Source organism: Coregonus lavaretus, assembly GCF_964263955.1.
Source record: "Coregonus lavaretus genome assembly, chromosome: 38".
Lineage (NCBI taxonomy): Eukaryota > Metazoa > Chordata > Actinopteri > Salmoniformes > Salmonidae > Coregonus > Coregonus lavaretus.
In genome coordinates this window covers 18,660,710-18,804,888 of record NC_140025.1, presented here as the reverse complement: position 1 = coordinate 18,804,888, position 144,179 = coordinate 18,660,710, and the positions used below count along the sequence as shown (strand labels likewise).

The window sequence follows — 144,179 nt, the reverse complement described above, 5'->3', positions numbered from 1 at the left end:
CAGTGTATAATTGAGTTAATATAGCCGCATACAAACATGGTCTCTTTTTTGTTTTCTTGAGTAAGGCAGCTCCAAAATGCAGGTGTTTCAGCCTAGCTCAGTGCTTTCTGTGGTGGTGGTGGGGCAAGCCAGCAGAAAATAGGAGCGTTGCGCCATGATTGGCTCAGTGTTCTATCAGTCATGGGGACACTACGTCACCGCCAAATCTAAGTCCTTAGTAAGGGTAGACATCGAAAATTCAAGCCCTTTGTGTCCTGCCATAGTTACATTAGAAGTGCCCTTCCAAGAAGGCTCAAGGCCATTGGCCACAGATAAAATAATGTCAAATCACTTTATATGTACAGTAGCTTTGATTGGACTGATCATGTCAACATCATACTTTCAAAATCTTAGCTAGCAGTCATCATCATGAATCAAGTCGACAATCTACTGGCAAATCCTTTGTAATACTTGTCATATAAAGATAAATAATGAAGAGAAATTATAGATACAACTTATTGGTGCTCATCAGCCATTGGACATAAACATTACACAACAAGATTGAAATCACAAATTCAACAATGAGTGGTTTGGAAGGAATCGGTGACAGTGGCTAACTGCAAGCATTGCAACTAGGAAGTCGGGAATAAACAAGCTCAGACTGGGAAAATACGTTTTGAACGGTCATCCAACTCGGAATTGTAAATCCATCCTCTTTCTCTTTCTTTGATGACAAAATTTGCCCAGAAAGGACCGCCGCGCCACCTTCCTGTTCAAGTGAGCACATCACAACAACGTGAGTCCAAAAATGTCCTATATGCTGCATAAATGATGTAATATGCCAGGGAGATATGTATACTGTAGCTTAGAAAGTAATACTAAGTGTAAATTGTGTAGTAAGCTGTTAGTAGCCCATGTTCCTCACCCTAATAATGTTAATTAGTGTACAGGGAGAACACTGTAAGAACGGCCAATGTTCTGAATTCTGTCTCTGTACATTTCAGTGCAGAACAAATAGTTATATTGACTATGTCCGTCCTGGCTTGCTCATTAATGTCTTAATCGAAATTATGAATTGCCTCTTATCCGCTTATGCCAGTTTGTACGTCTCAAATATCAGTAGAAACCACATTTGTTTAAGCAAGTCAGCCATATCAGCAGTAAATGAGGCTGAATGAACTGTTTTGCTGTCAGACAAGGCTCCGCTGATAACCAGGTGTAGCAGTGGTATGGTTTTGGGACTGCTGATGGGACAGCTTTATGTAGGCCCTAATAGTTTGTGGGCACCGTTTGTCACCGTTATAGGCAATGAATGTATTGTTTAGTGTTGTGTTGTGGCTTTTCTGGCATGCATCCCACAGGTTATTTTTGCCCCACCAAGATTTACATGCTAAAATGTATGAGAAGTGAAACTTCTTCAACTTCACATGAGGATCATCTGTCAGAACCGTGCCCACAGCTGTTTCCCCTCACTCATTCACAACAAACAAACCTCCTGTAGGTTGAGTTCAATAACTACAGACAGATGTATGGTGAGATGCCGGAGGAAGCTTTGAATAGGTCAGTAGCCTGTATACAGAGTAATATGAGAAGAATGCAATTGCTGAATTTATTTTTGTATTTATTTATTTGTATTTATTTTTGATAACTTTCAAAAGTAGTTACAGGTCCATGTAGAATAAACAACCCTTTAAATAATACTATAGAAGCAGTGTTCTGCTAATATAACAATCTGCACCTTTCACATTTCATTGTCATTCCCAGCCAATAAAGATACCGTGCCTATTGGCATTTTGTCTGGTGGTAATGGGGTTACCTTGGCAAACATCTCAGAGTGGTCAAGTTTTAATGTCATGTGCAAAAGTACAGGGAAATGCCTTTCTTGCAAGCTCTAAACCCAACAATGCAGTAATGAATAACAATGCAATACTACAAATAACATAAGGTAGAACAAAAACACATGAGAAATATAAATAAAAAGAACATGAGCAAGTAAGTAAGTATACTACAGTTGAAGTCGGAAGTTTACAAACACTTAGGTTGGAGTCATTAAAACTCGTTTTTCAACCACTCCACAAATTTCTTGTTAACAAACTATAGTTTTGGCAAGTCGGTTAGGACATGTACTTTGTGCATGACATAAGTAATTTTTCCAACAATTGTTTACAGACAGATTATTTCACTTATAATTCACTGTATCACACTTCCAGTGGGTCAGAAGTTTACATTCACTAAGTTGACTGTGCCTTGAAACAGCTTGGAAAATTCCATAAAATGATGTCATGGCTTTAGAAGCTTCTGATAGGCTAATTGACATCATTTAAGTCAATTGGAGGTGTACCTGTGGATGTATTTCAAGGCCTACCTTCAAACTCAGTGCCTCTTTGCTTGACATCATGGGAAAATCAAAAGAAATCAGCCAAGACCTCAGAAAAAAACTAGTAAGTCTTGTTCATCCTTGTGTGCAATTTCCAAACGCCTGAAGGTACCACGGTCATCTGTACAAACAATAGTACACAAGTATAAACACCATGGGACCACGCAGCCATTATATTGCTCAGGAAGGAGACGCGTTCTTTCTCCTAGAGATGAACGTACTTTGGTGCGAAAAGTGCAAATCAATTCCAGAACAACAGCAAAGGACCTTGTGATGATGCTGGAGGAAACAGGTACAAAAGTATCTATATCCACAGTAAAATGAGTCCTATATTGAAATAACGTGAAAGGCCGCTCAGCAAGGAAGAAGCCACTGCTCCAAATCCGCCATAAAAAAACAGACTACGGTTTGCAACTGCACATGGGGACAAAAATAGTCATTTTTTGAGAAATGTCCTCTGGTCTGATTAAACAAAAATAGAACTGTTTAGCCATAAGGACCATCGTTATGTTTGGAGGAAAAAGGGGACCGCTTGCAAGCCAAAGAACACCATCTCAACCATGAAGAATGGGGGTGGCAGCATCATGCTGTGGGGGTGCTTTGCTGCAGGAGGGACTGGTGCACTTCACAAAATAGATGGCATCATGAGGAAGGAAAATTATGTGGATACAGTATCTCACAAAAGTGAGTACACCCCTCACATTTTTGTAAATATTTGAGTATATCTTTTCATGTTACAACACTGAAGAAATGACACTTTGCTACAATGTAAAGTAGTGAGTGTACAGCTTGTATAACAGTGTAAATTTGCTGTCCCCTCAAAATAACACAGCACACAGCCATTAATGTCTAAACCGCTGGCAACAAAAGTGAGTACACCCCTATGTGAAAATGTCCAAATTTGGCCCAAAGTGTCAATATTTTGTGTGGCCACCATCATTTTCCAGCACTGCCTTAACCCTCTTGGGCATGGAGTTCACCAGAGCTTCACAGGTTGCCACTGGAGTCCTCTTCCACTCCTCCATGACGACATCACAGAGCTTGCACTCCTCCACCTTCCGTTTGAGGATGCCCCACAGATGCTCAATAGGGTTTAGGTCTGGAGACATGCTTGGCCAGTCCATCACCTTTACCCTCAGCTTCTTTAGCAAGGCAGTGGTCGTCTTCATAGGTGTGTTTGGGGTCGTTATCATGTTGGAATAGTGCCCTGCGGCCCAGTCTCCGAAGTGAGGGGATCATGGTCTGCTTCAGTATGTCACAGTACATGTTGGCATTCATGGTTCCCTCAATGAACTGTAGCTCCCCAGTGCCAGCACCACTCATGCAGCCCCAGACCATGACACTCCCACCACCATGCTTGACTGTAGGCAAGACACACTTGTCTTTGTACTCCTCACCTGGTTGCCGCCACACACGCTTCACACCATCTGAACCAAATAAGTTTATCTTGGTCTCATCAGACCACATGACATGGTTCCAGTAGTCTGCTTGTCTTCAGCAAACTCTTTGCAGGCTTTCTTGTGCATCGTCTTTAGAAGAGGCTTCCTTCTGGGACGACAGCCATGCGGACCAATTTGATGCAGTGTGCGGTGTATGGTCTGAGCACTGACAGGCTGACCCCCCACCCCTTCAACCTATGTAGCAATGCTGGCAGCACTCATACGTCTATTTCCCAAAGACAACCTCTGGATGGACCTGAGCTCAATTTTGAGGATCATAGCAAAGGGTCTAAATACTTATGTAAATAAGGTATCTGTTTTTTATTTTTAATACATTTGTAAAAATGTCTAAAAACATGTTTTTGCTTGATCATTATGTTGTATTATGTGTAGATTGATGAGGACTTTGTTTTATTTGATTAATTTTAGAATAATGCTGTAAGGTAACAAAATGTGGAAATAGTCAAGGGGTCTGAATACTTTCAGAATGCACTGTAAATATACATATTATACCCCAAATTAAACCCTGTGTATTCAGGGAACTCCTGTTCTCACAGATCTCTCTGCTTCCGCAGGGCAAGCGTTAACAGTTTATCTCACTGGAGGTTGGTGGCACCTTAATTGGGGAGAACGGGCTCGTGGTAATGACTGGAGCGAAAATAGTGGAATGGTATCAAACACATGGTTTCCAGGCATTTGATGCCATTCCATTTCCGCCTTTCCGGCCATTATTATGAGCCTTTCTCCCCCCAGCAGCCTCCTGTGATATATAGAGTACCAGTCAAAAGCTTGGACAGACCTACTCAATCCAGGGTTTTTAAAAAATATATATATATTTTCTACATTGTAGAATAATAGTGAAGACATCATAACTATGAAATAACATATATGGAATCATGTAGTAACCCAAAAAGTGTTAAATAAATCAAATTATATTTTATATTCTTCAAAGTAGCCACCCTTTGCCTTGATGACAGCTTTGCACACGTTTGGCATTCTCTCAACCAGCTTCATGAGGTAGTCACCTGGAATGCATTTCAATTAACAGGTGTGCCTTGTTAAAAATTAATTTGTCGAATTTCTTTCCTTCTTAATGCGTTTGAGACAATCAGTTGTGTTGTGACAAGGTAGGGGTGGTAAAGACCAAGTCCATATTATGGCAAGAACAGCTCAAATAAGCAAGGAGAAACGACAGTCCATCATTACTTTAAGACATGACGGTCAGTCAATCCGTTTCTTCAAGTGCAGTCGCAAAAGCCATGAAGCGCTATGATGAAATTGGCTCTCATGAGGACCGCCACAGTAAAGGAAGACCCAGAGTTACCTCTGCTGCAGAGGATAAGTTCATTAGAGTTAACTGCACCTCAGATTGCAGCCCAATTAAATGCTTCACAGAGTTCAAGTAACAGACCCATCTCAACATCAACTATTCAGAGGAGACTGTGTGAATCAGGTCTTCATGGTCGAATTGCTGCAAAGAAACCACTACTAAAGTGGCAGGGATGTAGCTCAGTTGGTAGAGCATGGCATTTGCAACGCCAGGGTTGTGGGTTCGATTCCAGTATGAAAAAATAAAATAAAATACAATGTATGTATGCACTAACTGTAAGTTGCTCTGGATAAGAGAGTCTGCTAAATGACTAAAATTTAAATGTAACTAAAGGACACCAATAATAAGAAGAGACCTGCTTGGGCCAAGACACATGATCAATGGACATTAGACCGTTGGAAATCTGTCCTTTGGTCTGATGAGTCCAAATTTGAGATTTTTAGTTCCAACTGCCATGTCTTTGTGAGACGCAGAGTAGGTGAACGGATGATCTTCGCATGTGTGGTTCCCACCGTGAAGCATGGAGGAGGAGGTGTGATGGTGTGGGGGTGCTTTGCTGGTGACACTGTTGGTGATTTATATAGAATTGAAGGCACACTTAACCAGCATGGTTACCACAGCATTCTGCAACGATACGCCATCCCATCTGGTTTGCGCTTAGTGGGACTATCATTTGTTTTTCAACAGGACAGTGACCCAAAACACACCTCCAGGCTGTGTAAGGGCTTTTTGACCAAGAAGGAGAGTGATGGAGTGCTTCATCAGATGACCTGGCCTCCACAGAGAGTCGGACGTCAGAGTGAAGGAAAAGCAGCCAACAAGTGCTCAGGATATGTGGGAACTCCTTCAAGACTGTTGTAAAAGCATTCCAGGTGAAGCTGGTTGAGAGAATGCCAAGAGTGTGCAAAGCTGTCATCAAGGCATGTTATTTCATAGTTTTGATGTCTTCACTATTATTCTACAATGTTGAAAATTTTAAAAATAAAGAAAAACCTTGAATGAGTAGGTGTGTCCAAACTTTTGACTGGTACTGTATATATAAATATATATACACTCAAAAAATAAAGGGAACACTTAAACAACACAATGTAACTCCAAGTCAATCACACTTCTGTGCAATCAAACTGTCCACTTAGGAAGCAAAACTGATTGACAATACATTTCACATGCTGTTGTGCAAATGGAAAAGACAACAGGTGGAAATTATAGGCAATTAGCAAGACACCCCCAATAAAGGACTGGTTTTGCAGGTGGTGACCACAGCCCACTTCTCAGTTTCTATGCTTCCTGGCTGATGTTTTGGTCACTTTTGAATGCTGGCGGTGCTTTCACTCTAGTGGTAGCATGAGACGGAGTCTACAACCCACACAAGTGGCTCAGGTAGTGCAGCTCATCCAGGATGGCACATCAATGCGAGCTGTGGCAAGAAGGTTTGCTGTGTCTGTCAGCGTAGTGTCCAGAGCATGGAGGCGCTACCAGGAGACAGGCCAGTACATCAGGAGACGTGGAGGAGGCCGTAGGAGGGCAACAACCCAGCAGCAGGACTGCTACCTCCGCCTTTGTGCAAGGAGGAGCAGGAGGAGCACTGCCAGAGCCCTGCAAAATGACCTCCAGCAGGCCACAAATGTGCATGTGTCTGCTCAAACGGTCAGAAACAGACTCCATGAGGGTGGTATGAGGGCCCGATGTCCACAGGTGGGGGTTGTGCTTACAGCCCAACACCGTGCAGGACGTTTGGCATTTGCCAGAGAACACCAAGATTGGCAAATTCGCCACTGGCGCCCTGTGCTCTTCACAGATGAAAGCAGGTTCACACTGAGCACATGTGACAGACGTGACAGAGTCTGGAGACGCCGTGGAGAACGTTCTGCTGCCTGCAACATCCTCCAGCATGACCGGTTTGGCGGTGGGTCAGTCATGGTGTGGGGTGGCATTTCTTTGGGGGGCCGCACAGCCCTCCATGTGCTCGCCGGAGGTAGCCTGACTGCCATTAGGTACCGAGATGAGATCCTCAGACCCCTTGTGAGACCATATGGTGGTGCGGTTGGCCCTGGGTTCCTCTTAATGCAAGACAATGCTAGACCTCATGTGGCTGGAGTGTGTCAGCAATTCCTGCAAGAGGAAGGCATTGATGCTATGGACTGGCCCGCCTGTTCCCCAGACCTGAATCCAATTGAGCACATCTGGGACATCATGTCTCGCTCCATCCACCAACGCCACGTTGCACCACAGACTGTCCAGGAGTTGGCGGATGCTTTAGTCCAGGTCTGGGAGGAGATCCCTCAGGAGACCATCCGCCACCTCATCAGGAGCATGCCCAGGTGTTGTAGGGAGGTCATACAGGCACGTGGAGGCCACACACACTACTGAGCCTCATTTTGACTTGTTTTAAGGACATTACATCAAAGTTGGATCAGCCTGTAGTGTGGTTTTCCACTTAAATTTTGAGGGTGACTCCAAATCCAGACCTCCAATTTTTGTGTGATTTTGTTGTCAGCACATTCAACTATGTAAAGAAAAAAGTATTTAATAAGACTATTTCATTCATTCAGATCTAGGATGTGTTATTTTAGTGTTCCCTTTATTTTTTTGAGCAGTGTATATATAAAAAAAAAAATATATATATATATATATATATATATATATATATATATATATATATATATATATATATATATATGTATATATATATTAAAAAACAAGAACACAGTCATGGAAAGCACAAATAAAATATGTGTCATGACTTCCTCCGAGGTTGCCTACTCTCCTTGTTCGGGCAGGCTTTGGCTTTCGTCGTCACCGGCCTTCTAGCCACTGCCGCTCCTCATCTCATCATTACATTTGTTTTGTCTTGTATACTACACACACCTGGTTCATATCCCCTCATCAGTACCTGTATAAGTGTTCCCTCTGCCCCCTTGTCTTTGTGTGTGATTGTTTATCGTGAGGGTAGTGAAGCTCGGTGGAGACCCTAGGAACCTCAAGATTTAACCAATACTGTGAAAGGGTTAGGCAACTCAGGTGTCTATACTTCAATGGCAAAGTTAGATAAGATGGACGTTTATGAAACAAAAAGATCTACGGGTCTTTAGCGAAGTCCAGTCAATTTTTTGATACAGGATGCGGAGATGAGCATCAAAACTGTCACCTGTAGCAAAACGAAGGGCACTATGGTAGATGGCATCCAAAGGTTTAAGAGTAGTAGCAGCTGCACTTTGATAAATAATATCACCATAATCAAGAACAGATTAAAAGGTTGACTGAATAATCTGCTTAGAGAAAGGCACGATCTGTTTCTGTAGAAAAAGCCACCTTTAAACCTTAGCGTCTTAACCAGCTCAACTATATGTTTTTTTTAATTTTTTTTATTTAACATTTAACTAGGCAAGTAAGTTAAGAACAAATTCTTATCTACCAAAAGGCAAAAGGCCTCCTGCGGGGACGGGGGCTGTGATTTAAAAAATAAATATATATAAATATACGACCAAACACACATCACAACAAGAGAGACAACACAACACTACATAAAGAGAGACCTAAGACCACAACATAGCATGGCAGCAACACACGACAACACAGCAAGTAGGAACCCAACATGAAAACAACATAGTAGCAACACAACATGACAGCAGCAAAACAGGGTAGCAGCACAAGACATGGTACAAACATTATTGGGCACAGACAACAGCACAAAGGGCAAGAAGATAGAGACAATAATACATCACGCGAAGCAGCCAAAACTGTCAGTTAGAGTGTCCATGATTGAGTCTTTGAATGAAGAGATGGAGATTAAACTGTCCAGTTTGAGTGTTTTTTGCAGCTCGTTCCAGTCACTAGCTGCAGCGAACTGGAAAGAGGAGCAACCCAGGGATGTGTGTGCTTTGGGGACCTTTAACATAATGTGACTGGCAGAACGAGTGGTGTATATGGAGGATGAGGGCTGCAGTAGGTATCTCAGATATGGGGGAGTGAGGCCTAAGAGTAAATAAGCATCAACCAGTGGGTCTTGCGACGACTATACAGAGATGACCAGTTTACAGAGTAGTATAGAGTGCAGTGATGTGTCCTATAAGGAGCATTGGTGGCACATTTGATGGCCGAATGGTATAGACAACACCCTTACCTGCCAATCTGTAAATTACGTCTCCGTAATCTAGCATGGGTAGGATGGTCATCTGAATAAGGGTTAGTTTGGAAGCTGGGGTGAAAGTGGAGCGATTACGATAGAGGAAACCAAGTCTAGATTTAACCTTAGCCTGCAGCTTTGATATGTGCTGAGAGAAGGACAGTGTACTGTCTAGCCATACTCCCAAGTACTTGTATGAGGTGACTACCTCAAGCTCTAAACCATCAGAGGTAGTAATCACACCAGTGGGGAGAGGGGCATTCTTCTAACCAAGTCACATGACCTTTGTTTTGGAGGTGTTCAGAACAAGGTTAAGGGCAGAGAAAGCTTGTTGGACACTAAGAAAGCTTTGTTGTAGAGCGTTAAACATAAAAGCCAGCTGAGTATAAGACTGTATCATCTGCATATAAATGGATGAGAGAGCTAAACCATCTGACCAAGATGGTTTTTTGGTGTCAAGTTTAAGGAGCTCCTTTAACACCTCTGACTCCGTGTACGGCTGCAGGGAGAAACTTTGTAGCGGGGCAGGGGAAAAAGAGGGAGGAGCATCGGGGCTATTCGCATTAGAAGGACCGGGAGATGAGGAAATGTTGGACGGGCAAGGAGGCATGGCTGAGTCAAATAGGAATCCTGACTTAATGAAGTGGTGATTAAAGAGCTCAGCCATGTGCTCTTTGTCAGTAACAACCACATCATCAACATTAAGGGACATGGGCAGCTGTGAGGAGGAGGGTTTATTCTCCAGGTCTTTAACCATTTTCCAGAACTTCTTGGGGTTAGACCCACAGAGAGAGAACTGCTCCTTAGAGTAACTAACTTTAGCCTTCCGGATAGGCTGAGTGCACTTATTTCTAATTTGCCTGAACGAGAGCCATTCAGCCTGAGTAAGCGTGTGCAGAGCCTTTCGCCAAATGGAATTCTTGAGGTGGAATAACTCTACCAGTTCACGGTCAAACCAGGGGCTGAACCTGTTTTTAATTCTCATTTTCTTTATGGGGGCCTGTTTGTTAACAATACCACTGAAAATATTAAAAAAGAAGGTCCAAGCATCTTCAACAGATGGGATCAAGCTGATTCTATACCAATTTACAGAGGCCAGGTAATGAAGGAAGGCTTGCTCATTAAAGTTTTTTAGCAAGTGTCTATGACAAATCAGGACAGGTCGTTTCACTGAGTAGCCATTATGAATACAGGCTGTAAAACAGTGATCATGAAGGTCATTACAGAAAACACCAGACTGATACCTATCACGATTATTTGTGAGGATAACATCAAGGAGAGTGGCCTTTTCTGGGTGTTTGGAGTCATATCTTGTGGGATTGGTAATAATCTGAGAAAGATTTAGGGAGTGACATGTCCCAGTTTAGGTCACCTAGCAGGACAAATTCAGACTTAGTGTAAGGGGCCAGGAGAGGGCTTAGGGCAGGTAGGGTACAGGCCGGTGCTGATGGTGGACAATAACACCCAGCAACAGTCAACAAAGAGCTATTTGAAAGTGTAATGCTTAAAACCAGCAAATCAAATTGTTTGGGGACAGATGTGGTGCAGACAACCGAGCACTGAAGGTGTTCCTTGGTAAAGATTGCTACTCCACCACCTTTGCAACATCTGTCTTGCCGAAAAAGGTTATAACCAGAAAGGTTAACATCAGTGTTTAAAACACTCTTTCTTAACTATGTCTCAGTAATGACCAACACATCTGGATTGGAGCTGTGAACCCACACTTTCAATTGATCAATTTGAGGTAATAAGCTTCTTGTATTAACGTGCAGAAAGCCCAGGCTTTTACGTGAGCAGAAATCAGTGAAGCAGATATCAGAGCACAAATCAGAATTGGGCCTAGCAACAGTAGATTGACCAGGGTGTACATGCACATTTCCAGATATCATCAGCAGTAATACAATCAGGGCACGGCCGAGGACAGGGAAAGCTCTGTAGTGTTGATTTTTTTATGACATTTGAATGTGCATCAGATGGCAACAAGATCATATTGTACAGCAATTTCATCAGGTAACATGAATACAATGCCAGCGAGAGGTGGTTAGAATAGGATGGGAGTCCAAGAGACCGTGTAACCAATAGAGAGTCAGAGTCCCGAGTGTGGGAACAAACATATTCTGTCCCACGGGCGGGTAAACAAGCAAGGTCATAGTCAACAATGCACACAGGACTCATGAGACAAATAGCATAAAGCACAATAAAAAATTATAACGACTCGGGGCTATCCATCGTAAGTTCAGAGTCACTCGCCTCAAGAGAGCGTATGTGCTAGAGGCGAGCGAAAGCTCGGGAGAGAGTGTGGAGTGTTGCGGGGGTACCTGTACCAGACATGGGGAGACAGGGCAGACGGTGAACAGATCGCCAGGTGGAATCCAAGCAGCAGTGCAGCAGTCAACGGGAGTAGGTGTCACACCCACTTGGGAGAAACTTTTTCGGGAGACAGATTTGTTGTAGAAGATCACAGCTAGCTACGTCCAAACAAAGTTGTCCTGTGGCTGTTGTATTTTGGAGATTGCGAGGAGGATATCCTCTGATGTTACCAAAGGAAAAATATTGTTTCTAATTGAGGTAATTTACAATTGAAGTGACCTGGCTGCATATCAGTTCAAAATAGAGTTGAATCCAGGGGCCTTCAAAGGCCTCTGCAATTGGGTGGGGTAGGCTTTAAAACTCTCCTGCCATTGTTGGGCTCAAGGGCTTTGACACCTCATACTTCACACCTCAGTGCTTATTGAAGTAGCAGTCATATCTGTTTGGTAGCCTAAGTTAAGCTTGTTAGCCTTAACTTAGCATTCAGTCCTTATAAAGTGAAATATATCATTGTAATGTATTTTTTTTCTTAGCTTTAAAAGTAACTTCAGACTAAACATTACTCACTCAGTTCCAGGTTGGATGGTGTTTTCAGGTTTCTGTTTGTTTGCCTGAGCATTTTCTTTATAGCTTGGAAATAAGAATCTTTGGCATTAGAAATCCTTCCATGTAATTTTGCCAAAATCAGGTTGTAGGTTTGGAGTTTTGATTTGGAGTGAATGTTATGTTGTGGATGGTAGTATCCTGTATATGTCCCTGCGGAAAAATCCAAGTTTATCTAACTCTAAATCTATATTTTTGTAAGAACATGATGAAACATTTTATGGTCGTCTGAAATATGAAGACAGAAATACTGGACATTTTGAACTATTTTTATGGTGGCGATTTGACACAATTACAATCATGTTCTTGAATTGGACTCGCATTTTTCTGGTCTTGGACCCCTTGCCCCCCTCCCGGTCTCGGTCTCGACTCGGTCTCCCCCCTCAGCAGCTAACGGGGATCCATAATAAATACCTATTACAGACTACAAAGGGAAGCACAGCCGCGAGCTGCCCAGTAACACAAGCCTACCAGACGAGCTAAACCACTTCTATGCTCGCTTCGAGGCAAGCAACACTGAAGCATGCATGAGAGCACCAGCTGTTCCGGATGACTATGTGATCACGCTCTCCGTAGCCGATGTGAGTAAGACTTTTAAGCAGGTCAACATTCACAAGGCCGCAGGGCCAGACGGATTACCAGGACGTGTACTCCGAGCATGTGCTGACCAACTGGCAAGTGTCTTCACTGACATTTTCAACATGTCCCTGACTGAGTCTGTAATACCAACATGTTTCAAGCAGACCACCATAGTCCCCGTGCCCAAGGACTCTAAGATAACCTGCCTAAATGACTACCGACCCGTAGCACTGACGTCTGTAGCCATGAAGTGCTTTGAAAGGCTGGTCATGGCTCACATCAACAGCATTATCCCAGAAACCCTAGACCAACTCCAATTTGCATACCGCCCCAACAGTTCCACAGATGATGCAATCTCTATTGCACTCCACACTGCCCTTTCCCACCTGGACAAGAGGAACACCTACGTGAGAATGCTATTCATTGACTACAGCTCAGCATTCAACACCATAGTGCCCTCTAAGCTCATCACTAAGCTAAGGATCCTGGGACTAAACACCTCCCTCTGCAACTGGATCCTGGACTTCCTGACGGGCCGCCCCCAGGTGGTAAGGGTAGGTAACAACACATCTGCCACACTGATCCTCAACACAGGGGCCCCTCAGGGGTGCGTGCTCAGTCCCCTCCTGTACTCTCTGTTCACCCATGACTGCATGGCCAGGCACGACTCCAACACCATCATTAAGTTTGCCGACGACACAACAGTGGTAGGCCTGATCACCGACAACGATGAGACAGCCTATAGGGAGGAGGTCAGAGACCTGGCCGTGTGGTGCCAGGACAACAACCTCTCCCTCAACGTGACCAAGACAAAGGAGATGATTGTGGACTACAGGAAAAAAAAGAGGACTGAGCACGTCTCCATTCTCATCGACGGGGCTGTAGTGGAACAGGTTGAGAGCTTCAAGTTCCTTGGTGTCCACATCACCAACAAACTATCATGGTCCAAACACACCAAGACAGTCGTGAAGACTGCACGACAAAGCCTATTCCCCCTCAGGAGACTGAAAAGATTTGGCATGGGTCCTCAGATCCTCAAAAAATTATACAGCTGCACCATCGAGAGCATCCTGACTGGTTGCATCACCGCCTGGTATGGCAACTGCTTGGCCTCCGACCGCAAGGCACTACAGAGGGTAGTGCGTACGGCCCAGTACATCACTGGGGCCAAGCTTCCTGCCATCCAGGACCTCTATACCAGGCGGTGTCAGAGGAAGGCCCTCAAAATTGTCAAAGACTCCAGCCACCCTAGTCATAGACTGTTCTCTCTGCTACCGCACGGCAAGCGGTACCGGAGTGCCAAGTCTAGGTCCAAAATACTTCTACCCCCAAGCCATAAGACTCCTGAACAGCTAATCATGGCTACCCGGACTATTTGCACTGCCCCCCCACCCCATCCTTTTTACGCTGCTGCTACTCTGTTAATTATTTATGCATAGTCACTTTAACTCTACCCACATGTACATATTACTTCAACTACCTCAACTAGCCGGTGCCCCCGCACATTGACTCTGCACCGGTACCCCCCTGTACATATAGCCTCCCTACTGTTATTTTATTTTACTTCTGCTCTTTTTTTTCTCAACACTTTTTTTTGTTGTTGTTTTATTTATTTTTAAATAAATGCACTGTTGGTTAAGGGCTGTAAGTAAGCATTTCACTGTAATGCCTGCACCTGTTGTATTCGGCGCATGTGACCATTAACATTTGATTTGATTTGATTTGAAATACCCACTACAAGCCAAGCAGTCACCCATGCACAGCCCCAGACAATCACATTATTGATGTGATCCAACACACAAACACTCACTCTACAGACCCCAGAGCGTTGTCTGTCATGTTAGACACACATCTGCAACAAATTCAGTTGAACATTTTAGTCATTTAGCAGACATTTTCATTCTTGTCCTCCGTGGGAATCAAATTCACAACCTTGGCATAGCAAGCACCATGCTCTACCAACAGAGCCACACTGGATCACCTGCACCATTATGGGCATACTGCATAAAGGGGTCATGCACAGTATATCACGGTCATTAGCAATGCATGGGAATATGAACAAATAAATGTATAGACAGCATTGACTTAAAGATGTCCTCTAGCAATTTATTTTGACTTTTCCTGTTGAAAAGTGATATCCCAAGTTTAAATACAGTAAAGTACACACACTAAAGGATAAAACATTATTATATTGTCTGGGCAAAATAGTGTTTTTTAGACAACTTCAAGGAGTAGGGCATTCAAGGAGTTGGTCTGATGATGCCCTCTCATGTAATTGGCCTCCCCCCTTGCTTGAGGCACAATAGAGGAGCAATAGAGAACCAGCTGTCCTCCCCTCAGCAGCCTCCGCTGAAAAATACTGTTTATTCGACCAGTTTGTGTTTACTGTACAGTAACTCAGAAGTATTTAAAAAATTGTGTGTGTGTGTGTGTGTGTGTGTATACATGAGGCATGGTCCAACACACCCTGTCTATATTTGTGTTGGGCGGTGTGAAGCATTTAGCTCATTAACACTTGGGCTGTGTATGTTCCTCCCTAAAGCAGAACAATGGGGGTTGTGGTCTGTGGGTGGGGACACCAGTGGCAGCATTGTTCCCCAGTCACTCTGTTATGTGTGTATGTTCTGAGGTGCTCTGTCACAGTGTGGGTGAAGGTGTTGCTGAAGCTATTTCTGCTCGCACTGGTGACAGTGTGTGGGACCGGATGACAAGCAGTTCTACCTCAGCTCATTTCGTATACCCAGCACTTGGCTTCAAGCGCTGCCTCAGATGACCCTGTCATCCTGTCTGGTTATAGTAATCTCAACAAGGGCAAAAAGTATTTTGTCATCAATTTCACATATTTTCCAAAGTTATTTTGTAGCTGCCAGTAAGATAAGACTGTAAATGAGGTCAGTAAAATTCCTCCATCTGCTGGTTAGATGATACACAGGTCAGAGGAAGCAAAATATTTTACGCTAACTGCTGGGAGAATGCAGAGGATTACAATTACTGAAATTAATTGTATACCATTTCATGTTCCACTAATATTACCTAATATCACGTGGTTATTATTTACATTTTAGTCATTTAGCAGACGCTCTTATCCACAGCGACTTACAGTTAGTGAGTGCATACATTTTTTCATACTGGTCCCCCGTGGGAAACAAACCCACAACCCTGACGTTGCAAGCGCCATGCTCTACCAACTGAGCTACACGGGACTATGATTAAATCATAATTTGTATAACTTTGGTAAACCCATGAGTACTTGTAAACAACATATCTGCAGTGGTGTGTGTTCATGGATGCCAAGGGAAGCCAGGCTTCCCCAAATATTTGACCAATAACATTTTTTAAATTATAAAATCATTTCTCTTTTGTCTCTCTGTGTTTTCATAATTTTCCTTCAATTCGCAAATGGCTGAATCTCACCAATCATCAGAGCGAGGGAAACAGCACCCCTCTGTCTCAGTATGTGTAGCCCATTTATCTAATGCTGTCTGGACCAAAAGAGTATGACAGTAGCATTTGATTGATTGATGCCAGCAAGCATTTGGCCTCCCTTGATAAAAAAATTTATAAAATAATTAGCCAATCAGCGTTGAGCTGACCTCAACTGTGGGTTGTCCTGGTGCAGCAAAAGGCCCCCAAAGGGAGGCCAGTTTGGATTTGGCTTCACACCAATCAAATCACATTGTCAGAAAAACATGTCTGTTTCTGGTCTGCTTTTGTTGTTGTCCTGCAGTATCTAGCTTGCTAAATCGTCCCTTTCCTAAGCCATGGATGGAGATGGGGATTTGGATTGTGTTTTTGACTTAATTATCTGTATAGGCCAATGATTATGATGGCAATTCTGATCTAAGCATAAATTAATATATTGTGCCACTGGCCTGAGACGATTGAAGTTCAATATGTAGCCTAGTAAGCTCACATTAACTAGCTAGCTAACTTAGCTGGTTCCTTGTTGCCCGTACGAGGAAGTTAGGCTAGCAAGCATTTTAGCTATGACAACAAAAACTAAAATCGTACTGTATTTCAGAGCCATAGACCGTTTTGCCAACATGAAAGAGAGGAGGATGGCATTGATGTTCAACTAGTCTACAACTAGTGTGAGTCTAAACATTTTTTTACTTGCGCACGCACACACACACACACACACACACACACACACACAACACACACACAGAAATCAGTACCATGGACAGCCACATGATATTTAGGAACATTGATTGGACTAAATTGTTTTTGGTCTCTTTAAGATTGTTTTAACTGCATGAAACTAAGCATATATAGCGTAGTTGATTTGATGATGTTTAAATGTTTAAGTTTAAATGGTGTTGGAATAGCACAGGCAGTGCTCCTGTTGTAGTTGTTTAGTAAACTGTCAAAAACATGCTGTAGTTCATGTACAGTGGGGAAAAAAAGTATTTAGTCAGCCACCAATTGTGCAAGTTCTCCCACTTAAAAAGACGAGAGAGGCCTGTAATTTTCATCATAGGTACACGTCAACTATGACAGACAAAATGAGAAAAACATTTCCAGAAAATCACATTGTAGGATTTTTTATGAATTTATTTGCAAATTATGGTGGAAAATAAGTATTTGGTCAATAACAAAAATTTCTCAATACTTTGTTATATTACCCTTTGTTGGCAATGACACAGGTCAAACGTTTTCTGTAAGTCTTCACAAGGTTTTCACACACTGTTGCTGGTATTTTGGCCCATTCCTCCATGCAGATCTCCTCTAGAGCAGTGATGTTTTGGGGCTGTTGCTGGGCAACACGGACTTTCAACTCCCTCCAAAGATTTTCTATGGGGTTGAGATCTGGAGACTGGCTAGGCCACTCCAGGACCTTGAAATGCTTCTTACGAAGCCACTCCTTCGTTGCCCGGGCGGTGTGTTTGGGATCATTGTCATGCTGAAAGACCCAGCCACGTTTCATCTTCAATGCCCTTGCTGATGGAAGGAGGTTTTCACTCAAAATCTCACGATACATGGCCCCATTCATTCTTTCCTTTACACGGATCAGTCGTCCTGGTCCCTTTGCAGAAAAACAGCCCCAAAGCATGATGTTTCCACCCCCATGCTTCACAATAGGTATGGTGTTCTTTGGATGCAACTCAGCATTCTTTGTCCTCCAAACACAACGAGTTTTTACCAAAGTGTTATATTTTGGTTTCATCTGACCATATGACATTCTCCCAATCCTCTTCTGGATCATCCAAATGCACTCTAGCAAACTTCAGACGGGCCTGGACATGTACTGGCTTAAGCAGGGGGACACGTCTGGCACTGCAGAATTTGAGTCCCTGGCGGCGTAGTGTGTTACTAATGGTAGGCTTTGTTACTTTGGTCCCAGCTCTCTGCAGGTCATTCACTAGGTCCCCCTGTGTGGTTCTGGGATTTTTGCTCACCGTTCTTGTGATCATTTTGACCCCACGGGGTGAGATCTTGCGTGGAGCCCCAGATTGAGGGAGATTATCAGTGGTATTGTATGTCTTCCATTTCCTAATAATTGCTCCCACAGTTGGTTTCTTCAAACCAAGCTGCTTACCTATTGCAGATTCAGTCTTCCCAGCCTGGTGCAGGTCTACAATTCTGTTTCTGGTGTCCTTTGACAGCTCTTTGGTCTTGGCCATAGTGGAGTTTGGAGTGTGACTGTTTGAGGTTGTGGACAGGTGTCTTTTATACTGATAACAAGTTCAAACAGGTGCCATTAATACAGGTAATGAGTGGAGGACAGAGGAGCCTCTTAAAGAAGAAGTTACAGGTCTGTGAGAGCCAGAAATCTTGCTTGTTTGTAGGTGACCAAATACTTATTTTCCACCATCATTTGCAAATAAATTCATAAAAAATCCTACAATGTGATTTTCTGGATTAGTTTTTTCTCAATTTGTCTGTCATAGTTGACGTGTACCTATGATGAAAATTACAGGCCTCTCTCATCTTTTTAAGTGGGAGAACTTGCACAATTGTTGGCTGACTAAATACTTTTTTCCCCCACTGTAACTGTTTGTTACATGCAATATTTTCTTTGTGGAATTCGGATGTTGCTCTCCGGTTTTGTGATGAAACAAACGTATGTGTAATTGAATTTATTCCGCCACTGTGTGACTGTTGTCTTTTTGTTGTCTCGGCCTTATTGTATATCATGGTGGTGAACGAACGAATGGGTTATAGAACAAACAACACAATTATCACAACATACAGTGCATTCGGAAAGTATTCGGACCACTTTACTTTTTCCACATTTTGTTACGTTACAGCCTTATTCTAAAATTGATTAAATTGTTGTTTTTTTCTCGTCAATCGACACACAATACCCCATTATGACAAAGCAAAACTATTTTTTTTAAATGGTGCGAAAAAAAATCGCTGCAGAATGCAAAGCTGTCATCAAGGCAAAGGGTGGCTACTTTGAAGAATCTCAAATATAAAATATATTTTGATTTGTTTAACACTTTTTTGGTTACTACATGATTCCATATGTGTTATTTCATAGTTTTGATGTCTTCACTATTATTCTACAATGTAGAAAATAGTAAAAATAAAGAAAAACCCTGGAATGAGTAGGTGTTTCCAAACTTTTGACTGGTACTGTACGTTAATAAGGTATTTCTGTTTTACATTTTTCATAAATTAGCAAAAATGTCTAAAAGCCTGTTTTTGCTTTGTCATTGTGGGATATTGTGTGTACATTGCTGAGGATTTTTATTTATTTAATCAATTTTAGAATAAAGCTGTAACGTAACAAAAGTTGGAAAAAGTCAAGGGGTCTGAATACTTTCTGTATGAGCTGGGAAATGTAGGTTGTAATATGGCTTTTATACTGGCTTGGCTTGGCTTCCCCAGTGATTTCACCCACGCACCGCTACTGCATATCTGGTATGTGTCTTACTGACAGACATGACATAAACAAACGAAGGCTGCAGGCAGACGATCTACACAATCTAGCACACGCTCACACCCACACACGTACACTCACACACAGGACGGCTGTGTCATTGGGGGGCAAGCTGGAAGGGAGAACACTGGGTCCTCCACACTGCTCAGGGGTCATCTCCACAGTCCACACCCCCAACTAGAGTTCACAGACTGGGAGGCTGATTGGGTCACATCCCCAAGTCTAGACTTTCTGTTAGCCGGTAATTGCTGGATTTTAGTCGATCAAAAGCCGACAAATGAAAAACAGAAAATATCCTGTTGAAAATAAATGAAATCTATAAATGAATTTGGTCATGCATGGAGGTTCAGGTTGTCTTTCCATCTCTCTACTCTGCCTGTCTATTCTGCCTCTCGTTAGCAAACTTTCAACATTTGTATCAACAAAGTCCAGCCCACAAAGACCGGTGCCAGTGGGTTTGGGACAGACACAACAGATTTATTTTTTTGCGCAGGGGAGAAATGTGCATGTGTTTTATGATGTTTTGATAGATAATTCTCCCTAAAAGAGATCTCCCCCATTTTTGTATAATGAATGCCTGTCGAGTAGCTAGCTTAAAAACTCATAACAGTGCAAATAAAGCTAGCTAGTGCCCAGCTTCTGTAGGCCTCTAGGCTGCCAAGGATGCAGAGACAAGGATGCACCAAAGTTACAGAGACAAGGGGGGAAATTAAGCAACACAAACAGAGGATGTTGAAAAGCCAAAGGGACAGAGGGACATGTGCAAGGAGTACATTTCACTGCACGATGTCATCAGCGTTCTTTTGGGTCTGGAGGCGGCAGGCCGGGCACTCTCGCGTCACCCCAGGTATCGAACACCCACACTCGTTCAGACTCACTGGACCGCAATGGTGGCTTGATAATTTCTCGCTCGTCGGCTTCTTCTCTGTCGTCCGCCATGCTATGTTTTGTTGTCTTTGCGCCTTTGCGCTGCTGCTGGCGCGGGGCGATGACGTCACGGATAGGCAGACTGAATCGAGTAATGTTTAAAGCCTTTATCATTAAAAGTGCTAAGAAAAAACATCCATATAAAGTCTGACGTGCTTAAATCCAATGGGTTATTTCCTAGTATCGATACAATCGATTTATTACATTTTAAAACGATGTTAGATTGATATATGTTGTCCAAAAGGCCAACTCGCCGAGCACAGATCGATGTAGTTGGATCATAGGAATATAAATCAATACATCGATGTAGTAGATGGATCGTTACACCCCTAGTACATACAGTGGGGAGAACAAGTATTTGATACACTTCCGATTTTGCAGGTTTTCCTACTTACAAAGCATGTAGAGGTCTGTAATTTTTATCATACGTACACTTCAACTGTGAGAGACGGAATGTAAAACAAAAATCCAGAAAATCACATTGTATGATTTTTAAGTAATTAATTTGCATTTTATTGCATGACATAAGTATTTGATACATCAGAAAAGCAGAACTTATTATTTGGTACAGAAACCTTTGTTTGCAATTACAGAGATCATACGTTTCCTGTAGGTCTTGATCAGGTTTGCACACACTGCAGCAGGGATTTTGGCCCGCTCCTCCATACAGACCTTCTCCAGATCCTTCAGGTTTCGGGGCTGAGATCCCCAAAGCCTACAAGAATTCTGATAGTGAAACTCCACTCAGCTGGGATGGTGCTGTGCCTGATGTTGTTAACTTGGTTGAATATGCTTTGTCAGTCTGGTCTGTGACAATCTTTGCCTACCTTTTCTTTGTTGTGTGTATGTGGTAATCTAAGTGGGTCTTAGAGTGATTTTTGGGTTTGTCTAATATTTTTGACAATTCATGTAACTTTGTGTGTAGTTCATCAACATAAAATGTATTTGGCATTTTTTGTATAGGGTTGAATAAGGGATTAGCTACCTCTTATTTTTCCTAATCCTTCACGGGATAGCTTTCCAGCTGATCGACCATTTGTGGGTCTAGAATTAAGGGACTACACTGGGTTACTCTGTCGCCCTGTGGGTGTGAAATGTTTTTTTTCTTTCTTTGCTTTGTTACCTTCGAGGTAATGTGTTTTGTTTTGTGTTTATAATCTAGTGTAAAACAGTAGGGGTGAATGTAGTAGTGTGATGTTGTTCCCCTAGATTATGCACCAAATTGCACACAAGGACAGTTCAAGTAGGCCAGGTCAAGAGGGGATGTTAATAAGTTAATAATAATAATTATAATAATAATAATAATTCAATGTGGTTTTTATTTAATTACAGCTGCATAGCAAATGTAATTTTTTGGTGTACAAACATTTTTATATATCTATATTGTAAATACACCTAATTGTAAAAGTTTTGTATATTTTGGTTTGGTCCATCGCGGGTTATCTGTATTTATGTACCCTCTTATTGTTCTCTTTTGCCTGATCTAGCAAGGTATGTTGTCCTTGGCGCTGTAATTTGTCAATATAAAACTGTTTTAAAGTTACACAAAGTGCTGTTACGCAACTATAGGTTTTGTTACAATGTGGACAATATAAAGACTTATGTTAACAACTTTCACCAAGCTCGCTAATTTGGGTACCTATTGTAACTCGGGAGTATTTGGGTCAGTGTTTGAGTGAGTTTCTATGTGCTCACGCAGGTGCCCGAGAGCTGTGGCTGCACCAAGGGCTAACCTATTGTGTGTTGTCTCTTCGTGTACAGGTATGTCTTTTATTTTGTCAGAATTATGTTGTATATCATTTTACTTGTATTGTATAGTGTGTTGTTAGGCACTGAATGTGTGCATGCAGCACCTGTTCTCTTTTGCCTGACCTTCAACTAGCAACGTGCCCGAGAGCTGTGGCTGCACCAAGGGCTAACATCATTTTTTTGTCTCTTCGTGTGCAGGTCGAATAAAAATTATCCAACCATCAGAATTCCAGTCCTAATTAAAAGTACACAACGCAGAACAAACCACGCTACATATGCATAATGATGTAGTAAACAACATCGCTCTGCGTGGGAACTTTTGGTGGGGGGGAAGTAGCCTTTATAAGTCTCCATGGTGGGTAAAGACCATCACTTCGTTGTCTTGTTGGGAATAGTAATAATTTGTGACAGTACGCATTGTATTAGTCTAAGGGTTGTTTTTAATTTAGTTTCTCACATTAAACAGACATTTGAGAAGGATTTGAGAAGCGAATTGCTTGCAGTTGTACCTATGACACACAGACACACTAAAGCTGTACAGTGTAGTTAGAAAAGTCAATTTACATTATTTGCAGATGTGTTCCCTTTTATTTACAAATCGAAAAATGTAACATTTGAAATGAATGTGGCAGAACAGTTAAGCATAGAGTTCCTGTGGGAGTCTTCTCCTTCAGTCTTTTTGCCTCATATGCCTCGTTTCCTATTTGATGGGATTTTCCCACCAATGCCAAGTTCACCTGAGACAGCCGCTATCCAGTGTCATGTGTTGCTGAATTACAGATCTTGCTATCCCAATGTCGCTGCTGTCCATGGTGCTGAAATATCCAATCTCGGCTATTTGCATACATAGGACCATCCACACTTGACACCACACACACAAGTTAATGCTAATATCACACACACTTTTGAACATTGCACAACCTGCAACAAGACACTGAAACAGCACTTAATTTCAAGTTTGTTTGTTTCTGAATAAAGATGCGAAGAATGAAATCAATGTGTGGAAGGAGATTGGACAATGTATAGGCATTCCCTATAGCTGTATTTGACTGGAGCATGATCAGATTGCTTTGTTTCAGCCAGAATGGAAATTTGGTCTGAGAAACTATGCCCATTATAGCATGACTATTTCAGACAGAATTCACTTAATATTGTGGGTGATGGCCAGTGACCTCTCCACACGCTACAGAGGCACCCAAGATGCTCTCAACATATGTAATTAATTTGGAGTCTTAATTAAAATCAACTTGGTTAATATTTTAGGTTATTAGACTGTATTAATTTGTAAAATGCCACACCTTTGCGTTTTCAAGTTTGAATTTGAGTTGTTTTTTCATATGGAAAAGTAAACAAGATATCTGCAATACAATTCTTAGTTCATGGTGGCTTTACATCATCACTGTGCCACATTTCTTTTAAACATACTAAAGTGTAATCTTCTGATTATTTTGTGTATGAGGAGGTGGTCATCACTTGCAATTTCAGGTCAACTTAATTGAATAATGCAATGAATGCAATATTCTTGTTCTTTAAACAGCATCAGCGTTGGACCCGCGATTTAAAGAACTGCCCTACCTGGAAAAAGAGGACAGAGAACAGGTCTACACAAAACTGGTTTTTGAGGCAGAAGTGTCCCACCAGGTAACTCTTCTCTCCTCTTTCCTCTGCTCTTTTCTCTTCTCCCCTTTCATTTGTCCTCTCTCAAATCTCATCTGTTCTTTATCTTCCTCTAAATTTATGTGTGCAGTATTACAGAGCAGAAATTTGAACAGTTCACACATTCTTACATCAATAGATGCAAGCAATGGGAAATCAGGAGGAAGACGAGGGAAGCTCAAGCACAAAGCTGTCAGGATTCAATGAAGAGACCACAGGTGTGTTTCATGTGATACCAATAAAAGATTGTTGTTGTTTTGTATTAATGAGAAACATGACTATATTTTGAAATATATTTATTATATTGTAGCTCCAAATGAGTCACTTCCTTGTAAGAAGAAAGCCTTAGATGCGCTGTTTGGCGATTCCTTCACCCAAAGAGAAAGAAAATCCACAAGCGAGACAGCCAGAGCAGAGGTGTTAAGGTACCGAGCAAAAGATGCGTTGCCTTTGACTGAAAATGCCATGAAGTGGTGGAGATCTCAGGAGAAAGAGCTACCTGTACTTTCCACCCTTGCTAAACGGTACCTGTGCATTCCAGGCACCAGTGTGCCAGCAGAACGAGTTTTTAGTACTGCTGGCGACATAGTGAACGCACAGAGAAGTGTTCTGCGGCCAGATCATGTTGATCAGTTGATATTTTTGAAAAAAAATCTGTAGTCATTGAAGAGTAGCCTAGTAGGTTACACTTGATCTTTTGTTGAATATTGTTTGTTTATTAAAATGAGAGTAGTAGCAGGTTCATCCACTGCTCATTCAACCTGAAGAAATGTTGGTTGCACTTTATTTTTGATATTAATACTGTATTTGTATTGTAATGTTGAAAAACAAAAGCAGAAGTAGCAGGTAAACCTACTGTTAATTCAACCTGAAGAGATGTTGGTTGCACTTTATTTTTGATATTAATATTGAATATTTTCATGTTGAAAAACAAAAGCAGAAGTAGCAGGTAAACCTACTCTTTATTCAACCTGAAGAGATGTTGGTTGCACTTTATTTTTGATATTAATATTGTAATATTTTTATGTTGAAAAAGAAAAGCAGAAGTAGCAGGTAAACCTACTGTTGAAATGTTGGTTGCACTTACTGTACTTTTATTGAAAATGTATTGAATATTGAAAATGAGATCAGACAATTTTAACTTCCTGTTAATTCAACCTAAAGTGTTGTTTGCACTTTATTCAAATAAAATGTGAATGCATTTGCCATTCATTGTTGTTTACTTGTTTATTTATATTCATAATTAATTGATACCTGATTCCATTACAAGAAACAGGAATCTAGGAAACTTCACCTGCACTGTCCAGTATCCAGGTATTTATTTCAGTCACACTGGTTGAATTTTTGGCTAAAAGGTTACGGAATCGATTTCAAGTCACTGAATCGTTTCGGATCGTATCGTTCTAAATGAACCAATATCGTCCTTGAATCGTATTGGCAACCACAAATCGTGATACAAATCGAATCGTTGTTAAAACGAATCATTACACCCCTAGTATGTACTGGATATCATTTTTATTTGACATTTTTAGTCATTTAGCAGACGCTCTTATCCAGAGCGACTTACAGTTAGTGAGTGCATACATCATTTTTATTTTTCATACTGGCCCCCCGTGGGAATCGAACCCACAACCCTGGCGTTGCAAACGCCATGCTCTACCAACTGAGCAACATCCCTGCCGGCCATTCCCTCCCCTACCATGGACAACGCTGGGCCAATTGTGCGGCGCCCCATGGGTCTCCCGGTCGCGGCCGGCTACGACAGAGCCTGGATTCGAACCAGAATCTCTAGTGGCACATCTAGCACTGCGATGCAGTGCCTTAGACCACTGCGCCACTCAAAGGGTGCCAGCTTTGCAACCCATCTCTGCTCGCATGCATCGTCTCGGCTTTGTAAGAATATATTTGAGTGGATTGTTGTCGGTCCACACAGTAAACGTATGCCCTCGCAGCCAATGGCTGAATTTATCATGAATGGCCCATTTCATGGCTAGAAATTCCAGCCGGTGAGCAGGATACTTGGATTGTGCATGATTAAGAGATTTACTAGCAAAAGCTATCGGCCTGGCTATGTCCTTCCCATCTTGCACTTGTGATAGTACAGCTCCCAAACCACTAGTAAATGCATCCACGGAAAGTAGAAATGGCTGAGAAAAATCTGGATGAACCAGCAGTGCCTGGTCAACTAGTTCTGATTTCAAAGCTTCAAAAGCGAGACGACATTCGGCAGTCCAGTCTGCAGCAGTGAGCCTGTGAGGGGGACCAGGCCTCTTCCTACCCTTGCCTCTCCTAGGCTTCTTCTGACCTGTAGTTAGCTGAAACAATGGCCTAGCAACCATGGAACAATTCTCAATGTAGTGCTGATAGTATACTACCATACCAAGGAAATAACCTATTTTGATAGGAGACGGTGTGACACCATCAGCTTCCATTATCTCACTCTCAGTCACATTCAAAATGGTTTGAACTTTAGCAGGGTCAGTGGCTACACCCTCCTGAGAAATGATGTGGCCCAAAAACTTTACAGACCTCCTCAGAAACTTGCACTTAGACGGAGACAGTTTAAGGTTGTGCTCCTGCAACCGCTGAAAAACCATCTCAAGTCTCTGCAGACTCTGTTCCTCTGTCTTAGCAAAAACCATCAGATCATCCAAGTAACAAAGGAGACTTAGAACGTTTTGGTCACCAAAGATGGTCAGCATCATTCTCATAAAAGTAGCCGGGCTGTTGCAGAGGCCCTGAGGTAACCGATTGTACTCGTGCAGACCTAAAGTGGAGGAAAAGGCAGTGTATTTCTTGTCCTCTTCATGCAGTGGCACGTTGTAATACCCTGACGTCAAATCCATTGTGCTGAAGAAGGCATTACCTCCCAGCGCGGCCAGTACATCAGCCTGATGAGGCAGGGGATGAGCATCCTTTACTGTGCGGGCATTTAACCACCTGAAGTCAGTACATAGGCGCAAGTCCCCATTATTTTTCCATACCAGCACCAATGGTGAGGCATACTCGCTGCTGGATTTTCTGACGATTTCCTTTTCCTCCATATCATCCAGTGTTTCCCTGAGTTTTTGGTAATGAGCTGGAGACAGCCTACCATAAGGTCATCGAAATGGGCGGTCATCAGTCAGCCGTATGCGAAGGCAGAACTCCTTTGCCTCGCCACAATCTAGGCTATGTCTAGAGAACACTGTGTCATACTTCCCAATTAAGTTGACAAGTTTATCTTTCCAGAACTGTGAAACTGGACACTCCTCAACAGACAGGCCTTGAAGTCAAAGATTCCTCAGTGTACTGTTGCCATTATCTACACTGCCACCAACTGAACTCTTAGCTGTCAGACTGCCATGTGATCTGTCACATTGAGCCTTTGCCACATTCTGATGAGCTGCTTGCTGCTTGATATCATTAAAATACTCCAATGCAATGCAAGGGTACACATCCGCCACTTTAGCATTTAGTCTCAGGGTAACTGGCAATGTTGTTGGATTCACAATCTTCACAGGGAGCCATCCATCCCCCCACAGAGGCGTAACTACTCTCCCCACTAGTATGTGTCGATTCACACAACGAGATGTGCTGGGCTCGACAACAACAGTACTGCCCACAGAGAGTTTTGTCTTTGGGGGTAGGTGGCCCCACACCAGATGCTCACTCATGGGTTGGAGCGTTACTGCTCTCTTCAACTTAATGGTGCCCACTTTATCTGGGATGGAGTCTCCTCTACATCTCTCCAGATTTGACATCACACTGGCTAGAGGAACCTGGTGTACCCGCCACCCGCCAGTAGCTGTCATTTGATTTGAACTGTCTAATCAGAGACTTCAACACATTAGTGCCCACAATGAGTTCATCAACCTGCCCATCAACAATAAGCACTGGGACTACATAACAGAAGCCATAAAGTTGAATGTTTAAGTCACACATGGCCACTGAGCTAGTTTGTTCCCACCACAACCCAACAGGATGATGTCTGAAGGAGCTAGAAAGTTCCCCTCTACCACTCCTGCCTCCCTCAACCGAGGTACAATATCTGCAAACAGAGTAGTAGCCATGGACCCACTATCTAACATCCCCTTCAGCTCAACTTTATCCTGTACTAGCACAGTGGTGTAAAACAAACTGTTATTCTGATTGTGTTCTGAAAAATGACTGTGTTGTTCTTGGGTACTGACTCACAAAAGTAAGAATAAACAGATTGGATATCATCATCAGTGGAGGAAAAATAAGAATGGCCCACATTGCCCTCCTCAGAACGGAGGCTTTCTAGTTTTCCTGAGACCTGCCAGTCTGTCCACATCCAGGGTTCTGTCGCTGCCCAGCCTCACTACAGTCAAAGCTCATGTGGCCCGGAGAAAAGCACTTGACGCACAGCTGGTGCATCTGACAGTGAGCTTTGGTCCAGTGATTAGTGCTTCCACAGACAGCACACTCATGCTGACGTTTGTGGAACTGTTTACGAGGCCCTCTACATTTAACATGTTTAAGTCATTTAGCAGACACTCTTATCCAGAGCGACTTACAGTTAGTGCATACGTAACTTTTTTTTTTTCATACCCCCCGTGGGAATCGAACCCACAACCCTGGCGTTGCAAACACCATGCTCTACGAACTGAGCCGGCCATTCCCTCCACTACCCTAGGCAACGCTGGTCCAATTGTGCGCCGCCCCATTGGTCTCCCGGTCGCGGCCGGCTACGACAGAGTCTGGATTCGAACCAGGATCTCTAGTGGCACAGTTAGCACTGCGATGTAGTGCCTTAGACCACTGCGCCACTCACAGACTGAGTATTGCTGAGTATTGCTGACCAGAGCCTTCTCTAACAAAGTCAAAACTTTCTTTAATGTCCCACCCTCAGATACAGATGGTGCCTGGTCTGGTTCACGGCCACATTGAGAAAAAGATGACACATTAGGTCTTTTCACAGGACCCACTCCCTCCTGAGGGCAGTCAAAAACAGCAGCAACGTGCTGTGAAAGTTGTGTTCTACATGCTTTACGTTCCCTTAACAGTTAATCCAACCGATCCTGTACCTCACTGGCTGTCCAGTCACGAATGGGTTTGCTCTTGAACACTTGGGCCAACTCTTTATCAGGACAGTTGCATACAAACATGACTGCCAACTCTGAGCACTGATTGGGTAAGGTCCTGCCCTCACTCACAAGGTACTGTTCGGCTGCCTCTGCAGCTTTGTTAAGCCTAATCCAGAAATCTATTGGACCCTCATTAGCATATGGTTTGATTGAATAGAAATCAGCTAATGGCATACCTGAGCAGACAGTATCCCCAAAGTGTTGCTTGAAAACACTGAACACCGCCTTAACATCTGTGACAACAAGGTTGTTACGCTTCCAGACTTTGGTCACATCCCGTGCCCTCCCCATGAGCCTAGACATCACCTCCCCAACATTCCCAGACCCAGTGTAACCCCTCTTCTCTAGGTAGACTTCCATTAACTCCTCCCACTCCAGGACAGAGTACTTATCTGAGCCATCACCCCTAAAAAGAGGTGGAGCACTAACATCTGACTTCACAACCAGATTCAGCTTGGACGCATCAATAAAGGTTGACCAACACTGCTCAGGCAGGGGAAACTGCTGGGGTTGGTGAGGGGGACGGGCAGGAGAAAGACTTGAAACCCCAGGCTGCAGTAAACTCGCTCTGATAGATTCTCCTATCTCTGAACCAATCTGCTTAATAAGGTCACTAAGCTGACTCGGAGGCGTCCCATTATCACCGAGTACTGTGGATGATGGTACATCAAAAGACAGAGGTGGGATACCCTGGTCAGGTGGAACAAACAGCCTACCCCTCCCAGTGCTTGCAAACTCAGGACTAGCAAACGCTCTACTCCCAAGAGCTGACTGTACAATTGGTGTAAATGGAAGGACACCCCTCCCTCTACCCACACTAAAATCCCCAGCATAACACGTCTTATGGATTTGAGAATCTTCCATGGCTCAACAGAGCACTAAAATACAATGTAATTTAGTGCATTCAAATACCCCAAAAAATAAATGCAATAAACAAATTCATCCAAAACATACAAATAAGCACGAATACCTGTATCTAATGAATATGCTACATTCACTTTCACTGTTTACAGTATATATTCACTTACAGTAAGCCATCAACAAATTCACATGCGCAGGTCGTGCACCTCATCCACATGCACAGCTCCGGCGGTCGGCTTGAGATGACCAGTCGGTAGGTCACGTAATTAGGACACTGCCACAACTGGAATTCTGATGGTTGGATAATTTTTATTCGACCTGCACACGAAGAGACAACACACAATATGTTAGCTCTTGGTGCAGCCACAGCTCTCGGGCACCTTGCTAGTTGAAAGTCAGGCAAAAGAGAACAGGTGCTGCATGCACACATTCAGTGCCTAACAACACACTATACAATACAAGTAAAATGATATACAACATAATTCTGACAAAATAAATGACATACCTGTACACGAAGAGACAACACACAATAGCTTAGCCCTTGGTGCAGCCACAGCTCTCGGGCACCTGCGTGAGCACATAGAAACTCACTGTCTAATCAGAGACTTCAACACATTAGTTCCCACAATGAGTTCATCAACCTGCCCATCAACAATAAGCACTGGGACTACATAACAGAAGCCATAAAGTTGAATTTTTAAGTCACACATGCCCACTGGGCTAGTTTGTTCCCACCACAACCCACCAGGATGATGTCTAAAGGAGCTAGAAAGTTCCCCTCTACCACTCCTGCCTCCCTCAACCGAGGTACAATATCTGCGCGCAGAGTAGTAGCCATGGACCCACTATCTAACATCCCCTTCAGCTCAACTTTATCCTGTACTAGCACAGTGGTGTAAAACAAACTGTCATTCTGAGTAATTCTCATTGTGTTCTGAAAAATGACTGTGTTGTTCTTGGGTACTGACTCACAAAAGTAAGAATAAACAGATTGGATATCATCATCAGTGGAGGAAAAATAAGAATGCCCCACATTGCCCTCCTCAGAACGGAGGCTTTCTAGTTTTCCTGAGACCTGCCAGTCTGTCCACATCCAGGGTTCTGTCGCTGCCCAGCCTCACTACAGTCAAAGCTCATGTGGCCCGGAGAAAAGCACTTGACGCACAGCTGGTGCATCTGACAGTGAGCTTTGGTCCAGTGATTAGTGCTTCCACAGTCAGCGCACTCATGCTGACGTTTGTGGAACCGTTTACGGGGCCCTCTACATTTTACATGTTTAAGTCATTTAGCAGACGCTCTTATCCAGAGCGACTTACAGTTAGTGCATATGTTACTTTTTTTTTTTTCATACCCCCCGTGGGAATCGAACCCACAACCCTGGCGTTGCAAACACCATGCTCTACGAACTGAGCCGGCCATTCCCTCCACTACCCTAGGCGACGCTGGTCCAATTGTGCGCCGCCCCATGGGTCTCCCGGTCGCGGCCGGCTACGACAGATCCTGGATTCAAACCAGGATCTCTAGTGGCACAGCTAGCACTGCGATGCAGTGCCTTAGACCACTGCGCCACTCACAGACTGAGTATTGCTGAGTATTGCTGACCAGAGCCTTCTCTAACAAAGTCAAAACTTTCTTTAATGTCCCACCCTCAGATACAGATGGTGCCTGGTCTGGTTCACGGCCACATTGAGAAAAAGATGACACATTAGGTATTTTCACAGGACCCACTCCCTCCTGAGGGCAGTCAAAAACAGCAGCAACCTGCTGTGAAAGTTGTGTTCTACATGCTTTACGTTCCCTTAACAGTTCATCCAACCGATCCTGTACCTCACTGGCTGTCCAGTCACGAATGGGTTTGCTCTTGAACACTTGGGCCAACTCTTTATCAGGACAGTTGCGTACAAACATGACTGCCAACTCTGAGCACTGATTGGGTAAGGTCCTGCCCTCACTCACAAGGTACTGTTCGGCTGCCTCTGCAGCTTTGTTAAGCCTAATCCAGAAATCTATTGGACTCTCATTAGCATATGGTTTGATTGAATAGAAATCAGTTAATGGCATACCTGAGCAGACAGTATCCCCAAAATGTTGCTTGAAAACACTGAACACCGCCTTAACATCGGTGACAACAAGGTTGTTACGCTTCCAGACTTTGGTCACATCCCGTGCCCTCCCCATGAGCCTAGACATCACCTCCCCAACATTCCCAGACCCAGTGTAACCCCTCTTCTCTAGGTAGACTTCCATTAACTCCTCCCACTCCAGGACAGAGTACTTATCTGAGCCATCACCCCTAAAAAGAGGTGGAGCACTAACATCTGACTTCACAACCAGATTCAGCTTGGACGCATCAATAAAGGTTGACCCACACTGCTCAGGCAGGGGAAACTGCTGGGGTTGGTGAGGGGGACGGGCAGGAGAAAGACTTGAAACCCCAGGATGCAGTAAACTCGCTCTGATAGATTCTCCTATCTCTGAACCAATCTGCTTAATAAGGTCACTAAGCTGACTCGGAGGCGTCCCATTATCACCGAGTACTGTGGATGATGGTACATCAAAAGACAGAGGTGGGATACCCTGGTCAGGTGGAACAAACAGCCTACCCCTCCCAGTGCTTGCAAACTCAGGACTAGCAAACGCTCTACTCCCAGGAGCTGACTGTACAATTGGTCTAAATGGAAGGACACCCCTCCCTCTACCCACACTAAAATCCCCAGCATAACACGTCTTATGGATTTGAGAATCTTCCATGGCTCAACAGAGCACTAAAATACAATGTAATTTAGTGCATTCAAATACCCCAAAAAATAAATGCAATAAACAAATTCATCCAAAACATACAAATAAGCACGAATACCTGTATCTAATGAATATGCTACATTCACTTTCACTGTTTACATTATATATTCACTTACAGTAAGCCATCAACAAATTCACATGCGCAGGTCATGCACCTCATCCACATGCACAGCTCCGCCGGTCGGCTTGAGCTGACCAGTCGGCAGGTCACGTAATTAGGACACTGCCACAACTGGAATTCTGATGGTTGGATAATTTTTATTCGACCTGCACACGAAGAGACAACACACAATATGTTAGCTCTTGGTGCAGCCACAGCTCTCGGGCACCTTGCTAGTTGAAGGTCAGGCAAAAGAGAACAGGTGCTGCATGCACACATTCAGTGCCTAACAACACACTATACAATACAAGTAAAATGATATACAACATAATTCTGACAAAATAAATGACATACCTGTACACGAAGAGACAACACACAATAGCTTAGCCCTTGGTGCAGCCACAGCTCTCGGGCACCTGCGTGAGCACATAGAAACTCACTCAAACACTGACCCAAATACTCCCGAGTTACAATAGGTACCCTAATTAGCGAGCTCGGTGAAAGTTGTTAACATACATCTTTATATTGTCCACATTGTAACAAAACCTGTAGTTGCGTAACAGCACTTCGTGTAACTTTACCACAGTTTTATATCGACAAATTACGGCACCAAGGACAACATACCTTGCTAGTTGAAGGTCAGGCAAAAGAGAACAATAAGAGGGTACATAAATACAGATAACCCGCGATGGACCAAACCAAAATATACAACACTTTTACAATTAGGTGTATTTGCAATATAGATACATAAAAATGTTTGTACACCAAAAAATAACATTAGCTATGCAGCTGTAATTAAATAAAGAAACCACATTGAATTATTATTATTATTAACTTATTAACATCCCCTCTTGACCTGGCCTACTTGAACTGTCCTTGTGTGCAATTTGGTGCATAATCTAGGGGAAGAACATCACACTACTACACATATAAATCAAGTCATACCTTTATTGTCATTCATGCTCTTATTTTTAACCTAGTAGTTTTGCAAAAGTGTAACCTGCGTCAATTCTAGGAAATATTGGAATAACGTGCTTAAGAGGAGCCCTGACACGCACAACAGGATAACACAACTACCACATTTTCAATTGACAATCATTGATTTAAATGGATGTGGTCAATAGATTTGTATAGGCATATATACTAATTTAATTTAACTTGTAAGCCAAGGTTGGATTAGTAGGTCTATGCAACATGCACTTGGATAACCGCGTCATGAATCGGAACGGGCTCCAACGTCCTCATATACACATTATGACAAAATAAAGATCTTAATATTTCACGAAATAAGGACATAGAAGAAAACAGGTTCTAGAAACTCAATTTCTCCATGGCAATAGAATGTAAACATGTAAATTGCTCCAAACATATCCAAATATCGCCTACAACTCAATTCTCAGCGCAGCATATTGGACGACTCCACAGGCATTGATCATTCGCGACTTTAAGTCATTCCTGTTATCTCTAGAGCATCCCGTATATTTATAGCGCTGCATTTCGTCCCCCTCTGACCATGGATAGGGTTGGGAGCATTCCTGAGTTCACTTATGGTCCCACTAAGGTAATCTTAGGAGATATTCCTTTTGGCATACTGTAAATGCCTGTGCATAATGTACCTAATAAAGCATAATTGTTTTAATTATCTTCAAAGGAATTCTGTAGAAGCAGCCTTTATTTTCAGACTCTGCAGGCCTGCTGGGAGGAAGCATATTACAATAAACAGGTAAGATTCATCCCACAAAAAAAGTAACCACAGAAAAAAAGAGATTGAATCCCAAAACAAGAGTTTTATTTCAAGACAGTTTAGAGAAGATGGTCATAAGAGTTTTTAATATCACTTGCAAATTGTGAGACATGAGCAGTTGTGAAATGTTGCGAGAGGCCCTTCTGAAAGCACATTATATGGTCTTTAGTGGCACGGTCTCACACCTTACCTCATCTTGCAGAAGAAGTTCATGGTCCACTATCTGCTGCTCCAGAGTCGAGGCCAGGTCTCGCCCCATGTCACCATGGAGCACATGAGCGACTGGCTGGTGTCTCAGGGCAAAAAATCCCTTAGGGAGAGGTGAGTACCACGTCAGCTCTCACCTTCACTGCCATTCTCTGTCACCAGCAGCACTCCAGGAGGTGTGGGTAAAATAAACAACAGATAAATAGGAAGCCAGGAAAGTTGAAATGCTTTGTGTTTTATTTGAAGGGTGTGGAAGGAAACCCTGGAGGAGGGGAACGAACTCGCTCGGCTGGTAAGAGAATGAGAGTTAGAGACTTAGACTATCAGTCAGTGAGCTCCTTTCTAGCCTTTCAACAACTAGTCTGTACAGCAGAATATATCTGTTGTGAAATTACACTAATGGGACTTCCTGTTTCCTACGGCAGACCTGGGAAGTAAACACCTGCCTAAAAATGATTGACATGGAGCACAAGGCTGTCTGCAAGCTCCGCCGCTCTATGCACACCACCTCTCCAGCTGGCGCTGACATGTGAGTTCCATGTACTGCCCTGCATACAGCTTGCTCCATTCATCTACACATCTGGAGCTATGCGGAAAATAACTAGGGCAGTGTTCTCTGTGTGAACATTGCACATCGTTTAGCTTTCTCTACTGCTTTTTGTTGATTTCAGCGACCCCAAGGTCCACATCATCGTGGAGAGAGCTGTGAGGAGCATTCTGGACAAGCTGTCCAATAAGCCCTGTAGCAACCTGCTCAGCCCATCCCAGGTGGTGGTGGAGCTGGTGCCCAGGATCCTCCTGGCCCTGTGGCTTCAGCCAGAGGAAGGCCATTCAGATCACCCCATCCTCCTAAGCGGGATGGCTGTGAGTATGGTGGTGGCCGTAGGGGAGAAGCTCTCCAACACGTTGAAGGCCTCTTCTCCTCACACCCCTTTCTCCTCGGGAGAATCAGCCAGTCCTTCTCCCTGGATGACCTCAAGACCCCTTTTTTTATGAGCTCTGTCTGTGCCTTTGTGGCGGACGAGGTGAAAAGCTACTTCCAGCCTACTGCAGACACCCTGCGAGTTCCCCCTGTCCTAGTGGTGGCCTTCTCCGCCACACTACCAGCTGATATCCAAGCAGGTGAGTAGCACTCATAGAAAGCACTCTGACAGATGCCTTTTGTCATGACATCCTGGTGCCTTGTAGTAGTAGAGCCAATCAGGATTTTAATTGTCACCCCTAACACAGATGCAGACCAGGCTTCTTCCCACCTGGAGGTTGTGGAAATCCCCCATAACACAGAGGCAGACCCAGCTTCTTCCCACCCGGAGATTGTGGACATCACCCCTAACACAGAGAAAGGCCCGGCTTCTGCCCACCTGGAGGTTGAGGGATTCACCCCTAACACAGAGTTTGACCCAGCTTCTCCCCACCTAGATGTTGTTGACCATACCCGTAGCAGAGAGGAAGACCCGGCTTCTTCCCACATAGTGGTTTTGGACATCACCCCTAACACAGAGGCACACCTGGCTTCTTCCCACCTGGAGGTTGCTGACAAAACCCGTAGCACAGAGGCAGACCCGGTATCTTACCACCTGGAAGTTGAGGACATCACCCCTAACACAGAGGCACACCTGGCTTCTTCCCATCAGGAGCTTGTGGACATCACCCCAAACACAGAGGCAGACCCGGGTTCTTCCCACCTAGAGATTGCGGTCGTCAACCCTAACAAAGAGGCACACCTGGCTTCTTCACACCTGGAGGTTGTGAACGTCACCCCTAACACAGAGGCTGAGACGGCTTCTACCCACCTGAAGTTTGTGGACATCACCCCTAACACAGAGTCAGACCCTGCTTCTTCCCACCGTATGGTTGTTGACATCACCCATAACTCAGAGGCAGACCCAGCATCTTCCCACCTGGAGGTTGTGGACATCACCCCTAACACAGAGGCAGACCCGGCTTCTTCTCACCTGGAGGTTGTGGACATCACCCCTAACAAAGAGGCACACCTTGCTTCTTCCCACCTGGAGGTTGTGGACATCACCCCTAACAAAGAGGCACACCTGGCTTCTTCCCACAAGGAGCTTGTGGACATCACCCCTAACACAGAGGCTGAGACGGCTTCTACCCACCTGAAGTTTGTGGTCATCAACCCTAACACAGAGTTAGACCCGGCTTCTTCCTATCAGGAGGTTGTGGAAACCACCCCTAACACAGAGACAGACCCGGCTTCTTCCCACCTGGAGCTTGTGGACATCACCCCAAACACAGAGGCAGACCCGGCTTCTTCCCACCTAGAGATTGCGGACATCAATTCTAACAAAGAGGCACACCTGGCTTCTTCCCACCTGGAGGTTGTGAACATCACCCCTAACAAAGAGGCAGACCCGGCTTCTTCCCACCTGAAAGTTGTGGACATCAACCCTAACACAGAGGCAGATCCTGCTTCTTCCCACCTGGAATTTGTGGACATCACCCCTAACACAGATGCAGACCCGGCTTCTTCCCACCTAGAGGTTGTGGACATCACCCCAAACACAGAGGCAGATCCTGCTTCTTCCCACCTGGAGCTTGTGGACCTCACCCCTAACACAGATGCATACCCTGCTTCTTCACTCTTGGAGGTTGTGGACGTCACACCTGAAGAAAAGCCTCTCATGGTGGCCGTCTACGCCACTCTGCCATCTGACATCCAAGCAGGTGAGTAAGACTTATAGAAAGCACTCTGACAGGTGCCGTTCATCATGATAACATGTAAAGTGTTGGTCCCATGTTTCATGAGCTGAAATAAAAGATCCCATTCAACTGGCCAGTGTTTAAAACCTACGGTTTGCATTTATTTACATTCTGTCCCGCTTTTGTCCCTTTCCAGAGGATGTTGCTGTGGTCACCCTGGACGTCACCCCACACGTCACCAAGGACGTGACCCTGGATGTTCCATCCAGGGCGAGGAAAGGGGCAGTCCAGCGTTTTTTTTGCAGGCTTTGGAGGGCAGTGTGCTGCTGCGCTTGCCACAAGGAAGAGGAGGAACAATATTAACTATTCATTAGACCAGAAACAGGATTGAACCATATACCATTAAATTCTTTGCATTATAGTTGCCTTCAATTCTGATTTTCTTCTGTTTAATTCTTAATTAATTTCAGAACATTTCTCTAAACTTTGTGGAGTAGGTTGTATAAATAGGTGGGAAACATCCCAATCCCAATTTTAATGCTTTTAATAATTAACTTATTACATTTTTTTTAGATGTATTATTTGACAAAAAAGTGGAGGGCGCGACAAAAAAACTTTAATCATCATAGAAAACTCTTGCTCACTATTAAAAATGCATTGTTTTATTTAAGCAAGGTTAAAAGATTAACGTTTCGGCCTAGTCTATGACAATATGCAAGTTGTGTTTGCCCAGTTAAAGGGGGACCCAGACTCACCCTGGTTCTTGAGGGTTGCAGACACTGAATAATTATCATTTGAAATGAATGGCACTTTTCAAGTCTTGACTAAAAATCTTTAATGAATATGAATTTAAATACAATTGACTTGAGGATCAGAGCAGGCAGGCTGACTGGCTTGCCCTGAAGGCCCTCTGCCTCTACCTCTGTGTGGTTAATCTCAGCCAAGAGGTTGTATGGGTTGTCTGTCTCTCTCTGGGTGTGAATCACTATCACTATGACCTCTCGCTCCGCCTGCCCGTTGGCCTGATTAGAAGGCTTCCCCTCTCATTCCTTGTTCACAGGAGCAGGGGTGATGGCATCCGGGGTAACCTCCTCCTCTCCTGTATCTAACCCATCTTTCTGGCTGTGAGTTCGACTGAGGTCACTCGTTCTCTCTCCCAGGGTGTTGGATAGTTTCTCCTCCTCTGTGTCTTGTGTATTTTCTACATTGTAGAATAATAGTGAAGACATCAAAACTATTAAATAACACATATGGCATCATGTAGTAACCAAAAACGTGTTACACATATCAAAATATATTTCAGATTTGAGATTTTTCAAAGTAGCCACCCTTTGCCTTGATCACAGCTTTGTACATACAGAATAATACGAAATGTTCTGAGACCAGGTTGCGCTTTCACCTCCCCCGGTAAGAGGGGAATAAGGCAACCTCAGAGTTACATTCAAGGATACTTTATTGACACACACGGATGAAATGGACATGGAAAGGTAGTGGAATGATAGTGGTCCTGTAATGGACAGATAACAGGGGTAATGAATATGCACAATATCTGATAGCACAAGTAGAGCAACAACGCTATTAACAAAGGAAGGGCTGTATTAATGGCATAATGCTACCTGCGGAGTATTACACAACACAGTAAAACACAGAGAGGCAACTTACAATAGGCAATGGTAGTAAATATAAAGAACAACAAGTAAGAATGATATACATGTTACAAACTCACTTTGTGCACGTACACTATCCCACGGTATATCTGTGCATTCAAATTGTCATCGATAAATGCAATTGTGTTCATTGTCTGTAGCTTATGCCTGCCCATACCATAACCCCACTACCACCATGGAGCATTCACAACGTTGACATCAGCCAACAGCTCGCCCATACGCTGCTTTACAAGTGGTCTGAAGTCGTGAGGCCAGTTAGAAGTACTGCCAAATTCTCTAAAGCCGCCTTGGCTTATGGTTGAGAAATTAACATAAACGTATCTGTTAACAGCTCTGGTGGACATTCCTGCAGTCCGTAAGCCAATTGCACGCTGCCTCAAAACTTGAAACATCTGTGCATTGTGTTGTGTGACAAAACTGCACATTTTAGAGTGGCATTTTATTGTCCTCAGCACAAGGTGCACCTGTGTAATTATCATGCTGTTTAATCAGCTTCTTGATATGCCATATTTGTCAGGTGGATGGATTATCTTGGCAAAGGAGAAATGCTCGCTTACAGGGATGTAAACAAATTTGTGCACACAATTTGAGAAAAATAAGCTTTTTGTGCGAACAAAATATTTCACGCTTTTATTTCAGCTCATGAAACATGGGACCAACACTTTACATATTGCGTTAATATTTTTGTTCAGTGTAGTTATTAGGTTGGGAGAATGGGATCCTATCTGGGCTAGCTAAAGCCAACTTCATGGTTAGTAGTATGACAGAGAAAAAATAACAAGACAAATTTAAACATCACAAATCTGAGGGGGCAGGTGACCCTGTGTCCCCTTTGGGCATGACGTCTCTGCTATCAACCACATCATTCTGTCTCCGTGAATATTCAAAACAGACACATTCATTCAGGTCTGGTACTGTTCCTACCATATAGATCAGGGATGGACAATTCCTGTCCTTGGGGTCCGGAGTGGTGTCACACTTTTTCCGCACACTCTAGGAGCTCAGATGCAATAATTTAATAACCTAATAACCAAAGTTTCGACAGACAAGCTGTCTTCATCAGGGTATCCTGACGTTGGTTATTAAGTTATTACATTATTGCATCTGAGCTCCTAGAGTGTGCGGCTCTCCTTTTCTTTTTCAAGTGTTCTACTCCGATAGCCATCACCTCGCCTAAATAGGTGTGCGTTTCTTTCGCCTCCATATTAATCTGGTACTGGTCCTACCATATAGATCAGGCATGGACAATTCCAGTCCTTGGGGGTCGGAGTGGTGTCACACCTTTTCCCCATCCCTAGCAAACACAGCTGATTAAACTTATTGCATTCTAAACTGAAGCCCATGAGTACTTGATTATTAGAGTCAAATGTGTTAGCTGGGGCTGGGGAACAAGTGTAACACCAATCAGGTCCCGAGGACTGGAGTTGCCCATCCCTGATATAGATGCTCTGTTTGCACACATCGAGGGATGTGGTGACAGTGGAGACAAGGGAACACACATAAACAGCTTTGTCCTTTTAGAAGGTCGTCATAATCCTTACATAAATATGATGTGTATGCAAGAAATGCAGAGCCACTTCCAAAAACATATTGACAGAGTCTAGTATCTAGTAATCTAATCAATTAGTTTTCAACCCCTTTGTTATGGCAAGCCTAAATAATCTCAGGAGTAAAAATGTGCTTAACAAGTCACATAATCAGTTAGATGGACTCACTATGTGTGCAATAATAGTGATTTTCAAACGACTACATAATCTCTGTACCCCACACATACAATTATCTATAAGGTCCCTCAGTCCAGCAGTGAATTTGAAACATAGATTCAACCACAAAGACCAGGGAGGTTTTCCAATGCCTTGCAAAGTAGGGCACCTTTTGGTAGATGGGTACAATTAAAGCAGACATTGAATATTCCTTTGAGCATGGTGAAGGTATTAATTACGCTTTGGATGGTGTATTAATACACCCAGTCACTACAAAAATACAGGCGTCCTTCCTAACTCAGCTGCCGGAGAGGAAGGAAAACTATCAGGGATTTCACCATGAGGCCAATGGTGGCTTTAAAACAGTTAGAAAGTTTAATGGCTTTGATAGGAGAAAACTGAGGATGAATCATCAACATTGTAGTTACTCCACAATACTAACCTAATTGACAGAGTATGCACTCACTAACTGTAAGTCGCTCTGGATAAGAGCGTCTGCTAAATGACTAAAATGTAAATGTAAAAGAAGGAAACCTTACATGCATTGTGTTTGCAATAAGGCACTAAAGTAAAACTGCAAATAATGTGGCAAAGAAATTAACTTTATGTCCTGAATACAAAGTGTAATGTTTGGGGCAAATCCAACACAACACATCACTGAGTACCACTCTTCATATTTCCAAGCATGGTGGTGGCTGCATCATGTTATGGGTATGCATGTCATTGGCAAGGACTAGAGACTTTTTTAGGATAAAAAGAAACAGAATAGAGCTAAGTACAGTCAGAATCCTAGAGGAAAACCTGGTTCAGTCTGCTTTCCAACAGACACTGGGAGACAAATTCCCTCTTCAGCAGGACAATAACCTAAAACACAAGGCCAAATATTCACTGGAGTTGCTTACCAAGATGACATTGAATGTTCCTGAGTGGCTTAGTTACAGTTTTGACTTAATTTGGCTTGAAAACTTATGGCAAAAAAAAAAAATGGCTGTCTATATAATGTATATTGCATATATTTTACAATCCAGTTGTGCAAAGCTCTTGGAGACTTACCCAGAAAGACACAGCTTTAATCGACTCAGGGGTGTGAATACTTATATAAATGAGATATTTCTGTATTTCATTTCCAATACATTTGCAAAAATTTCAAAAACGTGTTTTCACTTTGTCATTATGGGGTATTGTATGTAGCTGCGTGAGAGAAAATATTATAATTGAATCCATTTTGAATTCAGGCTGTAAGAAAACAACATGTGGAATAAGTTAAGGGGTATGAATACTTTCTGAATGTACTGTATATCTGCAAGAAAATGATAAATATGTGAATGTTTGAAAGGGGGTCATATAAACATTATTCATATTTTTACAGACAATATTAAGTGAATTCTGTCTGAAATAGTCATGCTATAATGGGCATAGTTTCTCAGACCAAATTTCCATTCTGGCTGAAACAAAGCAATCTGATCATGCTCCAGTCAAATACAGCTATATGGAATGCCTATACATTGTCCAATCTCCTTCCACACATTGATTTCATTCTTCACATCTTTATTCAGAAACAAACAAACTTGAAATTAAGTGCTGTTTCAGTGTCTTGTTGCAGGTTGTGCAATGTTCAAAAGTGTGTGTGATATTAGCATTAACTTGTGTGTGTGGTGTCAAGTGTGGATGGTCCTATGTATGCAAATAGCCGAGATTGGATATTTCAGCACCATGGACAGCAGCGACATTGGGATAGCGAGATCTTTTAATTCAGCAACACATGACACTGGATAGCGTCTGTCTCAGGTGAACTTGGCATTGGGAAAATCCCATCTAATAGGAAACGAGGCATAGGAGGCAAAAAGACTGAAGGAGAAGACTCCCACAGGAACTCTATGCTTAACTGTTCTGCCACATTCATTTCAAATGTTACATTTTTCGATTTGTAAATAAAAGGGAACACATCTGCAAATAATGTAAATTGACGTTTCTAACTACACTGTACAGCTTTAGTGTGTCTGTGTGTCATAGGTACAACTGCAAGCAATTCGCTTCTCAAATCCTTCTCAAATGTCTGTTTAATGTGAGAAACTAAATTAAAAACAACCCTTAGACTAATACAATGCGTACTGTCACAAATTATTACTATTCCCAACAAGACAACGAAGTGATGGTCTTTACCCACCATGGAGACTTATAAAGGCTACTTCCCCCCCACCAAAAGATCCCACGCAGAGCGATGTTGTTTACTACATCATTATGCAGATGTAGCGTGGTTCGTTCTGCGTTGTGTACTTTTAATTAGGACACTGCCACAACTGGAATTCTGATGGTTGGATAATTTTTATTCGACCTGCACATGAAGAGACAAAAAAATGATGTTAGCCCTTGGTGCAGCCACAGCTCTCGGGCACCTTGCTAGTTGAAGGTCAGGCAAAAGAGAACAGGTGCTGCATGCACACATTCAGTGCCTAACAACACACTATACAATACAAGTAAAATGATATACAACATAATTCTGACAAAATAAAAGACATACCTGTACACGAAGAGACAACACACAATAGGTTAGCCCTTGGTGCAGCCACAGCTCTCGGGCACCTGCGTGAGCACATAGAAACTCACTCAAACACTGACCCAAATACTCCCGAGTTACAATAGGTACCCAAATTAGCGAGCTTGGTGAAAGTTGTTAACATAAATCTTTATATTGTCCACATTGTAACAAAACCTATAGTTGCGTAACAGCACTTTGTGTAACTTTACCACAGTTTTATATTGACAAATTACGGCGCCAAGGACAACATACCTTGCTAGTTGAAGGACAGCCAAAAGAGAACAATAAGAGGGTACATAAATACAGATAACCCGCGATGGACCAAACCAAAATATACAAAACTTTTACAATTAGGTGTATTTACAATATAGATATATAAAAATGTTTGTACACCAAAAAATTACATTAGCTATGCAGCTGTAATTAAATAAAAACCACATTGAATTATTATTATTGTTATTATTATTATTATTATTAACTTATTAACATCCCCTCTTGACCTGGCCTAGTTGAACTGTCCTTGTGTGCAACTTGGTGCATAATCTAGGGGAACAACATCACACTACTACATTCACCCCTACTGTTTTACACTAGATTATAAACACAAAACAAAACACATTACCTCGAAGGTAACAAAGCAAAGAAAGAAAAAAAACATTTCACACCCACAGGGCGACAGAGTAACCCAGTGTAGTCCCTAAATTCTAGACCCACAAATGGTCGATCAGCTGGAAAGCTATCCCGTGAAGGATTAGGAAAAATAAGAGGTAGCTAATCCCTTATTCAACCCTATACAAAAAATGCCAAATACATTTTATGCTGATGAACTACACACAAAGTTACATGAATTGTCAAAAATATTAGACAAACCCACAAATCACTCTAAGACCCACTTAGATTACCACATACACACAACAAAGAAAAGGTAGGCAATATCCTACCGTCACTGAGAAACCAAGAATTGTTTCATTTCCTGTGTAGACATCGTTTGGATTAGCCTATTCACTGGATTAATAAATCTACCTAGTCTAGTCCGAACACCCTCACCCAAAAACCTAGCAGGAATGTCACGGACAGCACCAACCGTGCTCAAGGGTCTAACCTCAGGTTGGGGAGTACTACAGATCAGCATATCCGGAGCCAGCACACTTTCAATTTCCGACTCAACACTAGTAGTGTCAGACGACTGATCAGAATCCTGGTAGATTGTCACAGACCAGACTGACAAAGCATCTTCAACCAAGTTAACAACATCAGGCACAGCACCATCACAGCTGAGTGGAGTTTCACTATCAGAATTCTTGTAGGCTTTGGGGATCTCAGCCCCGAAACCTGAAGGATCTGGAGAAGGTCTGTATGGAGGAGCGGGCCAAAATCCCTGTTGCAGTGTGTGCAAACCTGGTCAAGACCTACAGGAAACGTATGATCTCTGTAATTGCAAACAAAGGTTTCTGTACCAAATAATAAGTTCTGCTTTTCTGATGTATCAAATACTTATGTCATGCAATAAAATGCAAATTAATTACTTAAAAATCATACAATGTGATTTTCTGGATTTTTGTTTTACATTCCGTCTCTCACAGTTGAAGTGTACGTATGATAAAAATTACAGAAATCTACATGCTTTGTAAGTAGGAAAACCTGCAAAATCAGCAGTGTATCAAATACTTGTTCTCCCCACTGTATGTACTGGATATCATTTTTATTTTACATTTTTAGTCATTTAGCAGACGCTCTTATCCAGAGCGACTTACAGTTAGTGAGTGCATACATCATTTTTATTTTTCATACTGGCCCCCCGTGGGAATCGAACCCACAACCCTGGCGTTGCAAACGCCATGCTCTACCAACTGAGCAACATCCCTGCCGGCCATTCCCTCCCCTACCCTGGACAACGCTGGGCCAATTGTGCGGCGCCCCATGGGTCTCCGGGTCGCGGCCGGCTACGACAGAGCCTGGATTCGAACCAGAATCTCTAGTGGCACAGCTAGCACTGCGATGCAGTGCCTTAGACCACTCTGCCACTCAAAGGGTGCCAGCTTTGCAACCCATCTCTGCTCGCATGCATCGTCTCGGCTTTGTAAGAATATATTTGAGTGGATTGTTGTCGGTCCACACAGTAAACTTATACCCTCGCAGCCAATGGCTGAGTTTATCATGAATGGCCCATTTCATGGCTAGAAATTCCAGCCGGTGAGCAGGATACTTGGATTGTGCATGATTAAGAGATTTACTAGCAAAAGCTATCGGCCTGGCTATGTCCTTCCCATCTTGCACTTGTGATAGTACAGCTCCCAAACCACTAGTAGATGCATCCACGGAAAGTAGAAATGGCTGAGAAAAATCTGGATGAACCAGCAGTGCCTGGTCAACTAGTGCTGATTTCAAAGCTTCAAAAGCGAGTCGACATTCGGCAGTCCAGTCTGCAGCAGTGAGCCTGCGAGGGGGACCAGGCCTCTTCCTACCCTTGCCTCTCCTAGGCTTCTTCTGACCTGTAGTTAGCTGAAACAATGGCCTAGCAACCATGGAACAATTCTCAATGTAGTGCTGATAGTATACTACCATACCAAGGAAAGAACCTATTTTGATAGGAGACGGTGTGACAACATCAGCTTCACTCTCAGCTTCACTCTCAGTCACATTCAAAATGGTTTGAACTTTAGCAGGGTCAGTGGCTACACCCTCCTGAGAAATGATGTGGCCCAAAAACTTTACAGACCTCCTCAGAAACTTGCACTTAGACGGAGACAGTTTACGGTTGTGCTCCTGCAACCGCTGAAAAACCATCTCAAGTCTCTGCAGACTCTCTTCCTCCGTCTTAGCAAAAACCATCAGATCATCCAAGTAACAAAGGAGACTTAGAACGTTTTGGTCACCAAAGATGGTCAGCATCATTCTCATAAAAGTAGCCGGGCTGTTGCAGAGGCCCTGAGGTAACCAATTGTACTCGTGCAGACCTAAAGGGGAGGAAAAGGCAGTGTATTTCTTGTCCTCTTCATGCAGTGGCACGTTGTAATACCCTGACGTCAAATCCATTGTGCTGAAGAAGGCATTACCTCCCAGCGCGGCCAGTACATCAGCCTGATGAGGCAGGGGATGAGCATCCTTTACTGTGCGGGCATTTAACCACCTGAAGTCAGTACATAGGCGCAAGTCCCCATTCTTTTTCCATACCAGCACCAATGGTGAGGTATACTCGCTGCTGGATTTTCTGACGATTTCCTTTTCCTCCATATCATCCAGTGTTTCCCTGAGTTTTTGGTAATGAGCTGGAGACAGCCTACGATAAGGTCATCAAAATGGGCGGTCATCAGTCAGCCGTATGCGAAGGCAGAACTCCTTTGCCTCGCCACAATCTAGGCTATGTCTAGAGAACACTGTGTCATACTTCCCAATTAAGTTGACAAGTTTATCTTTCCAGAACTGTGAAACTGGACACTCCTCAACAGACAGGCCTTGAAGTCCAAGATTCCTCAGTGTACTGTTGCCATTATCTACACTGCCACCAACTGAACTCTTAGCTGTCAGACTGCCATGTGATCTGTCACATTGAGCCTTTGCCACATTCTGATGAGCTGCTTGCTGCTTGACATCATTAAAATACTCCAATGCAATGCAAGGGTACACATCCGCCACTTTAGCATTTCGTCTCAGGGTAACTGACGATGTTGTTGGATTCACAATCTTCACAGGGAGCCATCCATCCCCCCACAGAGGCGTAACTACTCTCCCCACTAGTATGTGTCGATTCACACAACGAGACGTGCTGGGCTCGACAACAACAGTACTGCCCACAGAGAGTTTTGTCTTTGGGGGTAGGCGGCCCCACACCAGATGCTCACGCATGGGTTGGAGCGTTACTGCTCTCTTCAACTTAATGGTGCCCACTTTATCTGGGATGGAGTCTCCTCTCCATCTCTCCAGATTTGACATCACACTGGCTAGAGGAACCTGGTGTACCCGCCACCCGCCAGTAGCTGTCATTTGATTTGAACTGTCTAATCAGAGACTTCAACACATTAGTGCCCACAATGAGTTCATCAACCTGCCCATCAACAATAAGCACTGGGACTACATAACAGAAGCCATAAAGTTGAATTTTTAAGTCACACATGCCCACTGGGCTAGTTTGTTCCCACCACAACCCACCAGGATGATGTCTGAAGGAGCTAGAAAGTTCCCCTCTACCACTCCTGCCTCCCTCAACCGAGGTACAATATCTGCGCCGAGTAGTAGCCATGAACCCACTATCTAACATCCCCTTCAGCTCAACTTTATCCTGTACTAGCACAGTGGTGTAAAACAAACTGTCATTCTGATTGTGTTCTGAAAAATGACTGTGTTGTTCTTGGGTACTGACTCACAAAAGTAAGAATAAACAGATTAGATATCATCATCAGTGGAGGAAAAATAAGAATGCCCCACATTGCCCTCCTCAGAACGGAGGCTTTCTAGTTTTCCTGAGACCTGCCAGTCTGTCCACATCCAGGATTCTGTCGCTGCCCAGCCTCACTACAGTCAAAGCTCATGTGGCCCGGAGAAAAGCACTTGACGCACAGCTGGTGCATCTGACAGTGAGCTTTGGTCCAGTGATTAGGTGCTTCCACAGTCAGCGCACTCATGCTGACGTTTGTGGAACTGTTCACGGGGCCCTCTACATTTAACATGTTTAAGTCATTTAGCAGACACTCTTATCCAGAGCGACTTACAGTTAGTGCATACGTTACTTTTTTTTTTCAAACCCCCCGTGGGAATCGAACCCACAACCCTGGCGTTGCAAACACCATGCTCTACGAACTGAGTCGGCCATTCCCTCCACTACCCTAGGCGACGCTGGTCCAATTGTGCGCCACCCCATGGGTCTCCCGGTCGCGGCCGGCTACGACAGAGCCTGGATTCGAAACAGGATCTCTAGTGGCACAGCTAGCACTACGATGTAGTGCCTTAGACCACTGCGCCACTCACAGACTGAGTATTGCTGAGTATTGCTGACCAGAGCCTTCTCTAACAAAGTCAAAACTTTCTTTAATGTCCCACCCTCAGATACAGACGGTGCCTGGTCTGGTTCACGGCCACATTGAGAAAAAGATGACATATTAGGTCTTTTCACAGGACCCACTCCCTCCTGAGGGCAGTCAAAAACAGCAGCAACCTGCTGTGAAAGTTGTGTTCTACATGCTTTACGTTCCCTTAACAGTTAATCCAACCGATCCTGTACCTCACTGGCTGTCCAGTCACGAATGGGTTTGCTCTTGAACACTTGGGCCAACTCTTTATCAGGACAGTTGCGTACAAACATGACTGCCAACTCTGAGCACTGATTGGGTAAGGTCCTGCCCTCACTCACAAGGTACTATTCGGCTGCCTCTGCAGCTTTGTTAAGCCTAATCCAGAAATCTATTGGACCCTCATTAGCATATGGTTTGATTGAATAGAAATCAGCTAATGGCATACCTGAGCAGACAGTATCCCCAAAGTGTTGCTTGAAAACACTGAACACCGCCTTAACTTCTGTGACAACAAGGTTGTTACGCTTCCAGACTTTGGTCACATCCCGTGCCCTCCCCATGAGCCTAGACATCACCTCCCCAACATTCCCAGACCCAGTGTAACCCCTCTTCTCTAGGTAGACTTCCATTAACTCCTCCCACTCCAGGACAGAGTACTTATCTGAGCCATCACCCCTAAAAAGTGGTGGAGCACTAACATCTGACTTCACAACCAGATTCAGCTTGGACGCATCAATAAAGGTTGACCCACACTGCTCAGGCAGGGGAAACTGCTGGGGTTGGTGAGGGGGACGGGCAGGAGAAAGACTTGAAACCCCAGGCTGCAGTAAACTCGCTCTGATAGATTCTCCTATCTCTGAACCAATCTGCTTTATAAGGTCACTAAGCTGACTCGGAGGCGTCCCATTATCACCGAGTACTGTGGATGATGGTACATCAAAAGACAGAGGTGGGATACCCTGGTCAGGTGGAACAAACAGCCTACCCCTCCCAGTGCTTGCAAACTCAGGACTAGCAAACGCTCTACTCCCAGGAGCTGACTGTACAATTGGTGTAAATGGAAGGACACCCCTCCCTCTACCCACACTAAAATCCACAGCATAACACGTCTTATGGATTTGAGAATCTGCCATGGCTCAACAGAGCACTAAAATACACTGTAATTTAGTGCATTCAAATACCAAAAAAAATTAATGCAATAAACAAATTCATCCAAAACATACAAATAAGCACGAATACCTGTATCTAATGAATATGCTACATTCACTTTCACTGTTTACAGTATATATTCACTTACAGTAAGCCATCAACAAATTCACATGCGCAGGTCATGCACCTCATCCACATGCACAGCTCCGGTGGTCGGCTTGAGCTGACCAGTCGGCAGGTCACGTAATTAGGACACTGCCACAACTGGAATTCTGATGGTTGGATAATTTTTATTCGACCTGCACACGAAGAGACAACACACAATATGTTAGCTCTTGGTGCAGCCACAGCTCTCGGGCACCTTGCTAGTTGAAGGTCAGGCAAAAGAGAACAGGTGCTGCATGCACACATTCAGTGCCTAACAACACACTATACAATACAAGTAAAATGATATACAACATAATTCTGACAAAATAAATGACATACCTGTACACGAAGAGACAACACACAATAGCTTAGCCCTTGGTGCAGCCACAGCTCTCGGGCACCTGCGTGAGCACATAGAAACTCACTGTCTAATCAGAGACTTCAACACATTAGTTCCCACAATGAGTTCATCAACCTGCCCATCAACAATAAGCACTGGGACTACATAACAGAAGCCATAAAGTTGAATTTTTAAGTCACACATGCCCACTGGGCTAGTTTGTTCCCACCACAACCCACCAGGATGATGTCTGAAGGAGCTAGAAAGTTCCCCTCTACCACTCCTGCCTCCCTCAACCGAGGTACAATATCTGCGCGCAGAGTAGTAGCCATGGACCCACTATCTAACATCCCCTTCAGCTCAACTTTATCCTGTACTAGCACAGTGGTGTAAAACAAACTGTCATTCTGAGTAATTCTCATTGTGTTCTGAAAAATGACTGTGTTGTTCTTGGGTACTGACTCACAAAAGTAAGAATAAACAGATTGGATATCATCATCAGTGGAGGAAAAATAAGAATGCCCCACATTGCCCTCCTCAGAACGGAGGCTGTCTAGTTTTCCTGAGACCTGCCAGTCTGTCCACATCTAGGGTTCTGTCGCTGCCCAGCCTCACTACAGTCAAAACTCATGTGGCCCGGAGAAAAGCACCTGACGCACAGCTGGTGCATCTGACAGTGAGCTTTGGTCCAGTGATTAGTGCTTCCACAGTCAGCGCACTCATGCTGACGTTTGTGGAACTGTTTACAGGGCCCTCTACATTTAACATGTTTAAGTCATTTAGCAGACGCTCTTATCCAGAGCGACTTACAGTTAGTGCATACGTTACTTTTTTTCTTTCATACCCCCCGTGGGAATCGAACCCACAACCCTGGCGTTGCAAACACCATGCTCTACGAACTGAGCCGGCCATTCCCTCCACTACCCTAGGCGACGCTGGTCCAATTGTGCGCCGCCCCATGGGTCTCCCGGTCGCGGCCGGCTACGACAGAGCCTGGATTCAAACCAGGATCTCCAGTCCCCCAGGACTGTGTTGTGTTACCTGCTTGACAATAGTATTGATGTCCCCCAGGAGAGCAGCAGCAGGTTGCACATTGTTCCCCATCTCCTCAGCACACAGATCAACCTTGACATTGACCTTGACATAAATAACGTATGTGGAACGTTACTACAACATACCAGCAACGACACGACAGGAAGAGCGCCGTGCGTGACACATGTAACAGCAGCTGGAGGTGTGGCCAAACCTCAAGCTCAACACAACATAAATAACCAGGCACCACCACATAATGCTAAGGCTGACACACACACGTCCCCTTTTATAAACCGGGTGACTCGAGCCCTGAATGCTGATTGGCTGAAAGCTGTGGTATATCTGACCGTATAACATGGGTCACGTTGAGGGAGGAGGTCAGAGACCTGGCCGTGTGGTGCCAGGATAACAACCTCTCCCTCAACGTGACCAAGACAAAGGAGATGATTGTGGACTACAGGAAAAAAAAGAGGACTGAGCACGCCCCCATTCTCATCGACGGGGCTGTAGTGGAACAGGTTGAGAGCTTCAAGTTCCTTGGTGTCCACATCACCAACGAACTATCATGGTCCAAACACACCAAGACAGTCGTGAAGAGGGCACGACAAAGCCTATTCCCCCTCAGGAGATTGAAAAGATTTGGCATGGGTCCTCAGATCCTCAAAAAATTATACAGCTGCACCATCGAGAGCATCCTGACTGGTTGCATCACCGCCTGGTATGGCAACTGCTTGGCCTCCGACCGCAAGGCACTACAGAGGGTAGTGCGTACGGCCCAGTACATCACTGGGGCCAAGTTTCCTGCCATCCAGGACCTCTATACCAAGCGGTGTCAGAGGAAGGCCCTCAAAATTGTCAAAGACTCCAGCCACCCTAGTCATAGACTGTTCTCTCTGCTACCGCACGGCAAGCGGTACCGGAGTGCCAAGTCTAGGTCCAAAAGACTTCTCAACAGCTTCTACCCCCAAGCCTTAAGACTCCTGAACAGCTAATCATGGCTACCCGGACTATTTACACTGCCCCCCAACCCCATCCTTTTACGCTGCTGCTACTCTGTTAATTATTTATGCATAGTCACTTTAACTCTACCCACATGTACATATTACTTCAACTACCTCAACTAGCCGGTGCCCCCGCACATTGACTCTGCACCGGTACCCCCCTGTATATATAGCCTCCCTACTGTTATTTTATTTTACTTCTGCTCTTTTTTTCTCAACACTTTTTTTGTTGTTGTTTTATTTTTACTTTTTTGTTAAAAATAAATGCACTGTTGGTTAAGGGCTGTAAGTAAGCATTTCACTGTAATGTCTGCACCTGTTGTATTTCGGCGCATGTGGCCAATAAAATTTGATTTGATTTGATTTGAAATGTATTTTGACTGTTCGAATTACGTTGGTAACCAGTTTATAATGGCAATAAGGCACCTCTGGGGTTTGTGGTATAGGGCCAATATACCACGGCTAAGGGCTGTATCGAGGCACTCCGCGTTGCATCGTGCTTAAGAGCAGCCCCTAGACGTGGTATATTGGCCATATCCCACACCCCCTCGGGCCTTATTGCTTAAATATAGATGTACTGTACAGCACTAAGACAGCCATGACATTATTTGGAGAGACCACAAAGACTTATAGAGAAGCTATATAACTGATAGACTAAATCCAATAGACTGAGTCAAATTTACATTTACATTTACATTTACATTTTAGTCATTTAGCAGACGCTCTTATCCAGAGCGACTTACAGGAGCAATTAGGGTTAAGTGCCTTGCTCAAGGGCACATTTACGTCATTTAGCAGACGCTCTTATCCAGAGCGACTCACAAATTGGTGCATTCACCTTACAGCCAGTGGATAACCACTTTACAACCATTTTATTTTTTTTATTTTTTTGTGGGGTGAGGTAAGGGGGGGGGGGTTGAAGGATTACTTTATCCTATCCCAGGTATTCCTTAAAGAGGTGGGGTTTCAAATGTCTCCGGAAGGTGGTGAGTGACTCCGCTGTCCTGGCGTCGTGAGGGAGCTTGTTCCACCATTGGGGTGCCAGAGCAGCGAACAGTTTTGACTGGGCTGAGCGGGAACTATGCTTCCGCAGAGGAAGGGGAGCCAGCAGGCCAGAGGTGGATGAACGCAATGCCCTCGTTTGGGTGTAGGGACTGATCAGAGCCCGAAGGTACAGAGGTGCCGTTCCCCTCACTGCTCCATAGGCAAGCACCATGGTTTTGTAACGGATGCGAGCTTCAACTGGAAGCCAGTGGAGTGTGCGGAGGAGGGGGGTGACGTGAGAGAACTTGGGAAGGTTGAACACCAGACGGGCTGCGGCGTTCTGGATGAGTTGTAGGGGTTTAATGGCACAGGCAGGGAGGCCAGCCAACAGCGAGTTGCAGTAATCCAGACGGGAGATGACAAGTGCCTGGATTAGGACCTGTGCCGCTTCCTGTGTAAGGCAGGGTCGTACTCTCCGAATGTTGTAGAGCATGAACCTGCAGGAGCGGGTCACCGCCTTGATGTTAGCGGAGAACGACAGGGTGTTGTCCAGGGTCACGCCAAGGCTCTTCGCACTCTGGGAGGAGGACACAACGGAGTTGTCAACCGTGATGGCGAGATCATGGAACGGGCAGTCCTTCCCCGGGAGGAAGAGCAGCTCCGTCTTGCCAGGGTTCAGCTTGAGGTGGTGATCCGTCATCCATACTGATATGTCGGCCAGACATGCAGAGATGCGATTCGCCACCTGGTTATCAGAAGGGGGAAAGGAGAAGATTAGTTGTGTATCGTCAGCGTAGCAATGATAGGAGAGGCCATGTGAGGATATGACAGAGCCAAGTGACTTGGTGTATAGGGAGAAAAGGAGAGGGCCTAGAACTGAGCCCTGGGGGACACCAGTGGTGAGAGCACGTGGTGCGGAGACAGCTTCTCGCCACGCCACTTGGTAGGAGCGACCGGTCAGGTAGGACGCAATCCAGGAGTGAGCCGCGCCGGAGATGCCCAGCTCGGAGAGGGTGGAGAGGAGGATCTGATGGTTCACAGTATCAAAGGCAGCAGACAGGACTAGAAAGACAAGAGCAGAGGATACCTTTATACCTGTTTACAATGAAATGTAGTTCACTATGAAATGACCTGTGACTAGGGTTGCAAAATTACAGTTACTTTCCCAAAATTCCCAGAAATCCCTGTTGGAAGATTCCAGAAATCAGAACGGAATAAGCAGAAAATCTGGAATCCGAAAAAAAGAAGGAAAAAAAAGAAACCCTACTGGTGACCTTTGACCTAGCTGGATGACCTTTACTTGGGTGTCAAACCTGGGGGAAGGCCAAAGTGCAGGATCCAGTTGAGTCTGGCACCAAGTAGGACCACAACATCAGACTGGAGCAGAGCTCTGCAGTCCCCACCAAGACCATAGAACCAGGAGGATAGGAAGATGAGGAGGAGGAGGAGGAAGAGAGGAGGAGGAGGATAGGAAGAGAGGAGGAGGAGGATAGGAAGAGAGGAGGAGAGCAGGGACAAAACAAAATGTAATGAAAAGAGGCTAGTTATAGGAGTAGTGTAGTTGTTTGATTGACACCAGTTTACATTGACATGACCTGGCCAGGAGAGACTAGTTATAGATAGGGATTTCAGGAGTTTCCTGGTCCGTTCAAATGGTCAGGGAAATTCTTGGTCCTACTTATACAGTCAATGGTCTGTACATGAATATGATGCCAGCTGAGAGAAGGAGAGGCTGACCTGGAGCGGGCAGCAGCAACACAGTTGGGGTGATCGTCAGGCAGCACCCCTTTACCCATGGGGGTGGGCAGGAAGGGCAGGTCACACCCCTCCACCAGCTCCTTCAGAGCACCCTCTGCTCTTCAATGGGCTGCACCTGCAGAGGGACACAGACAGAGGGCACTGCCACACGGATTTCAACAGACTGGCCTTCACAACTGGGATGCATTCAGCTGAGCAAAACATTGTGCAACGTTCAGATAGAAATATAGCATGTAGAACGAACGTGCCTCTCGGACAGGTAGAATGAGAAATCATGTCAACAACATTTGTTTTCAACTGAACCGTGGTACAGTGCTATATGTGTTACAGTGCGTCTCAGCTGGCTATTGATCTCTCTTGGACAGACGCACGTAACATAACTGGAAGTAGCGTCTGTCAACAGACTGCGATGTGACAACTTTGTTCCGGTACGCTGATTTTTCACCACTAATCATTTGGACAAATCCCGATTTCGCAGTTGCTCGCATCTTTTCAATTTCAGAACGGGAGGGGACATTTGGCCCATAAACTTGCCGGAAACTTGCAGAGAGTTTCCGTTTAGGGGGGTGGAGAGTTCGCAAGTGGCGTTAGTATCTTTCTCTTAACATCTCCCCAGACCTTATCCAAGTATCTGACGCAATTATGCAAGATTTTAGTTCTGTTTCCCCCAGATTATCTGGCTATTAAAAAAGCAATGCCTACCTTTGCCAATGATGAGTAAAGGCCGTTTGGCTCCTTTCAGGACCGCCAGTGCTTCTGTGATCGCCATATGGTCAGCCATACTCACAGGAGGAGGTGGACTACAGGGCACCTCTCTGACAAAGGAAATAATAAATAATAGGTCAAACATTAAACATGTTACCTAGCAACTTTATTGCATATGTAAATAAACCATGAAGGTCTATCGAGGCTTATTGCTATTCTCTGATGAGAATATTTTGATATAGTGCTATATTTTCTAAGTAATTTAATTTCTGGTTCACTTCAGACGTTAAAAGGTATAACAAGATAAAATAAAAATGACTACGGTGATGTGAATTCAGAGGTATACATATTCAACAGTAACACATTAGTATACATTTTAAATGGATGAAAGACAGTGATGGCCACTAACCTGGCTCTGCTCCTGTCCAATTTAGCATTGACCATGTCCCCAGATATGTCTACGTATACAGCACCTGGACGTCCATACATGCTAGTGCGTGCTGCCTTAGACAGACCAAACACCCTTCCATTCAGATCAATTAAGGCTGTGCTGTGCTCTTATGAAGCAGTTAAGGTACCTTGCTAAGCTGGAAAATTAGAGGTCAGAAAACAGACAATTGCAGGTGATACCAAATGATATGAAGAGGACTACACAGAGGGAGTCAGAGTAGACTGTATACCTTCTCTACCACTGAGGAGATCATATCCAGACTGCTAGACCTAGCAGAGAACTTACTGTACAATCTGCATGCCTCCACCTGACAGAGAAAGAGGACCACAAATAACAAATGATTTCCTCTTTCAGCAATTAAACTGCTAGGGCCAGTTTCCCAGACAGAGATTCTCTATTGAGTTTGCTTTTTAGGCCATGACTAGGCTTAATCTGTGTCCTGGGAAACAACCCCCTAATGTTCAAAAGTCAGAAATATCATGGTTGAATCGGTACCTGTGGAAACTCTTGAAACGCCCCAGTGGTCTCTTGGTTTTGATCGGAGGAGCCTCCAATAACAATCACAGGCCTACAGAGAGAGAGGTATCACACAATGACATCAACTGACAATCTGAGATAGTTTGGAGTCCTCAGATCTTTTTTTGCAGTGTGCGGATAGCATCCCTTCTTTTGAAAGGACCACTGAACATGAGTAGTAGGGTCTTCTGTTTGTGGAGTTCTAGCATACCAGCAGTTCATGTTAGCGTTGGCCATTCCACCAAGTGCATGGATGAGTCCCGGTCCAGACACAACTAGACACGCACCTGGACTGGAGAGGAACAGACAGACAGAGGGACAGACAGGAAGACAGGCAGACAGACACATAAAGGGTCAGACAGACAGGCAGACATAATTAGCAATGCAAAAAAGCTATGAAACTGACCCTCACACACTACACGCTCCTGTAGTCTATGTACGGGTAGTTAATATCACATGATTTGGGGAGAGCTGGTTTAGTAATAAAAAGGTGGTTCATTGCGCATTCCCACATACTTGATTCCTGAGGCTTGAGCTGCCATAGCTACTTCAATGACTGGAACACCAACTATTCCAAACATATATTCTACATTCTGTAGAGAGATACATGTAGATACAGTATATTTACCTTTTTTTACATTTTTTGTCATTTAGCAGACGCTCTTATCCAGAGCGACTTACAGTTAGTGAGTGCATACATTTTCATACTGAATTGTATATGAATTGTTACAATGTAGTTTAGATTTTCTTTGCATTGACACACACATTGGCATGCATCAACAAGGGTGTTAACATATACTATTCCACATAAACATCTAAATGTTTTTCTACAACAATATTAATAGTTAGCTATACCAGTGCAATGACCTATGGCACACTTTCACAACTCGTAGTGCTACATTCTCACTGGCAAGGACATGATCAGCGACTAATATATTATTAGCAACACGGTTACACAGTATAACACTGTTTTATATATATTGCACACACTTCACCTGAGCTTTTAGTGCCTCTGCAATGAGCTGAGCCCCAGTCACATCTTCCATTATTATTGTCGACAAATCTGTTCAAAGTGCAAACGCGGTTAGCAATGATTTCTTGGACTTGTTGTTCAGTAGCTTATAAATCGTGTTTAGATCTCTTGCAAATCATTAGTTTTTGTCTGCTTTCCAGCATGCATTACATGAGTAGCTTTTTCTTCTTCAGTGGGGTTTATAGGCAGTTGGCATCCAATGTTATGGTGCATTACTGCCCCCTATTGTACAGAAGTGTGGACATGAGCCGTGCAATAGCAGTCATGAATATTTAATAAACTAGTAGCATTTTTCTTTTTTTATTGCAAGAAATACATAATAAGCCCTCATTATGTGTTTATAACTGCACTTTACTTAACACTTAACTCAATTAAGTCATTATGAGTGTATGACAGTATGAAAAAAAAAATGTATGCACTCACTAACTGTAAGTCGCTCTGGATAAGAGCTTCTGCTAAATGACTAAAATGTCAAATGTAAATGACTTGAGTGTATGCATTATAGATATAGGCTTCATAGAAAGTGTTACAAATGTTCTCCTGTCATCTTATAGGAGATCCATTCATGGATTTAGTTATGGCTTGAGAATGTGACTGGTCTACGGAGTTCTCCTTTATGTCTGTCTTTATATGTGACAACAACTTTTCTGTATTATGTGTATTTCCACAATCAATAATCATAAACGGTACTTCACTATGAATACTTTTGACTATGTGGTTTGAAGTACTTTACCGTTATCTTGCACATACATGAAGACTACTATAGACAGAAATCAATGCAGTAATGTTTTATTAAATAAAGGCTCTGATTAAAATATCATATTAATAAAATCAGGCATTTGGATAATTCTTCTTCCCAGAAGCTCCTCTGAATGGTTTGGAGATGGCTCTGGAGAGAGCGTGTAACACCCTGACTATGAGTGGGCGTTTACGGGACTGGGACTCCTGGGGAGCAGGGGCCGGTGTGGTTGTCAGGTCCTCCTTGGGTGGGGAAGTGGATGGAACCTCTGGAACCTCACACTCAGCATCTGTCATAAGAACATTTCATAATCAGAAAATGAATGTGTGTGTTTGTGTCTGTCCGTCTGCCTGTCCGTCTGCCTGTCCGTCTGCCTGTCTGCCTGTCTGCCTGTCTGCCTGTCTGCCTGTCTGCCTGTCCGTCTGCCTGTCCGTCTGCCTGTCCGTCTGCCTGTCCGTCTGCCTGTCCGTCTGCCTGTCCGTCTGCCTGTCCGTCTGTCCGTCTGTCTGTCTGTCTGTCTGCCTGCCTGTCCGTCTGCCTGTCCGTCTGCCTGTCCGTCTGCCTGTCTTTCTGTCTGCCTGTCTTTCTGTCTGCCTGTCTGTCTGTCTGCCCGTCCGTCTGCCTGTCAGTCTGCCTGTCTGTCTGCATGTCTGTCCGTCGCTCTGCCTGTATCTGTTGTCACTGTTTTAACAAGCTTGTCATAGGGTGATACATCAATATGACATTATCGATGCTTATCACTTACCCTGTGAAATATGAGTCTCTCTGAGACGTTTGGTAGGCAGCGCATCCAGTTCAGGGTGTCTCTTCGGTTCCCCTTTTGTCTTGAACAGCTGTTGACAAAACACATCAGGACAACTGAGCCTGTGTAAAATACAGAGTGTGCATCCTAAAAGGCACCCTATTCGCTACGTAAGGCACTACTTTTGACAAGGGCCCAGAGAGCTCTGGTAAAAAGTAGTGCACTATATAGGGAATAGGGTGCCATTTGGGACATAGCCATTGACTCTCTCCCATGTGTATTAGGATTGCATTACAGCGTCCTCACTCAACCTCCTAAAGACAATGACAACAGTTTTGTTCTAATGCTGAGAGACAATAGGGGTGTAGTGAATCTGTAGGGTAAATTTCAGCCCTGCCTTACAGAGGTAATCTCAAAACACAGAGCACCCTACCTTAATCATGATCTTTGGAAACTTATGCATTTTCGGTAGGAAACGCCACTTCCTGTTCTTCTTAGTCTCTTCCCCTCTGGCAGAGGGAAGACGGGCCATGCCGTCAGCCTTTACATCAGCCGGGCTAAGGCTCCTGGCAGGGAATTCCTCAGTAGCATTAAGGTCAGCTACAACACCATGAGTGATGTCACTTGTGGCATTGCTGGTGTCTGAGTGAGAAGAGCATGCTAGTGTGACCGACCTGTGTACAATAACTGGGAGAAGAGGACGCAGCCATTGAAGTCAGTCACTGCATCCCAAATGGCATTCTCTTCACTTTATAGTGCACTACTTTTGACCAGGGCCCATAGGGTCTGGTCAAAAGTAGTGCACTAAATATGGAAGAAGGTGCCATTTTGGACACAACCAGGGAATTTCACATCATAAAACGCAATGTATTGAGCATCATGTTACAATTAAGTCCTATGCAGATGAAAATAGGTACTTTCACTTACCATCCTCCATTGTAGACTTGGACACATAAGTCAGGCTGTCCATCACCACGTCTGTCATCAACTTGATGACCTGATCCAAAACCATTTCAGCCGATGGTGGCATAGGCCTTCCCATACACTGCCCCAGGAGTCTCCTACCAGAAGTCTGGGCAAAGTTGTAAATGAGCTCTGAGGCATCGTCCTTTGACAGCTTCCTCAGGGCTGGTTTAGGCAGCGCTGGTTGAGAGAGGCTTCTGTGGCCAACCATGGATTGAAGCTGGCGGTTTATGGTTATCTCCTGAATGAGACCATGGACCTTTGCGATCAGGTTGCCAGATGCACCTTGAAGGGCTTCAACTGACAGGAGCCTATCCAGATGTTCTTCTGCTGAAGTCATCTCTGGGTCGTCCGTCTTCAATGTGTCCATTATAGTTTTCACTATGATATGGATGTCAGATATGTTTATTTCCTGTTGGCTCACAAGCGTTGACCGTGAACCTATCTCGTCCATTGCGATAGAGGTATGGGATTCTGTCCTTGTGATCTCATCGGCAGCGCTCATGTCAGGCAACTGGTCAAGGCTCTCCAGTACAGAGTCTAACATGTTAGTGGCTATCCGACACTCCTCACTTGCAATCTGCCCAACAGATGAACTCTCAGAGTTGGCCACTCTACACTTGATCACATTTAGGATCAAGCTGAGCGTCTTCTTTGCAGTTTTGCTAAAGCCTTCTTGGCTGACTGCCACTGTTACGTCTTTTAGAGCCACAAGAGGTTTGCAACTTTCACTCAATCCACTGCCGTGGAGAGGAGAGGCTCTCTTCAAACTGTTGTTGCTCACAACTGACATACTCCTGGTTGGCAGAGTGACATCCTCACTGCATGTGTCAATTACATGGTGGTCTGTTGAAGAGCCACTCGAAGACAGAAGGGTTTTAGACCTTTTAGCCAAACAGACTTTTGACAAAGGCTTCTCACTTCTCACAGACGGAGGGCGGCTCCTGTCCTCAACAAGAGCAGTGTCAGCGGACTTAGAATGTCTGAGTGTCTCCACAGGGGCGGAGTCCAGCACATATTTGGCTGTGGTGACAGACACTGGTGGAAAAGAGAAAAAGATGTTCAGTCTATCCTTTACTCTGTGGTACATGGTTTGAGCAGCATCCAATAAGTTGTCAAAGACAACTCTGGGTTTGAGCTGGAACTCCAGCTTTTTCTCTCCTAGTGGGAAGGAGTCTGCGTCGTCCACAGTGTACTGGGATACACTTTCAAGGTCTTGCATGATAATATTTACTATATCTTCGGCTGTAGAAACCGCATGGTGTGAGAAGGTGGTGCTAGGCATGCTCTGTAGCAAAGAATGGCTGGCTTTGCTAGCAGCTCTGAGAATGGTCTCACTCACAATGTGTTTGGCCTTAGCTCGGAACTCAGCACTGTGAAAGCTCTGGATGGAAATGTTAGAGGTTCTGCTGGCTGCACTAAGAGATCGCGTGAGTGTGGCAATCTCGGCTGACGTCACATCACTCGAAATGGTGAGGTCCTCCAATTTCGAAATTATCGAGTCCAACTTCTGGTTGAAGTCGAAGGATGAATTTGACGTGCTCTCCCCAACGGAAGCGGAGCAGTCTTCCTTTGAAGTGTCCACCCTCAGCACCGAGATCACCTGTTTGATTACCCCTTTAGTGCAGGTGTCGAGGGTGAGCTGGTAGGCTGAGGCTGGGGACTTAGAAGGGGTCTTACTGTCTGTCTTCTGTACAGGAGACACTGCCAAAGTGGCCTCAGTTACAGGAGATTCCTGCACAGTGGCCTCAGTTACAAGTAGTCCAGTTGCAGAAAGCTCGATTTGCACAGGAGTATTTTTTCCCTCAGTGAGATGGTGGGAGGTGAACAGCTTCCTTAGTTTGTCCAGGGTTTTGGTATAAATCTTCTGGGAACCTGAACTCACTTCCACCCAGAACATTTTGCGACCTGATTTCGTACGCATGGAGGCCTTATTGACCTCAGATACCTCATGCAGGTCGGAAATAATTCCACCAAAGAGATCAGAGGATGCCTCCTCAATATTCTCTGAGGAAACATGGACAGATAGGATTTCCGACAGTTTCCCACAAGTGTCGGTTTTATCCAGCGCAGCAGTATATGTCACAGCTGTCACGGGTTACAAAGCCAGAACCCAGAAGCAGACCAGGACAAGGTGAGTTGAAACGAAGGTGGGTATTTATTGAACAGATTCAAAAGCGATGCTGAATAATCCAGGGAACAGAGCGGGCGGCGGAGATGAGTTGGTGGGAGTTCAGTGACAGGTCCAATAATGGCTTGGCAGCCGCCGACCACCAGGCAGGGGTTGGGTGAAGGTTCCGGGTGAGTGACTGCAGATAGAACAAAACGGAGGTAAGTACACAGCAAGTCAACAAGGTGCAAAACAACAAAACTAACGCTAGAAGCTCCAAGGCTGATACACTGACAAACATACTGTTCATGGCTAACGATCCGGCAGGGAATGGATGTCAGGTCAGAGCCTAAAAAGGGTGATGATCAGGACCAGGTGTGTAGATCGCTGATGGGATGCAGGTGCGGTTAATCAGGAGAGCTCCCGCCTAGCAACGTCGCCCGGCAACCAGGCAGGGAGCGTTCCAGAACCCTCGGGAAACTGGAGATCCCGAGCAGAAAAATGACAACACAAGCAGGAACCGACTCAGGATGCAGGGTTCATGACAGTACCCCCCCTCCGACGAACGCCACCGGGCGGACTACCCGGAGCGCCAGGATGGAGGCGGTAGAAGTCACGAAGGAGGTCAGCATCAAGGATCTGTCGCCGAGGAATCCAACTCCTCTCTTCAGGACCATACCCCTCCCAGTCCACGAGATACTGGAAACCCCGGCCCCGCCGTCTGGAATCCATAATGCGTCGCACCGTGTAGGCAGGACCACCTCCGATCATCCGAGGGGGAGGAGGAGGAGGCGGAGGGGGCAACAGAGGACTGAGGAGAACAGGCTTGAGGCAGGAGACATGAAAGGTGGGATGGACTCTGAGCGTTCTCAGTAACTTGAGTCGAACTGCAACAGGATTGATCACCTTCTCCACCACAAACGGACCAATGAACTTCGGTGACAGCTTCCTAGACTCAGTCCGTAGAGGAAGATCCCGTGTGGCCAACCAGACCCTATCTACGATGGTATAGGTGGGAGCGGGAATCCGGAGACGATTCGCCTCGAGCTGATACCGGTCAGAAACTCTAAGGAGGGCCTTTCTGGCCCGATGCCAGGTCCGGTGGCAACGACGAATGTGGGCCAGAACAGAGGGCACTGAGAGATCCTTCTCCTGAGAAGGAAACAAGGGAGGTTGGTAGCCATACAGGCACTGGAAGGGAGACATCCCAGTGGCAGATGTAGGGAGAGTATTGTGGGCATACTCAACCCAAGGCAGCTGAGAGACCCAGGAGGTGGGGTTGGAGGAGACAAGGCAGCGTAGCGTGGATTCCATCTTCTGGTTGGCTCTCTCCGCCTGACCATTAGATTGGGGGTGAAAACCAGATGTGAGACTGACTGTAGCTCCAATGGCCAAACAGAAGGACTTCCAGACAGCAGAGGTAAACTGAGGACCACGGTCGGAAACGATGTCACTGGGCAACCCGTGGACCCTGAAAACCTCCCTAACCAGGATCTCGGACGTCTCAGAGGCAGAGGGAAGCTTGGAAATGGGCACAAAGTGGGCGAACTTGCTGAATCTGTCCACGATAGTCAGAACGACCGTGTTCCCCTCAGAAGAGGGCAACCCAGTGACAAAGTCCAGGGCCAGATGCGACCATGGTCGCCGGGGAATAGGGAGGGGGTGAAGTAGTCCAGAGCTGGGCCGATTGGCACTCTTATTCTGCGCACACACTGGACAGGCAGCAACAAACCTCCGAGTATCCTCTCCCATGGCAGGCCACCAAAATCGTCTGCGAAGAAACGCCATCGTCCGAGCCACGCCAGGGTGACAAGCCATCTTGCTGGCGTGGGACCATTGGAGGACAGCAGAACGAACCGACTCAGGCACAAACAACCGACCGGGTGGACCGTTACCGGGACCGGGCTGCGTCCGAAGGGCCGCCATAACCTCCTCCTCAATCTTCCACATCACTGCTCCCACGACACAGTTCCGGGGAAGAATCGTCTCGGTCTTGGCCCCACTCTCCTCCGTCTTGGAGAACATCCGGGACAAGGCGTCCGCCTTGCCGTTCTTAGATCCAGGTCGGAACGTCAGGGAAAAATTAAAGCGTCCGAAAAACAAAGCCCACCTGGCCTGACGGGAGTTGAGACGTCTAGCCGATTGCACGTAAGCAAGATTCTTGTGGTCAGTCCAGACAATAAACGGTTGCTCCGCCCCCTCCAACCAGTGGCGCCACTCCTCCAAGGCAAGCTTCACCGCGAGAAGCTCCCGGTTACCCACATCGTAGTTCCTCTCCGCAGACGAAAGACGACGAGAGTAGTAGGCGCAGGGATGGAGTTTACCGTCAGTGGAGCATCGCTGGGACAGGATGGCGCCAACCCCCACATCAGACGCATCCACTTCAACGACGAACTGACGGGCCGTGTCAGGTTGAGAGAGAATCGGTGCGTTGGTGAATCGCCTCTTCAAATCCAGGAACGCTCGATCCGCCTCCGGATTCCAATTGAAGGTCCTGGTACTGGAAGTCAGGGCAGTTAACGGAGCGGCCACACGGCTGTAATCCCGGATGAATCTGCGGTAGAAATTCGCAAACCCCAGAAACCTCTGGAGCTGCAATCTCGTACCGGGCTGGGCCCATTCCAGAACCGCCCTAACCTTCTCCTGGTCCATCCTAATCTCTCCCCTGGAGATGATGTACCCGAGGAAGGATGTAGTGTGGGCGTGAAATTCGCACTTCTCGGCCTTCACGAACAGGCGATTCTCCAACAATCGCTGCAGAACCTGCCTGACATGCTGGACGTGGTTGGAAGGTTCCTTCGAGAAGATCAGAATGTCATCCAGGTAAACAAACACAAAGAGACCGATCATATCTCTCAGGACGTCATTCACCATACTCTGGAATACAGCTGGAGCATTGGTCAGTCCAAACGGCATCACCTGATACTCGAAGTGACCCATCGGTGTATTGAAACCCGTCAACCACTCGTCCCCCTCTCTGATCCGGACCAGGTGATACGCATTGCGTTGGTCTAGCTTGGTGAACACAGTAGCACCCTGTAAGGAGTCGAAGGCAGAGCTCATCAAGGGCAGGGGATACTTGTTCTTGACCGTGATATCATTCAACCCCCGATAATCAATACAAGGTCGAAGAGAGCCATCCTTCTTACCCACAAAGAAGAATCCTGCCCCCAGGGGTGATGACGAGGGACGAATGAGGCCAGCAGCTAGGGACTCCTTGATGTAGGTCTCCAAAGCCTCACGTTCAGGTCGGGAGATACTATATAACCGTCCCTTGGGATAGACAGCTCCAGGGAACAGGTTGATGGCACAATCATATGGTCGGTGGGGAGGGAGTGACAGAGCCCTCTGCTTACTGAACACTTCCCCCAAATCGTGATATGTCTCGGGAACCAGTGACAAATCTGGGGGTTTAGCCTCAATCACCTGACTGGGAACCGAATGGGAACAGGCAGTCTTGAGACAGTTAGCATGACAATCAAGGCTCCAACTAGTTACCTTGCCCGTCACCCAATCGAACGTGGGATTGTGTTCCTTCAGCCAGGGGTATCCAAGGACCAGAGGAACATGGGAAGAAGGCAGAATGAAGAATGAGATCACCTCAGAATGATTCCCTGACAACAGCATCTTAACCGGTTCAGTCCTCATCGTGATACGTGCCAGACTACTGCCGTTCAGAGTGGTAGCTTCAATGGCTTCCGGTAATTGCTCCTTGGAAAGCCCCAGCTGTTCCACCACTTCGGCATCAATAAAGCTTCCATCGGCACCTGAATCGACAAAAGCGTTAATCGCTAAGCTCTGATTCCTGTTCATGAGGGTAGCCGGGAAACGGGGTCTGACAGAGGTATTGAGAGGTTGAAACTGGCTCGCTAAAAGTCCTCCCAACTTTAGCGAGCCAGGCAGTTTGACGACCGCCGGGAACAAGTGGAGATGTAATGTCCCGAACTACCACAGTAGAGGCAGCAGTTGGTCTTACGTCTATGTTGGCGCTCCTCCTTGGTTAACCCGTGCCGCCCCACTTGCATGGGTTCAGAATCGGGAGGCAGGACCTCTCCACTAATCATGTGTGGTGGACAATGATCGACGTATTCTGGTCCACCCCCCGACCCGACTGGGAACTGAGAAGCTGATCGATTGGACGGGCCCCATTGCTTCTCCCTCCTTCGCTCTCGAACTCGGTTATCCACCCGAATAGACAAGGCTACCAAGCTGTCCAGGTCACTAGGCTCCGGATAGGAGATCAACTCATCCTTGAGCTGCTCCGACAGGCCCTGGTAAAAGGCCGCTTGCAGAGACTCCTCATTCCACCCACTCTCCACAGCCAACGTCCTGAACTCGATCACGAAGTCAGCAACGCTGCGAGTTCCTTGGCGAAGCGAAAACAGGCGCCTAGCTGCGTCCATACCTCGGATGGAATGGTCGAATAGCTTCCTCATCTCGGCCGTGAACCCCTGGTATGAAGCCATGCAGGTGTCCTGTCGTTCCCAAACGGCTGAAGCCCACTCCAGCACTCGACCACGCAGCAACTCAATAACAAAGGCTATCCTAGCCTTGTCTGTGGCATAAGAGTAGGGCTGTAGATCGAACACTAATCCACACTGCATAAGGAAAGAACGGCATCTTCCCAGCTCCCCCTCATATTTATCCGGCGTCGGAACCTTGGGCTCACGGAAGGACACAGCTCCAGAAGCGGCAGGCGAGATGGGTGAAACCGGTAGTGGATTCTCCACCGGAAAACTGCGCTGGGCCTGGATCTCCGTCAGACTGGTAGAAAGGTTCCGAACTGACAACGCTATCTCCTGTAGTGCCGTGCTATGATGTCCCAACATCTTCTCCTGATGGGTAATGGCATGGCGAACAGAGTCCAGGTCCGCTGGGTTCATTACTGGCCGGATCGTTCTGTCACGGGTTACAAAGCCAGAACCCAGAAGCAGACCAGGACAAGGTGAGTTGAAACGAAGGTGGGTATTTATTGAACAGATTCAAAAGCGATGCTGAATAATCCAGGGAACAGAGCGGGCGGCGGAGATGAGTTGGTGGGAGTTCAGTGACAGGTCCAATAATGGCTTGGCAGCCGCCGACCACCAGGCAGGGGTTGGGTGAAGGTTCCGGGTGAGTGACTGCAGATAGAACAAAACGGAGGTAAGTACACAGCAAGTCAACAAGGTGCAAAACAACAAAACTAACGCTAGAAGCTCCAAGGCTGATACACTGACAAACATACTGTTCATGGCTAACGATCCGGCAGGGAATGGATGTCAGGTCAGAGCCTAAAAAGGGTGATGATCAGGACCAGGTGTGCAGATCGCTGATGGGATGCAGGTGCGGTTAATCAGGAGAGCTCCCGCCTAGCAACGTCGCCCGGCAACCAGGCAGGGAGCGTTCCAGAACCCTCGGGAAACTGGAGATCCCGAGCAGAAAAATGACAACACAAGCAGGAACCGACTCAGGATGCAGGGTTCATGACAACAGCTGCATCCTGAATGACCTGAGTGATGCATTGCTCAGCTTTGACAATATACTTCTCCACTGGTTGACCATGGAGGATGTCAACTTTATCAGCAGGGAGCTCCTTCTGAATACTCACATTCTCCTCTGATGGGCATGGGTTGTTGAAGATAATGCTCTCAGTGACCATCTTAGAGGAGTGTGTCTGTGTCTCATCTCTCTATCACCACCCTCAGGTGAGGAGACATATCGCTCTTCGTTCTCACTTAGCAAAGAGGTCATGGACCTGCAGAATGCACAACAGAAATGAATAGTATATGGTAACAAAATAAAAAATATGATCCAAGAATTTGGGACACAAACTCAACCTTTTTATTGTTATTCAAAGGAAGCATTGTGAACCATCTCAAACCACACTCAGACCAAACATTAACATTCAGAGTAAACGTTTTAGAGTGGTTGTGTAGTATCTAAGTAGTATTTCTCACTAAGTGGATCTGGAATGGATATTTGTACCTATAACAGGAAATACCTGCAAAAAGAGGAGGGGATAGAGCTAGGTATCTGTGAGAGGAGGGGATAGGGCTAGATACCTGTGAGAGGAGGGGATAGGGCTAGGTACCTGTGAGAGGAGGGGATAGGGGTAGGTACAGTGGGGCAAAAAAGTATTTAGTCAGCCACCAATTGTGCAAGTTCTCCCACTTAAAAAGATGAGAGAGGCCTGTAATTTTCATCATAGGTACACGTCAACTATGAAAGACAAAATGAGAAAAAAATTTCCAGAAAATCACATTATAGGATTTTTAATGAATTTATTTGCAAATTATGGTGGAAAATAAGTATTTGGTCAATAACAAAAGTTTTGTCAATACTTTGTTATATACCCTTTGTTGGCAATGACACAGGTCAAACGTTTTCTGTAAGTCTTCACAAGGTTTTCACACACTGTTGCTGGTATTTTGGCCCATTCCTCCATGCAGATCTCCTCTAGAGCAGTGATGTTTTGGGGCTGTCGCTGGGCAACACGGACTTTCAACTCCTTCCAAAGATTTTCTATGGGGTTGAGATCTGGAGACTGGCTAGGCCACTCCAGGACCTTGAAATGCTTCTTACGAAGCCACTCCTTCGTTGCCCGGGCGGTGTGTTTGGGATCATTGTCATGCTGAAAGACCCAGCCACGTTTCATCTTCAATGCCCTTGCTGATGGAAGGAGGTTTTCACTCAAAATCTCACGATACATGGCCCCATTCATTCTTTCCTTTACACGGATCAGTCGTCCTGGTCCCTTTGCAGAAAAACAGCCCCAAAGCATGATGTTTCCACCCCCATGCTTCACAGTAGGTATGGTGTTCTCTCAGCATTCTTTGTCCTCCAAACACGACGAGTTGAGTTTTTACCAAAAAGTTATATTTTGGTTTCATCTGACCATATGACATTCTCCCAATCCTCTTCTGGATCATCCAAATGCACTCTAGCAAACTTCAGACGGGCCTGGATATGTACTGGCTTAAGCAGGGGGACACGTCCTGCACTGCAGGATTTGAGTCCCTGGCGGCGTAGTGTGTTACTGATGGTAGGCTTTGTTACTTTGTTCCCAGCTCTCTGCAGGTCATTCACTAGGTCCCCCCGTGTGGTTCTGGGATTTTTGCTCACCGTTCTTGTGATCAATTTGACCCCACGGGGTGAGATCTTGCGTGGAGCCCCAGATCGAGGGAGATTATCAGTGGTCTTGTATGTCTTCCATTTCCTAATAATTGCTCCCACAGTTGATTTCTTCAAACCAAGCTGCTTACCTATTGCAGATTCAGTCTTCCCAGCCTGGTGCAGGTCTACAATTTTGTTTCTGGTGTCCTTTGACAGCTCTTTGGTCTTGGCCATAGTGGAGTTTGGAGTGTGACTGTTTGAGGTTGTGGACAGGTGTCTTTTATACTGATAACAAGTTCAAACAAGTGCCATTAATACAGGTAACGAGTGGAGGACAGAGGATCCTCTTAAAGAAGAAGTTACAGGTCTGTGAGAGCCAGAAATCTTGCTTGTTTGTAGGTGACCAAATACTTATTTTCCACCATAATTTGCAAATAAATTCATAAAAAATCCTACAATGTGATTTTCTGGATTTTTTTTCCTCAATTTGTCTGTCATAGTTGATGTGTACCTATGATGAAAATTACAGGCCTCTCTCATCTTTTTAAGTGGGAGAACTTGCACAATTGGTGGCTGACTAAATACTTTTTTTCCCCACTGTACCTGTGAGAGGAGGGGATAGGGCTAGGTACCTGTGAGAGGCGTGGATAGGGGTAGGTACCTGTGAGAGGAGGGGATAGGGCTAGGTACCTGTGAAAGGAGGGGATAGGGCTAGGTACCTTTGAGAGGCGTGGATAGGGGTAGGTACCTGTGAGAGGAGGGGATAGGGCTAGGTACCTTTGAGAGGCGTGGATAGGGGTAGGTACCTGTGAGAGGAGGGGATAGGGGTAGGTACCTGTGAGAGGAGAGGATAGGGCTAGGTACCTTTGAGAGGAGGGGATAGGGCTAGGTACCTGTGAGAGGAGAGGATAGGGCTAGGTACCTTTGAGAGGAGGGGATAGGGCTAGGTACCTGTGAGAGGCATGGATAGGGCTAGGTACCTGTTAGAGGCATGGATAGGGCTAGGTACCTGTGAGAGGCATGGATAAGGCTAGGTACCTGTGAGAGGCGTGGATAGGGCTAGGTACCTGTGAGAGGAGGTGATAGGGCTAGGTACCTGTTAGAGGCATGGATAGGGCTAGGTACCTGTGAGAGGAGGGGATAGGGCTAGGTACCTGTGAGAGGAGGGGATAGGGCTAGGTACCTGTGAGAGGAGGGGATAGGGCTAGGTACCTGTGAGAGGAGGGGATAGGGCTAGGTACCTGTGAGAGGCGTGGATAGGGGTAGGTACCTGTGAGAGGAGGGGATAGGGCTAGGTACCTGTGAGAGGCGTGGATAGGGCTAGGTACCTGTGAGAGGAGGGGATAGGGCTAGGTACCTGTGAGAGGCGTGGATAGGGGTAGGTACCTGTGAGAGGAGGGGATAGGGATAGGTACCTGTGAAAGGAGGGGATAGGGCTAGGTACCTTTGAGAGGCGTGGATAGGGGTAGGTACCTGTGAGAGGAGGGGATAGGGCTAGGTACCTTTGAGAGGCGTGGATAGGGGTAGGTACCTGTGAGAGGAGGGGATAGGGGTAGGTACCTGTGAGAGGAGAGGATAGGGCTAGGTACCTGTGAGAGGAGGGGATAGGGCTAGGTACCTGTGCGAGGAGAGGATAGGGCTAGGTACCTTTGAGAGGAGGGGATAGGGCTAGGTACCTGTGAGAGGCATGGATAGGGCTAGGTACCTGTTAGAGGCATGGATAGGGCTAGGTACCTGTGAGAGGCGTGGATAAGGCTAGGTACCTGTGAGAGGCGTGGATAGGGCTAGGTACCTGTTAGAGGCATGGATAGGGCTAGGTACCTGTGAGAGGAGGGGATAGGGCTAGGTACCTGTGAGAGGAGGGGAAAGGCGTGGGAGTGCGTGTGCTGTAGGCAGTTCTGGCGCTGGTGCACCTGCTGGCTCCTCCACTACAGCTGAATCTGACGCTGCGGCCAAGAGAGGTCACCTCTCCTGCCTCATTACTTCCTGATCCAGAAGAGCTTGGCGAATCAGAGAGCTCTATCTGCATGGTGAGGTCAAGGGCGGGAACAACCACAGTGGATGTAGACTCCATCACCCATGCTACAATATCCATGCACTTGGCACTAAACTCATGTCTGCTCATCTGCAATGTTAAAAGACCATACAGAGTTAGTTTGTTAAAGGGGCTGCACTGATATAAAACGTAGAACCATTTACTCAAGCTAGTCAATTAAAGCAGTGGTTCAGGATTAAAGGTCCTGCAGGATTTCCACAAATGAATGTTTGGTCCATTTTACCAACATTAACTACTTTAGAGGTGACTATAACTCACCCCGGCACGCATATTCTCACTCAGCAGATTCCAATGGCTGAAAAGTAAATAAATGCAAGTACACAATGAACTACATGACATTACCTCTATTATCTTAGACTACGTTATGGATGGACATTACCTCTATTATTTTAGATTACGTTATGGATGGACATTACCTCTATTATTTTAGATTACGTTATGGATGGACATTACCTCTATTATCTTAGATTACGTTATGGATGGACATTACCTCTATTATCTTAGACTACGTTATGGATGGACCTCTATGGAACTAGGCCACACCCAGACATCCCTGATTGGTTATTTGGTCCGTTGAGTCCTTTGTATTGGCCCGAGACTATGGGAGACTCTCAATCTCCTCGCCTCCTTCTCAAAACCCATTGGATGAGAAGTTCAGAAGGGCGGGACCTCTGGCTTTCTCATCCAATGGGTTTTGAGAAGAGAGGACACGAGGAGTATGCAATTGAGATAGGGAACATATCTAGGGGATGCATGGGGAAGCCAAAGAGCAACTTACTCGTCCTTCATGTCCTGCACAAAGGTGTGTAGGTCTGGGTAGCTTCTCTTTCCCCTGCTGAGGGTGAGGCTGGTCTGGGAAGTTTCATCCTTGTGGGCCACGGTAGTGAATGTCACCACTGCATCCTGATGGCGACAACAGAAAGCAGAGTTAGGCTGGAATTCAATTTTGCGTCATTAAAACACAAAATATCTCAATGAAATGTCATACATGTAATAGAAAAATACATCATACCTCCTGTGACTGAGATGGGATGGCAACAGCCTCGTCCAACTCACTCATTCCTTCAACCTCCTGCGACTGAGATGGGATGGCAACAGCCTCGTCCAACTCACTCTCTCCTTCAACCTCCTGCGACTGAGATGGGATGGCAACAGCCTCGTCCAACTCACTATCTCCTTCATCCTCCTGCGACTCAGATGGGATGGCAACAGCCTCGTCCAACTCACTCCCTCCTTCAACCTCCTGCGACTGAGATGGGATGGCAACAGCCTTGTCCAACTTACTCTCTCCTTCAACCTCCTGCGACTGAGATGGGATGGCAACAGCCTCGTCCAACTCAATCTCTCTTTCAACCTCCTGCGACTGAGATGGGATGGCAACAGCCTCGTCCAACTCACTCTCTCCTTCAACCTCCTGCGACTGAGATGGGATGGCAACATCCTCGTCCAACTCACTATCTCCTTCATCCTCCTGCGACTCAGATGGGATGGCAACAGGCTCGTCCAACTCACTCCCTCCTTCAACCTCCTGCGACTGAGATGGGATGGCAACAGCCTCGTCCAACTCACTCTCTCCTTCAACCTCCTGCGACTGAGATGGGATGGCAACAGCCTCGTCCAACTCACTATCTCCTTCATCCTCCTGCGACTCAGATGGGATGGCAACAGCCTCGTCCAACTCACTCCCTCCTTCAACCTCCTGCGACTGAGATGGGATGGCAACAGCCTTGTCCAACTTACTCTCTCCTTCAACCTCCTGTGACTGAGATGGGATGGCAACAGCTTCGTCCAACTCACTCTCTCCTTCAACCTCCTGTGACTGAGTTGGGGTATCTGTCTCTAGAACAGCCTCGTCCAACTTGGTTAGTCTCTCAGCCTCTCTGTGATCTTTATGGGATCTAGATAGAGAAAAGGGAATCTCTCTTAGGTCACTGCTATAATGTGAGTGTGAGTGTCACGGTTTCGGCCGAGGCGGCTCCTCCTCCTTGTTCGGGCAGGTTTCGCCGGTCGTCGTCTCCGGAGTACTAGCTGCCACCGCTCTATGTTTCTTGTTTGATTGGTTTTGTCTGTTAGTCACACCTGTTTTGTGTTATGTCTCATTTAGCACCCTATTTAGTTTCCTTGTTGTTAGTTTAGTGTTGTGTGTAATTGTTCGTGTCGTGTTGTTGCGCTACCCGTGTCGGTACGCTATTTTCATAGCTTCCTCCTTGTGTTTAGGAGAGTATTTTCGCACCTGTGTGTGCGCTCGCTTATTTACGCCTGTGTGCGTCCTTTTGCCTCCGGGCTGTTTGGATTATTTTTGTGTGCTCTAGTAAAGTCTTGTTGGACTTATCCTCTGCTTCCTGCGCCTGATTCTACACCACACCAATCCACAGCAACGTGACAGAATTACACACCACACATGGAATCAGCAGGAGCACCCGTCGACATCATGGAGGAGCGTCTCCTTGGTCAAGAGCACCGAATCAACCGGATCGGGCACGCCTTGGAGGGCGTCATGGACACCCTTCGTCGATGGGAAACCAGCGGGGTTCCCACAGCCCCACCTATCGCACCATCACCACCGGACAGCCAGCCCGTCCATCGACCGGAACCCAGTGGGATTCGGCTCTCGCTCCCGAGGGCGTACGACGGCACCGCTGCCGGGTGTCAGGGGTTCCTCTTACAAGTGGAGCTCTACCTTGCCACCATACACCCGGCGCCCTCGGGATACGAGAGCGTTTCCGCCCTCATCTCCTGTCTCACCGGCAAGGCGTTGGAGTGGGCCAACGCCGAATGGAGGGGAATAGACGCCGCCACAGTCACCTATGCGGAGTTCTCCCGCCGCTTCCGTGCTGTCTTCGACCATCCACCAGAGGGGAAGGCGGCGGGGGAGCGTCTATTCCACCTCCGACAGGGGATGAGGAGCGCTCAAGAGTTTGCGCTGGAGTTCCGGACTCTAGCGGCTGATGCTGGGTGGAATGAGAGGGCCCTCATAGACCACTTTAGATGTAGCCTTCGGGAGGACGTCCGCAGGGAGTTAGCATGCAGGGACACTACACTAACATTTGACCAGCTGGTGGACATGGCCATTCGACTGGACACCCTGCTTGCGACCCGCGGACGTCCCAGGTGGGGGCCTCCCATTCCACCCTCCAGCGCCTCCGAGCAGAGTCCGATGGAGCTTGGAGGTGCTGGCGCTAGAGGGAGAAGAGGTAGGAGCCCGAGGGGGGCAGTCTCCTGCACCAAGTGTGGCCGCGGAGGGCACACCGCGGCTAGGTGCTGGGGAGGGTTCCCTGGTGAGGGAGATGGCAGGTCATACAGTGGGGAGTCCTCACAGGTGAGTAGGCGCCCTACTTACCCAGAGCTTTCTGTCGTACACATTACATTACCTGTTTGTTTCCCACAGGTTGCACCTCGTTCCCAGCATAAGGCGCTAGTCGATTCAGGCGCAGCTGGGAATTTTGTAGATCGGAAATTCTGTGTTAAGTTAGGGATTCCCCTCCTTCCAGTCGAAAAGCCCTTTCCTGTACATGCCTTAGATAATCGTCCGTTAGGATCTGGGTTGATTGGGGAGGTCACAGCGCCACTTAGGATGATGACGCAGGGGGGTCATGAGGAGACGATTCAACTCTATCTGATCGACTCTCCTGCGTATCCGGTGGTACTGGGGCTTCCCTGGTTGATTACCCATGATCCTACTATTTCGTGGCGAGAGAAGGCTCTTAAAGGGTGGTCTGCTCAGTGTGAGGGGTTATGTCTGGGTGTTTCCGTAGGGGCGACCTCGGTGGAGAGTCCGAACCAGATGCCAGCACTGCACATTCCTCCTGAGTATGAGGATTTGGCGCTCGTGTTTAGTAAGAACAGAGCGGCACGGTTGCCACCTCATAGACAAGGGGATTGTGCGATAGACCTCCAGACAGGAGCCGCGCTTCCGCGGAGCCATGTGTATCCTTTGTCACAGGAGGAGAAAAGGGCAATGGAAACTTACATTGCCGAGTCTCTGAGACAGGGATACATACGGCCCTCCACTTCTCCCGCGTCCTCGAGCTTCTTTTTTGTGAAGAAAAAGGATGGAGGTTTGCGTCCGTGTATTGATTACCGCGGTCTCAATCAGGTAACTGTGAAATATAGTTATCCACTCCCGCTGATTGGGACCATGACGGAGTCATTACACGGGGCACGGTTCTTCACAAAATTGGACCTCAGGAGCGCATATAACTTGGTGCGCATTAGGGAGGGCGATGAGTGGAAGACAGCATTTAGTACTACCTCCGGCCATTACGAGTATCTCGTCATGCCATATGGGTTAATGAATGCTCCATCAGTCTTCCAATCGTTTGTAGATGAAATTTTCCGGGACATGCAGGCGCAGGGAGTAGTGGTGTACATAGATGATATTCTTGTGTACAGTTCTACTCGGGCCGAGCATGTAGCCCTGGTGCGCAGGGTATTGAGGAGACTGTTGGAGCATGACCTGTATGTCAAAGCTGAGAAATGTCTGTTCTTTCAGGAGTCAGTTTCCTTTTTGGGTTACCAGTTGTCTGCGTCAGGGGTGAGAATGGAGGTGGACCGAGTGTCCGCCGTGCGTAATTGGCAAACCCCAACTACGGTTAAAGAGGTGCAGCGGTTCTTGGGTTTTGCGAATTACTACCGGAGGTTTATCCGGGGTTTTGGACAGGTGGCAGCTCCCATAACGTCTCTTCTGAAGGGGGGTCCGGTGCGCTTGCAGTGGTCGGCTGAGGCGGACAGGGCCTTTGGGAGACTGAAGGACCTGTTTACCTCGGCTCCGGTGTTGGCGCACCCGGATCCCACTTTACCCTTCCAAGTTGAGGTGGACGCGTCTGAGGCCGGTATCGGGGCAGTTCTTTCTCAACGATCCGGTACACCACCTAAGCTCCGCCCCTGTGCTTTTTATTCTAAGAAGCTCAGTCCGGCGGAGCGGAATTATGACGTAGGGGACAGGGAGCTGTTAGCCGTAGTACAGGCCCTAAAGGTGTGGAGGCATTGGCTTGAGGGGGCTCAGCACCCTTTCCTCATTCTGACCGACCATCGTAACCTGGAATACATTCGGGCAGCTAGGAGACTGAATCCTCGCCAGGCTCGATGGACTATGTTTCTCGCCCGGTTTGTGTTCAAGATCACTTACATCCCTGGGTCCCAGAACGGGAAGGCAGATGCTCTGTCCCGTCGGTATGACACGGAGGAAAGGTGCGTGGAGTCCATTCCCATACTACCGGAGTCTTGTCTGGTGGCACCGGTGGTGTGGGAGGTCGATGCGGAGATCGAGCGGGCGTTACGCACCGACCCTAGTCCTCCACAGTGTCCGGTGGGTCGGGCGTACGTCCCGCTCGAGGTCCGGGATCGGCTGATTTATTGGGCTCACACGTCCCCCTCCTCTGGACATCCAGGTATTGGCCGGACAGTGCACTGCCTTAGTACGAAGTACTGGTGGCCAACGTTAGCCAGGGATGTGAGGGTTTATGTCTCCTCCTGCTCAGTGTGTGCCCAGTGTAAGGCGCCCAGACACTTGCCCAGGGGTAAATTACAGCCCCTGCCCGTTCCACAACGACCCTGGTCTCACCTCTCGGTGGATTTTGTTACCGATCTTCCCTCCTCACAGGGGAATACCACCATCCTGGTCGTTGTGGATCGGTTCTCGAAGGCCTGTCGTCTCCTTCCCATGCCGGGTCTTCCTACTGCCCTACAGACCGCTGAGGCTCTATTTACTCACGTCTTCCGGCATTACGGGGTGCCCGAGGATATAGTGTCCGATCGAGGCCCCCAGTTTACCTCCAGAGTCTGGAGAGCATTTATGGAACGTTTGGGGGTCTCGGTGAGCCTTACCTCGGGTTACCACCCGGAGAGTAATGGGCAGGTCGAACGAGTCAACCAGGATGTGGGTAGGTTTCTGAGGTCATATTGTCAGGGCCGGCCGGAGGAGTGGGCGAGATATGTGCCCTGGGCCGAGATGGCACAGAACTCTCTCCGCCACTCCTCCACGAGACTAACTCCTTTCCAGTGTGTGTTAGGGTACCAGCCGGTTCTGGCACCGTGGCATGAGAGCCAGATCGAGGCCCCCGCTGTGGATGAGTGGGTGCGGCGCTCGGAGGAGACGTGGAACGCTGCACACGTCCATCTGCAGCGTGCCATACGTCGACAGAAGACGAGCGCCGACCTACACCGCAGTGAGGGGCCAGTGTACGCACCTGGAGATCGAGTCTGGCTCTCAACCAGAAACCTGCCCCTCCGCCTGCCCTGCCGGAAGCTGGGTCGGCGGTTTGTGGGGCCTTTTAAAGTTCTGAGGAGATTGAACGAGGTGTGTTACAGGTTAGAACTACCTATTGATTACAAGAATATTAACCCCTCGTTCCATGTGTCTCTCCTCAGGCCGGTGGTAACTGGTCCACTCCAGGACTTTGAGATTGAGGAGACTCCTCCGCCCCCGTTGGACATCGAGGGGGCTCCGGCGTACACTGTTCGGACCATCCTGGATTCGAGACGCCGGATGGGGGGTCTCCAATATCTCGTGGAGTGGGAGGGGTACGGTCCGGAGGAGCGGTGCTGGGTGCCGAGGAGGGACATTCTGGATCCGTCCCTGATGACCGAATTCCATCGTGGTCATCCTACGCGCCCTGCTCCGCGTCCTCCTGGTCGTCCCCGAGGCCAGAGGCGGCGCGCGGCTGGAGCCGCGCGTCAAGGGGGGGGTACTGTCACGGTTTCGGCCGAGGCGGCTCCTCCTCCTTGTTCGGGCAGGTTTCGCCGGTCGTCGTCTCCGGAGTACTAGCTGCCACCGCTCTATGTTTCTTGTTTGATTGGTTTTGTCTGTTAGTCACACCTGTTTTGTGTTATGTCTCATTTAGCACCCTATTTAGTTTCCTTGTTGTTAGTTTAGTGTTGTGTGTAATTGTTCGTGTCGTGTTGTTGCGCTACCCGTGTCGGTACGCTATTTTCATAGCTTCCTCCTTGTGTTTAGGAGAGTATTTTCGCACCTGTGTGTGCGCTCGCTTATTTACGCCTGTGTGCGTCCTTTTGCCTCCGGGCTGTTTGGATTATTTTTGTGTGCTCTAGTAAAGTCTTGTTGGACTTATCCTATGCTTCCTGCGCCTGATTCTACACCACACCAATCCACAGCAACGTGACAGTGAGGATGTGTTCCAATTATAGAATTAGTATCATAGAATTAGAATCATTCTAGAATTAGAATAGAATCACTCAAATTATATGGCTCCAATACTCTTGAGATGACTCGGCCTATCCAGAGCCAAATATTTAGAGAATTCTGCCAACTTTTAAAAGGACTCAATGTTAGCGCCTTAGAGCCTTTCATTTATCCTTTCATTATAAGTAAATTCTAATTATAGATGTTCAGTTACATAGCATTGTTTAAAATGTCAACATTGCCCATGGGGAGCCAGCTGTCATATGGATATCTACTGTGTCATGTAATGTATACATAAACTCAGCAAAAAAAGAAAACGTCCCCTTTTCAGGATCTTTCAAAGATAATTCGTAAAAATTCAAATAACTTCACAGATCTTCATTGTAAAGGGTTTAAACACTGTTTCCCATGCTAGTCCCCTGTAGCTCAGTTGGTAGAGCATGGCGCTTGCAACGCCAGGGTTGTGGGTTTGTTTCCCACGAGGGGCCAGTATGAAAATGTATGCACTCACTAACTGTAAGTCGCTCTGGATAAGAGTGTCTGCTAAATGACTAAAATGTAAAATGTTGTTCAATGCATTGAACCATAAACAATTAATGAACATGCACCTGTGGAACGGTCATTAAGACACTAATAGCTTAGGACCCTAAAGAGGCCTTTCTACTGACTCTGAAAAACACCAAAAGAAAAATGCCCAGGGTCCCTGCTCATCTGCGTGAACGTGCCTTAGGCATGCTGCAAGGAGGCATGAGGACTGCAGATGTGGCCAGGGCAATAAATTGCAATGTCTGTACTGTGAGACGCCTAAGACAGCGCTATAGGGAGACAGGACGGACAGCTGATCGTCCTCGCAGTGGCAGACCACGTGTAACAACACCTGCACAGGATCGGAACATCCGAACATCACACCTGCGGGACAGGTACAGGATGGCAACAACAACTGCCCGAGTTACACCAGGAACGCACAATCCCTCCATCAGTGCTCAGACTGTCCGTAATAGGCTGAGAGAGGCTGGACTGAGGGCTTGTAGGCCTGTTGTAAGGCAAGTCCTCACCAGACATCACCGGCAACAACGTCGCCTATGGGCACAAACACACCGTCGCTGGACCAGACAGGACTGGCTAAAAAAGTGCTCTTCACTGACGAGTCGCGGTTTTGTCTCACCAGGGGTGATGGTCGGATTCGTGTTTATCGTCGAAGGAATGAGCGATACACCGAGGCCTGTACTCTGGAGCGGGATCGATTTGGAGGTGGATGGTCCGTCATGGTCTTGGGCGGTGTGTCACAGCATCATCGGACTGAGCTTGTTGTCATTGCAGGAAATCTCAACGCTGTGCGTTACAGGGAAGACATCCTCCTCCCTCATGTGGTACCCTTCCTGCAGGCTCATCCTGACATGACCCTCCAGCATGACAATGCCACCAGCCATACTGCTCGTTCTGTGCGTGATTTCCTGCAAGACAGGAATGTCAGTGTTCTGCCATGAAGAGCCTGGATCTGTTGGATCGGAGGGTGAGGGCTAGGATTTAGCCATTCCCCCCAGAAATGTCTGGGAACTTGCAGGTGCCTTGGTGGAAGAGTGGGGTAACATCTCACAGCAAGAACTGGCAAATCTGGTGCAGTCCATGAGGAGGAGATGCACTGCAGTACTTAATGCAGCTGGTGGCCACACCAGATACTGTTACTTTTGATTTTGACCCCCCCCCCCCTTTGTTCTGTTGGTCACATGTCTGTGGAACTTGTTCAGTTTATGTCTCAGTTGTTGAATCTTGTTATGTTCATACAAATATTTACACGTTAAGTTTGCTGAAAATAAACGCAGTTGACAGTGAGAGGACATTTCTTTTTTTGCTGAGTTTATATCTCAATGTCCCAACTCTCTAAATACATAGCTCTGGGCCTACCTCTCCATAGGCGGTGACCTTTGACCTACTACTGAATCTGTAGGCCTATGTGATCCTGTAACCAGTCACAAATGTGTCATTAGTGTAAATCACTTACCTGACTTCCTTCATAACATCAGCTTCATTGATGGGGTCATCCAGGTCTATGAGGGTGAGGTCATTCCCACTGACCTCTGAAAGACAGCACAAAGTCATGTTTAGATGTCACCTACTGTGTCGCCTTTTGCGTGTTCAAAACAACTGGGAAATCTCTGACTTCCGACTTCAGTGCGTTCAAGACAACTGGGAAATAGGGAAAAAAAACAAGCTCCGACTGGGAAAAATCGTTTTGAACAGTCATCCAACTCGGAATTCCAAGTCGGAAGCAGCGCGGCTTGGCGGGTCATGTTTTGGAGGACGCCTGACTCGACCTTCACCTCTCCCGAGCCTGCTGGGGAGTTGCAGCGATGAGACAAGATCGTAACAAGATCGTAACTACCAATTGGATATCACGAAAAATTGGGGAGAAAAAAGGGGGTAAAATTACCACCACAAAATGTAAAAAGGAATTCCAAGTCGGAAACTCTGGCATCTTTCTAGAGCTCCGACTTTCCGACCTGAAGATCACGGACATGATTTGACCTAGTTATTTTTTTCGAGTTCCCAGTTGCCTTGAGAGCACCATTAACCCAACTCTCATTGTCACATCATAATGCATCATATTCAGAGAAATAGAATCACCAGAACATCATATCAGGTGTACAGTTCAGTTTACGAGTCAAATTGCCAAGGTCAGAGGCTCTATCCTTTCTAGTGATTCTATTTCTATGGTCACATAATAATGCATCATATCTATGCTTGTGTCCGAAATAGCACCCTAGTTCCAATATAGTGCACTTCTTTTGGCTGGAGCCCTATAGAGTCCCACAGTATGAGTCATAATACCCATAAAACCTAGTAGTCAAACAGGGAAATGGTTCCAATCGTTTTTCCACCATTCATTTTTCCCATTGGGGATTTTAGAAACACTTAAAATAAGGTCTGTGTTTCGTGTAGGCTTACCCTGGTGTGACATTTTGATAACCGTGTAAATCTCTCTAGGACAAGGTGACTTATCAATATATTCGCCTGTATTTACCTCCCAAAAATGTAATGCTTATTAGCTGCTAATGTTGCTATCATAAAGAACTACAAATGCCATGATGATCATGCTGATCGAGACAAAGGTAAGAATCTCTGGATTAACTATCTAATGTTAGCTAAATGTAGTAATGAATAAATTGGCTGCATTTCTTTAAATGGACAATTCTGTGAACTGTCTAGTGCAAGTTTTAAATTGACACAATACCCGTTAGCAAAGGTGTCAGCTAGAGATGACATGCAGGAGCTTGCAGGGATTTGTAGTTTTGCATGATGTCTACTTTGATGCTAATTAGCATTTTCGAATCTGAGAGTAAATAGAGCCGAATATACTGATAAAAGTCAACTTGTCCGAGAGAGATTTACATGGTTACAAAAACGTCACGCCAGGGTAAGCCTACACGAAATACAGCCCTTATTTTATGTGTTTCTAAAATCGCCTATGGGAAAAATGAATGGTGGAAAAACGATTGGAACCATTTCCCTGTTTGACCGCTAGGTTTTATGGGTATTATCACACCTCCACTGTAACACTCTATAGAGGGGTTGGTTGTTTAGCAACAAAACTGGCATGCAACTATGGGGCAAAATAGACAGGGTTTGACTTAGACAACATGTAAACTATATTTAGTCTCTAAATGTTTAATGCAAACATAAATACATTTGAACAATGAACTCGTATCAAATACATTGTTACAGTTGTTGTTGGTTAGCTAGGTAGCTAATTTTAGCCATTGCATAGACATGATATCAGTCAAAACACCTCAAAACAAGACTTGGTATCAATAACACCATACAACGAGCTGAAACATGCCACAGAGCTACGATTCCCCACATGGCAGCTTGTTGTTAGCTGAGGTTCAGAATCATAACAAGATACACGACTTCCGGCCATCGATGCGCGAGCATCATTTTCGTGACATCAGCCAACCCTTCTATGGCTCCTAGTCAAAAGTAGTGCACTAGCTCCTGGTCAAAAGTAGTGCACTAGCCTACATAGGGAATAGGGTGCCATTTAGGACGTATTTATGAAGGCGATGTCATAACCTTTGACCCCCATTTGACCCCCATTCTACTTACTGTACCTTTAGCCAACTCTCATGACTCCCCAGCCATAGACTTTCTAGTTTGATATTACAGCATGAATAGCACACTATTTCATTTGTTAAACAATATTTAATCCACAGTAATTAATATAATTGAAGATTTAAAAATAAATAACATGCCTACCTTGAACTCTTTATTCTCCATCTCCTTGCAAAATCAGCACATTTCCTTGCCAAAATGAACGCGCATCCAGAGCGAAAACAAACGCAATCCTCCAGCACTAGGGAGGATTAGACTGAACTGCTCCAGCGGTTTTTGATCAGTTTCAACGTTTATCAGTGATGACGTAACAATGCTGTACAGATTTGACGCACTTTCGATCTCGTGCTGATGCAACACTCTGTGTTGTTGAAAGCTCACGTATGGAAATCCTGCGAGTTGTAAACAAATTTAGGCTATTGTTGCCCTTAAAACTGTAATGTTGAGGACGCCATGAAAAATAAAATACATAACCCACACCGTTAGGCCAAGGTACATGCAATATTCATCACTTTGCCAATATACTTCTTGTTCCTTGTTGTATGTAGCCTTTCTTTTGGGATTAGCACCACTGTCACCTAGAAATTGATACTGCGGTTGTCACATAAAACAGATAACCCATAGTTCATTATTAAAAAAACATAACTAATTTCTTTATTTTATTACTCATAAAATATACAGCAATCTTCAGATACTGAAAGAATTCATGGGAGTTTCGAATTCAGTCACTATTTCATATGTACATGCTAGTTTCATCCTTTTAAAGAAAAAAAAGGACACGAAAAAACCTGTGAACCTCCTGATCCTGATTTGACGAACATAGCATATGTATTGTACATATTTCCAGTTAAAATGATTTTCAAAAAGAGACAAAAACGGGGGTTTGAACAAGCAATCACATAAAAGGATTGAGTGGCTTAATTTTTTTGAAGAAGTTAAAGCAAGCAAAACCTGTCAAAATACATTGATTATAAGACCAAGACAAATAATATATATATTTTTTTTTCAACAGAAGAAAATCTAAATGCTGCTGTCCTACCATTGGTTTACAGTGTTTCTCCTCTCCAAGGGAGGCATGTTTTCTGCCTCGTATGCCTCGGAATAGTATCAGTGCTTTTCACAAACGTTGTAGTACTTAGTGTGCATCATTATTTTCGCTCATACAGCTGCCCCTACTCTCCTAACCTCCCCTCAGTAACTAAAGAAGGCACAAAATGATGACATAAATATCACAAGAAAGAATACATGAATTAATAATAAAAAATAAAAAAAATAAAAATTCTAAAGGGCAAAGGACAGGTAGGTTTAATAACGCAAATGTAAAAAGTCCTGTCGCTCACATACAAATGCAAAATCTAAATGGCACCCTATTCTTTATAGAGTACACTACTTTTGACCAGAACCCTATGGGCCCTGGTCTTAAGTAGTGTACTATAAAGGGAATAGGGTGCCATTGGGGATGGAAATTCTTTGAAATTACTCATGAGAGCAAATACTACGATTTTTTGGTTCCCACAGAGGGTCAGGAGCTTAAGACATGAATGACTTTATTAAAATGTTTGTTCATAAAAAATAAATGATTTCCCCTCCTCCCACATGGATTACAGACAAGAGGCTAGGTGCGTTCTGACTGTCTTAGTGTGCGGATAAACATGACCATCACTCTCATAAAACTTAAATGAAACATCACTCCTTATGTTTTTTCTCAGCCCAAAACGCTCAATCCCATTTCTACTGTCAAAACAGGTTTTGAAAAGGCTTCTTCCACATCTTTTGGTCCATGTCTGTTTTTCACTCAGTGAAGTGCTACTATCCCCTTGGACTACAGGTTATTGCCGTCATAAGGTGTCCGTCTGTCTGTTGGCTGGACAGTTTCTACCGTTTAGGACCTTTGTGGGTAAAGGTAAAGGTGGGGTATAGCAGCAGCAGTTCCTCTGAAGTCCAGTATCTGCTGGAAGGACACCTGGTGGTACGAGAGGATGAGTGTGGCCAGCCAGCCTGTTGTGCCTCCCCCTCTCTCCCTCCATTTCTCTCTCTCCATCTGCGGGACTCTTAAGGCTCCTGTGCGGACTGTCTCGGCTCGTGCCCTCCCAAAGCTGGCTGTGGTGATTTAAGACACGGTGTGTATGTGTGGATTTGTTTGTGGCCTCTGCCCCACTTCACTGTCCATCCGCCTGCCCTTGGCTCCCCTCCTGGGCAGCGACCACCACCCCCCTCAGTATGTCTCTAAGTCTGAGTCGTTGAGTTCCTCATCCTTGTAGAAGCCTCCATCGTGTTCGCGGTGGCCGATGTTGTTGAAGCTGCAGTAGGAGTTGTGCTCGCTGCGCAGCACGGGCAGGCTGTCGAAGGTCACACTCTTGGAGGGGCTGGTGGTGTAGTGGTTAATGGCACTGAAGGACAGGCTGGGCGCCGGGTTGCAGGGGGACACGGGCATCATGGTGGCCAGGATCAGCGCCAGGCAGTCCGCCACATCTTTGTTGGGGGCGCAGGCCAAGGCAGGCGTGTAACCTGAGGGGTTCAAACAGAACAGCAGAGGGTCACAATTTTTTTTGTGTATGGGTGGTCCCGGGGATCGAACCCACTACCTTGGCGTTACAAGCGCCGTGCTCTACCAGCTGAGCTACAGAGGACCAATTCTTCTGGCCCAATTAATACAGCTGAACCATACGTACGTCTGTAAGGCTGCGTTAGTCGAGTTGATGAGGTTCCTGTCTGTAATCTTCTCCAATATCAACAAAGCACTGGTTTCATGCCCCTTTAAAAACCAGAATCAAACATGTCAGACCAAAATTTAAACCAGAGAGAGCCAACTGTTCAGATGAACGTCATCTTCATGTGGGGATGCTCACCTTACTGCAGGCCAGATGAAGAGCAGTGTTCTTGACTGCATCCTGCAGGGTGAGCTCTGCTTTGGCACTGCTCACCAACAGCTCTGACACAGACAGAGAAACATAAAGAAACTCAATTAGGAAATGAAGCGACTTATTAAAATGTAAAACAGACATGTTGAACTTAAGCCGGCTGGGCGAGGCAAAGCGGAGGAGAGGGGGCTGCGTACCGACAGCGTTGGTTTGTCCGTTCTCAGCAGCCATCATGAGGGAGGTCTTCCCGGAGGCATCGGGGGAGTTGACCTGGGCGTTGTGGCCTAGCAGCAGCTGAAGACACTCCACGTGGTCCGTGAAAGCCGCCGCATGCAGGGGGGTCCTGGAGAGAGAGGAAACTTATTTCACCGACATCATGTAGGACTGTTATAAACAACAAGTTTGTTCAATTAACCCTGTTTATACCATAGAAATATAAAATCACTAATAGATGTATTAAAAGTAATCTACAATCCCTCATCCAACCCCAGAGGTCATTTTATTCCCAAGACAACATTATTCTCCAGAAGAAAAGGACTTTGTCATGTGCTGTAGTTACCGGTTCTTGGTGTCAGTGGCGTTGACAATGGCCGGCCCCAGAGTGTCAATCAGCATCTCTGCAGCCCCCTCGTTGTCATTGATCACAGCTCAGTGGAGGGGGCTGAACGAGTTGCCCTCGGTCTTGTGGAAAACCTCCTGTTCCAGCAGCACCTCTACACACGTGTCATGGCCTAGTGGAAGAATGATTCATACAGGAAAAAGATGACGTCGCTGCAGACTACAACAATACTCTCAGAGAAAGCTACACATCTGACAATGGTGAAGTCACAAAATATGTTTTAGCTACAACATATGCTATGTCAATCCCTGACAAAGTCCTGTTTCAGTGTAAGGTCCTCCACTGAGAGTCATAACCCCTAATTCTGTTGTAGTCTTGTTCATTCCCCCACATGGCTCTGTCCACACCAATCGAATGCTTTTCAAGCCACAAGAGGAGGTGAATGAGTGTACACTTCATGGAGGAGAGAACAGAGCTACAGTCCAGTTAGTCAGTACGTACCGTTGTATGGCCTGCCTAATTCAGGGACATGTTTACGGTGCTGAAGAGAGAAAATCAGAAAAGATCTAGTGTTCCGTTAGTCCAGTACGTACCGTTGTAGCAGGCCCAGTGTAGTGGCGTGTAGCCCTGGTTGTCTGTGATGACGGGGAGGGTCTCCACTGACTGGGCGGCGTGTAGGAGCCCCCCCAGCACCCCGATGTGTCCGAATGCCGCCGCCAGGTGGACAGGGGTTCGCCCCTTACAGTCCCGAACCAGGAAGCTGGCGCTGTGCTGCAGCAGGGCCTCCACACACTCCTCATGACCCGTCACCGCCTGGGAGGAAGGGCGGGGAGACAAGAATGGATTTGAAATAACTAATAATCAATGATATAATAATGAATCATCAATTATTACAAATGATGTCTGGAGGCAGGTCCCCCTACAGGGATGAATACACCACTACCCATGGACAACTACTTTTCTGAAGATAATATGTATATTTGAGCCTCCCCGTCTCTTTCTGTGTGTGAGCGTATACAGCCAGCTCTCCTCCTCACCCCTCTGTGTAGCGCTGTTCTGCCCCACTTGTCTTTGGCTTCTACGCTGGCTCCCTTGTTGAGCAGTGAGTACACACAGTCTGTGTGTCCGCTCAGCACTGACAGCATCAGAGGGGTTCTGATACACAAGACAACAAGGTCATATTACAAACTGGTAATAACCAGGCTGAGTCCCGTAATAACCAGGCTGAGTCCCAAATGGCAACCTATTCCCTATATGGTACACTACTTTTGACCTGAGCCCATAGGGTTCTGGTTTAAAGTAGTGCACCAAGTAGGGCATAGGGTGCCATTTGGGACGTAGACCTAGTGTCAAAATCTCTTTATTTCAGGAATTGTATCCAAAACCCAATTGACTTACTGTCCATTCCCGTCTTGAACGTCCACTGCACTCTGGAGGTCAGCATTTCCAATCAGCAAACGCAAACACTCCGAATCACCGTTGGTAGCTAGAGGAGGATAAACAGAGAGGATATAAGAATGTGAGATGATTGACCGTTGGTAGCTAGAGGAGGATAAACAGAGAGGATATAAGAATGTGAGATGATTGACCGTTGGTAGCTAGAGGAGGCTAAACAGAGAGGATATGAGCTGATTGCTGGACGACTATTACCTTCACATGAACAGACAGATTTCTAGAACAGTGGTATTGGTAGATGACATCCTCATGATGTTAACACAGCAGATAATAAAACATTTTGGGGCTGAGGCCCTCGAAGCCTGTCACCTGCTAGCTGTGTACCTGGCTCTGGATAGAAGTCCCCCTGTGCACTGATCTAGGATCAGCTTACCCTCCCTAGATCCTCAGCAATAATGACAAAAAATTACCTTAGATCAGTGTGTAGTGGGCATTTTCACACTATGCTATATAATATCCCTAGAGTGGACATTGGCATCCTAGCAACATGACCAAACAAATGTCCATCTTGGTAAGGAAAACTTTTGAATTACAGAATCTCTAGGTCTTACGTGATATCCTATGCGTACCTGCAGCGTGGATGGGGGTCCTCTTCAGGGTGAAGTCTTTAACCAGGATGGAGGCTCCCTGGTTGATGAGGACGTCAACACACTCCACATGGCCTTTAAAGGCAGCCAGGTCCAGAGGGGTGCGCCCCTGGCTGTTCCTCACGTCTAGATCCAGCAGAGACTGAACCAGGACCTCCATAGCATGGTGGTGGCCGTGGTACGCCTGAATGGAAACAAACACACAGTCTGAAGCAAAGTCCAGTGGTATGCCTGAACAGATATACACTCCTAATATAATCAATGTCCTATAGTAGACCAGTGGTATGCCAGAACAGATATACACTCCTAATATAATCAATGTCCTATAGTAGACCAGTGGTATGCCAGAACAGATATACACTCCTAATATAATCAATGTCCTATAGTAGACCAGTGGTATGCCAGAACAGATATACACTCCTAATATAATCAATGTCCTATAGTAGACCAGTGGTACGCCTGAACAGATATACACTCCTAATATAATCAATGTCCTATAGTAGACCAGTGGTACGCCTGAACAGATATACACTCCTAATATAATCAATGTCCTATAGTAGACCAGTGGTACGCCTGAACAGAAATACACTCCTAATATAATCAATGTCCTATAGTAGACCAGTGGTGCGCCTGAACAGATATACACTCTTAATATAATCAATGTCCTATAGTAGACCAGTGGTATGCCTGAACAGAAACAGTCCTAGACCTCTAAAGTAGACCAGTGTCTCTCAAATCGGGTGCCCATTTTTTCTCCCGCCCAGCATCAACATCGAAGGTCCCTGCCAAGCGTGAGATTTAGAAACAAACACACTACTACTCCTCTGTTGGAGGTTGATTAACTCAAATGGCAAAATAAGGAAATCATCCTCATCATCACCGTGTCAAAATATGCATGTATTTTACACTAATCAGTAGGGGTGTAACGATTCGTTTTAACAACGATTCGATTTGTATCACGATTCGTGGTTGTCGATACGATTCAAGGACGATATTGGTTCATTTAGAACGATACGATCCGAAACGATTCAGTGACTTGAAATCGATTCAGTAACCTTTTAGCCAAAAATTCAACCAGTGTGACTGAAATAAATACCTGGATACTGGACAGTGCAGGTGAAGTTTCCTAGATTCCTGTTTCTTGTAAGGACCGCAATGGTGGCTTGATAATTTCTCGCTCGTCGGCTTCTCCTCTGTTGTCCGCTTCTCCTCTGTTGTCCGCCATGCTTTGTTTTGTTGTCTTGGCGCCTTTGCGCTGCTGCTGGCGCGATGACGTCACGGATAGGCAGACTGAATCGAGTAATGTTTAAAGCCTTTATCATTAAAAGTGCTAAGAAAAAACATCCATATAAAGTCTGACGTGCTTAAATCCAATGGGTTATTTCCTAGTATCGATACAATCGATTTATTACATTTTAAAACGATGTTAGATCGATATATGTTGTCCAAAAGGCCAACTCGCCGAGCACAGATCGATGTTGTTGGATCATAGGAATATAAATCGATACATCGATGTAGTAGATGGATCGTTACACCCCTACTAATCAGGAACAGATAGGAACATGGTGTGTGAGTTTGAGTTTGAGTTTGAGTTTATTTTTACAGGGACAGTGCACATTAATCAACGTTTCAGTAAAAGTGCCGGTTTTAGCCAGCCGGCTAATTTTCAACCGCAGTCCCTGGGCAGGTTATTAAAAACAATTACAATATAGACAATAACAACATAGAACAAGACATAGCATACAGACATAGCAACATAGGACAAACAAGACGTAGCATACAGACCGAGCAACATAGAACAAAAAGCAGCAAGACAAAATTCATAAAAGCAACAAAGTGTTTCCACACCTCACAAGTTACAGACAACAGACATGGAAAGCGGCAACACACAGCTAGGGACCATGTTCACAAATCTGATTGACCTTTAGCCATGTCTTCAAGCATTTTGTGAAAGTGTGATATGTGGTGCAGTTATGTGTGTCTGATGGCAGTGTATTCCAGACATGGGAAGCTCTCACAGAAAAAGCGGATTTACTAAAGGTGCTTTTCCTTAGGGGGACTACACAGTCACCTCTCATGGCAGACCTTGTGGATCTGCTGCCATATGTTTGGGTTTTCTGTTTAACAAAAATACTGAGTGGAGGGGGAGCCAAGCCTTTTAGGATCTTGAATACAAGACATGCATCGGTGTATTGCACAAGATTTTCCCAACTCAGGAGCTCATGCTTTCTAAGGATGTGACAGTGATGATGGCTATTGGGCTTCCTATCAAGCACTTTGAGAGCCTGTTTGTAGACAGACTGAATAGGTCTTACTGTTGTACAGCAAGCTTGGGCCCAACTAGTCAAGCAGTATGTTAAGTGGGGGAGTATCATAGATTTGAAGTACAGTTTTGCTACCTCTGTAGTCAAACAATTTCGTATAAATCGGAAATTAGCTAGGTTGAATTTGGTTATTTGAATTACCTTTTTCACATGCTTTTTAAAAGAGAGGTTGGAATCAAGTATGATGCCAAGGTACTTAAAATCAGATACCCCCTGGAGCTTCTCCCCTGACACATAGACTTCTGGCTCAGTAGCATCTGTTGCCCCCTTTGTGAAGAACATGCAAACAGTTTTTTTCACATTGAGATGCAAACACGAGTCACTGAGCCACTTTGTAACCTGGACCATTACAGTAGTGAGTTCTTGTGCAGCTTGTTGTTTGCTCTTTGCATGCACATATATCACTGTATCATCTGCATACATTTGAACTTCAGACCCAGTACAGACAGAAGGCAGATCATTAATGTACAGGCTGAACAGGAGGGGCCCCAGTATTGACCCTTGGGGCACACCCACATCATAGCTAAGAGTGGGCGACAGCTCATTGCTCACTCTGACACACTGAGTTCTGCCTTCAAGGTATGATTTCATCCATCTCAAGGCATCGGGGGAAAAGTTGAACTTGGACAATTTTATGATGAGAATCTCATGGTTAACAGTATCAAAAGCCTTCCTTAGGTCCAGAAACACAGCCCCAACAACGCCCCCTTTGTCCATCTTGGACTTCACATTTTCCAGAAAAAAGCAGTTGGACATTTCTGTGGAGTGTTTCGCTCTGAAGCCAAACTGCATGGAATGTAATGTGAAGGGGCTGTTGTTGAGGTGGGCAATCAGTTGTTCTGCTGCACACTTTTCAACAATCTTTGACACCACAGGTAGTATACTAATGGGCCTGTAGTTACTCACATCAGCAGGGTCGCCTGATTTAAAGATGGCCGTTATTATGGCCGACTTCCATACCCTTGGAAACACCCCGAGACCAATAGATGTGTTGGTGACCTTAGTAATGGGGCCAATGAGTGACTCTTTGTAGTTTTTAAGAAAGGTAGAGTCCATCCCAAACACATCTTTGGCTTTAGAGTTCTTTAGTGAGCTAATCACCTTAACAGTTCATCCAACCGATCCTGTACCTCACTGGCTGTCCAGTCACGAATGGGTTTGCTCTTGAACACTTGGGCCAACTATTTATCAGGACAGTTGCGTACAAACATGACTGCCAACTCTGAGCACTGATTGGGTAAGGTCCTGCCCTCACTCACAAGGTACTGTTCGGCTGCCTCTGCAGCTTTGTTAAGCCTAATCCAGAAATCTATTGGACCCTCATTAGCATATGGTTTGATTGAATAGAAATCAGCTAATGGCATACCTGAGCAGACAGTATCCCCAAAGTGTTGCTTGAAAACACTAAACACCGCCTTAACATCTGTGACAACAAGGTTGTTACGCTTCCAGACTTTGGTCACATCCCGTGCCCTCCCCATGAGCCTAGACATCACCTCCCCAACATTCCCAGACCCAGTGTAACCCCTCTTCTCTAGGTAGACTTCCATTAACTCCTCCCACTCCAGGACAGAGTACTTATCTGAGCCATCACCCCTAAAAAGAGGTGGAGCACTAACATCTGACTTCACAACCAGATTCAGCTTGGACGCATCAATAAAGGTTGACCCACACTGCTCAGGCAGGGGAAACTGCTGGGGTTTTTGAGGGGGACGGGCAGGAGAAAGACTTGAAACCCCAGGCTGCAGTAAACTCGCTCTGATAGATTCTCCTATCTCTGAACCAATCTGCTTAATAAGGTCACTAAGCTGACTCGGAGGCGTCCCATTATAACCGAGTACTGTGGATGATGGTACATCAAAAGACAGAGGTGGGATACCCTGGTCAGGTGGAACAAACAGCCTACCCCTCGCAGTGCTTGCAAAATCAGGACTAGCAAACGCTCTACTCCCAGGAGCTGACTGTACAATTGGTGTAAATGGAAGGACACCCCTCCCTCTACCCACACTAAAATCCCCAGCATAACACGTCTTATGGATTTGAGAATCTTCCATGGCTCAACAGAGCACTAAAATACAATGTAATTTAGTGCATTCAAATACCAAAAAAAAAAAATGCAATAAACAAATTCATCCAAAACATACAAATAAGCACGAATACCTGTATCTAATGAATATGCTACATTCACTTTCACTGTTTACAGTATATATTCACTTACAGTAAGGCATCAACAAATTCACATGCGCAGGTCGTGCACCTCATCCACATGCACAGCTCCGGCGGTCGGCTTGAGCTGACTAGTCGGCAGGTCACGTAATTAGGACACTGCCACAACTGGAATTCTGATGGTTGGATAATTTTTATTCGACCTGCACACGAAGAGACAACACACAATATGTTAGCTCTTGGTGCAGCCACAGCTCTCGGGCACCTTGCTAGTTGAAGGTCAGGCAAAAGAGAACAGGTGCTGCATGCACACATTCAGTGCCTAACAACACACTATACAATACAAGTAAAATGATATACAACATAATTCTGACAAAATAAATGACATACCTGTACACGAAGAGACAACACACAATAGCTTAGCCCTTGGTGCAGCCACAGCTCTCGGGCACCTGCGTGAGCACATAGAAACTCACTGTCTAATCAGAGACTTCAACACATTAGTTCCCACAATGAGTTCATTAACCTGCCCATCAACAATAAGCACTGGGACTACATAACAGAAGCCATAAAGTTGAATTTTTAAGTCACACATGCCCACTGGGCTAGTTTGTTCCCACCACAACCCACCAGGATGATGTCTGAAGGAGCTAGAAAGTTCCCCTCTACCACTCCTGCCTCCCTCAACCGAGGTACAATATCTGCGCGCAGAGTAGTAGCCATGGACGCACTATCTAACATCCCCTTCAGCTCAACTTTATCCTGTACTAGCACAGTGGTGTAAAACAAACTGTCATTCTGAGTAATTCTCATTGTGTTCTGAAAAATGACTGTGTTGTTATTGGGTACTGACTCACAAAAGTAAGAATAAACAGATTGGATATCATCATCAGTGGAGGAAAAATAAGAATGCCCCACATTGCCCTCCTCAGAACGGAGGCTTTCTAGTTTTCCTGAGACCTGCCAGTCTGTCCACATCCAGGGTTCTGTCGCTGCCCAGCCTCACTACAGTCAAAGCTCATGTGGCCCGGAGAAAAGCACTTGACGCACAGCTGGTGCATCTGACAGTGAGCTTTGGTCCAGTGATTAGTGCTTCCACAGTCAGCGCACTCATGCTGACGTTTGTGGAACTGTTTACGGGGCCCTCTACATTTAACATGTTTAAGTCATTTAGCAGACGCTCTTATCCAGAGCGACTTACAGTTAGTGCATACATTACTTTTTTTTTTTCATACCCCCCGTGGGAATTAAACCCACAACCCTGGCGTTGCAAACACCATGCTCTAGGAACTGAGCCGGCCATTCCCTCCACTACCCTAGGCGACGCTGGTCCAATTGTGCGCCGCCCCATGGGTCTCCCGGTCGCGGCCGGCTACGACAGAGCCTGGATTCGAACCAGGATCTCTAGTGGCACAGCTAGCACTGCGATGTAGTGCCCTAGACCACTGCGCCACTCACAGACTGAGTATTGCTGAGTATTGCTGACCAGAGCCTTCTCTAACAAAGTCAAAACTTTCTTTAATGTCCCACCCTCAGATACAGATGGTGCCTGGTCTGGTTCACGGCCACATTGAGAAAAAGATTACACATTAGGTCTTTTCACAGGACCCACTCCCTCCTGAGGGCAGTCAAAAACAGCAGCAACCTGCTGTGAAAGTTGTGTTCTACATGCTTTATGTTCCCTTAACAGTTCATCCAACCGATCCTGTACCTCACTGGCTGTCCAGTCACGATTGGGTTTGCTCTTGAACACTTGGGCCAACTCTTTATCAGGACAGTTGCGTACAAACATGACTGCCAACTCTGAGTACTGATTGGGTAAGGTCCTGCCCTCACTCACAAGGTACTGTTCGGCTGCCTCTGCAGCTTTGTTAAGCCTAATCCAGAAATCTATTGGACCCTCATTAGCATATGGTTTGATTGAATAGAAATCAGCTAATGGCATACCTGAGCAGACAGTATCCCCAAAGTGTTGCTTGAAAACACTGAACACCGCCTTAACATCTGTGACAACAAGGTTGTTACGCTTCCAGACTTTGGTCACATCCTGTGCCCTCCCCATGAGCCTAGACATCACCTCCACAACATTCCCAGACCCAGTGTAACCCCTCTTCTCTAGGTAGACTTCCATTAACTCCTCCCACTCCAGGACAGAGTACTTATCTGAGCCATCACCCCTAAAAAGAGGTGGAGCACTAACATCTGACTTCACAACCAGATTCAGCTTGGACGCATCAATAAAGGTTGACCCACACTGCTCAGGCAGGGGAAACTGCTGGGGTTGGTGAGGGGGACGGGCAGGAGAAAGACTTGAAACCCCCAGGCTGCAGTAAACTCGCTCTGATAGATTCTCCTATCTCTGAACCAATCTGCTTAATAAGGTCACTAAGCTGACTCGGAGGCGTCCCATTATCACCGAGTACTGTGGATGATGGTACATCAAAAGACAGAGGTGGGATACCCTGGTCAGGTGGAACAAACAGCCTACCCCTCCCAGTGCTTGCAAACTCAGGACTAGCAAACGCTCTACTCCCAGGAGCTGACTGTACAATTGGTGTAAATGGAAGGACACCCCTCCCTCTACCCACACTAAAATCCCCAGCATAACACGTCTTATGGATTTGAGAATCTTCCATGGCTCAACAGAGCACTAAAATACAATGTAATTTAGTGCATTCAAATACCAAAAAAAAAAAAATGCAATAAACAAATTCATCCAAAACATACAAATAAGCACGAATACCTGTATCTAATGAATATGCTACATTCACTTTCACTGTTTACAGTATATATTCACTTACAGTAAGCCATCAACAAATTCACATGCGCAGGTCGTGCACCTCATCCACATGCACAGCTCCGGCGGTCGGCTTGAGCTGACCAGTCCGCAGGTCACGTAATTAGGACACTGCCACAACTGGAATTCTGATGGTTGGATAATTTTTATTCGACCTGCACACGAAGAGACAACACACAATATGTTAGCTCTTGGTGCAGCCACAGCTCTCGGGCACCTTGCTAGTTGAAGGTCAGGCAAAAGAGAACAGGTGCTGCATGCACACATTCAGTGCCTAACAACACACTATACAATACAAGTAAAATGATATACAACATAATTCTGACAAAATAAAAGACATACCTGCACACCACGAGACAACACACAATAGGTTAGCCCTTGGTGCAGCCACAGCTCTCGGGCACCTGCGTGAGCACATAGAAACTCACTCAAACACTGACCCAAATACTCCCGAGTTACAATAGGTACCCTAATTAGCGAGCTCGGTGAAAGTTGTTAACATACATCTTTATATTGTCCACATTGTAACAAAACCTGTAGTTGCGTAACAGCACTTTGTGTAACTTTACCACAGTTTTACATTGACAAATTACGGCGCCAAGGACAACATACCTTGCTAGTTGAAGGTCAGGCAAAAGAGAACAATAAGAGGGTACATAAATACAGATAACCCGCGATGGACCAAACCAAAATATACACAACTTTTACAATTAGGTGTATTTGCAATATAGATACATAAAAATGTTTGTACACCAAAAAATAACATTAGCTATGCAGCTGTAATTAAATAAAGAAACCACATTGAATTATTATTATTATTAACTTATTAACATCCCCTCTTGACCTGGCCTACTTGAACTGTCCTTGTGTGCAATTTGGTGCATAATCTAGGGGAACAACGTCACACTACTACACATATAATTCAAGTCATACCTTTATTGTCATTCATGCTCTTATTTTTAACCTAGTAGTTTTGCAAAAGTGTAACCTGCGTCAATTCTAGGAAATATTGGAATAACGTGCTTAAGAGGAGCCCTGACACGCACAACAGGATAACACAACTACCACATTTTCAATTGACAATCATTGATTTAAATGGATGTGGTCAATAGATTTGTATAGGCATTATACTAATTTAATTTAACTTGTAAGCCAAGGTTGGATTAGTAGGTCTATGCAACATGCACCTGGATAACCGCGTCATGAATCGGAACGGGCTCCAACGTCCTCATATACACATTATGACAAAATAAAGATCTTAATATTTCACGAAATAAAGACATAGAAGAAAACAGGTTCTAGAAACTCAATTTCTCCATGGCAATAGAATGTAAACATGTAAATTGAGCCAAACATATCCAAATATCGCCTACAACTCAATTCTCAGCGCAGCATATTGGACGACTCCACAGGCATTGATCATTTGTGACTTTAAGTCATTCCTGTTATCTCTAGAGCATCCCGTATATTTATAGTGCTGCATTTCGTCCCCCTCTGACCATGGATAGGGTTGGGAGCATTCCTGAGTTCACTTATGGTCCCACTAAGGTAATCTTAGGAGATATTCCTTTTGGCATACTGTAAATGCCTGTGCATAATGTACCTAATAAAGCATAATTGTTTTAATTATCTTCAAAGGAATTCTGTAGAAGCAGCCTTTATTTTCAGACTCTGCAGGCCTGCTGGGAGGAAGCATATTACAATAAACAGGTAAGATTCATCCCACAAAAACAGTAACCACAGAAAAAAAGAGATAGATTTAATCCCAAAACAAGAGTTTTATTTCAAGACAGTTTAGAGAAGATGGTCATAAGAGTTTTTAATATCACTTGCAAATTGTGAGACATGAGCAGTTGTGAAATGTTGCGAGAGGCCCTTCTGAAAGCACATTATATGGTCTTTAGTGGCACGGTCTCACACCTTACCCCATCTTGCAGAAGAAGTTCATGGTCCACTATCTGCTGCTCCAGAGTCGAGGCCAGGTCTCGCCCCATGTCACCATGGAGCACATGAGCGACTGGCTGGTGTCTCAGGGCAAAAAATCCCTTAGGGAGAGGTGAGTACCACGTCAGCTCTCACCTTCACTGCCATTCTCTGTCACCAGCAGCACTCCAGGAGGTGTGGGTAAAATAAACAACAGATAAATAGGAAGCCAGGAAAGTTGAAATGCTTTGTGTTTTATTTGAAGGGTGTGGAAGGAAACCCTGGAGGAGGGGAACGAACTCGCTCGGCTGGTAAGAGAATGAGAGTTAGAGACTTAGACTATCAGTCAGTGAGCTCCTTTCTAGCCTTTCAACAACTAGTCAGTACAGCAGAATATATATGTTGTGAAATTACACTAATGGGACTTCCTGTTTCCTACGGCAGACCTGGGAAGTAAACACCTGCCTAAAAATGATTGACATGGAGCACAAGGCTGTCTGCAAGCTCCGCCGCTCTATGCACACCACCTCTCCAGCTGGCGCTGACATGTGAGTTCCATGTACTGCCCTGCATACAGCTTGCTCCATTCATCTACACATCTGGAGCTATGCAGAAAATAACTAGGGCAGTGTTCTCTGTGTGAACATTGCACATCGTTTAGCTTTCTCTGCTGCTTTTTGTTGATTTCAGCGACCCCAAGGTCCACAGCATCGTGGAGAGAGCTGTGAGGAGCATTCTGGACAAGCTGTCCAATAAGCCCTGTAGCAACCTGCTCAGCCCATCCCAGGTGGTGGTGGAGCTGGTGCCCAGGATCCTCCTGGCCCTGTGGCTTCAGCCAGAGGAAGGCCATTCAGATCACCCCATCCTCCTAAGCGGGATGGCTGTGAGTATGGTGGTGGCCGTAGGGGAGAAGCTCTCCAACACGTTGAAGGCCTCTTCTCCTCACACCCCTTTCTCCCGGGCTGCTGCTTTTGACTCTGTGAGGTCGATCCTCGGGAGAATCAGCCAGTCCTTCTCCCTGGATGACCTCAAGACCCCTTTTATTATGAGCTCTGTCTGTGCCTTTGTGGCGGACGAGGTGAAAAGCTACTTCCAGCCTACTGCAGACAACCTGCGAGTTCCCCCTGTCCTAGTGGTGGCATTCTCTGCCACACTACCAGCTGATATCCAAGCAGGTGAGTAGCACTCATAGAAAGCACTCTGACAGATGCCTTTTGTCATGACATCCTGGTGCCTTGTAGTAGTAGAGCCGATCAGGATTTTAATTGTCACCCCTAACACAGATGCAGACCAGGGTTCTTCCCACCTGGAGGTTGTGGAAATTCCCCTTAACACAGAGGCAGACCCAGCTTCTTCCCACCCGGAGGTTGTGGACATCACCCCTAACACAGAGAAAGACCCGGCTTCTGCCCACCTGGAGGTTGAGGGATTCACCCCTAACACAGAGTTTGACCCAGCTTCTCCCCACCTAGATGTTGTTGACATCACCCGTAGCAGAGAGGAAGACCCGGCTTCTTCCCACATAGTGGTTTTGGACATCACCCCTAACACAGAGGCACACCTGGCTTCCTCCCACCTGGAGGTTGCTGACAAAACCCGTAGCACAGAGGCAGACCCGGTATCTTACCACCTGGAAGTTGAGGACATCACCCCTAACACAGAGGCACACCTGGCTTCTTCCCATCAGGAGCTTGTGGACATCACCCCAAACACAGAGGCAGACCCGGCTTCTTCCCACCTAGAGATTGCGGTCATCAACCCTAACAAAGAGGCACACCTGGCTTCTTCCCACCTGGAGGTTGTGAACGTCACCCCTAACACAGAGGCTGAGATGGCTTCTACCCACCTGAAGTTTGTGGACATCACCCCTAACACAGAGTCAGACCCTGCTTCTTCCCACCGTATGGTTGTTGACATCACCCATAACTCAGAGGCAGACCCAGCATCTTCCCACCTGGAGGTTGTGGACATCACCCCTAACACAGAGGCAGACCCGGCTTCTTCTCACCTGGAGGTTGTGGACATCACCCCTAACAAAGAGGCACACCTTGCTTCTTCCCACCTGGAGGTTGTGGACATCACCCCTAACAAAGAGGCACACCTGGCTTCTTCCCACAAGGAGCTTGTGGACATCACCCCTAACACAGAGGCTGAGACGGCTTCTACCCACCTGAAGTTTGTGGTCATCACCCCTAACACAGAGTTAGACCCGGCTTCTTCCTATCAGGAGGTTGTGGAAACCACCCCTAACACAGAGACAGACCCGGCTTCTTCCCACCTGGAGCTTGTGGACATCACCCCAAACACAGAGGCAGACCCGGCTTCTTCCCACCTAGAGATTGCGGACATCAATTCTAACAAAGAGGCACACCTGGCATCTTCCCACCTGGAGGTTGTGAACATCACCCCTAACACAGAGGCAGAGCCAGCTTCTTCCCACCTGGAGGTTGTGGACATCATCACTAACACAGAGGCAGACCCAGCATCTTCCCACCTGGAGGTTGTGGACATCACCCCTAACACAGAGACAGACCCGGCTTCTTCCCACCTGGAGCATGTGGACATCACCCCAAACACAGAGGCAGATCCTGCTTCTTCCCACCTGGAGTTTGTGGACATCACCCCTAACACAGATGCAGACCCGGCTTCTTCCCACCTAGAGGTTGTGGACATCACCCCAAACACAGAGGCAGATCCTGCTTCTTCCCACCTGGAGCTTGTGGACCTCACCCCTAACACAGATGCATACCCTGCTTCTTCACTCTTGGAGGTTGTGGACGTCACACCTGAAGAAAAGCCTCTCATGGTGGCCGTCTACGCCACTCTGCCATCTGACATCCAAGCAGGTGAGTAAGACTTATAGAAAGCACTCTGACAGGTGCCGTTCATCATGATAACATGTAAAGTGTTGGTCCCATGTTTCATGAGCTGAAATAAAAGATCCCATTCAACTGGCCAGTGTTTAGAACCTACGGTTTGCATTTATTTACATTCTGTCCCGCTTTTGTCCCTTTCCAGAGGATGTTGCTGTGGTCACCCTGGACGTCACCCCACACGTCACCAAGGACGTGACCCTGGATGTTCCATGCAGGGCGAGGAAAGGGGCAGTCCAGCGTTTTTTTTGCAGGCTTTGGAGGGCAGTGTGCTGCTGCGCTTGCCACAAGGAAGAGGAGGAACAATATTAATTATTCATTAGACCAGAAACAGGATTGAACCATAGACCATTAAATTCTTTGCATTATAGTTGCCTTCAATTCTGATTTTCTTCTGTTTAATTCTTAATTAATTTCAGAACATTTCTCTAAACTTTGTGGAGTAGGTTGTATAAATAAGTGGGAAACATCCCAATCCCAATTTTAATGCTTTTAATAATTAACTTATTACATTTTTTAAAAATGTATTATTTGACAAAAAAGTGGAGGGCGCGACAAAAAAACTTTAATCATCATAGAAAACTCTTGCTCACTATTAAAAATGCATTGTTTTACTTAAGCAAGGTGTGGTTACTAAAAGAAACACTTTTGCTGGTCCATGCTTGTGATGATAAGAATATCCGCCGACACTGTACTCTGTTTTCAAAGGTTTATTATAACAAAGGTTCCAGCATCAGAATTTGACAGACTCCTGCAGATGTCTGGAAAACAGCCCGAGCCAATCTGATTAGCTATTCTTCCTTCTCTGTTCAAGACATGGCATTTATATCATACATGGCCAGAGCATGGCGTGATTCTAACATCCAATCCCTGGTCTTTTCTACCTTACTCCTCATATCATATTTCCATAAGTAATGATTTCCAGATGTTTCCAGCAATGTAGAATAGAGTTACCTCATTTTGCCACATCAGCAAAATCTTAGGGCCACGTTTCCTACTTTATCTAGACTGTTTAAGATACTACATATTCCCCCCTTCGAGACTAATTAAGTCTCGAAAACAAAAAGAATAGGATTATGACAAATAACAATTCTTGCTCTTGAGTAACTTTAACAATAAACCAAAATTAATGGAGATTAAACACATGTTTATATAGACACATTTTTGTATGTAGTGTAAATACATTATTATGGAGTGTAAATAAATTGTCATGGAGTGTAAATAAATTGTCATGGAGTGTAAATGAATTGTCATGGAGTGTAAGAGCGAAAAACCTGTCTGGCAGCTTTCATTCCAAATATCCATCAGTCAGTCAAGACAGGAAAATTCTCTCACGGCCCCTCTGCCCTAGGCGACCACCTAAGTACTCCAGATCAATTCACACATCTTCATGAATACATTTTAAGCTATGATGCAATTGAATACATATGAAAACCCCAGCAAACAAAATACAATCAAAATGTCCACATTCAGGCTGGTCAACCCATCGGACCCTCCTGTGGATTCTCTCTGTCCTTGCCTAGACCCCATATCCCTAAACTTCAACGAAATAAACAAAAACATCTGAGGTCCCCACATATACCCAACAACAGAAAACATAATTCTTCAAAAATTAATACAGAAAGAGTATAACACTGGAATATAGTCCACTACACTTCATCTCCTCCACAGTGTCGTCTTTCAATGCGACGTTGATGATGGAATCGGAACATTTCCACTCCTTCCTTGTTCCACTTCCTCCAGTCCATTCATATTGTCCATGTTTGAGTATTTGAGTCCCTCTACATATTCCCCCATATGCTTCTGGAAGAAAAGAAAATACCAAACAGTATCTTTTGCAAAACAACACATGCAAATTAAACATCAATATCAGCAATAATATAAGAATGTATATTTAAGATTATATATCAAATGAATCACATTCCATTTCCCCCCTTTGATTCATAACAATAATATAATCGTCCCACAATCAGATATTCCAAATTTCCTAGAGTTATTTCAACCCTAGTTTTCATAACATTTTAGTCTAACTTTTTCCAATTTTTATTTTTCTCTAATTTTTCGAAAACCCATTTCACTGATTTATTCACAAAACTCTTTCCCATTTTCTGAGGATATTAAATCGGGAAATTCCCACCTGCTTATGACTTCTTTACACAAGAACTCTGCAACCGACTGAGCATCTTTTAGCTTAGTTGAACATCTTATGAACCTCTTGGTATATGAATGTAACCAAGAATAACAGTCACACATTATTTTTCAAACAGATTGTGCATCTGCCTATGACATAGTCAATCTATTCAAGAAAATATGGTTCCCAAAAACTCTACTCCTTTGTGATCTTTATCCTAATCTCCCATTTACAACATAAGCTAACCCATAGCTTACTAAATCATCATGGTTTCTCCAAAACAATAATTGATTGCTACTCTAAGGATTTTTCTTTCATTGTCTTCAAAACACTTGCTTTTGAAAGTCCTTCAATTCCTGGTTCAATCCCTTGGATTGCTTCATTTTTCAATGGATACTGATTCTTCCAAGGAGGTCTGCCTCCTCAACTTTCATCTCAATTGAGCTGATTTCACAAATCCAATATCAGTCCTACTTTAATATCTCAAACATTCTTGAACCTTTTTCAACATCTCTTCTTTCATAGATTCTCAATTCATCTTCACACTTCAAATATATTAATTTGTCTTCCGTACAGCTTATGACTCTCCTTGTCCTTGAGGCAAAATCATCATTTTCAGAAATCGTGATCTTCACTCCAAGTTCTTCTCATAATTAATTGATTTGACATCGTGAGATGTGTAACCTCTTCAGGCTGAACACAGATAAAAACCTTTCTGCTATCCATCATCACTTCCCATAATCCATTGTTTATTTTCACTTCAATTGTTGGATCTTTTTCTCTTCTTCTCTAATCGGTGTTATCAGCTGAAACTCCTCCTTTTCGGATCTTCTGGGCACCTCTAGAATTCTTGCTCCTTTCCCCTAAAGGTTCACCTGTCCTCCAGATGATCTTCACTTGCTCCTGTATCTTCCTCTGAAATTATTTATTTCCAGAAACTATCTATGGATATGAAACAATTTATACCACTTGTTGTGGCTGGTATAATTGCATTTGACCTTGTTCAGTTGAAGCTGTAGCAGTAATTGTTGATTTGGTTTACACTGATTCTGCATAACCAAAGCTTCTCTTCTCCTTCTTCTTCTCCAGTTGTATTTGATTGAGTTTTCTGAGAGTTTCTTGGTCCTGTTCTTTCTGGTTGTGTTCCTTTTTCCGGTACAGATCCACTTGATGGGCTATATGATCTGTATAGACGCCTTTTGTCATGCTTCCAAGTCCAACCACTTCTGCCAGTTTGCTCCGTACCGGTAAGGGCAGTCCCATCTGTAGTTTAGCTCTCAAGATTGACTGCTCAATTTGACTCACATCTGGATCATTTCCGGTAATATTTCTCCATACTTGATGAACTCTTGACACGTAGGCTCTCGGATTTTCTTGTTGTCCTAGTGGGTCAATCAGAATGTTGTCAGGATGCACATTTGTTGGAAACGTATCCTTCAGTGCTCTCCACAGCCGATTCCTGCTTGCAGCCAACAATTCAGGATCATTCACAGCAGTTCCCACGTATCTATGAAGTCCAGCTCTCTGAAAAATTTCTTCCATGCCTGGAATCCCAAGGAGATTAGCCAAAAGTCTCTTAATGTCTCCTATGGCAGACTGTGTTCCCACCGTAATTTCTTCCAACTTTGAAATCCAAGGATATGCTCCATCTTGAAGAGTAGGCAGCTTCTCAAGTATATCTGACATATCGGTGTTCTGCAAAGGCTTATATTCTAGGTTTTGTCCTCGAATGATCACCGGCATAATTCTCTTACTAGTGCCATCTTTCCTTGGCCTCAATGTATATCTCTTTTCAGATTCTTGGGATTCTTTTCTCAGCAGCTTCTTGAGTCGGTCTTCCAGTTCTTTTACTTCTTCTAAATCATTGGCCTTATACAGGTATGATACGCATCGGTCTATATCACCTTCTATTTCTTCTGTGTTAGTCATTGGAGGATAAAATCCTCTTGAACATGAAGCACCTTTAGTCTCCAAATCTTCATCGCTGTCTCCATCTTCATTTTCACCAGGGCTTGAATCGCTTGTATTCTTCTTCTTCCAACTTCCATCACCCCTTCTTTCCGCTCTGGCCAACCTCTGTCTGATGACAGGGTCATATCCACCCATGATCTCTTCTGAATCACTCTGATCATCCTCATCATCATCGTCATCACCAAGTTCCATCCTCCTTGATCTCACTCTACCCTTAGTCTCCAGAGATCTCGTTGTCTTCCTGCCTTTGGAGTTTGGATTCATCTTTATGGTCGTTTCTGCTTGTCCCCTCTCTATTATTCGTTCATCCTCATCTCTGATGCAATAATCACCTTCCTGAATGATCACTGGAAGCTGAGGATAAACGTCCTTAAACTTGGCTTCTTTCTCATAAGGTGGGGGTGTTTTTGCTGAATCCATATATGAGAAAGGTGTATTAACTTCTGCAATCAGTTTTTCTGTCACCTTCACCTCTTTTGCCATTTTCTCTGCACCTCTGTCTCTCTTATCTTTTGTGTCTTTTATCAGTTTTTGTCCTTCATTTTCAAAAAGCTTAAGAACACCCAGCTCTCTTTGTCTTTTTTCTTTACGAAGTTTTCCTTTCTTCCCCTTCTTTTGATCTGTCTTATACGTGGATACAAGCACTTGCATTATCTTGATGACGTCTGGATTAAGTGTGCCTTCCAATGGCCATGGTTGTTCAATGTCAGGCCAACGTTTATTCCATTTTTCAGATAATTTTGCTATACCATTAACTAGTGGATTACTATTCTGTACTACATGAAGAGGAGTAATTGCTTTTGTAGTTTTGATGTCCTTTTTCCCCATTGTAATGCACTTGTTATGTGTTACCCTATAGTTTTCCCCCCTTTTTTTTTTTTTTTTTTTTTTTAATTAAAAAATAATTAATCAATTAATCCAATCAATCAATTAACCAATTCAAATCAATACATCAATCAACCAATTCAATCAATCAATCAATCAATCAATAAATTCAATCAATCAATGAAATCAAATCAATCAGTCAATCAATTACTAATGAAATCAATCAATCAATTAATCCAACCAATGAACTAACCAAATCAATCAATCAACAAATCAAATTAATCAATCAATCAACTAATGAACCAATCAATCAATCAATCAATTACCAATGAAATCAATCAATCAATTAATCCAATCAACAAACTAACCAATCAAATCAATAAATGGATTACCAATCAATCAAATCAATCAATGCAACCAATCAAATCAATAAACTAATCAAATCAATAAATCAATCAACTAATTTAATCAATCAATCAATCCAACCAATCAACTAATCAATTACTAATCAAATGAATCAATCAATCAATAAATCAATCAACTAACTTAATCAAATCAATCAATCAACTAAGTAATCCAATCAAGTCAATCAATCAACAAATCAAATCAATAAATCAATCAACTAACTCAATCAAATCAATCAATCAACTAAGTAATCCAATCAAGTCAATCAATCAACAAATCAAATCAATAAATCAATCAACTAACCCAATCAAATCAATCAATCAACTAAGTAATCCAATTAAGTCAATCAATCAACAAATCAAATCAATAAATCAATCAACTAACCTAATCAAATCAATCAATCAACTAAGTAATCCAATTAAGTCAATCAATCAACAAATCAAATCAATAAATCAATCAACTAACCCAATCAAATCAATCAATCAACTAAGTAATCCAATTAAGTCAATCAATCAACAAATCAAATCAATAAATCAATCAACTAACCCAATCAAATCAATCAATCAACCAAGTAATCCAATCAAGTCAATCAATCAACAAATCAAATCAATAAATCAATCAACTAACCCAATCAAATCAATCAATCAACCAAGTAATCCAATCAAGTCAATCAATCAACAAATCAAATCAATAAATCAATCAACTAACCCAATCAAATCAATCAATCAACCAAGTAATCCAATCAAGTCAATCAATCAACAAATCAAATCAATAAATCAATCAACTAACTCAATCAAATCAATCAATCAACCAAGTAATCCAATTAAGTCAATCAATCAACAAATCAAATCAATAAATCAATCAACTAACCCAATCAAATCAATCAATCAACCAAGTAATCCAATCAAGTCAATCAATCAACAAATCAAATCAATAAATCAAATAATGAATTACTAATTATTCTGTGAATTTTATTTTACCAAATTATTGATTAGTGGCAATCTTACCACATCCGATGAGGAAGAGTAAAGGAAAGTAGTCAACTCCAGAGCAATTCAAAAATAAAATACCTGTACCAGCAACACTACCCAATTGCTTAATAAGCAATTAATTACCTTAATTTTACAGAATAATTTCAATGCTGGAATTCCAACACAACTCTAATCAAAACAAGTCATTGACAAAAACTGTAATGTGCAATTATCAATTACATAAATTCATCAGTCTGTTGCCAAGCTCTTGCGAAATGGTCACAACATGAAATATTCTATGTAAACACAATGTATCAATTATATCCTGTGAGGGAAAGTATATTTGTGAATAATAACAGCACTGGCCTTAATTTGGACTGGGTTGCCGTCTCTGATGTCAGTTGATGTCAGCCCCTCCTCTCTCTCTCTCTCTCTCTGTCTCCTCCTTCTCGTCTCTCGTATGACAGAAGGACAAAAGGACAAAGAAGAGTTTAGTTTATAGTTTTTCCACATTCACGCTAAGAAATAAGCAAACAGCTTAACTCAGGAATATTATAAATAGCTCAATAACATTTTATTTTATTCATTTATTTTAGTATTATTATTTTTAATCCGTCAATATATCTCTCATTCACCAACTCAACCGATTATCAACCAAACAGTTTTACAGTCAAGCAATAGTTAATTCAAAAGAAGATTTCACTTGTGTGCAAAATTCCCCCTCCCGTTTTGTTTTTTGGCTGCACTGAAGTGGACTCTCCCAATCAGTTCAGTGCAGGGGAGTGGCTAAAGTCATAAATCCTACGCGTGCGCAGTTCAGTCACCAATGTGATTTCAGAGTGTAAGGACCTATAAACAGACCCGCTGTTGCTCCGGTCTCTCCTCCCATAGACAATAACACTGAAGACTTTAACAGAGCTCACAAACTGAACACATAGAACATACAAGACATACAATAAGACTTAAGACATTAACAGAGCTCACAAACTGAACACATAGAACATACAAGACATATCCAACTTCGAAGTTTGTTATCACTTATCTGCAGATTTATAGTAATGACGTTATGAAATATAAAACATCTCTATACACTCTTAGAAAGTCCTCCCTGTAGGCTCATGATTCGTTAGTAAACGTTCTCTTTTTATAGAGACTCATAAGATCTTTAAACTTATAGTCCTTCCAGGGGGCTCATAGTTTATATAGTTTAAGAATTACAAACGTTCTCACAAACAGAGACTCATAAGATATTTAACCTTAACTGTGTTGTAGGGGTTTTAACTTTTTACTCTAGGGGCTTAACATTTGAAAAGATAAATACCTAAGACATTTATTTACAAGAGACTAAAAAACTCTGGTCAAAGCCTTAGTCGACACACATCTGGAAGTCATCAAGCACGCAGCCACACTCACTCTTGTTTCGCACACACATGCTGACAGAGAAATGCGCTTTTCTCATTTCAGACACACACACAGAGAGAAATTGGATCCATCTATCGCCGTTCCTATTTCGTTATATATTCCATTTGCTAAATTTCTGCTACCTTCCGGTTTTAGACATTCAAAAGAGAGGATTACTTCAGACAGATGTTTCGTCAAACAAATTCAGAGCGGTAAACTTACAATTGAATATATTGTCTTAAACCAGCAGTCCCGAGAACTGACTTGAGAGTTAATGTAATAACTATCAAGATTTATGGCCCATCTCTAATGATCGCCTCGTTTGAGGGCTTCCTTAAATTAACGGCGCCCTAAAAGTATACTGTCAACTCATTTCAAACGTTATCCTCTAAGCCTTTCCTTGGACACTCCTTGCACTTTTATTCAAGCCAAAACATCGGTGTCCTGTGGTGTGCCCTACAGACACTCCCCACTTTTTGCGTTGTTCTCAACGCAAACTAATTTAGAAAATTTAGAACGGAATTCCTATCACACAGCAAAAAGAACCAGCAAAATGCACACACAAGTTCTTAGACGGTGCATCCCCCCCCAGCGCACACACACACAGCCACACGAACCGGCCAGCGCCCAAAGTTTGTGAGAAAACTCACCGTTTCAGCATGCCTCTTGAGCAGGAGTCACTTCGCAGCCCATGAGTGGAACGCTGAGAAAGGATGCAAAACGCCCCAACCCTCGTCGCCATTAAATGTGGTTACTAAAAGAAACACTTTTGCTGGTCCATGCTTGTGATGATAAGAATATCCGCCGACACTGTACTCTGTTTTCAAAGGTTTATTATAACAAAGGTTCCAGCATCAGAATTTGACAGACTCCTGCAGATGTCTGGAAAACAGCCCGAGCCAATCTGATTAGCTATTCTTCCTTCTCTGTTCAAGACATGGCATTTATATCATACATGGCCAGAGCATGGCGTGATTCTAACATCCAATCCCTGGTCTTTTCTACCTTACTCCTCATATCATATTTCCATAAGTAATGATTTCCAGATGTTTCCAGCAATGTAGAATAGAGTTACCTCATTTTGCCACATCAGCAAAATCTTAGGGCCACGTTTCCTACTTTATCTAGACTGTTTAAGATACTACAAAGGTTAAAAGATTAACGTTTCGGCCTAGTCTATGAAAATATGCAAGTTGTGTTTGCCCAGTTAAAGGGGGACCCAGACTCACCCTGGTTCTTGAGGGTTGCAGACACTGAATAATTATCATTTGAAATAAATGGCACTTTTCAAGTCTTGACTAAAAATCTTTAATGAATATGAATTTAAATACAATTGACTTGAGGATCAGAGCAGGCAGGCTGACTGGCTTGCCCTGAAGGCCCTCTGCCTCTACCTCTGTGTGGTTAATCTCAGCCAAGAGGTTGTATGGGTTGTCTGTCTCTCTCTGGGTGTGAATCACTATCACTATGACCTCTCGCTCCGCCTGCCCGTTGGCCTGATTAGAAGGCTTCCCCTCTCATTCCTTGTTCACAGGAGCAGGGGTGATGGCATCCGGGGTAACCTCCTCCTCACCTGTATCTAACCCATCTTTCTGGCTGTGAGTTCGACTGAGGTCACTCGTTCTCTCTCCCAGGGTGTTGGATAGTTTCTCCTCCTCTGTGTCTTGTGTATTTTCTACATTGTAGAATAATAGTGAAGACATCAAAACTATTAAATAACACATATGGCATCATGTAGTAACCAAAAACGTGTTACACATATCAAAATATATTTCAGATTTGAGATTCTTCAAAGTAGCCACCCTTTGCCTTGATCACAGCTTTGTACATACAGAATAATACGAAATGTTCTGAGACCAGGTTGCGCTTTCACCTCCCCCGGTAAGAGGGGAATAAGGCAACCTCAGAGTTACATTCAAGGATACTTTATTGACACACACGGATGAAATGGACATGGAAAGGTAGTGGAATGATAGTGGTCCTGTAATGGACAGATAACAGGGGTAATGAATATGCACAATAACTGATAGCACAAGTAGAGCAACAACGCTATTAACAAAGGAAGGGCTGTATTAATGGCATAATGCTACCTGCGGAGTATTACACAACACAGTAAAACACAGAAAGGCAACTTACAATAGGCAATGGTAGTAAATATAAAGAACAACAAGTAAGAATGATATACATGTTACAAACTCACTTTGTGCACGTACACTATCCCACGGTATATCTGTGCATTCAAATTGTCATCGATAAAATGCAATTGTGTTCATTGTCCGTAGCTTATGCCTGCCCATACCATAACCCCACTGCCACCATGGAGCATTCACAACGTTGACATCAGCCAACAGCTCGCCCATACGCTGCTTTACAAGTGGTCTGAAGTTGTGAGGCCAGTTAGAAGTACTGCCAAATTCTCTAAAGCCGCCTTGGCTTATGGTTGAGAAATTAACATAAACGTATCTGTTAACAGCTCTGGTGGACATTCCTGCAGTCCGTAAGCCAATTGCACGCTGCCTCAAAACTTGAAACATCTGTGCATTGTGTTGTGTGACAAAACTGCACATTTTAGAGTGGCATTTTATTGTCATAATTATCATGCTGTTTAATCAGCTTCTTGATATGCCATATTTGTCAGGTGGATGGATTATCTTGGCAAAGGAGAAATGCTCGCTTACAGGGATGTAAACAAATTTGTGTACACAATTTGAGAGAAATTAGCTTTTTGTGCGAATGGAACATTTCTGGGATTTTTATTTCAGCTCATGAAACATGGGACCAACACTTTACATGTTGCGTTTATATTTTTGATCAGTGTAGTTATTAGGTTGGGAGATTGGGATCCTATCTGGGCTAGCTAAAGCCATCTTCATGGTTAGTAGTATGACAGAGAAAATATAACAAGACAAATTTAAACATCACAAATCTGAGGGGGCAAGTGACCCTGTGCCCCCTTTGGGCATGACATCTCTGCTATCAACCACATAATTCTGTCTCCGTCAATATTCAAAACAGACACATTCATTCAGGTCTGGTACTGGTCCTACCATATAGATCAGGGATGGACAATTCCAGTCCTTGGGGGTCGGAGGGGTGTCACACTTTTTCCCCATCCCTAGCAAACACAGATGATTAAACTTATTGCATTCTAAACTGAAACCCATGAGTACTTGATTATTAGAGTCAAACGTGTTAGCTGGGGCTGGGGAAAAAGTGTAACACCAATCAGGTCCCGAGGACTGGAGTTGCCCATCCCTAATATAGATGCTCTGTTTGCACGCATCGAGGGATGTGGTGAGTGACAGTGGAGACAAGGGAGCACACAGAAACAGCTTTGTCCTTTTAGAAAGTCGTCATAATCCTTAAATAAATATGATATGTATGCAAGAAATGCAGAGCCACTTCCAAAAACATATTGACAGAGTCTAGTATCTAGTAATCTAATCAATTAGTTTTCAACCCCTTTGTTATGGCAAGCCTAAATAAGCTCAGGAGTAAAAATGTGCTTAACAAGTCACATAATCAGTTAGATGGACTCACTATGTGTGCAATGATAGTGATTTTTGAACGACTACATAATCTCTGTACCCCACACATGCAATTATCTATCAGGTCCCTCAGTCGAGCAGTGAATTTCAAACATAGATTCAACCATGAAGACCAGGGAGGTTTTCCAATGCCTCGCAAAGAAGGGCACCTTTTGGTAGATGGGTACAAAAAAAGCAGACATTGAATATTCCTTTGAGCATGGTGAAGGTATTAATTACGCTTTGGATGGTGTTTCAATACACCCAGTCACCACAAAAATACAGGTGTCCATCCTAACTCAGCTGCCAGAGAGGAAGGAAAACGCTCAGGGATTTCACCATGAGGCCAATGGTGACTTTAAAACAGCTGCTTTGATAGGAGAAAACTGAGGATGAATCATCAACATTGTAGTTACTCCACAATACTAACCTAATTGACAGAGTATGCACTCACTAACTGTAAGTCGCTCTGGATAAGAGCATCTGCTAAATGACTAAAATGTAAATGTTAAAGAAGGAAACCTGTACATGCATTGTGTTTGCAATCAGGCACTAAAGTAAAACTGCAAATAATGTGGCAAAGAAATGAACTTTATGCCCTGAATACAAAGCGTAATGTTTTGTGCAAATCCAACACAACACATCACTGAGTACCACTCTTCATATTTCCAAGCATGGTGGTGGCTGCATCATGTTATGGGTATGCATGTCATTGGCAAGGACTAGATACTTTTTTAGGATAAAAATAAACGGTACAGGTACAGGCAGATTCCTAGAGGAAAACCTGGTTCAGTCTGCTTTCCAACAGACACTGGGAGACAAATTCCCTCTTCAGCAGGACAATAACCTAAAACACAAGGCCAAATATCACTGGAGTTGCTTACCAAGACGACATTGAATGTTTCTGAGTGGCTTAGTTACAGTTTTGACTTAATTCGTCTTGAAAACCTATGGCAAAAAAAAAAATGTCTGTCTATATAACGTATATTGCATATATTTTACAATCCAGTTGTGCAAAGCTCTTGGAGATTTACCCAGAAAGACACAGCTTTAATCGACTCAGGGGTGTGAATACTTATGTAAATGAGATATTTCTGTATTTCATTTCCAATACATTTGCAAAAATTTCTAAAACGTGTTTTCACTTTGTCATTATGGGGTATTGTATGTAGTTGCGTGAGAGAAAATATTATAATTGAATCCATTTTGAATTCAGGCTGTAAGAAAACAACATGTGGAATAAGTTAAGGGGTATGAATACTTTCTGAATGCACTGTATATCTGCAAGAAAATGATAAATATGTGAATGTTTGAAAGGGGGTCATATAAACTTTGCCTTATTTATATTTTTACAGACAATATTAAGTGAATTCTGTCTGAAATAGTCATGCTATAATGGGCATAGTTTCTCAGACCAAATTTCCATTCTGGCTGAAACAAAGCAATCTCATCATGCTCCAGTCAAATACAGCTATAGGGAATGCCTATACATTGTCCAATCTCCTTCCACACATTGATTTCATTCTTCGCATCTTTATTCAGAAACAAACAAACTTGAAATTAAGTGCTGTTTCAGTGTCTTGTTGCAGGTTGTGCAATGTTCAAAAGTGTGTGTGATATTAGCATTAACTTGTGTGTGTGGTGTCAAGTGTGGATGGTCCTATGTATGCAAATAGCCGAGATTGGATATTTCAGCACCATGGACAGCAGCGACATTGGGATAGCGAGATCTGTAATTCAGCAACACATGACACTGGATAGCGGCTGTCTCAGGTGAACTTGGCATTGGGAAAATCCCATATAATGGGAAACGAGGCATAGGAGGCAAAAAGACTGAAGGAGAAGACTCCCACAGGAACTCTTGGCTTAACTGTTCTGCCACATTCATTTCAAATGTTACAAATTTTTCGATTTGTAAATAAAAGGGAACACATCTGCAAATAATGTAAACTGTCTTTTCTAACTACACTGTACAGCTTTAGTGTGTCTGTGCGTCATAGGTACAACTGCAAGCAATTAGCTTCTCAAATCCTTCTCAAATGTCTGTTTAATGTGAGAAATAAAATGAAAAACAACTCTTAGACTAATACAATGCGTACTGTCATGAATTATTACTATTCCCAACAAGACAACGAAGTGATGGTCTTTACCCGCCATGGAGACTTATAAAGGCTACCCCCACCAAAAGTTCCCACGCTGAGCGATGTTGTTTACTACATCATTATGCATATAATTAAAGTCATACCTTTATTGTCATTCATGCTCTTATTTTTAACCGAGTAGTTTTGCAAAAGTGTAACCTGCGTCAATTCAGAGCTAGGAAATATTGAAATAACGTGGTTAAGAGGACCACACCCGTCGCTATGGGCGGGCCATAGGGGGCCGGGCCCGCCCCCAAAAATGCTTGGCAACCCCCCACTTGAGGCACAGATCTCTTAAAAAGTGAGGTGGATCTTTCTGAGGTGGAAGTTGGGAGTGAAACGTAAGTGAAGGAGGCCCCGCTCTCTCGCTTTCCCAGATGTTTAGTTCATTTCATTCCGATCTCCTTTGCATTATTATAGCCATTTTCTGTAGCCTGTCAACTATGCGTCTGTCTATCCCTGTTCTCTCCTCTCCGCACAGGCTATACAAACGCCTCACACCGCGTGGCTGCTGCCACTCTAACCTGGTGGTTCCTGCGCGCACGACCCACGTGGAGTTCCAGGTCTCCGGCAACATCTGGAACTGCCGTTCTGCGGCCAATAGGGCAGAGTTCATCTCAGCCTATGCTACCCTCCAGTCCCTCGACTTCTTGGCGCTGACGGAAACATGGATTACCACTGAAAACACTGCTACTCCTACTGCTCTCTCCTCGTCTGACCATGTGTTCTTGCATTCCCCGAGAGCATCTGGTCAGCGGGGTGGTGGCACAGGAATCCTCATCTCTCCCAAGTGGACATTCTCTCTTTTTCCCCTGACCCATCTGTCTATCTCCTCATTTGAATTCCATGCTGTCACAGTCACTAGCCCATTCAAGCTTAACATCCTTATCATTTATCGCCCTCCAGGTTCCCTTGGAGAGTTCATCAATGAGCTTGACGCCTTGATAAGTTCCTTTCCTGAGGATGGCTCACCCCTCACAGTTCTGGGTGACTTTAACCTCCCTACGTCAACCTTTGATGCATTTCTCTCTGCCTCCTTCTTTCCACTCCTCTCCTCTTTTGACCTCACCCTCTCACCGTCCCCCCCTACTCACAAGGCAGGCAATACGCTTGACCTCATCTTTACTAGATGCTGTTCTTCTACTAATCTCACTGCAACTCCCCTCCATGTCTCCGACCACTACTTTGTATCCTTTTCTCTCTCGCTCTCCTTCAACACTACTCACTCTGCCCCTACTCAGATGGTAATGCGTCGTCGCAACCTTCCCTCTCTCTCTCCCGCTACTCTCTCCTCCTCCATCCTATCATCTCTTCCCTCTGCTCAATCCTTCTCCCTCCAATCTCCTGATTCTGCCTCCTCAACCCTCCTCTCCTCCCTTTCTGCATCCTTTGACTCTCTATGTCCCCTATCCTCCCGGCCGGCTCGGTCCTCCCCTCCTGCTCCATGGCATGACGACTTATTGCGAGCTCACAGAACAGGGCTCCGGGCAGCCGAGCGGAAATGGAGGAAAACTAGACTCCCTGCGGGTTTGGCATCTTTTCACTCCCTCCTCTCTACATTTTCTTCCTCTGTTTCTGCTGCTAAAGCCACTTTCTACTACTCTAAATTCCAAGCATCTGCCTCTAACCGTAGGAAGCTCTTTACCACCTTCACCTCCCTGCTGAATCCATTTTGAAAAGAAGGTTGACGAAATCCGATCCTCGTTTGTTAAGTCAAATGACACTGCTGGTCCTGCTCACACTGCCCTACCCTATGCTTTGACTTCTTTCTCCCCTCTCTCTCCAGATGAAATCTTGCGACTTGTGACGGCCGGCCGCCCTACAACCTGCCCGCTTGACCCTATCCCCTCCTCTCTTCTCCAGACCATTTCCGGAGACCTTCTCCCTTACCTCACCTCGCTCATCAACTCATCCTTGACCGCTGGCTATGTCCCTTCCGTCTTCAAGAGAGCGAGAATTGCACCCCTTCTCAAAAAACCTACACTCGATCCCTCCGATGTCAACAACTACAGACTAGTCTCCCTTCTTTCTTTTCTCTCCAAAACTCTTGAGCGTGCCGTCTTTAGCCAACTCTCTTGCTATCTCTCTCAGAATGACCTTCTTGATCCAAACCAGTCAGGTTTCAAGACTGGTCATTCAACTGAGTCTGCTCTTCTCTGTGTCACGGAGGCTCTCCGCACTGCCAAAGCTAACTCTCTCTCCTCTGCTCTTGTCCTTCTAGACCTGTCTGCTGCCTTTGATACTGTGAACCATCAGATCCTCCTCTCCACCCTCTCCGAGTTGGGCATCTCCGGCGCGGCTCACTCTTGGATTGCGTCCTACCTGACAGGTCGCTCCTACCAAGTGGTGTGGCGAGAATCTGTCTCCGCACCACGTGCTCTCACCACTGGTGTCCCCCAGGGCTCAGTTCTAGGCCCCCTTCTATTCACGCTATACACCAAGTCACTTGGCTCTGTCATATCCTCATATGGCCTCTCCTATCATTGCTACGCAGACGAAACAAAACTAATCTTCTCCTTTCCCCCTTCTGATAACCAGGTTGCGAATCGCATCTCTGCATGTTTGGCAGACATATCAGTGTGGATGACGGATCACCACGTCAAGCTGAACCTCCCGGGGAAGGACTGCCTGTTCCATGATCTCGCCATCACGGTTGACAACTCCGTTGTGTCCTCCTCCCAGAGTGCAAAAAGCCTTGGCGTGACCCTGGACAACACCCTGTCGTTCTCCGCTAACATCAAGGCGGTGACCAGATCCTGTAGGTTCATGCTCTACTACATTTGGAGAGTACGACCCTGCCTTACACAGGAAGCGGCACAGGTCCTAATCCAGGCACTTGTCATCTCCCGTCTGGATTACTGCAACTCGCTGTTGGCTGGGCTCCCTGCCTGTGCCATTAAACCCCTACAACTCATCCAGAATGCCGCAGCCCGTCTGGTGTTCAACCTTCCCAAGTTCTCTCACGTCACCCCGCTCCTCCGCACACTCCACTGGCTTCCAGTTGAAGCTCGCATCTGCTACAAGACCATGGTGCTTGCCTATGGAGCTGTGAAGGCACCTCCGTACCTTCAGGCTCTGATCAGTCCCTACACCCAAACGAGGGCATTGCGTTCATCCACCTCTGGCCTGCTGGCCCCCCTACCTCTGCGGAAGCACAGTTCCTGCTCAGCCCAGTGAAAACTGTTCGCTGCTCTCGCACCCCAATGGTGGAACAAGCTCCCTCACAACGCCAGGACGGCGGAGTCACTCACCACCTTCCGGAGACACTTGAAACCCCACCTCTTTAAGGAATACCTGGGATAGGATAAAGTAATCCTTCAACCCCCCCCCCCCTTACCTCACCCCACAAAAAAATAAAAAAAATAAAATGGTTGTAAAGTGGTTATCCACTGGCTGTAAGGTGAATGCACCAATTGTGTAAGTCGCTCTGGATAAGAGCGTCTGCTAAATGACGTAAATGTAAATGTAAAAAAAATATATATATATATATATATTATAATAGTTGCTAATTTTGTGTTGCATTAATGTTGCATTCTTTATCATTAAAACATTAAAAATATAAAGAAACAATGGTGTGATTTTGTTTGATTGATGGGAATCTACACTGCAACAGCCTATCACGGCCTTAATAAAAAGAAAGTTAGGCTACGTACATGACGTAGCCTACGTCAGTGTAGCCGCTCAACAGTTACCGCGCATTTTTGAAAGCTGGATGAGTTTTCGCCGGCTTACTCGCTTCAGTTCGTCATATATATCCGTAAGTGGTTGAAAAGCCCACCAACAGTCTCCTCTGCCAAATTGGATACGACACCGACGCCTCCTGATGTTGTAGTTGGAGAAGGAGACCCTGGACGACAGTCTGAGCCTGATGCTAGTAGCTCCGTGGAGTCCGGGGCAGCATTTGGGCCACAACTGCCTGTTGAATCAGTGGGTATGAGTGACCTCGGCATGGACAAACCCAAACAGGTTGTGTTGAGGAAATATTCAGTCAAAATGTTTGGTTAAAAAAAACGATCATTTTCCTCTAGCTGGTATTTGAACAGGGACTGGCTTGAGTACTCGGTGGAAAAGGACTCCGCATTTTGTTATGCGTGCAGGAAATTCAAATCTGTATCATCGGATGCGAACTTCTCCATTAAGGGATGTAATGATTGGAAGCATGCAATTGGAACAGGCAAGGGCTTAAATAAGCATGCAGCTTCAAAAGAACAGTTAGCCTGTGAAGCAATGTGGAGAGATTCAGAAAAACGTAGAGAGACAGGAAAAGAGATTTCCACTCTTAAATTTAGAGCAACTGGCTCGCAACAGATACTACATGTCAGCTGTAATTGATATGCTGGAGTTTTTAGTGGTGAATCAATTGCCGTTACGTGGAGATAATGCTGGTTTTGCCAGTGTGCTAGATGATAATAGCTCAATGGGGCTGTTTTTGTCTCTCTTTGAGTACACCATGCGCAAAGATCCTGAACTGACACGGATTACAAAAACAATCCCACAGAATGCACGCTATACCAGCCCACAGATACAAAACGAGATTCTCGAAATGATGAGCAATCTCGTGACAGAGGAGATAGTGAGACAAGTTGTCACGATCGTCAGGGAGAGAAGTAGACCAATGCGCAGCGTGTTGAACGAACATGATAAGACTTTATTAAATAAAGCACGAACAAAACAATAAACGACTCGTAACGTCCAACGGTAACAAATACCGACACGGAACAAAAACCCACAAAGGGAAAACAGACAGTTTAAATATGGCTCCCAATCAGAGACAACCAGCCAACAGCTGACACTCGTTGCCTCTGATTGGGAGTCACTCAGGCAAAACATAGAAATAGACGAACTAGAACCCCCAACATAGAAACACACCACATAGAACAAACACACCCTGGCTCAACAACTAGAGTCCCATAGCCAGGGTGTGACAGTACCCCCCCCCTAAAGGCGCGAACTGCGACCGCGCCTCAAAAAGAGCAAAACAGGGGAGGGCTGGGTGGGCATACCTCCTCGGCGGCGGTTCTGGCTCCGGGCTTGACCCCCACTCCTTCTCTAATCCCCCAAAGTACCCCTGGTCCGGTCTGGCCCTGCTGACCAGAGCTGAACTGAACACTGGTGGAGCGGATTGCTCTAGCTCCGGCGTGACGCAGCACCTGACCGGTGCCCGACCCGCCACCGGTGGAACAGGCACGGGCCGTGCCGGACTGACGACGCACACCACTGGCTTGGTGTGGGGAGCAGGAGCGGGCCGAGCCGGGCTGACGAAGCGCACCACTGACTTGGTGCGGGGAGCAGGAACGGGCCGTGCCGGGCTGACGACGCGCACCACTGACTTGGTGCGGGGAGCAGGAACGGGCCGGACAGGGCTGACGAAACGCACCACTGACTTGGTGCGGGGAGCAGGAATGGGCCGGACCGGGCTGGCGACGCGCACCACAGACTTGGTGCGGAGAGCAGGAATGGGCCGGACTGGGCTGGCGACGCGCACCACAGACTTGGTGCGGAGAGCAGGAACGGGCCGGACAGGGCTGACGAAACGCACCACAGACTTGGTGCGGGGAGCAGGAATGGGCCGGACTGGGCTGGCGACGCGCACCACAGACTTGGTGCGGAGAGCAGGAACGGGCCGGACAGGGCTGACGAAACGCACCACAGACTTGGTGCGGGGAGCAGGAATGGGCCGGGCCGAGCTGGCGATGCGCACCGTAGACTTGGTGCGAGTGGCAGGAACAGGCCGGACCGTACTGGGAACACACACCACTGGCCCTACGTGGGGATCAGGAACAGGCCGGACCGGACTGGCAACACACACCAGTACCTCTCGCCGTGCCTCTACATCTTCCACCCCCTCTTCGACTAGTGGCCCCCGTAACCTGGCGGCCTCCTCTGCCAATCCGCTGGGCCGCTCTGCCGCGGTCTCCTGCTGGCCCGTCGTCCACGGCGTTAGCCCCCCCCTAAAAAATTTCTGGGGGTCTCTCTTCCCCGTGGGCCAGGCCTCTATATTTCTCACCCAACTCTCGCTCTCCTGCTTCCAACTCCAGCCATTCTGCTCCTCCTTAGGCTTGACCCAGTCGAGACTCTTCCTCCACTGTTCCCAAGTCCATCCACTCTGCTCTTTACAAGGCTGGACCCAGTCGAGGTTGCCACGGAGATCTGCAAGCGATTCCCCTGGCGATGGCTCCTGGACACGCTGCTTGGTCCAGTTTTGGTGGGTTTTTCTGTCTCGATCGTCAGGGAGAGAAGTAGACCAATGCGCAGCGTGTTGAACGAACATGATAAGACTTTATTAAATAAAGCACGAACAAAACAATAAACGACTCGTAACGTCCAACGGTAACAAATACCGACACGGAACAAAAACCCACAAACACAAAGGGAAAACAGACAGTTTAAATATGGCTCCCAATCAGAGACAACCAGCCAACAGCTGACACTCGTTGCCTCTGATTGGGAGTCACTCAGGCAAAACATAGAAATAGACGAACTAGAACCCCCAACATAGAAGCACACCACATAGAACAAACACACCCTGGCTCAACAACTAGAGTCCCATAGCCAGGGTGTGACACAAGTCGGCGATAGCTGGTATTAAATTGGATGGCACACGGGATCCTTTAAGCCAAGAAAACATATCTGTAGTTGTGCGTTTTGTTGACAAACACTATGGTCTGTGTGAGCGCCTCTTGGTAATGGCCACATCTGAGAAAAGTGATGCAGAGGCTCTGACATGTGTCATCATTGATGAGCTCACCAGCGCCGGACTCAGCATGGACAAAATCCTGAGTCAAGTTTATGATGGCGCATCACTCATGTCTGGCAGGCATGGTGGTGTGCAGAAATTGCTCCAAAACAAGCTGGATCATAACATACCATATATTCACTGCTTTAATCACCAACTTCATCTGGTTGTGATTCATGCCATGTCCAGTGAAGCAGCTGTCGATGATTTTTTTGGAGTATGCAACATGCTGTACAACTTCATCAGGAAGCCAACCGTGGCTATTCTGTACAAAGGCGATACCCTGAAACGTCTCTTGAACCAGAGATGGACTGGCCACTTGACAACGGTCAAAGTTGTGGTGAAGAGTTTTCACGACATATCCACATTACTGACCGAGGTGGAAAACACACGAGGCCTTGGAGCGGAGGTGCGCGTCGAGGCTACCGGGCTGCTTCGTGCCATTACGCAGCGCAGTTTTCTTTTCATTGCGCACCTTGTTATGAAACTGTTGTCACTTTTCGAGCCGCCTAACAGACTACTACAGGCCGAAGATATGGACTTGTTCACTGCGGTGACACTTGTGAACAGCGCTTCTGACTGCGTGAAGACAATGACATGCAAATTACATCGACAGCTATATGCCTCCATACATAGCAACAGAGAGTCATGGTAATTTGGAAACATTTGTGAATGTGGAATGAAAAACCTTCATAACCTGGTGTTGACATCATTTCATATTCTTTCATAATAATAATAATACATGATTACACTAATAATATGTATATGTTTTTTTTCCAAAATAACCCACTTAACAATACAGCCATTGAAAAGCCATTTTTAAATAAAGCTTACTTCGAATTTCCATAAAGGCAGTTAGCTACAGTACACATGACAGGTGACACTACTACATTGTTCCATCTCAAAGCAGCATCAGGAATGCCGATTGCGAACCCTGGGTGACCCTCAATTGTAATTGGGTGATACCTCATGTCATCTCTGCTTTCCCCTTTCTCAAAATGCGGGAGAAGGGAGGAAAGGAAGATGGACAGAGAAGAGAGAAAACAAGATATGGGGTTGATGACAATGATGATGTTCAACTGATAGTATTGAACAAAATATAAACGCCATATGCAACAATTTCAACACTTTTACTGAGTTACAGTTCAAATAAAGAAATCAGTTAATTGAATAAAATAATTAGGCCCTAATCTATGGATTTCACATGACTGGAAATACAGAAATGCATCTGTTGGTCACAGATACCTTTAAAAAAAGATAGAGGCGTGGATCAGAAAACCAGTCAGTATCTGGTGTGAACACCATTTGCCTCTTGCATCAGGCTGTTGATCAGGCTGTTGATTGTGGCCTGTAGAATGTTGTCCCACTCCTCTTCAATGGCTGTGCGAAGTTGCTGGATATTGGCAGGTACTGGAACACACTGTCGTACACGTCGATCCAGAGCATCCCAAACATGCTCAATGGATGATATTTATGGTGAGTTTGCAGGCAATGGAAGAACTGGGACATTTTCAGCTTCCAGGAATTGTGTACAGATCCTTGCGACATGGGGCTGTGCATTATCATGCTGAAACATGAGGTGAGGGCGGTGGATGAATGGCACGACAATGGCCCTCAGGATCTCGTCACGGTAACTATGTGCATTGAAATTGCCATCAATAAAATGCAATCGTGTTCGTTGTCCGTAGCTTATGCCTGCTCATACCATAACCCCACCACCACCATGGGGTGTTCACAACGTTGACATCAGCAAACCGCTCACCCACACAACCTCATACACGCTGTCTGCCATCTGCCCGGTACAGTGTAAACCGGGATTAATCTGTGAAAAGCACACTTCTCCAGCGTGCCAGTGGCCATCGAAGGTGAGCATTTGTCCACTGAAGTCGGTTACGATGCCGAACTACAGTCAGATCAAGACCCTGGTGAGGAGGTGGCTTATGGTAGAGAAATTAACATTAAATTCTCTGGCAACAGCTCTGGTGGACATTCCTGCAGTCAACATGCCAATTGCACTCTCCCTTAAAACTTGAGACATCTGTAGCATTGTGTTGTGTGACAAAACTGCACATTTTAGTGGCCTTTTCTTGTCTCCAGCACAAGGTGCACCTATGTAATGATCATGCTGTTTAATCAGCTTCTTGATATGCCACACCTGTCAGGTGGATGGATCATCTTGGCAAAGGTGAAATGCTCACTAACAGCGATGTAAACATATTTGTGCAAAACATTTGAGAGAAATAAGCGTTTTGTGCATATAGTCATTTCTGGGATCTATTATTTCAGCATACTACAGCATTTCATGCATGGTGGCTAGCTATGACAATCGGTTTGTATTGCTAGTACTGTATTTGTTGGGATAATTGTTCATTGTTTAACTAGCTAGCTAGCTAATTTACATGTCTAGACAAAAGACTCCACTTCGCCAGATGATTACATGATCTGCTTAGTAATATTATATATATCTCAAAAAATCATTTGCATTGCTAGTTATAGCCTAATGTTAGCTAGCTAGCTAAAATGGAACCTAGTTGGTTAGCTTTAGCTACCTGCAGATTCATACTACAGCATTTCATGCGTCGTGGCTAGCTATGGCAATTGGTTTGTATTCCTAGTACTGTATAGATTGGGATAATGGTTCATTGTTTTGCTAGCTAGCTATCTAGCTAATTTACATATCTAAACAAAAGACTCCACTTTGCCCAATGATTACATGACCCATCAAGTTAGCCAGGTGTGTCTGGGGGTGATTACGCCCATCTATTGTATTTCATGAACATGTGAACAGGTCTAGACAATAGAGACCCATCCACTTAGCTAGATGTGGCTGGGGGTGGTTATAGCCTCTCTTTCACATGACCCACCAATTTAGAGAATTGTGTCTGGGTAAGCCTCATCTTTTATTGCTAAAATATTTGTAACTGGAATTTGTTTTTCAGCATCAATAGAACACGCCTGACTCTCCTCCACAAGTCATACAATAAGAATGGTCTAATTCAAAAATAGATGGCCCAAGCAAGCGCAGGTTACACCTGAAGCATGAGGACTTGCAGCGAGTTATGAACTTCATCAACAACTATGCAGAGGATAATGCAATAGTATTACCAGGACGCCACCCAGGACACAAACACTTTGGTGGAAAGCTGCTGCCATCTCATGTGACAAAAATAGCGGTGTGGCGTCTCTACAAGGAATCAATGACAACACTTGTAAAGTATGTAAAGCATAAACAAACCCTTTTTTATTATTGCATTTACCGGCAACATGATTGGCACTATTTTTAGTGATCTTACATTATTTGTGTATTTTCCAGAGGTACGTGCAGTCGGGCTGTCTTCCTTCAAGACTCTGTGGTGACAATTGCTACCCCACGTCTCAAGCACTAAGCCCAGGACAGACCTGTGCTGGCAGTGCAAGAGGAACAACTATCAGGTCTTCAGATCTGCCAATCTGAAAAAACAAGAGCAGCATCTCCTGCTTGTTCAAAGTGAGCAGTCTGTCTACCAGAAGATGGTTGCTGACTACATGACCACCTGTCAAGACCTGTAGTTGTCTCTGAGGTGCCCTACTGACCCAGCAAGCAAAGACATCAGGATGCATTACAGCTTTAACAGGACAGGTTCCACTCAGAACAGGCCTCACCATGGTCGACCAAAGAAGTTGAGTGCACGTGCTCAGCGTCATATCCAGAGGATGTCTTTGGGAAATAGACATATGAGTGCTGCCAGCATTGCTGCAGAGGTTGAAGGGGTGGGGGGTCAGCCTGTCAGTGCTCAGACCATACGCCGCACACTGCATCAAATTGGTCTGCATGGCTGTCGTCCCAGAAGGAAGCCTCTTCTAAAGATGATGCACAAGAAAGCCCGCAAACAGTTTGCTGAAGACAAGCAGACTAAGGACATGGATTACTGGAACCATGTCCTGTGGTCTGATGAGACCAAGATAAACTTATTTGGTTCAGATGGTGTCAAGCGTGTGTGGCGGCAACTAGGTGAGGAGTACAAGCATGGTGGTGGGAGTGTCATGGTCTGGGGCTGCATGAGTGCTGCCGGCACTGGGGAGCTACAGTTCATTGAGGGAACCATGAATGCCAACATGTACTGTGACATACTGAAGCAGGGCATGATCCCTTCCCTTCGGAGACTGGTCCGCAGGGCAGTATTCCAATATGATAACGACCCCAAAAACACCTCCAAGACTACCACTGCCTTGCTAAAGAAGCTGAGGGTAAAGATGATGGACTGGCCAAGCATGTCTCCAGACCTAAACCCTATTGAGCATCTGTGGGGCATCCTCAAACGGAAGGTGGAAGAGTGCAAGGTCTCTAACATCCACCAGCTCCGTGATGTCGTCATGGAGGAGTGGAAGAGGACTCCAGTGGCAACCTGTGAAGCTCTGGCGAACTCCATGCCCAAGAGGGTTAAGGCAGTGCTGGAAAATGATGGTGGCCACACAAAATATTGACACTTTGGGCCCAATTTGGACATTTTCACTTAGGGGTGTACTCACTTTTGTTGCCAGCGGTTTAGACATTAATGGCTGTGTGCTGTGTTATTTTGAGGGGACAGCAAATGTACACTGTTATACAAGCTGTACACTCACTACTTTACATTGTAGCAAAGTGTCATTTCTTCAGTGAAAAGATATACTCAAATATTTACAAAAATGTAGATACTGTATATGTACACTGATTTATTTCAGCTTCAGAAGTTGACATACTTGTGGGAGGTGCTTCAGGAAGCATGGGGTGAAATCTCTTCAGATTACCTCAACAAATTGACAACTAGAATGCCAAAGGTCTGCAAGGCTGTAATTGCTGCAAATGGAGGATTCTTTGACAAAAGCAAAGTTTGAAGGACACAATTATTATTTCAATTAATGATCATTATTTCTAACCTTGTCAATGACTACATTTCCTATTCATTTTGCTATATTTCCTATTCAAACTAATTTCATGTTTGTTTTCATGGAAAACAAGGACATTTCTAAGTGACCCCAAACTTTTGAACGGTAGTGTGTGTATATATATATATTTGCGAGGAAAAAATACATTTGGGGGATTGGATGTGATGCAGACAATTACATTGATGGAAGTTACAATCTATCTGCAACATTAAAGCTGATCTACCCCCAAAAATAAAAAATACAAAATAAAATAACACAGCATGGTAGCAATACCACATGGCGACACAACATGGCAGCAGCACAACATGGTAGCAGCACAAAACATGGTACAAACATTATTGGGCACAGACAACCCCACGAAGGCAAGAAGGTAGAGGTAAAAATTAATCACGCAAAGCAGCCACAACTGTCAGTAAGAGTGTTCTTGATTGAGTCTTTGAATGAAGATATGGAGATAAAGCTGTCCAGTTTGAATGTTTTTTGAAGCTCAATCCAGTTGCTAGCTGCAGCAAACTGAAAAGAGGAGCGACCCAGGGATGTGTGTGCTTTGGGGAACTTTAACAGAATGTGACTGACAGAATGGGTGTTGTATGTGGAGGCTGAGGGCTGCAGTATGTGTCTCAGATAAGGGGGAGTGAGGCCTAAGAGGGTTTTCTAAATAAGCATCAACCAGTGGGTCTTGTGATGGGTATACAGATATGACCAGTTTACAGAGGAGTGTAGAGTGCAGTGATGTGTCCTATAAGGAGCATTGGTGGCAAATCTGATGGCCGAATGGTAAAGAACATCTAGCCGCTCGAGAGCACCCTAACCTGCTTATCTATAAATTACGTGCCCGTAATCTAGCATTGGTAGGATGGTCATCTGAATCAGGGTTAGTTTGGCAGCTGGGGTGAAAGAGGAGTGATTACGACAGAGGAAACCAAGTCTAGATTTAACGTTAGCCTGCAGCTTTGATATGTGCTGAGAGAAGGATAGTGTACCATCTAGCCATACTCCCAAGTACTTGTATGAGTTGAATACCTCAAGCTCTAAACCCTCAGAGGTAGTAATCACACTGGTAGGGAGAGGGGCATTCTTCTTACCAAACCGCATTACCATTGTTTTGGAGGTATTCAGAACAAGGTTAAGGGCAGAGAAAGCTTGTTGGACACTTAGAAAGCTTTGTAGTAGAGCATTTAACACAAAATCCGGGGAGGGGCCAGCTGAGTATAAGACTGTATCATCTTCATGTAAATGGATGAGAGAGCATCCTACTACCTGAGCTATGTTGTTGATGTAAATTGAGAAGAGCGTGGGGCCTAGGATCGAGCCTTGGGGTACTCTCTTGGTGACAGGCAGTGGCTGAGACAGCAGATGTTCTGACTTTATACACTCCACTCTTTGAGAGACGTAGTTAGCAAACCAGGCCAAAGACCCCTAAGAGACACCAATACTCCTTAGTTGGCCCACAAGAATGGAATTGTCTACCGTATCAATAGCAGCACAACATTGCTTAGAATCAAGGGCACTGGTGACATCATTAAGGACCTTTAAGGTTGCAGTGACACATCCATAACCTGAGTGGAAACCAGATTGCATCCCAGAGAGAATACTATAGACATCAAGAAAGCCAGTCAGTTGATTATTGACAAGTTTTTCCAACACTTTTGATAAACAGGGCAGAATATTATATTAATGAGTGTGGTGGAGTGCATCCGGGGAATGAGAAAACATAACTGTGGCTTGGGCATTGCCAACCCAAAATCTTATGTTGCCCACCCAATTGATTATGCCAGAATCATGTTAAACGGTTAAAATAGCAGTAAGAAAGCTTTGAAACAGACAGAAAATGTCTGGCTGCCCACCCAGACATATCATCCTGAAGCGGCCCTAGGAATCACACAATTGATTGTTTATTGTGAATTATGTTAATGGTTCGCTGAGAAAAAAACGGGGACATTGATACATACTTTCACTTTGATAACACTGTTTCATTCAACAACAATAAGATCATTAGAGCAGAGAGGCATGTACACTAGTATTTGGTTTATGTCACGAGTGCTGAAGGTGGGTGTGGTGCAGGAATCAAGCGCAGGACGCAGAAACAAAGTCCAAAAGACTTTAGTGAAATATTCACGTAGTACACGAGCACAACAGGCCCGGAGGCGAAATAAAGGCGCACACAGGCATCAAACAAAAGGCCTCTCTAAAACAACGGAGGGAAACACGTAGCACAGAACACCAAACAGAAGCGTAATCACACACAACACCTGACACACACAACGAGAACTAAATAGGACACTAATGAGCACTAACTAGAAACAGGTGTACAACATCAAGACAAAACCAAACGAACATGAAACATACAACGATGGCAGCTAGTACTCCGGGGGACGACGACCGCCGAAACCTGCCCGAGCAAGGAGGAGGAGCAGCCTCGGCAGATTCCGTGACAGTTTATCTAAGCAACAGGTCTGAGATTGCTTCCAGAGTATGTGATCAGAGTTGAACAGATGGAAATCCCACTCATTGCTCACGGACAGCACCAGCGCTCAATGTCCTTTCCCCCATTCCGCTAAAAAACGCTCAGCACTCACAGGAAAAACAACTGCCGCTCCAAATTCACTCCATTCATAAAATATTAAAATATAAGATAATTTAACAAACACCCTATCTATTTTTGTGACTATGTACCATTTGGTTTTGAAGTAGGCTATTGTAAGAGAGAAGGGTGAATTTGTGGCCTGCAATTTGGGGCGTTATTGCATATGGGCATTCCTCAATCTGCAGGAACCCCTCTTTATACTTCTATTGGCCATTTTTAAACTAGGACTCCGCTACACAGGCAGGAGGCAGGGGCAGTCCAGTACAGTAGGTGGCGGTAATGCACCATAACGTTGGATGCCAACCGCCGATAAACCCCACAGAAGAAGAGCTTGATATGTCAATGGTAGACAGTGTCCTTCGCCTTCGCCTGTCGAGCACTGTTTTCCCGTGGGAATGCCCACATGCAGGAACGGCGAATTGCGAGCCGCAATCACACTCTATTGTCGTAAGAAGTTTCAACATTACAACAACATGTCATAGGCTATTAAACAAGGACCTAACTGATGAAATGCGGCTGCTGTGTTAAAAAACTAATAGCTTTTTCTCTAATCTATTGATGATCAGATACTTCAGTTGTAACAAAACATTATTTTTTTGCATTGTTGGTTAAGGGCTTGTAAGTAAGCATTTCACTGTAAGGGCTACACCTGTTGTATTCGAAGCATGGGCTACCGAGTGACGCAGCGGTCTAAGGCACTGCATCTCAGTGCTTGAGGCGTCATTACAGACCCCCTGGTTCGATTCCAGGCTGTATCACAACCGGCCGTGATTGGGAGTCCCATAGGGCAGTGCACAATTGGCCAAGCGTCGTCCGGGTTTGGCCGGTGTAGGCTGTCATTGTAAATAAGAATTTGTTCATAACTGACTTGCCTGGTAAAATAAAAATGTGCCAAATTTGATTTGATTTTAACTAGCTCAGTTGCACTCACATTTTTTAGTTGATAAACAACTTTAGCAATGTTACAAACTTAGACTCCTCTTTTTTAACAATAGCCTATATAGAAATCAAAATGTCTCCGGGTAGGGTAGACGTAACATAGTAAACGTAAATCCAGGACACTCCAATTAGTATGATATGTTAAGTTTCTTATGGTATGTACAGTATTCATTTATGGATGTCCATCATCCATTTCGAATTATATGTTATGAATTACAATATTCGTACAATATTTTATGAATTACAATTCGTACAATATGTTATGAATTACAATTCGTACAATATGTTATGAATTACAATATGTTGTGGCTAACGTTAGCTAGGTGGCTAATTTTAGCTAGGCTAGGAGTTAGGGGTTAAGGTTAGTGATAATGAAACCAGAAACATGTCTGTGAACATCCCAGATGCTAGATGGCACTGTCAGGGGAAACCTCAAGACGGGCTATATTTATAACGTGTTAGAAGTGCTGCTGCTTAGAGTCTGAGGGGTATGATGATGTGAGACTGCTGTGCTGAATTTTTACATGGCTATTGAAAGTGACTGTACCTGAATCCCAAATGACACCCTATTACCTAGATAGTGCACTACTTTTGACCAGAGCACTAGGGTTCCATTCGTGAGGCAAGTTGTATCTGCAGCATTGGAATCCTCTGGTGCCCACACTGTAATGGAAAACTGTAATTTATACGGTAATTTGGATATTAACAGTAAAATACTCTGACATTTTTTATTGCAGCATACTGTAAGTTATGGCGCATTGTGGGAAAATATTGTGGGCAGGGAAAGAATTGTTGTGTTTCGTGGCATTTTTCAAATGTGAAAAAGGGGGCCCTGGGGAAGAAAGGTTGGGAACCCCCACTCTACAAGTGCAAGTGATATATAACACCAAATATTCATTGATATGCTGTAATGTGTAAACACATTATCTAACAGCCACCCTGCTTGCACCAATCTCTTGTAATTACAGTAAAATACTGTGAAATACAAACCCCCTCCCCTCAATGAATTTCATTCATTCAGATTATGGTGGCATTTACTTTTGTACAGTATAATACAATAAATGTACTTGCTTTGATACCATAACTAGATTATATTACAGTAGATTACAGTAGCATGAAATACAGAGATTTACTTTCAGTGCCTTGCAAAAGTATTCATCCCCCTTGGCGTTTTTCCTATTTTACAACCTGTAATTTAAATGAATTTTTATTTGGATTTCATGTAATGGACATACACAAAATAGTCAAAATTGGTGAAGTGAAATGAAAAAAAAGATGTTGATTCAAAGAATTCTAAAAAATAAATTACGGAAAAGTGGTGCGTGCATATATATTCACCCCCTTTGCTATGAAGCCCCTAAATAACATCAGGTGAAACCAATTACCTTCAGAAGTCACATAATAAGTTAAATAAAGTCCACCTGTGTGCAATCTAAGTGTCACATGATCTCAGTATGTATATACACCTGTTCTGAAAGGCCCCAGTGTCTGCAACTCCACCAAGCAAGGGGCACCACCAAGCAAGCCGCACCAATAAAACCAAGCGGCTCTCCAAACAGGTCAGGGACAAAGTTGTGGAGATGTACAGATCAGGGTTGGGTTATAAAAAAATATCAGAAACTTTGAACATCCCACGGAGCACCATTAAATCCATTATTAAAAAAATGGAAAGAATATGGCACCACAACAAACCTGCCAAGAGAGGGCCGCCCACCAAAACTCACGGACCAAGCAAGGAGGGCATTAATCAGAGAGGCAACAAAGAGACCAACGATAACCCTGAAGGAGCTGCAAAGCTCCACAGCTCCACTATAAGCCGTACACTCCAAAGAGCTGGGCTTTACGGAAGAGTGGCCAGAAAAAAGCAGTTGCTTCAAGAAAGAAATAAGCAAACACATTTTGTGGTTGCCAAAAGGCATGTGGGAGACTCCCCAAACATATGGAAGAAGGTACTCTGATCAGATGAGACTAAAATCGAGGTTTTGGCCATCAAGGAAAACACTATGTCTGGCGCAAACCCAACACTTCTCATCACCCCGAGAACACCATCCCCACAGTGAAGCATGGTGGTGGCAGATTCATGCTGTGGGGATGGTTTTCATCGGCAGGGACTGGGAATCTGGTCAGAATTGAAGGAATGATGGATGGCGCTAAAGACAGGGAAATTCTTGAGGGAAACCTGTTTAAGCCTTCCAGAGATTTGAGACTGGGATGGAGGTTCACATTCCAGCAGGACAATGACCCTAAGCATACTGCTAAAGTAACACTCGAGTGGTTTAAGGGGAAACATTAAAATGTCTTGGAATGGCCTAGTCAAATCCCAGACCTCAATCTAATTGAGAATCTGGTGTATTTATTTTTTATTTTTCATTCACCTTTATTTAACCAGGTAAACCAGTTGAGAACAAGTTCTCATTTACAACTGTGTCACGTACGTTGATGAACGGGTCAGACCAAGGCGCAGTGTGATATGCAAACATGTTTATTTGACTTATAAACACAACGACAAAACAAGAAACGAAACGTGAAGTCCAAGGTACACAAACAACATACCTCACATATAACAAGATCCCACAACCCACTAGTGCCAATAGGCTGCCTAAGTATGGTCCCCAATCAGAGACAACGAGCGACAGCTGCCTCTGATTGGGAACCACACCGGCCAACATAGAAATAGACATACTAGATTCTACAACAAGAACTAACACAACAAAGAATACACACAGCCTGAATCAACATATAAGCGTCCCCTGAGTCAGGGCGTGACAGTACCCCCCCCCCCCCCCAAAGGTGCGGACTCCGACCTCACAGCATAAACATAACAGGGTAGGGGCCGGGTGGGCATTCCGCCTCGGCGGATCCGGCTCCGGGCGTGACAACCACCGATTCTCCGCCTCCCTGTTGCGCCCCTGGCTTGGTGCGAGGAGCAGGAACAGGCCGGGCCGGGCTGGCGACGCGCACCACTGGCTTGGTGCGAAGAACAGGAACAGGCCGGACCGGGCTGGTGACGCGCATCACTGGCTTGGTGCGAGGGACAGGAACAGGCCGGACCGGGCTGGCGACGCGCACCACTGGCTTGGTGCGAGGGGCAGGAACAGGCCGGGCCGGTGACGCGCACCACTAGCTCGGTGCGAGGGGCAGGAACAGGCCGGGCCGGGCTGATGACGCGCACCACTATATTGGTGCGAGGGGCAGGAACAGGCCGGACCGGGCTGGCGTCGCGCACCACTGGCTTGGTGCGAGGGGAAGGAACAGGCCGGGCCGGGCTGGCGACGCGCACCAATAGCTTGGTGCGAGGGGCAGGAACAGGTTGGGCCGGGCTGGCGACGCGCACCACTGGCTTGGTGCGAGGGTCAGGAACAGACGGGCCTGGCTGGCGACGCGCACCACTAGCTTGGTGCGAGGGGCAGGAACAGGCCGGACCGGGCTGGCGACGCGCACCACTGGCTTGGTGCGAGGGACAGGAACAGGCCGGACCGGGCTGGCGACGCGCACCACTTGCTTGGTGAGGGGAGCAGGAATGGGCCGGACCGGACTAGCGACATGCACCACTTTCTTGGTGCGAGGAGCGGGACTGGGTTCCTTTATTAACCCCCGCTCCTTCTGCTGCCTAACCAGCTCCTCTCGCCGTGCCTCTACACTTTCCTTCTCCCTTTTAGCCTCCTGTAGCCTCGTCATCCACCCCGTGTGCCCCCCCCAAAAAAAATTATTGGGGTTGCCTCTCGGGTCTCCGTCGTCGGCACGGTTGGCGCCGTTTCACCTCTCCTGCCTGGGCATCTACAGTGGGGAAAAACAGTATTTAGTCAGCCACCAATTGTGCAAGTTCTCCCACTTAAAAAGATGAGAGAGGCCTGTAATTTTCATCATAGGTACAGGTGTATACAGTTGAAGTCGGAAGTTTACATACACCTTAGCCAAATACATTTAAACTCAGTTTTTCACAATTCCTGACATTTAATCCTAGTAAAAAATCCCTGTCTTAGGTCAGTTAGGATCACCACTTTATTTTAAGAATGTGAAATGTCAGAATAATAGTAGAAAGAATGATTTATTTCAGATTTTATTTATTTCATCACATTCCCAGTGGGTCAGAAGTTTACATACACTCATTTAGTATTTGGTAGCATTGCCTTTCAGTTGTTTAACTTGGCTCAAACGTTTCTGGTAGCCTTCCACAAGCTTCCCACAATAAGTTGGGTGAATTTTGGCCCATTCCTCCTGACAGAGCTGGTGTACAGTGGGGAAAAAAAGTATTTAGTCAGCCACCAATTGTGCAAGTTCTCCCACTTAAAAAGATGAGAGAGGCCTGTAATTTTCATCATAGGTACACGTCAACTATGACAGACAAAATGAGGAAAAAAAATCCAGAAAATCACATTGTAGGATTTTTTATGAATTTATTGGCATATGATGGTGGAAAATAAGTACGGTATTTGGCCAATAACAAAAGTTTCTCAATACTTTGTTATATACCCTTTGTTGGCAATGACACAGGTCAAACGTTTTCTGTAAGTCTTCACAAGGTTTTCACACACTGTTGCTGGTATTTTGGCCCATTCCTCCATGCAGATCTCCTCTAGAGTGGTGATGTTTTGGGGCTGTCGCTGGGCAACACAGACTTTCAACTCCCTCCAAAGATTTTCTATGGGGTTGAGATCTGGAGACTGGCTAGGCCACTCCAGGACCTTGAAATGCTTCTTACGAAGCCACTCCTTCGTTGCCCGGGCGGTGTGTTTGGGATCATTGTCATGCTGAAAGACCCAGCCACGTTTCATCTTCAATGCCCTTGCTGATGGAAGGAGGGTTTCACTCAAAATCTCACGATACATGGCCCCATTCATTCTTTCCTTTACACGGATCAGTCGTCCTGGTCCCTTTGCAGAAAAACAGCCCCAAAGCATGATGTTTCCAACCCCATGCTTCACAGTAGGTATGGTGTTCTTTGGATGCAACTCAGCATTCTTTCTCCTCCAAACATGACGAGTTGAGTTTTTACCAAAAAGTTATATTTTGGTTTCATCTGACCATATGACATTCTCCCAATCCTCTTCTGGATCATCCAAATGCACTTCAGATGGGCCTGGACATGTACTGGCTTAAGCAGGGGGACACGTCTTGCACTGCAGGATTTGAGTCCCTGGCGGCGTAGTGTGTTACTGATGGTTGGCTTTGTTACTTTGGTCCCAGCTCTCTGCAGGTCATTCACTAGGTCCCCCCGTGTGGTTCTGGGATTTTTGCTCACCGTTCTTGTGATCATTTTGACCCCACGGGGTGAGATCTTGCGTGGAGCCCCAGATCGAGGGAGATTATCAGTGGTCTTGTATGTCTTCCATTTCCTAATAATTGCTCCCACAGTTGATTTCTTCAAACCAAGCTGCTTACCTATTGCAGATTCAGTCTTCCCAGCCTGGTGCAGGTCTACAATTTTGTTTTTGGTGTCCTTTGACAACTCTTTGGTCTTGGCCATTGTGAAGTTTGGAGTGTGACTGTTTGAGGTTGTGGACAGGTGTCTTTTATACTGATAACAAGTTCAAACAGGTGCCATTAATACAGGTAACGAGTGGAGGACAGAGGAGCCTCTTAAAGAAGAAGTTACAGGTCTGTGAGAGGCAGAAATCTTGCTTGTTTGTAGGTGACCAAATACTTATTTTCCACCATAATTTGCAAATAAATTCATTAAAAATCATACAATGGGATTTTCTGGAATTTTTTTTCTCAATTTGTCTGTCATAGTTGACGTGTACCTATGATGAAAATTACAGGCCTCTCTCATCTTTTTAAGTGGGAGAACATGCACAATTGGTGGCTGACTAAATACTTTTTTTCCCCACTGTAACTGAGTCAGGTTTGTAGGCCTCCTTGGTCGCACACGCTTTTTCAGTTCTGCCCACACATTTTCTATAGGATTGAGGTCAGGGCTTTGTGATGGCCACTCCAATACCTTGACTTTGTTCTCCTTAAGCCATTTTGCCACAACTTTGGAAGTATGGTTGGGGTCATTGTCCATTTGGAAGACCCATTTGCGACCAAGCTTTAACTTCCTGACTGATGTCTTGAGATGTTGCTTCAATATATCCACATAATTTTCCTTCCTCATGATGCCATCTATTTTGTGAAGTGCACCAGTTCATCCTGCAGCAAAGCACCCCCACAGCATGATGCTGCCACCCCCGTGCTTCACGGTTGGGATGGTGTTCTTCGGCTTGCAATTTACCCCCTTTTTCCTCCAAACATAACGATGGTCATTATGGTCAAACAGTTCTATTTTTGTTTCATCAAACCAGAGGACATTTCTCCAAAAAGTACGATCTTTGTCCCAATGTGCAGTTGCAAACCATAGTCTGGCTTTTTTATGGTTGTTTTGGAGCAGTGGCTTCTTCCTTGCTGAGCGGCCTTTCAGGTTATGTCGATATAGGACTAGTTTTACTGTTGATATAGATACTTTTGTACATGTTTCCTCCAGCATCTTCACAGGGTCCTTTGCTGTTGTTCTGGGATTGATTTGCACTTTTTGAACCAAAGTACGTTCATCTCTGGGAGACAGAACGCATCTCCTTCCTGAGCTGTATGACAGCTGTGTGGTCCCATGGTGTTTATACTTGTGTACAATTGTTTGTACAGATGAACGTGGTACCTTCAGGCATTTGGAAATTGCTCCCAAGGATGAACCAGACTTGTGGAGGTCTACCATTTTGTTTCTGAGGTCATGGCTGATTTCTTTTGATTTTCCCATGATGTCAAACAAAGAGGCACTGATTTTGAAGGTATGCCTTGAAATACATTACAGTTACACCTCCAATTGACTCAAATGATGTCAATTAGCCTATCAGAAGCTTCTAAAGCCATGATAACATAATAATAATAATATGCCATTTAGCAGACCCTTTTATCCAAAGCGACTTACAGTCATGCGTGCATACATTTTTGTGTATGGGTGGTCCCGGGGATCGAACCCACTACCTTGACGTTACAAGCGCCGTGCTCTACCAGCTGAGCTACAGAATTTTCCAAGCTGTTTAAAGGCACAGTCAACTTAGTGTATGGAAACTTCTGACCCACTGGAATTGTGATACAGTGAATTATAAGTGAAATAATCTGTCTGTAAACAATTGTTGGAAAATGTACTTGTGTCATGCACATAGAAGATGTCCTAACCGACTTGCCAAAACTATAGTTTGTTAACAAGAAATTTGTGGAGTGGTTGAAAAACAAGTTTTAATGACTCCAACCTAAGTGTATGTAATCTTCCGACTTCAACTGTATATACTGAGATCATGTGACACTTAGATTGCACACAGGTGGACTTTATTTAACAAATTATGTGACTTCTGAAGGTAATTGGTTGCACCAGATCTTATTTAGGGGCTTCATAGCAAAGGGGGTGAATACATATGCACGCACAACTTTTCCGTTATTTATTTTGTTGAATTTTTTGAAACAAGTAATTTTTTTCATTTCCCTTCACCAATTTTGACTATTTTGTGTATGTCCATTACATGAAATCCTAATAAGAATCCATTTAAATTTGAAGTTGAATACAACAAAATAGGAAAAACGCCAAGGTGAATGAATACTTTTGCAAGGCACTGTAACTCCTCACAGGCCATACGACTGCGCTATCGATCTCCTGACGGGCGCCATGCCCACACGAGTGCAATTGTTTTCCTTGTCCCTGCCGGAGACACTGGCAATGAGGGAGTATATCGACGAGGCACTCGTCAAGGGTCTCATCTGCCCCCTCTACCTCACCGCGGGCGCGGGCTTCTTCTTCGTGGGCAAAAAGGACGGTGGGCAGCGGCCGTGCATTGATTACCAGGCGCTCAATGACATCACGGTTAAGAACCGCTACCCACTCCCCCTGACGGCATTCGAGTCATTGCAGGGAGCCCGGGTCTTCACCAAGCTGGACTTACGAAATGTTGCCAATGCGCCTGCAGTGTACATTTACTAGTTAGCTAGCACTGTAGTGGCATCTAATATAGGATACTTGTATCAGCTGTTATAGATTAATTTCATGACGATGAGCTCCTACATGTGCTCCAGTATTAAAGTTGCCCTCCAGTGGCAGCCACATCTGGAACTCCAAGACAGACAGATAGACACACACACACATACACACACAGTGTGAGAGCTGGGTAAAATAGAATAACGCAAAACAAATGTTGCTATTCATAGGTTGCACCTCCGTCACTGGGTCACGTCATGCCATTGTTATGAACGTTCTCAAGCCGCCCACTGGCGCCTTAGTGGTGTGATAAATGGAAGCTAATGGCTGTTTAGTCTAAATAACACTATAGTGGCCTGGAAATATGATGGCATTGCTAAAGTAGGCAAATGTTTAGTAGGAAACAACTTTGCCATCATTATCATGTCGTCAAATGGATGGCAACGTTGTCATTAGCTAACAAAGTTAATCAAAAATAGCTATCAATGCTAATGTTAGCTAGCTAGCTAAAATCGGTGGTCTCCCCTAAATCTTAGCTATCTAGCTAGCTAACGTTATACTGCACCTAAAGTCAATCTCATGACATCAAAATGATGAAAATATGTTTTCCTACTAATTATTTGCCTCATTTTGCAATGTCATTGTATTTCCAAGCCACTCTAATGCACTTTTTATGAAATCATGTGTTCATTGACAATGCATTGAATAGAATACTCAATCAGTCGAACATGCTTCTCAGATAGGGGCTTGCTTGTTCCTGAGAATAGCCATTGCTAACTACCATAGTGACCCCTCAGTCGCTACTTTCAGCGCATTATTCATATATTTTGCTTGCTAGTTGTTGGCTGTGCTAGAAATGAAATAATAATTTTGTTTCAGTGCACCTTCCAAATGTGAAATTACAAGACAAAAAGGACACTTAGCTAGCTAAGCTGTTCCTCTATGTCGTCTTTCTTGTTTGTGAAGGTAAGGTAGCTAGCTGGCTAATGTCATTCCCAGAGACTTCCACACAAATGCGCACTCCATTGGGGACTTGAATATGAAGTAAACACCTGACTGTGTTATGAGTCACCACATATCCCACTTGGATGCGTTTAAGATTAATTTGTATCCATAAAGCTTCCCATGTCAGCCTAGATCAAGAAGGAGTAATGCTATGTCAAGGAGGTCCAATTGTTTTTTCCGTCTGTAGAGCCTTAGAGAACTCAGAATTCTCTGCAATGTATGTAAAGTAATGACAACACCATCTATATTGCTCAATGACACTAATATTTCCCAATGCCTCAAAAATAAAAGTTGATCAACTCAAGCAAACCGGCCATAATGTCATCCTGTGCATGAGAGGAAGCCAAGCTTGCCGAGTAGCCTATGCTAATGTTTCGGCATAATAAAGCTATTTCTCATAATAACTTGCAACCAGATTATTTCATAATAACAACATCTTTCTCATTATAACGTTAAATAGCTCAGCATCCTTAAGCTATTGGGTGTCAGTCAGAGTTATTTAACAGTATATTTAGTGAATGGGCAAGCTAAGGATGTTGATGTAAGTCATAATATTAGGAAAAGTGTATTTGATGGTTTTCATTTCTGCAGCTAGCTTGGCTGGCTAGCTGTTTCGGTAGCTACTGGCTGGCTAGCTAGCTGAGACCGAAGAGATGAGAGAACATTTTTCTGACTGAAGCACATATCTTCTGACAGTTACACAGTGCCCCCCCCTAACTAGATATTTAACCCTGTTTAAAATGGACAATGTTGAGGTGGTAGAACTGACAATGAAATTAATCATAGTGGTCATATAACCTATTCCATTCTACATGTAAACATGCTTGGCTAATGGCAGGTAGCCTAGAGGTTGGAGCGCTGGGCCAGTAACTGAAAGGTCGCTGGTTTGAATACCGAAGCTGAAAAATGTGTCAATGTGTCCATGACCAAGGCAGTTAACAACACATTTCACTGCATTTATCCGTTATACGTTCTTTAATCTTTTTGGTATTTCCATATACAGTACCAGTCAAATGTTTGGACACACCAGCTCATTCCAGGGTTTTTCTTTATTTTTACTATTTTTTACATTGTAAAATAATAGTGAAGATGCCAAACTATGAAATAACACATATGGAATCATGTGGTAACCAAAAAAGTGTTAAACAAATCAAAATATATTATAGATTTGAGATTCTTCAAATAGCCACCCTTTGCCTTGATGACAACTTTGCACACTCTTGGCATTCTCTCAACCAGCTTCATGAGGTAGTCACCTGGAATGCATTTCAATTAACAGTTGTGCCTTCTTAAAAGCTAATTTGTGGGATTTCTTTCCTTCTTAATGCGTTTGAGCCAATCAGTTGATAGCCCTATTTGGTAAAATACCAAGTCCATATTATGGCAAGAACAGCTCAAATAAGCAAAGAGAAATGACAGTCCATCATTACTTTAAGGTCAGTCAATACGGAATATGTCAAGAACATTTTAGTCATTTAGCAGACGCTCTTATCCAGAGCGACTTACAGGAGCAATTAGGGTTAAGTACCTTGCTCAAGGGCACATCGACAGATTTTTCACCTAATCGGCTCGGGGATTAGAACCAGCGACCTTTCGGTTACTGGCACAACACTCTTAACCACTAAGCTACCTGCCGCCCCAAGAACTTTTAACGTTTCTTCAAGTGCAGTCAGAAAAACCTTCATGCGCTATGATGAAACTGGCTGTCATGAGGACCGCCATAGGAAAGGAAGACCCAGAGTTACCTCTGCTGCAGAGGAAAAGTTCATTAGAGTTACCAGCCTCAGAAATTGCATCCCAAATAAATGCTTCACAGTTCAAGTCACAGACGTCTCAACATCAACTTTTCAGAGGGGACTGTGTGAATTAGGTCTTCATGGTCAAATTGCTGCAAAGAAACCACTACTAAAGGACACCAATAAGAAGAAGAGACCTGCTTGGGCAAAGTAACACGACCAATGGACATTGGAGATTTTTGGTTCCAACCACCGTGTCTTTGTGAGACGCAGAGTAGGTGAATGGATGATCTCCGCTGTGTGGTTCCCACCGTAAAGCATGGAGGAGGAGGTGTTATGGTGTGGGGGTGATTTGCTGGTGACACTGTCTGTGATTTATTTAGAATTCAAGGCACACTTAACCAGCATGGCTACCACAGCATTCTACAGCGATACACCATCCCATCAGGTTTGGGCTTAGTGGGATTATCATTTGTCTTTCAACAGGACAATGACCCAACACACCTCCAGGCTGTGTAAGGGCTATTTTACCAAGAAGGAGAGTGATGGAGTGCTACATCAGATGACCTGGCCTCCACAATCCCCAGATCTCAAACCAATTGAGATGGTTTGGGATGAGTCGGACCGCAGATTGAAGGAAAAGCAGCCAACAACTGCTCAGCATATGTGGGAACTCCTTCAAGACTGTTGGAAAAGCATTCCAGGTGAAGCTGGTTGAGAGAATGCCATGAGTGTGCAAAGCTGTCATCAATATATTTCGATTTGTTGAACACTTTTTTGTTTACTACATGATTCCATATGTGTTATTTCATAGTTTTGATGTCTTCACTATTATTCTACAATGAAAATAATAGTAAGAATAAAGAAAAACCCTTGAATGAGTAGGTGTGTCAAAACTTTTTACTTGTAGTGTAGGCTATTTAACTATTTATTAAGAACTGCCCGTTATGAAATGTGTGAAATTATTCATTGAGCTTTTATTTGCATTACTCTTGTTGCACTGTCGAGAGGTGAACTTGCAAGTAAGCATTCATTTCACGGTGTACTCCATGCATATCACGTGTATATATGACAAATAAACAAACTTGAAGTTGAACTTAGAAGGGAAGGGGGAGGGCAGCAAGAAAGAGAGGGGAAAGATGGCCAACTTTGTGGTTAGATTGTAGGTGAACAAAATATTGAAAATATATAAGCCCTTAAATTATGTGTCCTCAAATGTTACATCATCTAAAAATCTCACATTAGCTGGTAGAACTTACAAAATGAAATGAATCATAGAGGTCTTATACAGTGCCTTCAGAAAGTATTCACACCCCTTCACTTTTTCCACAAATAGTTGTGTTACAGCCTGAATGTTAAAATTAATTAAAATGAGATTTTTGGTCACTGGCCTACACACAATACCCCATAATGTCAAAGTGGATTTATGTTTTCTGAAATTTGTACAAACAAATTAAAGTCAATTAAATTAAAGTCAGTATTCAACCCCTTTCTTATGGCAAGCCTAAATATGTTCAGAATTAAACATTTGCTTAACAAGTCACATAATAAGTTGCATGGACTCAAAGTTGACTACCTCAACTATATACCCCACACATACAATCTGTAAGGTCCCTCAGTCGAACAGTGAATTTCAACCACAGATTCAATCACAAAGACCAGGGAGGTTTTACAATGCCTCGCAAAGAAGGATTATTTAATCAGGACAGGTCGAAGTCTTTGTTTGAAGTTGTTGAGTGGTATGGAGGTTTTTAGCAATATACAGTACTGTAGATGTACAATATGTGTTCCGGAGTAGAGTAGGGAGTGTTCCAAAGAGACCCACAGTAGATACTGTAATTGAGTACTGGCAGTGTCTGATGTGGCAGGTGGGAAGCTGCAAATTACCTGAAATCAGGCACCCAGAGTTCAACAAACTATAATATTTTTTTGTGCCCTGGTTTTCCTGAAGTGGGGTGAGTGTTTGTGAGAGAGAGAGAGAGAGAGAGAGAGAGAGAGAGAGAGAGAGAGAGAGAGAGAGAGAGAGAGAGAGAGAGAGAGAGAGAGAGAGAGAGAGAGAGAGAGAGAGAGAGAGAGATTTGTCAGTTACAGAGGCATTCACTGATGCTAGTGAATTGCTGATAAAGTAGATTGGTACAGTACAGAGTGGCAGGGACTTTCACTTCTCTAAAATGATGTGGTGGAATACCTAAACACCATGGAACAGACTGTATATCCGAAGTGTACTCCGAATGCTGCGCGCCAGGAGGTGGAGTGGGTAGGCCTACACTCTCTTAACAGTGTGTGTGTGTGTACATGTATATGACTGAGAGAGGAGGAAAGGAAGAGGAAAGAGAGAGCTCTGTGCATTTAAAAATCTCAGTGCAGAGCGTCTCCAATTCACGCTGGGATGTTTAAAAATACTCTTCCAAACAGTGCTTCGACCTTTGGAAATATTAGATGGCAAACTTGAAATGAGTCCACCTCCTCACAGAATATTGACTTTTGCTATTTCAAGAGTGGGGAAAAGTCAGTATTTTCAACCAGATGGAAGCAGAGAAGGCTACATTTCGTCACATCATCCATCTTGCCAATGAGTCAAGGGCACGATTCCTAGAATCCTCTGAGCTTTTTAGATGGTTTATTTAAGGATATTGAGGACATGAGAAAGTGGGTAAAACTCCTAATTTCATGTCCATCTTCAGCCTGAGTATGATCCCATTCAAATGTTAAGAATTTGAGAAAATATGTACCTGGCAAGAGTGTTGAAGTTTGTGGAAGAACTCATTTTTCACAAAAGAGCAACATGATGGGGCTAGAGAACACAGTTCAATGATAATTATGCATTTTAGTTGTATAGCGCTTTTCAAGAGACTCAATGCTTTAGAGGATACGTGTGACGTGTTATTTTTAGGTGTTAGATATTTCAGTCTGTGATTCAGTCATTCCATGGTTCAGGTGTTGTAGAGCCTCACTGGTAAGCAGGCCAGTGCAAACATTTAGAGGGAGATAACACATGCATCAACTGTATGTCATCCAACCGCCGGTGCCCAGAATAGCCCAATTGCCCTCATTGAGGTCTGTTACTATGCTTGTCACAAGACCTAGCAATGCCACCATTACATTTTTTACATTTTAGTCATTTAGCAGACACTCTTATCCAGAGCGACTTACAGTTAGTGAGTGCATACATTTTCATACTGGTCCCCTGTGGGAAACGAACCCACAACCCTGGCGTTGCAAGCGCCATGCTCTACCAACTGAGCTACACCAGACAGAGTTTAGTCATGGATGCCATGCAGGATCCTGGCATTCTGGTGACTGCCCACATTCTGGTTTTGTCTTTCAGTGGTTGTGAATTGCGGGTAACATTATGCCAGGCAATGCTCTGGTAAATGATCTACAGAAATAAGAACAGAGGAGAAAAGGGCATTCTGTTCCTCTGTCACCTCAGCCCACATTCACACCCTCACACACACAAACACGCACATGCACGCACACGTGCACACACACAGTCTGCATGTTCTTCACAAAGAGGGCAATGGATGCTATTGAGACAGATGTCTATGTGTCTGGGGAGAAGCTCCAGGTGGTATCTGATTTTAAGGAATTTGGCGTCATACTTGAGGCCAACCTCTCTTTTAAAAAGTCAAATAACCAAATTCAACTTAGCTAATTTCCGATTCATACGAAATTGTTTGGCTACAAAACTGTACTTCAATGCTATGAAATGTAATATACTGTTTGACTAGTAGGGCCCAAGCTTTAAAACCCATTCAGTCTGTCTACAAACATACAGTGTCTTGAGAAAGTATTCACCCCCCTTGGCATTTTTACTAATTTGTTGCCTTACAAACTGGAATTAAAATTGATTTTTGGGGGGTTTGTATCATTTGATTTACACAACATGCCTACCACTTTGAAGATGCAAAATATTTTTTGGGACAAAACTTGAGCGTGCATAACTATTCACCCCCACAAAGTCAATACTATGTAGAGCAACCTTTTGCAGCAATTACAGCTGCAAGTATATTGGGGTGTGTCACTATAAGCTTGGCACATCTAGCCACTGGGATTTTTGCCCATTCTTCAAGGCAAAACTGCTCCAGCTCCTTCAAGTTGGATGGGTTCCGCTGGTGTACAGCAATCTTTAAGTCACACCACAGATTCTCAATTAGAACGAGGTCTGGGCTTTGACTAGGCCATTCCAAGACATTTCAATGTTTCCCCTTTAACCACTCAAGTGTTGCTTTAGCAGTATGCTTAGGGTCATTGTCCTACTGGAAGGTGAACCTCCGTCCCAGTCGCAAACCTCTGGAAGACTTATACAGGTTTCCCTCAAGAATTTCCCTGTATTTAGCGCTATCCATCATTCCTTCAATTCTGACCTGTTTCCCAGTCCCTGCCGATGAAAAACATCCCCACAGCATGATGCTGCCACCACCATGCTTCAATGTGGGGATGGTGTTCTCAGGGTGATGAGAGGTGCTGGGTTTGCACCAGACATAGCGTTTCCTCGATGGCCAAAAAGCTCAATTTTAGTACCTTCTTCCATATGTTTGGGGAGTCTCCCACATTCCTTTTAGTGAACACCAAATGTGTTTGCTTATTTTTTTCTTTAAGCAACTGCTTTTTTCTGGCCACTCTTCCATAAAGCCCAGCTCTGTGGAGTGTACGGCTTAAGGTTGTCCTATGGACAGATACGCCAATCTCCACTGTGGAGCTTTGCAGCTCCTTCAGGGTTATCTTTGGTCTCTTTGTTGCCTCTCTGATTAATGCCCTCCTTGACTGGTCCTTGAGTTTTGGTGGGCGGCCCTCTCTTATCAGGTTTGTTGTGGTGCCATATTCTTTCCATTTTTTAATAATGGATTTAATGGTGCTTCGTGGGATGTTCAAAGTTTCTGATATTTTTTTATAACCCAACCCTGATCTGTACTTCTCCACAACTTTGTCCCTGACTTGTTTGGAGAGCTGCTTGGTTTTAATGGTGCGGCTTGCTTGGTGGTGCCCCCTTGCT

The 144,179-nt window shown here is 44.8% G+C and overlaps 1 protein-coding gene, 1 long non-coding RNA gene and 1 pseudogene across 3 annotated transcripts; all 3 read right to left on the bottom strand.

The window, feature by feature from the left end:
* Positions 1–50,979: 50,979 nt before the first annotated feature.
* Positions 50,980–57,473, bottom strand: LOC311112510 (2-hydroxyacyl-CoA lyase 1-like; annotated as a pseudogene). Its single transcript has 10 exons — positions 57,423–57,473; positions 56,868–57,020; positions 56,639–56,719; positions 56,407–56,479; positions 56,141–56,218; positions 55,870–55,964; positions 55,458–55,570; positions 54,735–54,870; positions 54,283–54,387; positions 50,980–51,105 (listed from the first exon to the last, which is right to left on the bottom strand). The product of its transcript is annotated as a 2-hydroxyacyl-CoA lyase 1-like (transcript).
* Positions 57,474–71,142: 13,669 nt separating this feature from the next.
* On the bottom strand, positions 71,143–71,990 carry LOC311112437. The gene is made up of 3 exons (XR_014610876.1): positions 71,941–71,990; positions 71,421–71,457; positions 71,143–71,231 (listed from the first exon to the last, which is right to left on the bottom strand). It is a non-coding gene; the product is annotated as an uncharacterized lncRNA (long non-coding RNA).
* Positions 71,991–86,005: 14,015 nt separating this feature from the next.
* LOC311112508 (serine/threonine-protein phosphatase 6 regulatory ankyrin repeat subunit A-like) lies at positions 86,006–126,066 on the bottom strand (the record flags this gene model as incomplete). Its single annotated transcript, XM_084155641.1, has 6 exons — positions 86,006–86,052; positions 86,427–86,646; positions 86,871–86,988; positions 87,232–87,319; positions 87,858–88,001; positions 126,057–126,066. 6 exons carry the CDS (start codon positions 126,064–126,066, stop codon positions 86,006–86,008), a joined length of 627 nt encoding a protein of 208 aa, XP_084011767.1.
* Between the last annotated feature and the right edge of the window lie 18,113 nt (positions 126,067–144,179).